The sequence below is a fragment of the Nymphaea colorata genome, chromosome 11, assembly GCF_008831285.2.
Source record: "Nymphaea colorata isolate Beijing-Zhang1983 chromosome 11, ASM883128v2, whole genome shotgun sequence".
Classification (NCBI taxonomy): domain Eukaryota; kingdom Viridiplantae; phylum Streptophyta; class Magnoliopsida; order Nymphaeales; family Nymphaeaceae; genus Nymphaea; species Nymphaea colorata.
This window is the reverse complement of record NC_045148.1, coordinates 8,816,946-8,958,830: the sequence shown is the minus strand read 5'-3', so window position 1 is coordinate 8,958,830 and position 141,885 is coordinate 8,816,946. Positions and strand designations below refer to the sequence as shown.

At 36.8% G+C, this 141,885-nt stretch overlaps 13 protein-coding genes, 2 non-coding genes and 1 pseudogene across 28 annotated transcripts in view; 9 read left to right on the top strand and 7 right to left on the bottom strand.

Moving 5' to 3' along the window:
* The window catches only part of LOC116264854 (uncharacterized), a 3,789-nt gene extending 3,053 nt beyond the window's left edge, over nt 1-736 (bottom strand). The window contains exons 1-2 of the mRNA XM_031645283.2: nt 563-736; nt 158-289 (exon numbers count right to left, since the gene is read on the bottom strand). Coding sequence (XP_031501143.1) covers nt 158-289; nt 563-650 — 220 coding nt within the window. The 5' untranslated portion in view covers nt 651-736. The remainder of the gene's footprint in view (nt 1-157; nt 290-562) is intronic.
* Nucleotides 737-1,917: 1,181 nt separating this feature from the next.
* LOC116264205 (uncharacterized) lies at nt 1,918-9,372 on the bottom strand. 9 transcript variants are annotated; one of them, XR_004174807.2, is made up of 8 exons: nt 9,212-9,370; nt 8,845-9,094; nt 8,357-8,452; nt 5,760-8,267; nt 4,591-4,666; nt 2,592-2,695; nt 2,409-2,463; nt 1,918-2,325 (listed from the first exon to the last, which is right to left on the bottom strand). XR_004174807.2 is itself a non-coding variant. In XM_031644294.2 (7 exons), the coding sequence occupies exons 4-7, from the start codon at nt 4,653-4,655 to the stop codon at nt 2,202-2,204; spliced, it is 348 nt and encodes a 115-aa protein (XP_031500154.1). In that variant the 5' UTR covers nt 4,656-4,666; nt 5,760-5,857; nt 8,845-9,094; nt 9,212-9,366; the 3' UTR covers nt 1,918-2,201. The 9 variants fall into 9 exon arrangements, 1 of the variants encoding a protein (XP_031500154.1); XR_007574706.1 differs by having other exon boundaries at nt 5,760-5,900; nt 7,279-8,452; nt 9,212-9,367; XR_007574708.1 differs by having other exon boundaries at nt 5,760-5,900; nt 9,212-9,366.
* Nucleotides 9,373-11,659: 2,287 nt separating this feature from the next.
* On the top strand, nt 11,660-17,559 carry LOC116264860 (uncharacterized). Of its 2 annotated transcripts, XR_004174935.2 has the most exons (6): nt 11,660-11,921; nt 12,647-12,711; nt 12,868-13,001; nt 15,340-15,732; nt 16,395-17,026; nt 17,139-17,559. XR_004174935.2 is itself a non-coding variant. In XM_031645293.2 (5 exons), exons 2-5 carry the CDS (start codon nt 12,685-12,687, stop codon nt 16,807-16,809), a joined length of 969 nt encoding a protein of 322 aa, XP_031501153.1. In that variant the 5' UTR covers nt 11,660-11,921; nt 12,647-12,684; the 3' UTR covers nt 16,810-17,101. The 2 variants fall into 2 exon arrangements, 1 of the variants encoding a protein (XP_031501153.1); XM_031645293.2 differs by lacking the exon at nt 17,139-17,559 and having other exon boundaries at nt 16,395-17,101.
* Nucleotides 17,560-22,064: 4,505 nt separating this feature from the next.
* On the top strand, nt 22,065-25,096 carry LOC116263540 (alpha-thujene synthase TPS3, chloroplastic-like). The gene is made up of 6 exons (XM_031643279.2): nt 22,065-22,326; nt 22,420-22,798; nt 22,907-23,125; nt 23,658-23,796; nt 23,930-24,178; nt 24,685-25,096. The coding sequence occupies exons 1-6, from the start codon at nt 22,065-22,067 to the stop codon at nt 24,979-24,981; spliced, it is 1,545 nt and encodes a 514-aa protein (XP_031499139.2). The 3' UTR covers nt 24,982-25,096.
* A 4,403-nt stretch (nt 25,097-29,499) lies between these two features.
* Nucleotides 29,500-32,716, top strand: LOC116263539 ((-)-alpha-terpineol synthase-like). Its single transcript, XM_031643278.2, has 6 exons — nt 29,500-29,764; nt 29,873-30,251; nt 30,359-30,577; nt 31,443-31,581; nt 31,711-31,959; nt 32,406-32,716. Exons 1-6 carry the CDS (start codon nt 29,500-29,502, stop codon nt 32,697-32,699), a joined length of 1,545 nt encoding a protein of 514 aa, XP_031499138.2. The 3' UTR covers nt 32,700-32,716.
* Nucleotides 32,717-43,199: 10,483 nt separating this feature from the next.
* LOC116263538 (myrcene synthase, chloroplastic-like) lies at nt 43,200-47,059 on the top strand. Its single transcript, XM_050080353.1, has 8 exons — nt 43,200-43,235; nt 43,725-43,871; nt 44,322-44,589; nt 44,693-44,854; nt 44,915-45,143; nt 45,718-45,841; nt 45,970-46,218; nt 46,712-47,059. Exons 1-8 carry the CDS (start codon nt 43,200-43,202, stop codon nt 47,057-47,059), a joined length of 1,563 nt encoding a protein of 520 aa, XP_049936310.1.
* A 4,021-nt stretch (nt 47,060-51,080) lies between these two features.
* LOC116263537 (alpha-thujene synthase, chloroplastic-like) lies at nt 51,081-53,816 on the top strand. The gene is made up of 8 exons (XM_050080352.1): nt 51,081-51,293; nt 51,709-51,976; nt 52,070-52,372; nt 52,414-52,486; nt 52,590-52,808; nt 53,279-53,420; nt 53,495-53,614; nt 53,715-53,816. The coding sequence occupies exons 1-8, from the start codon at nt 51,081-51,083 to the stop codon at nt 53,814-53,816; spliced, it is 1,440 nt and encodes a 479-aa protein (XP_049936309.1).
* Nucleotides 53,817-57,855: 4,039 nt separating this feature from the next.
* LOC116263736 (myrcene synthase, chloroplastic-like) lies at nt 57,856-62,788 on the top strand. 4 transcript variants are annotated; one of them, XM_031643490.2, is made up of 8 exons: nt 57,856-58,006; nt 59,085-59,178; nt 59,422-59,674; nt 59,787-60,168; nt 60,276-60,494; nt 61,293-61,431; nt 61,559-61,807; nt 62,255-62,788. In XM_031643490.2, the coding sequence occupies exons 2-8, from the start codon at nt 59,089-59,091 to the stop codon at nt 62,549-62,551; spliced, it is 1,629 nt and encodes a 542-aa protein (XP_031499350.1). In that variant the 5' UTR covers nt 57,856-58,006; nt 59,085-59,088; the 3' UTR covers nt 62,552-62,788. The 4 variants fall into 4 exon arrangements, with proteins under 4 accessions (XP_031499350.1, XP_031499349.1, XP_031499347.1 ...); XM_031643489.2 differs by having other exon boundaries at nt 59,058-59,178; XM_031643487.2 differs by having other exon boundaries at nt 59,079-59,178; nt 62,255-62,787.
* A 4,912-nt stretch (nt 62,789-67,700) lies between these two features.
* On the bottom strand, nt 67,701-67,782 carry TRNAS-AGA (transfer RNA serine (anticodon AGA)). Its single transcript has one exon. It is a non-coding gene; the product is annotated as a tRNA-Ser (tRNA).
* Nucleotides 67,783-73,002: 5,220 nt separating this feature from the next.
* Nucleotides 73,003-78,063, top strand: LOC116265028 (terpene synthase 10-like). The gene is made up of 8 exons (XM_031645542.2): nt 73,003-73,212; nt 74,598-74,792; nt 75,084-75,334; nt 75,461-75,839; nt 75,948-76,166; nt 76,676-76,814; nt 76,925-77,173; nt 77,528-78,063. The coding sequence occupies exons 2-8, from the start codon at nt 74,602-74,604 to the stop codon at nt 77,822-77,824; spliced, it is 1,725 nt and encodes a 574-aa protein (XP_031501402.1). The 5' UTR covers nt 73,003-73,212; nt 74,598-74,601; the 3' UTR covers nt 77,825-78,063.
* A 7,006-nt stretch (nt 78,064-85,069) lies between these two features.
* On the top strand, nt 85,070-87,078 carry LOC116263536 (terpene synthase 10-like; annotated as a pseudogene).
* A 1,877-nt stretch (nt 87,079-88,955) lies between these two features.
* On the bottom strand, nt 88,956-89,037 carry TRNAS-AGA (transfer RNA serine (anticodon AGA)). Its single transcript has one exon. It is a non-coding gene; the product is annotated as a tRNA-Ser (tRNA).
* A 7,583-nt stretch (nt 89,038-96,620) lies between these two features.
* On the bottom strand, nt 96,621-99,937 carry LOC116264986 (multiple organellar RNA editing factor 9, chloroplastic). Of its 2 annotated transcripts, none has more exons than XM_031645481.2 (5): nt 99,433-99,937; nt 97,461-97,558; nt 97,312-97,377; nt 97,043-97,227; nt 96,621-96,930 (listed from the first exon to the last, which is right to left on the bottom strand). In XM_031645481.2, the coding sequence occupies exons 1-4, from the start codon at nt 99,672-99,674 to the stop codon at nt 97,049-97,051; spliced, it is 585 nt and encodes a 194-aa protein (XP_031501341.1). In that variant the 5' UTR covers nt 99,675-99,937; the 3' UTR covers nt 96,621-96,930; nt 97,043-97,048. The 2 variants fall into 2 exon arrangements, with proteins under 2 accessions (XP_031501341.1, XP_031501340.1); XM_031645480.2 differs by having other exon boundaries at nt 96,621-96,927; nt 99,433-99,935.
* A 6,007-nt stretch (nt 99,938-105,944) lies between these two features.
* LOC116264985 (aspartic proteinase nepenthesin-1-like) lies at nt 105,945-107,554 on the top strand. The gene is made up of 2 exons (XM_031645479.1): nt 105,945-106,992; nt 107,124-107,554. The coding sequence occupies exons 1-2, from the start codon at nt 105,965-105,967 to the stop codon at nt 107,449-107,451; spliced, it is 1,356 nt and encodes a 451-aa protein (XP_031501339.1). The 5' UTR covers nt 105,945-105,964; the 3' UTR covers nt 107,452-107,554.
* A 9,564-nt stretch (nt 107,555-117,118) lies between these two features.
* On the bottom strand, nt 117,119-120,966 carry LOC116263864 (transcription factor bHLH112-like). Its single transcript, XM_031643671.2, has 7 exons — nt 120,495-120,966; nt 118,940-119,534; nt 118,444-118,560; nt 118,283-118,348; nt 118,077-118,142; nt 117,937-117,993; nt 117,119-117,677 (listed from the first exon to the last, which is right to left on the bottom strand). Exons 1-7 carry the CDS (start codon nt 120,848-120,850, stop codon nt 117,531-117,533), a joined length of 1,404 nt encoding a protein of 467 aa, XP_031499531.1. The 5' UTR covers nt 120,851-120,966; the 3' UTR covers nt 117,119-117,530.
* Nucleotides 120,967-137,573: 16,607 nt separating this feature from the next.
* LOC116264542 (uncharacterized) overlaps nt 137,574-141,885 on the bottom strand; it is a 6,955-nt gene continuing 2,643 nt past the window's right edge. Inside the window, exons 3-4 of the mRNA XM_050080351.1 lie at nt 139,417-139,537; nt 137,574-137,861 (exon numbers count right to left, since the gene is read on the bottom strand). Coding sequence (XP_049936308.1) covers nt 137,814-137,861; nt 139,417-139,537 — 169 coding nt within the window. The 3' untranslated portion in view covers nt 137,574-137,813. The remainder of the gene's footprint in view (nt 137,862-139,416; nt 139,538-141,885) is intronic.

Sequence of the window (141,885 nt, the reverse complement as noted above, 5' to 3'; positions counted from 1 at the left end):
AAAGACCCACATACGAAGAGCTAACGTTTGCAATTAACGCCACCCTTCAGACAATGCACTCACAAGATAGACATAATTCATACCAAAAGTGAGAAAAAGACCAATTAAAGCCACTACGCAAAGTCGTCAAAATGTAAAGTATATCCAGAGCTTATACCTGAAGAACTGGTGCGACAGAAATAACTTCTTTTGACGTAATCGAATACCCTTCCCAAATTCGATACGCGACGGTTCGGCTTTAGGTCAGAGACCCTCGAAAATACGCTTGTGAAGCCTTGCTCCCCCGGAACTGCATACGCAGATGGAAGCAGAACAAATCAAAGTAGGAAAAGAAATAGAACAAAAAAAATTAAAGGAGAAATTCAGTTCTGCATAACTATTGCCAAGAATTTTCGCAACCAGTAACAATTAAAGGCCAAATTCACGAGGCTAAACGGGTGGTTCTGAATTTTCCCAGTGTTACTGTCGTAATTGTTCGATCACAGCAGGGTGCCGAGTGCGCAGAATAATGTTTTATTGGTGAAAAAACAGAGGAGACGACTGAGAAAGAAAGAAGAAGTACCTGCATGGAATCGGCAAATCCTTTCAAAGGGGAAAGGAGAAGAGAGAAAGCTCCTCTTCGGAGTCAGAAGTCGTCGGAAGCTCGCCATGGAACACCCTTCTCCTCTCCTTTGGCGCCCAAATCGCACTGAAATAGTTACCACCTTCCTTTCCTAGATCTCAAGTGCATCGCGCCTCATGCCCGACTCGACGGCGGTCTCCAAAGATCAAAGTCGGTCAGGCCGGGCCCGAACCGTTAGCTCCGGTCCAAAAGGTTCGTTCGGGTTTAGGGAGACCAGGTAGGGCCGAAACCGGATCTAAAGGCTGCACACGAGCTTAGTCAAACTCAATTCGATCAGAAAACTCAAACTCAAGTCAAGTTTCATAGTAGAAGCTCGAACTCCACTCGATGATATTACGTCAAGCTCAAGCTCGACTCACTTAATATAAGTTTAACTCGATTTTATTAAGCATGTCTCTTTTCTTCTAATTTGTTATACTGGTTAACTCGTTTAGTTGATACCAGCTTAACTATTTTTCATTATATTTCAGCTTGCATTATATAGTTGAGTCGAGTCAATTTTGAGTATATATTTGAACTCAAGCTCCACTCATTTATAAACAAGTCAAACTCGAATTGAATTTTAACAAGCAAGTTCGATTTAAGCTCGAACTTGCTTGACTCGTTCCGCAGCCTTAATCCGATCTATGTGCAACTCTACACTTTGGGTTCAAGTTGGGTTTGGGTATCATACGGTGGCAATATTAGAATATGTGAGTATGTACGGGCGTGTGCATATATACCATACAAAAGACTCAAAACTTAAAGAAAAATTATTTATATCTCAAATTATGTCGTTTCATAATAACACTTAGAATTTATTTTAAAAAATAAAAAGTAAATTTTAAAAAACGGTAAAACGTACCCAGGTGTGTTCTCGGACCCCGTACCAGCATATGGGTACTGGTACTCTAAGGTTCCCACATGTTTTTTGTTGCGCCAGAAAGAAAGAGAAAAATCTTAGGCTACATTTGACAGCTTGAGGTTCGTGGGTCCAATAAACTCGAGAAAACAAAAGAAAGACAGTAATGATACTGAGAATATTGGAGCTTTTGTTTGAAGAAGCCACGGTAACTTTTGAAAGAAATGGATTAATCAAGTGCTAGCTTGTTTATGAACATGTATGCAGGATAACCGCCCAGACCGAACAAACACAACATCAAGACTAACTTTGCATGTCTTTTCATGGCTAAGTTTGTTCATGAACATGGTTGGTTTCTCTCTCTCTCCCTCCCTCTCTCTCTCACCCAAATTTACACCAGCATATATATAAACAGGAATTTGTTTTGAAAGTAAGATCAACAAATGTAAACATATGCTAACACCAACTAAAATAGACAAATTTATAAAAAAGATGGCAAACGAGTTGCCGGAAAACTCATCGAGCTATCATCTCATAAGAGGATACTGATGTAGCACCATGGGAATTGGCTCTACTGTTTACTACATTTAGGCTGGAAGCCCGTGTCAAGATCAAAGAATAGGATCAAGGGTTCATGTTACAAAATGTATATACATAGGATGACAAATTAGTTAATGTTGTAACCAAACGCTGAAACGTCTTTAAAGAAAGTAAGGCTTCTGCACTCCTACTGATCGGCTACTTTTTGGACGATGCTTTCCTTGGTGGCGTACTTGCAGCAGCATCAGCAACAACTCCAGACAGCTTACTGATATCCTCCACATTGTTAATACATTCAATAAAATATTTTGTGCATGGCCACCTAAGAAGGTCATTCAGCGGGTCGTTAGATTCACCAAAAAGTCTGTAGATAATAAAGCTTGACATTGGCAACAGAGTGCTTACCGGCTTGATTTTATAAGTTCATCATCTATCGATGTTTCCTTCTCAAATACATTTACTGTGGCCATTACAGAGAAAAAAAAACAGTGAATTAATAAAGGACGAAGATGGTTGGAAAAAGGGTCCTCTTAAACATAAGGGAAGATGTCAAAATTAGTAGATAGATATCTATTGTCCGTGACTCACCTCCATTTGGAGATTTCTTGGAGAAGTACTTGGCCTTTATCCTTCGGGCATACTCTGCTTTATACTTACTGTACTTCTCCATGCGAGCTGAAACATCGCTATCACTAGGTACGTACAATACACCATTACTAATTTATATATTAGAATTAGCATAAACAAGAAAAATGAATGCCTGACATTATCGTATAGAATTACAACTAGGGCGGAAAGGTGAAAGGTTGGCCACTGGCATACATATAAGGAAGATTAGTATTTATTAATGTAAAAAGAACAAGAGAACTGCTCTGAGCAGATAATAAATATTAAAGTGTTTGAAAGGGTCTTATAGACGGTAAGAAGAATAATGTGGTTTCCTCAATGACCTCCAAAGTCCAAAAGCACAGTTGCATTACGGACTGCCATACTTTATGATACAAGTCATTAACAACATAATGTTTTTATGTGGGTTCACTTCTTCCCAACCAGAGAATGGGAATGGTCATCTAAGTCCCACTCTGTACTGTCAATAGGCAGTATTGACAGTATGAGTGGTCATCAGGCTCCCATTCTTTGTACTTTAGGCAGTACTGACAGTACAGAATGGTCATCAAGCTCTCCTTTTCTGTACTGTCAATTAATCAAAAGGAGCTTCCAAACAACTTGTGGAGCTTGCAATTCCATAAAATTGAAAGCCATGTTTTGCCTATACACGTAACCACATGTTCCATCGGAGTGCAAAGCTCCCCAACAAGAGAGTGGGGTGGAATAACCACTTCATCACTGACTAAAATGTGCTACTGGGCGAAATAGATAAAATTTTGGACAATATATCCTGAATCCAGTCTCATCCATTTTTTATCATATTCCATTTCTCCAACTATATTAACTACATTGAATTGTTTGCTTTCTTTTTTCTATTAATAAACAAAAGATCGAAAATGTCATTAGATCATATAAGGGCAACGGATTGTGGCCCCAATAAGAAAGCTTAACATTATCTGAACTAGTAAAAGAGGACCATAAAACAAAGTAAGCGGGAAGAGCCCAAGAGCTAATATGAAAGATTATTATGTACGAAATTGTAGAACCACATGAGGAAATGGAGAAATAGGATACATAAATCTGATTAAATGTAGTACAGATAAGCTTTGGTAAGCACGATATTCATCATGCTTTTCTTCTTTTTCTTGTTTGAATAACCTGTCCTCAAAACAGCAAAAATCAAATGCCAATTCAGAATATGTTACTACGAAAGCTAATGTTGGGATGTTCTCTCTACATTTTTTTCATCAACCTGTATAAAAAAGTTTACTCTTAGATAAGTTCAACCTCCTTGCTCTTTTGAATGCAAGAACATCATTGTTCCGGCTTTTTTTCTTTCTGGTCCAAATTACTCATTGCGGCAATTCCTTCCTTGACAATCTTAGAAAGAGGAATACATTCTCTCACCAGGTCAGAGAAGCAGAGACAGAACCAGAAAAATATTAGGGGGCACAATCTACACCCACCCAAAGTGTCACCCCAAGCTTCGTATCAAATAAACTGAGAGAAAAGAGAAGAAATTCCATTGAAAAGTAACAAAGATCTGCATCATCTGCACACTAGTGCATATCCAATTGTCAAACAAGTGCACAAGCACCATTAACTGAATGAGGCTGAAAAAGAAAAAACATCTAATTTTCGTTCAGCATAAAAGAACTGGATTTCAGACAACACACTAAAGGATTAGAAAACTGTTAAACTCCCCAACTACCATAGAAGTGTGAAATCTAGGTGACTATATCACATGGATATGTCTGCAATTACCAATATATGGCAATTACCATGAAGTTCCCAATATGAACTCTATAATTGGCAATATAGGAGAATAGGTGAAATGGCATTCTTGTGCATTAGCTCAACACCAAAGGTTGCAATCTTCCACAGTTCGTTCAGAATAATCTCCTAAGGTGACCAAACAAACAAAGATCCCATATCTTGACAGGTTAAATTTTAAAGATGCGAAAAGGAAACAACTTACTCAAAATTTTGAATGTCCTCAGTCTTCACTTCTGTTTGATGGTGGGCTGCATCTTCATCAGCCATAGGGACTTCAACTATATTGCATCAAACAAGAAGCATCAATTGTTACTTTATTGCCAAAGATAAGTAGAAAGAAAAAAAATGTACATATGCCAATATGAAAAAACCAATTCATAGAAGAATTACAGCAAATGATTGTTAATTTTCCCCAAGGAATTTTCTTTGCTGCAGGTGCCAACTGCAAAGTCTGGTTGCATGACATATAAATCTGGTTTTCACGACCTCTCAGTAGGTGCAATGAGTGACTAGTTACTTGGTTTGCCAAATAGCAAAGCTTTTGCATATTCGGTAAAATCTTTCAGTCAATTCTGAACTGTATCCTGCTCTAGATTCCCTTGGCCTCTATGGACTTGAGTCTGCACAGTATGCCATGGGTTTTTCATGGCTCTTGAAAGTGCACAAATGCAATAAACACTGAAAGCAAAAAGGAATGCATTTAGGTTTGTCTACATAGGATACCATATTATAGTTTTATTATTTTATTTTATGTTAAATTGTCTGATTGAGTTGAAATTGCAAAAAATGTCCCAAAAATTTACTGATGTTTGAGTTTGAAAGAGGATAAGTCTTAATGTGATAGTAGATTTCCATTTTAAGCCTTCTACCATATATTTGATTGCAGGGGAATTCTCCTAAAATCCATGGCCTTTATGCATGGAAGATAATAATTAAAAAAGTTTCCTCCAAGGACTTGCCATTTTCCACTTTTTCTAGAGATAAATGTCAAGATGGAGACGTCTAGGTCCTTTGGCCAAGATCAACTTCTTACAAACTACAGTTTATCCAATTTTCTTCTGCAAATACAAAGGCCTTAAGGCAGTGTCTGAATTTGAAAGCCCCATGATTAAAATCCTGAGATCTTGATCCCAATTCCCAGGATTATAATCCTGAAATCAGTGGAGGAAGGATTTTAATCCCATTTCCAAAATCAGCCAGTGTGCGATTGGTGGGAAAAGAATGACAGTGATTTGGATCTGGGGCTTGATGGAATAATTGTGGATGGGTGTTAACATAAATCCCACAAAAAATGATTTCAACCACTGCACAATTCTCTCTCACACCCAGAAAATAACAAAGAAGAAGAAATTTAGTACATGGTTAGCTTACCGTGTAAGCTTGCTAAGGAAGCCTTCTTTACAAATGTGGTGCTTGCTCCAGTTGAGATAGTGTATCATGTACTACGTCATCAGTTTACATGGCCCAAGCTGTAGTCCACAATGACCATTGGCAGCAATGTTTTATTTTGATCTTGCAGCAACATGTATAGGCATGAAATAATAAAACTAACTGGATAAAACAGATCCATCTATTGTCACCAGTTAGGCCTTTAAGACAAAACTACAAATTATCAGTGCAGAGCTGCAAATTGAACAGTCACTGGTGCTTAATATCCAAAGAAGCAAGGTAGTGTGGCTAACTGCAACTCTTCTATTATCAGCAGTCACTCTTCCAAGATTAAGAACCAAAGAGTGAAGTCCAACCTAATTGCTTAAATATTGTAACGACTTAATTTAGGTTGACATATGTCCACTTGCTTTCAGCTTTATGCCTCCACACAAAACTTTCAGGTCCTTGTCAGTCGCATGGTATCCATGAGCATTCCACCTTGTCCTGTGTCTCTGATTCACACTCTAAAAGCTAAATCCAGACTGTTTAATCAAAGCTTCTCCCTAATGAAAGCACGCATACAGAATACAAAAAACTAACGTGTAGGTTTTTTTTATTCTTAGAGTAGTTAATCAACTATGCATCAAAATGCAAGTAGACGACGGCTGTCAAGACTGAAATAAAACAAAAGAAGAAAGCTGAAAGAAATAAAACAATGAGTTCTTTTGTTTCAATGATATCTACAAATTTAAGTTCTATTTCTGAGCTAAATTATTCCAATTTCAAGATTTAGAAAGAAAATGTTATGATTGTTCTGGATTGCATAGATCTGAACTTTGTGTTTCAGAAGAAGCACCCACCTGCTCTGATAAATAAAAGTTCTTGTGAAGACAAGCAGGACTTTGAACGATGAGAGTGTTCCAATCGCCTAAGTCCAACAATCATGAAGAAGTCTATCATAGAAAACTTTAGGAGCGCTATTTCTGAAGAGGTTAGTGTTAAGGTGTTCCTTAATGAAGTTGAAAAACGTTTTGTAAAAAACGAGAAGGCTGAAACAAGTACTCATTTGAGTCAACTTGTTTCATTAAAATATAAGGGCAAGGGAAACAAAAGGGAGCAATCATGGATATGTCTTATCTAGCTTTAAAGTTACAAGCCACTGAGTCTAAATTTGCCAGAAGACTTTATAGTGTATATGATTCTTCTTTCCCTTCCACCACAGTACAAACAGTTTAAAATAAAATATAACTTTAAAAGCAGAAATAGACTCTTAATGAGTTCATTTTGCATTGTGTGGACAAGGAAAAGAGGTTGAAGCAAGACATGACAAAGAATGCTCACTTCATTGCTATTTCAAAAAGCAAGAAAAGAAAACAATTAAGTTGCAGTTGATACTTCAACCATTAAAAAATAGAAGAATCCTAAAGAAGGCAATTGATAGAATTGAACATTCTGAAGCACATTATACATGTTCATATTGATGCATCGAATCATAACATGAGCCAAAGCAGAAGCACACCTGAATCCATTTTGAAGACAACGACAACAGAATCTAATGGCAGAATCTTCTGAAGCCTCTACGTAGTACAAAAAGTGCAGAGGCACAGTTAAGAAAACCAATTGGAAGCTCTCTCTTTTTCCTATCACTACCTTTATCCTGAGTATACATTAAGACTGCTGCTTACAAACAAAGAATGAATCAATGAAGTGCATTCATTCGACCAGAGCTTCCACATTCTATCCCTACTGACTCTTTATCACACAAATTTAAACCAAAGGAAAAACAATGCAATTCAGGTACCCACCAATAACGTGAGAGAGAGAGAAACAGACAGACAAAGAGAGTCCCAAAATTGTGAAAGTTTTGCACGCAACTCTGTGGCATAATGCATTAATTTTCATCCTTCTGCCACAGATCAGACTGGTTGGCCATTTCTAAAGATGGAGTTCCACGATTTCCGTCTCTAGGGCTGAAAGGGGAGCGTCACTGTAGCATATGCAGGAAACCGGGAAGCGACAGCGCCTACCTGCCTTTGTCGGGAGGTGGCTGTCGGGAGGTGGCTGTCGGGAGGTCGGCCACGCGCGCCGGACGATGCCGACGGAAGAGAAGGTGGCCGAGGAAGAGGGCCGCGCCGGGCCGGGCGTAGCCGGCCAAGCCTAGACCTAACTAAGGCTGGTGTGGGTTCGGTATGGCTGGGTTCTATAGGTAGGCAAAAGTTCTCTTTTCTAGTAAGTATGAGTAAAATGTTTTGTTGTGCACAAGACCTCCTTAATTCAGGAGAACAAGGGTTATTATGATTTTATGTCATCCTAATGAATTGTGTAGTCGAGACAACAGGAGAGAGACTCTGCCTCATGCTTCCTAGTGCTTCTATCCTGTGTAAATAGGAAACTTGATGGCTATGAGGAATATGGTAACCAGTTCAAAGAGATGATGGAGTGAATCAAAATGGAGATCCCACTGGTGTGCAGGTTTGCAAACTCCACCACTCTGTTCTGGTTGGGCAACTGAAACAGCAAGCTCGGAGTCAAGAACACAAACAACGCCGTCGCCATCACCACGTGACCAGAATGCAATATTCTTCTCTTCGACTCACCTTAGACCCAGAGACAGAGGAAATGCACACCTCCGAAATGAATTGCCACCCTTCACAATCTGGATGTGCATTCTCCAACCTCCGCCTCTGGCCAATCTATAGAAAAACTTCGTAACCTTAACCAGATTTTATATTCCATCTGCTCTCTCAAGAATAAAATAGGAGAAAACAAAAGAGGCATGACATGTATTGCATAAGGAAAATCAAGGAGAGACAGAGACGGAGCAAGTATAGCATATATGAGGAGCAAGCCACCGACTGCAACGGATCCTGCTCAATTTGCCCAAGATTTTGGTCTCACACCGTTGGGGATAAAATTAAATAGCAAGTATAGCACGGAACAGAAAAAGGTTAATATGCTAAATCAATGATAATATGTTTTCTCTGCTAAATCGTTGGTAGACGCATGCGACAGGTAGCAGTAGCAGTAGTCATCTCTGCACTGTACAAGGAAAAAATGCAAAACCCAAAATCTTCAACGTAGTCACCTGTGCCGATTCCTCAGGCGGAGCAGAGGATGCGCGGCGACGGTTCCTCAGGTGGAGCAGAGGAGGCGCGGCGACAGTTCCTCAGGTGGAGCAGAGGAGCCGCGGCGACGGTTCCTCAGGTGGAGCAGAGGACTCTGCGACGTCGAGTAGAGGATGACGATTGCTAAGGCGGAGCAGATGAGTCTGCGACGCCGAGAAGAGGAGGCGCGACGACGATGCTCAGGGGCCGCTGCGAATTGCTCTCCTCTTTCTGAAGATGGAAAATTCGTCTGATTAGGGCACCCAAATCCGTCGGAGAGGGGAAGGGCGATGGGCAGGTAGGGGAAGCGAAGATTAACAAAAAAAAAAAAAAGAAGGAAACACTCACCTATTTCTGTTGGAGAGAAAAACGATGGGGACAGGCGCAGAGATGGAGGAGAAATCAGGGGCGGAGATGGAGGAGGAGAGAAAAGCAACGGGAGGAGAGAAAGGCACCGGGTCGAGGGCTGGGGGTCGGGGGCGGGAGGTGTTCTGTCTGTTCCGACAGTCTGTTCCGTTCCGAGGGAAAACAGGAGACGCGTGTCCTGTTCCGCGTGTCCTATAGCCATCAAACGAACTCTAAACAGTCTATCAGATGCCCTGTAAACTGGACTACACCTTAGCTATTGCTACTATATGAGCTCATATACATACAAGTTAAATACAAGAAGTTATATATTTTTTAACTGAAGAGAGAAACCAGCATGCACGTCTATTAACTGGAGGAAGACAACAGCCTTACAGTATTCTGTTTCTTTTTTGCTTCTACAAACAACAAGCCATCAAAAGTACAACATAAAGATGCAAAACAAAAATGCATATAGGTTGTTCACCTCTTTGTTTTTGGCATATGGAACACTCGGCACCAAAACTGAAAAAACTGCATGCACTATAAGACATAGCAAAGATGTGAAAAACACAAAACTTTTCTTTTGTTCTTATGCAATAAAATTTTGTGCTACTACTTATTGTATAGATATTAATGGTAGGAAAACAAAAAACTTTAGAGTGAAACAGACACAAACCTTGATAACCTTGTGGTCACATTTCTTTAACATGCACAAAAATGGGAAAAACTACCCCACATATTGAAACTGAATGGAAATGGGAAAACTGATCAAAGTGCCTCAACCATTTTATGTTATATTATATCTGTAATGCTTTACTTTGAAAAGTTTAGTCATGTATTGAAGATTGTGAGAGATTTTCAAGAGTTTATAAAGATGGTTGTTAAGTGGTTGGTTGTTCAAATCGTTAACATTTTTCAAGTTGAAATTGAGATTGCTAAGGGGTGGGTTGAGATCCATCAAACTATGGGCCCAAGCCTAGTGTGGGAGTGGGCAGAGTCATTACATAATAACTCCCCTTTGATGCAAAATCTGATATACCAACATGGGACCTAACCTTGACAAGCTTTGAGTATGAAAGTGCTTTTGCGAATCCCATTAGCAACTTGTTAACTTGTTCATCAGTCAAAGAGTCTGTCTTTCAACAATGATTCTATGAGTGAAGTGATGATGAAACTCAATATGTTTGGTCTGACCATCATGAATCACATATCTTGTCATTACCATTGTAGCTTTATGCTCATAACAGATTGGTGTTCCTTGTGTTAATTTGAGCAAGGTCAAGATGTCTCATAAATTTATAAATAAAATTGTTGTCCTTGGAGCTTTATGAGATTGACATTTTCACTACACAACTTTTTATATCTTTGAAGGCAGCCTTACAGCTTCCCTGCGCACATCACAAAATCCCTTGGAAAATATATAGGGTCCCTTCCCTTTGAGCAATGGATTTAGGTATGCTTCTTAATCCATACATCAGTGACAAAAGCTTCACCAACTAAGGGCTAGAGCTATAAATGGAGTTCAATATGGGAGTATAAATTGTTTAGAGTTATGTCAGATATCTTATCAAGAAGCATTCAGTTACTAGGGTTCTCTATCCAGATTAAGCTGAAATCATATGAAAAATGGCAGCAATATTTGTCCAAGTTTGAATCTTAACCAGGTCGGATTGCCTACAGATATCAGGTTCTAAAGGATCCAACAGGTCATGTTCCACGCCAGACTTACTTGGTATAATTGCTCTATGTCCAATTACGTCAGGCTTGGGATTGCCTACATCATACGAATTTACAGTTCACTAGGTGAAGTATTTTAGAGACTTACCATACAATTGTATATAAAATGTTTGATTGCTCTTTACTAAATGTGAAGAGACGACTTATGTAAAATATTTCGTAAGGAGATGAAAGAGACCTACTGAAGATGCGACTCATAAAAATTTACACTTTGAATCCACAAATTTGAAGCGAATGTAAAGGGTTATGTATGTGAAGAGTGTCATTAATTAACTTAAATTAAGGCTAAACCCCAGATCTCTTCCATGGTCATGTTAGCCTAAGGCATAAAAGTTGTTGTAGAACAAGGGTGGTCATTGCAGAACAAGGATGGAGGCAGGTGTGCTTAATGTGCGGGCAATTGCGTACACTAATCACAACAAAAAAAAAAACTTATTTTTTAATATTTTGAGGTAATTTTTTTCATTTAAGTAACAATGTTTTTTAAAAATTTAAAATTTATTATTGATGTCTTTTAACTAAAAATTTCTTATTCCGCCATCACAGGAAAAGAACAAAATAAAAGTATCCCTTGGAATTTAACAAACAAAAAATGAGTTTGAAGTTTTTAACAACAGCAATATTTTCAATTCTTTGTTAACGCCAAGAAGGCACAATTTAAGCCGCCTTTCCTACGGCAGGGTGAGGCATTCCGTCATTTATCCTCTCTTTTCTCTTATTTCCGTCATTGTTCCCTCCGGTTTTATCCATTGGTGTAAAGCAAAGCAACCGGAGGTCCTTCCGTTCTATCCCCAAGTACGAATCCTCGCCTTCCTTCTCTCGTCCCCCACATTCCCAAAGCAACTAATTTGGTGCCTGCTCTCTATCTCTTCTGTTTTTCCTGGAGGATTCGTGAGAGGTTCCGTATTTTAGTGAAACCCATTTGTCGTTTGGGTGCCTAAAGCATTGAGGGCAAGATGATTCCCGTGTCAAGGTCAGCAAATTGTTACTTGGGAAATGGTTTTCGAGTATCATGTGTTATCTTTAGCCGTATCGGTTAATGGGCAGTATTCTTTTGCTTATTTGTCTTCTTTATCGTGCCTGAAACGTGGTGACTTCTTTTTCGCCTTTGGTGGTATGTTGGATTCAAATGATGTCAATTTTGTGCCTTCTTGAATGAATTCGGGGCACAACCATTTCGTTGTTATTGGGAACTACTGAGAGATGGTGTTTCTGTTCTTCCCTAATTTATGGAGCAGGGGAAGTTTTCACTGTTTTTTCTCCTACCATTCATGTTAGGGCTGGACATCTCTTGCTTTTTTGAGATAGAATAAGTAATGTGTGATTCATTACGGCGGGAGATATTGGTTGTTCCTTTATGTGCTTTCTTTTACGGCAGTTGATATCTGCACAGGGACCTTTTGTTGGCGGTCGTGAGGTAATTAAACCAAACCACGTTGGCTTAACCGTTTGAGGTTTTCTGTTGCTTTCTTAGTTTGTTTATACTGTCTACTTCTTATCTTGTTCTGAGCTTTGCAGCGATTAGTGTTGTTCATGCAAAGTTCACGAAAGTATGTGGATTTTGCTGCTGCATTACTATGTTGTTTTTGTTTGAGAAGAGTATTTGAGATGCTAGTGCAGAATTTTCATTCGTTTGTCATTCCTTTATCCCTGATTCTTTCTTTCTGTTTCCTTTTTCTCTGCTTTTGAGAGAAATAGGGGTTCATGGCGTTAGGAGGTTCAATGTAAAAGAGGAAATGGCCTTGGTAACTCATAACGCGCAGGTATGGTTCTGCTACACGTGGTTTCGTACTTGAAAAAATTTTGCAACCTTGTTTGGTTTTTGTTGGAGAAAATGTTGGTAATGGAATGTGCATGAAAAAAATTGAGATCTTCAAATCCTGTTAAGGACTGACATGCGTCTGGAAACTGTATTACAGCATTCTTTTCCGACCAGCACTTCAAGATCGTCTTTACCATGCTCGAAAGCGGTCAAGATAAAACCTTCTTTGGCCCTCCGCTTGGTTGGTAGAATTAATCAAAACAACCAATCAAAGCATCGTCTGCTTTTCAGGTGAACGATTGTTGTTTTTTCTTTGTTTATTTAATAACCAAGGCCTCCAATTGTAAATTAGTGATTTTTAGTAGTTTTCTTTGTTTGCTTTCCCTGTGCAGATTTATACATCTTCTCAATTTATTTATTTATTTTTTAATTTTCATGGTTTATCACTATGGGCAAGCCTCTTTGCTCAAGTTGTAGTTGGACTACTTCTTTCACTGGTGTTGCAGTTGGACCTCCCTCTCTCTCACTTTCCCGTTCAAGAGGGTGGAATACACAATGACAGAACTGTGTCTTCTTGACCAATCTGCATACTCTGTTAATCCAAAATGTGCAGTACAGCTAGCTTCCTAGCAGTAAGTTACAGTTTATGTATCCTAGTAATCTGCTAATCCCCTAGTTCCTAGCCAAATAGTTACAGACTACATAGTCCAGCAATGTGCACAGAGAGAAAGTCTCTATCTACTGCTTTTTTTTTTTTTTTTTGGGGGGGGGGTGGGGTGGGGTGTGGGGGGGGGGGGGGGGGTGTATATGAAAATACAAATAAGTGAATTGAAGAAAAAACAATGAGAACTGGGCGTTTTTCAAGAATCTCTGTTGCCTTTCCACTTCCTTTCTTATCATATCCCAAGTGCCTTTCACTTGCTACCCATTCTTTCTATGTTCTGGAACATTTCATGGGCAGAAACAGGAAACGAGGAAGAAGGAGCAGTGGTGGCGGACTGGAGGTGAGGGATGGAGAGAAAAGATAGCACAGGTCTCATATTGTAGTAAATATTGTTCTTACTTTTTATCAGCAAGGTTTTTTTGGGCAATAATCAGAAAGCTTGTTTTTCTTGGAAAAAATCTCAAGAATTAATTATGAAATTATGAGTTTCTATACTATTTTTCTTATAAGCACAGTGATCCAAATTCAAGGTAGTTATTAAAATGTTACAGTAAATGAATATGTATATATTTTTTTACATATTGCAAAAAACACAAAAATTATGATATTTTGGACTTGGATTTTTTTTTAAAATATTGCAATTTATTCACATTTTTTTTTTCTTCTTATGGTTCTTTTTTGACATGATATTTTGAGAAAATGGCAATATTTTTTAGACCTTCATAATTCATACTCCATAGCATAGAACTTTTCCTTACCTTCCTTCCACCCAGACAAAAGGTCCTAGCTCTTATTAGAACTGATGAACAATCGAGCCATGTAATTTTGGACGGAGAAGAGATCAATGATTAAAGTGAGTGAAGGATAGGTCATTAGTTTTTTTAATTACTCATTATGAAACAAAACAGTTAGTCCCATAAAAGAGCACCTTGTCTGAAGTGGTAATTGCTGTGTCTTTCTGTATGGTACAGATTGGTTTACTGTATCTCTTCAAATTAACTAACTAATGATCTATCATGAGCAATGGAACCTGGCTAACTTCCCTCCAAAGCGGTGTCAGCACTTTCTGTTGGGGTGATCCCAAATTCTTGTGACCTCTCATTATCAACACTTTGAGGTTGCTGGAAGTATTCTCCATAGCATAGAATTTTTCCTTACCTTCCTTCCACCCAGACAAAAGGTCCTAGCTCTTATTAGAACTGATGAACAATCCAGCCATGTAATTTTGGACGGAGAAGAGATCAATGATTAAAGTGAGTGAAGGATAGGTGGTTAGTTTTTTTTAATTACTCATTATGAAACAAATAGTTAGTCCCATAAAAGAGCACCTTGTCTGAAGTGGTTATTGCTGTGTCTTTCTGTATGGTACAGATTGGTTTACTGTATCTCTTCAAATTAACTAACTAATGATCTATCATGAGCAATGGAACCTGGCTAACTTCCCTCCAAAGCGGGGTCAGCACTTTCTGCTGGGGTGATCCCAAATTCTTGTGACCTCTCATTATCAATACTTTGAGGTTGCTGGAAGGATTCTTCATATGAGATTGTAAATTTGATATACTGCCTGTTAGTAAAATTGCATGGAGGTTATTGCTGATTAGAGCTTGTTCATGTATCCATCACAGATTTGCCCACATATTTAATTTGCAGAATCCTTGTAACTACTATCTATCTTCATCAACAGCATTAGGCAGTTCAGAGTCTCAGATCAGTTGCATCCCTACGCAAGTTGCTCCATTAAACTAACACTAATAGTGGTTTGCTTCTTTAGCATTGTATTAATAATAGCCGCTAATGACTAGCATTTATGAGATGGAATGTGGAAGAGTAAATAATATGCACGCCCGCATGCCTATGCATACTAGGTTTTTGATGAGCTTGATGATGATGTGATTTATTCCATGTAATTATTTTATTTTGTTTGCCTGTTTTTAGTAGTAACTGATGCACAGATTTTGTCTGCAGCGTTGGAAACCGACCCATCTTATTGTCATCAAGGAAACCATTCAGAGTATCATCATTCAAAGGCAACCCTAGTAATGATGAACCAGATATCAGGACTGATGATTCCAGATCATCCAATTCTTCCGTTCAGCTCTCATATGCGACACAACAAAAAGAAGAGGCTAGTGCAGGTTCTCATGACAAACAGAGGATATTCTCAAAGTGGTTGTTGATGTTGTGGTCATCCAGCCCTGTTGAGCAAGTAGATGAGATCGTAAATGAAAGACCACATGAAAGTGAAAGCGACACTGTCAAGCATGATCATCTTCAGACAGCAGCTGTAAAGCTTCTGAATGCCATACTGAGAGCCTTCCTTGGACTTGATCTTGCAATCAAACTGCCCTTGGTGATATTGTGGGTTTTACATTCTCCTATTTGTGTTGTTCTTCCCTCTCCTTTTGAACGAATATGATATATTATTGTTCTCCTTGTCTGTATCAATGTTCTGACAAGTTTGAGTCATGATGACATAGTTGCATTCAGGAATATAATAAATACATATGGGAAGTAGCGTACCCATTTTATGGGAAGATGAGATCACGAACAAACACAGGCAGCTTGGTCTGTGGTTGGTTAAGGTACAAATAACACAAGAAGAAAAGGTAGCTCAGAGCACAAAAAGACTGGAAAAATTCCTTTGCACGACAAGCATATATATGTCTATGAAGCACCATGATGATGACAAGTCTACACTCTGGCTTTTCCATGTGCAATGAGCATGTAGAGAAAATGAACTACCAATGATTAAGGCAGACGGTAAAGGGTACCCTCAGCATAATTAAGTTGGTTGTTCTGTAGGATATCATCAGCATCATGCTGTTACTAGTGTCTAATCGATAATTTGACTGAATGGTCTCGTTGAAATCTTAAGTGTTTGAAATGATTGATTCAGAGTCTGAGACTTGCTTCTTTTTTTATAGTCAAACATTCACTTTGCCTGGTACTCATACCTAGTTTATATATGTAGGGTAACACATGAAAGTGGTTGAACTGATGTAATCATTTTGTATGTGCAGTGTTCCTTTCTATTTAGCGGTCAGTGCCATCTATGGAGGAGAAGTTGTGAAGGACCTTACGCCTCTGTGGACACTGGGACCTGCCATTGTCTTTCTCTATGTTAAGCTGGTGGAAGGACTCTGTTCTCTGTATGTTTTCACCTTCAAGCAGGCAATCTTACTACTGAAGAGGGCACCTGGATTCTTGTTGTGGCTGTACAGTTATATAAAAGAAGGGAAACTAAAAGCGAAGATGAGGGAAACCTTTTGGCAACCTGTGGTTGATATAAAAAATTTAGATTACAGGTCATTAGTCAACTCAAAAATAAAGGAACTGGAAGTATGGATGGTAGAACAGTACCTAGATTTTGTGGAGTCAATATGGCCTTACTATTGCAGAACAATCAGGTTTCTCAAAAGAGCGAATCTCATTTAAGTTGGCGACTCTGTAGGAACTATATCAAGAACACATGTTTTAGTCTGGTTTTGTTGACCACCATTTTTGATCCATCCATTGGTGGTATAGTGAGGGCAGCTACAAAATCTCCTGGGAAAGCAAGATAGAGAAAAGCTTGCGATGTCTTTTGCAATTTTTTCTGGCTGGAGTTCCATGTGAACTAAATTGATCGGACCAGTTTTTGCTGTTGAAGAGGGTTAGAGCTTTTCCCATATATTTGTTTGACTTGTAATCATCAAGCGGTTTCTATTTTTCCTTCGAGTTTATGGTATTTCACGTCCATTTTCCGTGCTATTGTTTATTTCTAGATGAATCTGCCAAGTGGATTACGTTTGAGGTCTTCTATGCAATTCTGGGCTTCCTACCAAACCACTCCTGCAGCAAATTGAATGGAGAACTTCAAAGCTGGTAGTTTTGGATCAACCTTGCCATGATATAGACCGCAGTTCTATTAAGACATCGAGTTCTGATTCTGCTTTTTGTTTGCGTGAAACTGGAGATGCTTGTAAGCGGTGATCAGCGAGAAAGGGCTATATTTCCTCTCTAGATCTCTTGATGTCAAAATAATGTCTACCGCAGCTGTGAGATCATTCAAATGATCGATTTCAGTTATTGTGATGGCCATGAACCTTTCAGAGTAAAATCCTTGGTACGTCTTTGTTCTGATGTGTCCACAAAGTTGGAAAACTACTTGATTTGAATGATTTAATTTGATATTACGTGACAGTATGAACATCTACATAGCCTCAATGCGCATAACATGTGGCAGGCTGCCATCCATCGTTGCCCATTTTCAATAGGCACAGGACAGCTGATCGAGCAGTCCGGCTGGTATCCATTTTTGCCCCAATGGGTATATCACAGCTGGTCGGCAAGAGTTCATTCTAGAATTCCATCCTTTGGTGATTCAATTATTGAAGAGGCCATGAACGTTTCAGAATAAAAACCTTGTTTTGATGTGGCAACAAAGTTGAAAAAAGGAACTTATTTTGAATTCGTTAATTTGATTTCACTTTTGAAAGTTTGTACAACTATTTGCCTCAGGGGGCAAATAGCTAGTCGAGTTTATTCATAATCACCGGCATTAATCTCTTGGGTTAATGGAATGTGATGCGTTAATGAAATGTGATGTGATACCAAGTTGAAGGTACATTGTCCGACTCCCATGGGAGTTATACTCTTGGGTTAATGAGGCTTGAAGGGGACACTTTCTCCACCTTAAATCTCATACAGCCAAACGCGGGGGCAGTAGGATGCTTCCCTTGCTCACCCGAATAACGATCCATCATTATCTATATGCGTGCCATGAACTGTAGTTGTCGAGCCAAGCTTGGTTTTTTTCCGACTGTTGCAAGCTAAGCTTATGAAGGGATTAAGCTAAAGGAGTCATGTCCAAACATCAGCTGAATATGTATCTTTAGGTTGATAAGCTTGTTGACTCAGGTGACCTCTTTATCCTTTTCCGGCGAGGCCTATCCTCATCCCCGGTGGAAGGCCACTATGTTGGCAGGACATGAGGACATTCTAAAATGGCGCTTGGTAATATAAACACTCATTTTTTTAAACACCGTGTTTCATCAATGTGTCTCAAAGTTGAACACATTCATTGAATAAAATTATCTAAAGAATGCAGTGTTCTTGTTACGAAATGCCCTCCAAATTAGGCCTGGGCCACCGGTAGGGTACCCAGCTCGGTTGGGCTCAATGTTGCGGCCCGGGTTGGTTCAACCCGGCCCGATCCGACCGATAATAATTAAAAATATTTTCAATTAATTTTTAATTTAATAATATATATTTTATTATTAAAAATATATTATATATCATAAAATTTATTTTATAAATTTAAAAATATATATTTTTTAAATTATCAAACAGGTCCGGCCAAGTTGGGCCGGAGCCCGGGTTTCGACTATCGGGTCAGGTCCGGGTTTCGGGCCCGACCGGCCAACCCGGGTGGGGTTTTACCGGGCCAGGCTCCCACCCTTACTCTAAATGCTTCAATTGCACATTTAACTGTGAGCGGCTGGTGGAAGTTGCCGCTTGATCATTGATGTTGCCTCTGACCAATACATCAAACAAGAAAAAGCCATCATTCTAAAGTTCCAGCCCCTTATCTGCGGGGAGTGGGCTTCCAGATCCAGTTTTAAGGAAAGTTTTCTCCCAAATGCACGCACTCAGTTTGGATGCCTAGTGTACATTAGCTTTGTCAAATGAAGAAAACATACTGCATTAGAAATTATGTTTTTAACGTTCTTTGGCATAAAAGAAAAGTTTCATTTCCTATTATTATTATTGTATTGTTAAGACAAAACAGTTACTCTTTTGTTTAGCGTAGATGAATTAGAAAAATATGTTTGATGTCACATTTTGAGAATATTAGGACTATAAATGTGACGAACAATACCAAAATATCTTTTCTCAATGCTATGTTAGCATGAAAATTTGAAAGTCAGACATATATATATATATATATATATATATATATAACTTTCATCATCCAGAGTCTCCAATGTGAGAGAAAAACAAAAAAAAAATGTGAACTAATATTAAATGACAAAAATACCAATCACCTTATTTTCCTTATTTTTCTCTTCTCTTAACTGTCCATTGTGTTGGACCAAACAACCTTAGTTAGATGGTTGGGTAACTTAGGAAAACCAGAGTTACCATTTAACTTTCTTATAATGAACATTTTTGTCATATAATATTAATTCATATCCTTTTCTCACTGTTTTTCTCATAATCATACAGGTGAAGGGTCTTAGTCCACAATCTAATCAACACCGTGATATCATGATAAACAATTAAGAGGAAAACAAAGATAAATAGTCGATGAATGTCTTCATCATTCATACATTTTTCTCATTGTTTTTCTAATACCATTCATGTACTTCAAATTGATAATCTTTATTGGATGACTTAAAAACTTTAAATAACCAGAGTAATCATTCACACATAATATATACATGAAACATTTTACATTTTTATAACCCAAAAAGTACAGTTTTTTTTAAGCCTTAAATTCAACGGAAAAGTTACTCCCTCTGTTTCCTTTCTCATTTTCTTTTCAATTTCGCTTGTTTTACACATGATGTAAAAGCCAAGGTGCATCCCAAAAATTTTAATTTCAAATCCGCTTTCTGCTCATCTTCTAAAAGATTTCCACCACCTTGTCATGTAGGTCAATATTGGAAGCCCAGGATTCAATTATTTTGCCCTAAATGCGGTCGTTTTTGGCATCCGCTACCCACCAAAGCTTTATTTATTTATTTATTATATTTGCAATTCCTTTCATGCCCAGGAATTGAGTAAGTTGCCAGGCGGCTTTAGCAGGACCTACTAAATATTAATTAACTCACCAATCAATTTGAAGGTCCCTTGAATAACATCCGATAAAATTAAATTGAGATCTCTATGGCCGTCATTGATGGTCGAAGCCAATTCTCTGCCTTACTGGGGATTGTTAAATTATAGCATCCCAAAAGCTCTAAACACCTAACAATTGCATTTAATTTACCTACTACCAGGAATACTTGCATTGACACTACTTAACGTGAATAAATTAACTTGCTGCTGGGGATATTATAAGTGGCCCGGACTCAGTTCGGGTCCACGACCTAATTGGATCTCACTTAAGTAGACTTGGACTTGGGCCAGAATTTTTGAAATCGAATCCATATCCAAACATTGATATTGGCGGGTGAATTTAGCAGGCTTTTACACGCAATCAAGTTTCCAATCATATATACTCAGATCTCAGATTTTCAAAACGTTAGTTTGGGATCTCGCTGAAGTCGAATATATATATATATATATATATATTTTGCATGACCAACGTCACAGAAAAGGAAGGGTCAACTTTTTTTATTTTTTTAATAATAATGGCTCGTGATGTTGCTTCTTAGTATATATATATATATATGAACGCCATTTTTTGCATGACCAACACGACAGAAAAGGAAGGGTCAACTTTTTTTATTTTTTTTAATAATAATGGCTCGTGATGTTGCTTCTTAGTATATATATATATATATAATTTTTTGCATGACCAACGTGACAGAAAAGGAGGGTCAACTTTTTTTATTTTTTTTAATAATAATGGCTCGTAATGTTGCTTCTTAGGAATCTTCGCCTGTCACGGGGTTCCCTTTCGATCCTTCTCTTGTCTCCTTTGGACGCTTACAGTTTCTGCCTGGCTTCCTTTCGGTCTTTGGATGCGACATTCTTTTACATTGTTAATAGATTTGTATCTGCTCTAGGGATAAGCGTGTCCGGAACACATTGCCCACATTTGTAGACCGCGCTAAATGTGATTAATGCAAATAATTGCCAGAGGTGGAGACACATCTTATAATAAATAGGGAACCATTGTCTAACGCCAAATTCATTCATTCGACCGATCGCCATTCTCGAGGGAGAAGTCAGGAGAACTGCGAGCAAGGAGTAGTTGAAGCTTCTCATCGTCAGCACCCCAACTTCCATATCATATCACGCAATTCATATTACGGTGTATGCATATAATTCTTCACTGTTTGTGATGAAAATCAATGTTAGTTTTTCAACAAAAATGATCGATAGTTAGTGTCGCATTTGCAGAAACATGAGCTCCTTGTCATTACCACCGTGGACTATACTGGGTGCTTCGGCTACGCCGAAGAGAGCAACAGCACGGTTGAGTGCTCGCAAGAAAGCGTCTTGGAGATGCCAGCTTAGCCCTCAAGCTGTAGAAGCACCGGTTCAAAGACGCTCGGGGAATTATGGGCCAAGCCAGTGGAAAGATGATCTCATCCTCTCATTAAGAAGCACACACGAGGTAAATTGTTGTTATACAAAATAAATAAAACCTTTATAAAGATTTCATATTTGTGCTGGTCAACAGATTGGATTTGAAGAAAATATATTCATAACTCTAAATACTTTTTTAGCATATTGAGTTTTGAATTTGGATTCAAATACAATGAAGAAAAGTCAAATCTGAAATTGAAATATGGTCTGAATCAGATTTTTACATTCATGTCCGATATCTGATTGTAATCAGATACATTGACATCCTTAGCAAGCACCTGTCCTCATTCTATTGGTAAAGAATTAATTCAAAGATTACGATCGGTTGTTTCAGTTGTTAGAGGATTCGTGCATATATGCATCTTCACGCTTAGATGGTCTAAGAAATATTAATAGACATATACGTATTACTCTAGAGCCGCTTTGTTTTCTTTAATCGAAAGAGATCAATGCAGGGCAAGCATGGAAGCGATAACACTGAGGAGATCAAAGAAGACGTGAAACAATTAATGGTGGACGCTTGCCATGAGCCAGTGGCTCAGATGGAGCTCTTGGATACCCTCCAAAGGTTAGGAGTATCGTATCACTTTGAGAAGGAGATCAAAGTTGTAATGGACTCCATTTTCGAAGACAGAAAGGAATGTGAAGACCTCCATGCTGCATCTCTTAGATTCAGATTGCTGAGGCAACACGGTTATCCTGCCTCCCCTGGTAAATATTCATCTTGGTTTATAACCTGAAGGAACATACTTTCAATAATTTTTGAGTTCATAGCGTGACCTTTTCTTGTTTGGATCGTCACAGATGTTTTTAAAGTATTTAAGGACGAAACAGGGAAATTCAAGAACATCCTTGCAGAAGACGTGAAGGGGTTGCTGAGCCTGTATGAAGCTTCACATCTAGGATTCGAAGGGGAGAAGATATTGGAAGAGGCCATGACCTTGACAACTTATTACCTCAAGGAAAGTGCCAAGATGCTGAACTTAGATTCCAGCCTTGGGAAGCAGGTAGCACATGCCTTGGAGCTTCCACTTTCAAGAAGGATGCTTAGGTCGGAAGCAAGGAGCTACATAGATTTTTATGAAGGGATGCCTGGACACCACTCTGGTTTACTCAGACTGGCAAAGCTGGATTTCAATAATGTGCAGTCTTTGTACCAAGCAGAAATAAATGAGATGTTAAGGTACTTGGTAACAGTAGATGCATTTCTTTTGTATACGTATATCAAAATAAACTTATATAATTTGAAAAATTATTGATTCAATCTTTTGTAAAAATTGATCTTCTCCAGGTGGTGGAGGGGCCTTGAGTTGGCAGAGAACTTGAAATTTTCGAGGGACAGATTGATGGAGAACTATGTGTGGACCATAGGAGTCAACTTCAATCCTCTTTTCTCTGTTTGTAGAAAGGGCCTTACAAAACTCAATTGCCTCATCACGACTATCGATGATGTTTATGATGTGTATGGTACAATTGATGAGCTAGAACTGTTCACAGAGGCCGTTGACAGGTAGTTCCTCCATGCCTTCACTTTACTTCTCGGCATGTTATAAGCATTTGGACATCAGTACTGAATGCCGGCCGACTAAATGATACTGAATATTTCTTTTTTTCTCTAAAAAATCAAGCTTTATCTATTTTGTTTATACAAATAGGATTTTGATTATGGCATAATTTATATTCTTACTTATTGATTAGGGAGAGGAAACTAAAGGATATTTGTGATAATGTTATAAATTGACACTAATGTGAAGAAACTGATGTTTGCAAGAGAAACCTGCTGAGGCTCTTAAGCAACTAATTAAGTAAAGAAAGCCAAGTACTTACTAGGACCTAAGAAGCTGATAAAAATTGATATCTTTATATTACAATTGTAGACTTATGTTCTCTGGTTTATATCAACTTGTGTATATATTTATATGAAAAAAAAGACCGATCTGAGCAGTGAGCAGCGCCCAACCATTTCCTTCATTACGGTTTCCTTTTCTCAAGTTTCATCCTTTTAATTTTAACTTGAGTTGCTGAATTTACTAATTTTGCAGATGGGATATTGGATACATAAATAAACTTCCTCAGTACATGCGGATGTGTTTCCTAGCTCTTTATAACACAACCAATCAATTTGCCTTCGAATTCATGCGGGACAAAGGCCTCAACATCCTAGGCTACTTGACAAGAGCGGTAAATATACATTTACTTTTCTTAATAGTGACATATTTTATACTAATTTGCCAAAAATTTATGATAATATTTCAGCGCTATTTTTTTAGATCCTCTACAATATAATTAAATTAATAGTCGTCATATGATACAGTGGGCTGATCTATGCAAGGCATATTTGGTGGAAGCGAGGTGGTTTTATAATGGATATGCACCCACAGTAGAAGAATACTTGGATAATGCATGGGTTTCCATATCAGGACCTGAAATATTGGTTCATGCTTATTTTTTTGTGCAACATGATATGAAGGAAGATGCTGTCGTGGACCTACACCATTTTTCCAACCTTATAAAGATGTCTTCCAGGATTCTGCGGCTTCATGATGATGTTGCAACTTCTAAGGTTCTTATCTCTAATTTTCTTAGTACCTTTTTGATTTAATTATAATTTCAACAATAGCAAGAAAAACCTGATCTTATTTAGATATGAATTCAAGAAAAAGGCTTTTTGTTTGGAAAGCCTCTGAAATCGCATGAATATATTAATTTGAGATATCAATATGATGAAAATTAAGTCCTACCTATAGTAAAGTCCATGCTTTAAGCCAAAAGACTAAAAAAAACAAAAAGGCCTAAAAAAAGAAACAAGTATCCTAAAGAAAAAAAAGAGAAATAGCTTAAAAGAAAGTACCCCAGTCCAAGTGGGGACTAAAATCCACCTTCAAAAACTATCAAATAGCTTAATTGAGAGATCCGGCAATAGATAACTCCTCCATGATTGAAATAGAAATAAATTGTTTGTCAGGAAAAGTTTTCTCATTCATTCAAACCCGCCCTTCCTAGTCTTGATCTAAGAATTAATTATTAGAGATTTTCCTTTAGTAAGCCAATTTCATTTCCATCTTGCAGGATGAGATTGAGAGAGGCGACGTGCCCAAATGTATACAGTGTTACATGAGGGAGAAGGGTGTGTCGGAGGAAGCTGCTCGTCATTATGTTGATGGTCTTCTAAGTAATGCTTGGAAAGAACTCCATAAAGAATGCACAGAAGCTACTTCTAATGGCACTAGTCACCCGCTTGTACATTGTGCCCTGAATCTTGCAAGAATGGCACAGTTCATGTATCAACATGGAGATGGTCATGGTTTTTCGGGAAGAGATTATCCTGCAGAGCGTATACTGAGATTGATGGTGGACAGTGTTTGATACGAGATGGATGACCATCTTCATCATCTTCAGCCGTGTCATTATCACGCTAACAGACATATTATATTATTATGTACCTTTGCATGTGATATCATTGTAGATGGAGAAAAGAATATTGGGGATGAAAAGATTAGGTGGCATGTTTTCCCCGAGAATTATATTTATAGTTCTTTGATTGTTTTTTTTTTTCCAATTTTGAAGGACAAAATTGTCTAACGTAAGCAGAAAGCTGGTTGCCCAATGTATATTTAGCTGGCGGGCATGAAAATCCTAATGTATTTATAAACATTAATTTAATGTAAATCATGTTTTAGTTGGAGTTATTTTTGATAAAAGATTGATCATCTTCTACTATAAAAGAAAGATAGCGAAGCAATACCCACAAAAGATGCTCCTTCAAGTAAGGCTAGCACAGTTGACGTACCAATATTCCTTTGTCAAATCCAAAGCCCCAGTCGAGGAATCACATGATGATGTAAATGATGTAAATGAGAGTAAAAGTTTTAAAATTGTTATTGTCCAGTGATTCTATGAATCTGTCCTAATTTTTGGAGCACTTCTTTGAACAGTAACAATATGTTAAGTGCCAAACAGCTTATAAGGGGCCGTTTCATTATGGGAGTGTAATAAATCATCCCATGAGTATCCCCTTAATATTGGAGCAGATTCTAAAACATTACAATATGCAATAATTTTTTAAGTAAACTCATGAAATAAATTGTTACTATTACCATCGTCAAATGATCATTGATGGACCTTTTCCTTATATGGTTTGAAGAAAAAAGAAATGGTATTGATCTTCCTACCCAATTCTCCCCGCCCAGGATCATCGAATAGACCATACACCATTTGCCTTTCTATGTAACCCTGCTGGGACATATAGAGGGCTCTCTTCTATAGGTGGAGCCCCCCTCCGCACCTTTTGAAAAATTAAATTTTGCATATTAATATCTTCAAAAATTTCTGTTTAGCCCTTGTAATGCTTTGAAAAATTATGAGTTGCCTCTTTGAACTTGAGAAATTTTATTTAGTGCTCCACAAATTAATTGTTTAACCCCCAAAACAAAATCTTGGCTTTGACCCTTTTCACTCAATTTCCTTCTTCTTTAAAAAATGAAACAACACATGCACCTTTATGTAGAGGCGGAGTCAGAATTTTTTTTTTGGGATGCTGAATGGGTGTTGGCAACAGCAAAGAGAAACGTAAATTTCATTCTGTCTATGTTGCCTGTGTTTTAAGAAGTTTAAAGTTACGTTTCTTATTTTATATCATCAAAATGAAAGATTTACCTTTTTTATCTGGATAAAGTATATAGAATGTTGTTTCTTAACATCTCATTTTCAAGAAAAACTTAAAGGTAAGGGGGAACATTTCTAATTTTTTAGCAACCACAAGGTCGAGCGATTTTCAGTTCTCCTATTTCAAAGTTACAATAAAGAAAGTTTAATTTTGTTAACAGACTTTTTATCGCAAGTGATGTGCATGTCTCAAAATGATTCAGTCTGTGAATCTGACTTTGAAACTGTCATTTCTACAAAGCATCCGAGATTTATAAGGACAAGAAAATATATAGTGCGTACCTCGTTTTGAGATCGTTGCTTGTAAGGGAGAAAATAACAACACCCGTGCGAAATTCTGTACACTTACGTGTTATTTTTTACTCGGGCAGAGATAGGTGTGGGCAACCTGTGGGCAATTCTCCACAAAGACTAAAGAAATTTATTATTTTTATATTGATATTTTTGAGCAATTTTCCTCAATTATATATTGTTGCTCCTTAAAAATTTAAAATTTTATACCTAGTGCCCCATACCCAATTTTTTTTTTGTTGACTCTACCACTGCCACTCTTCCTCTCCTTGTATGCTGAACGTGATTTTTTCATCATCCACGATTTTTTTCTCCTTCATCAAACTTGCTGCTTTCCTTTTTTCCTTGATAAATTTGCACATCAGTGTTTCACCGACACTTAATTTTTTTTGGCTCCAGTACTGCTAACTTTTTTGCTGCTAAACTATTTAACTCTCTCTCTCTCTCTCTCTCTCTGCATGTGTATATATATATATATATATATATGTATATATATATATATATATATATATATATATGTATATATATATATATATATATATATATATATATATATATATATATATATATATATGCACACACATATAATATATATACACATACATACTTATAAGGACAGATGGCAGAAAAGTTTTTACTTGGCCCTGTCGGACAAAAGCATGAGCACTTGTTTATTAGGTGGTTCATTGGAGATGCATGACATCAAGCAGCATTAGACTGTGAGATTCACTTTCCATTCTCCCAAAGACGCATAGTACCGGTGCCGCTAAAGTTGATTAAGGAAAGACTTCCTTACCTTTTATCTGTGGCCCAGACATGGAAAATTGGACTTATATTGGCCCCTTGTTAGATGGATATGTATTAGTGAAACCATTCAGCTTATGATATATGCCGATATTGAAATCTGCACTACTTTTAATTAGCTGTCTACAAAACATAAATGGTGAACCGATATTTACTGCTTGCCCGATGCAGAGTACGGTAATCTTGTAAATTACGGAGGAAACAACAAATCTTACGAAAGATTTTCCCTTAATTATTGAGGACCTTTCAGCCTTGGGTTGCCTTCAGGATTTTTGAAAAAAGATTTTTTTTTTTGGACTTTCAATTTTTTCACTACTTTTTTTTTTTAATCCTTGTAGAAGGCTTCCTTTTTAGTGAACAAAGGTATTTTGGTGTCATTATACCGCCATGCACAAGCACTGCATGGAAGCAGCTTCACTGCAAGCGTCATGTAATTACTGGTAATTGTGTCAAAGTGGAAACTCAAGGCATGCATCTTATAAATAGGGAACCCTTGTGAGCACAAAATATTGAATCATCTACCCACCTACCTTGATCATTGTTCTGATCAACCAGCTAGAAGGAGAAATCAGGAGAAGTGCGAGGGAGGAACAGCAGAGTTGAAGCTTCTGATCGAGCGTCAGCACCCAACTTGCATATCATATCAGGTAATTCATTGCTTTCTCAGCTTCTCTAATCTCTACCATGTATATGTTTGAGTTCTCAAGTCCTGTGACGCAAACTAGAGGGCGTGGCCCAAGTGGCTGCAGGTATGTAGCTCGCTACATTGCAGCTCGTCCTTTCTGATAAGGGGCATCGCATGCTGTTCGGGGTTAGAACGCATTGTTCTGTCTCCCACACAAGCGACCACAACAGCATTCGGAAAAGATGATTTTCTTTTTTTTTTTTTTGAGTTTTTTTGGTGTTTGTTTCTGAGTTTTTTTTATGACAGAAATATGTATGATTGTATTCCATTATTTGCTCAGTGTTTCAACCATGAATCACAAAACTACAAAGGTAGAGGAGGGAGAGAGAGAGAGTTGACAGAGTTCAAGTGTAAATGGATGAGAAGAGTCAAATGAACATATCTCAACCCAGTTGATAAGAGAACGAGGTGAAATAGGGAAAGACATCTTACCAAATGCAGATGCGCTCTTTTCAGGTCCGCACCAGTAGAAAAGCCAACCTGTTTTTCTAGGACACATTTATAAGAGAAAAAACAGACAAAAGAAGGGGATACAAACGAAAAACCTAAGATACCGTTTATAAGAGAAAAAAGGAAAAAAAAAAAAGGAAAATAAATCAGTTTCCTTAAATGAAAACCCTCGCCTCATCCGAGGGGTATATCAGGCTCTTCAAAAAATAGTTTGATTTTTATATTTACAACTTATTTCGTCCACATCATATTCGAATACCAAATGATAAAGTATTTAAAAACCCTCGCTAAAAATATAACATAACCAGAGTATTAGCAATCATTTATTATATAGTGATGGTTTATGATGTTTTAATCACCGTTGTGACTCTTTCCTCTGCCCCGTTCGTACTGCTTGTCTGCTTCCCCTCTTAATTTCTTTCTGCCTTAGCTCGGTTAATTTACTTATATGGTTCGAGGCCCCGTTTCTTCCAGATGCTTAACTCATATATTAAATGCTCAACTACAAGCAATATCAAGCATGCAGGCAGTATAAAGAGTTAGAGAAGGAGGACTGATTTTACACATATAATTCTTTACTGTTCTTGATGAAATTAATTATTGTGGTACTTTTTCTTTTCAACAAAGAAATTGATTAGTGAATTCCATGTTTGCATAAGCATAAGCACCATGTCTCTACCAGTTCAGAGACGTTCGGGGAACTATCCGCCAAGCCAGTGGACAGATGATCTCATCCTGTCATTGAAAAGCAAACACGAGGTAAGCAGTTCCTATACAAAAGCTGGTGAAATTTCAACTGATTCTAGATCTACCCCTCTTCGTTCAGTTGTTAAGAACTAATTCAGGGCAGTCAGTTGTTTCATTTGTTAGTGAAAATATTCATGTATGCTGCATCTTCAGACTCAGATGGTTAAGCATGCAATAATATGTAATGATCGTATGTTATTTTTCTAAACTGGATTGTTTGGTAATAGTTAATTAACTGAAAGATGTCACGGCAGGATGGCCATGGCAGCGAGAACATTGAGGAGATTAAACAAAATGTTAGGCAAATGCTGGAAGGTCGCGACGAGCCAGTGGCTCAGATGGAGCTCGTGGATGACTTCCAAAGGTTAGGAATTTCATACCACTTTGAGAAGGAGATCAAAGTCGCAATGGACTGCATTTTCGAAGACAGAAAGGAATGTGAACACCTATATTTTGCAGCTCTTAGATTCCGATTGCTGCGGCAACATGGCTATCATGCTTCTCCTGGTAAATATTATCAATCAGCGTATGTTTTTTTTGGTTAATGCATAAACTTTTGCTCTCAGTATCTAGTCCAACCTTTTCCTACTTTCTTCTGGTGATATACTGTTACAGATGTTTTTGAAGTATTTGTGGATGAAAGAGGCAGATTTAGCAACATCCTTGCAGAAGATTTAAAGGGGTTGCTGAACTTGTATGAAGCTTCACATCTTAGATTTGAAGGGGAGCACATATTGAAAAAGGCCATGGACTTCACAAATCATCTCCGAGAAAGTATGACCAAGATGAATAATTCAGACTGCATCCTTGCGAGACAGATAGCTCAAGCCTTAGAGCTCCCTCTTTCGAGAAGGATGCTAAGATTGGAAGCGAGCAATTACATAGATTCGTATCAAAGAAGGCCTGGACACCGCTCTTGCTTACTCAAACTAGCAAAGCTAGATTTCAATAATGTGCAGTCTTTGTACCAAGCAGAAGTCAAGGAGATGTTAAGGTCCCGAATACCAAATTGATGCATTTCTTTTGTTTATGCATATCAAAATAAACCTATATTTGATTCATTAACTTGATTCATTTCAATAATTAATTTTCTCTAGCTAGGTGGTGGAGGGGTCTTCAGTTGGCAGAGAACTTGAAATTTGCTAGGGACAGGTTGATGGACAGCTATTTATGGACTGTAGGAGGCATTTTCAATCCTCTTTTCTCTGTCTGTAGGAAAGGACTTACAAAAGTCGGTTGCCTTGTCACGACTATTGATGATGTTTATGACGTGTACCGCACACTTGATGAGATAGAACTGTTTAGTGAAGCTGTCGAAAAGTAATTCCTTGCCCTTAATTTACTTCTTTGCTGGAAAAGTAATTTCATGCTCTTAATTTACTTTTTAACTCCTAATTTACTTCTTAGCTCTGCAATGATTGGGCTCGTCATGTCAAGTAATTAAGGTCATTTCTCGTTCTAGAGGGGGCTGATGTAGCAGTTGAGATAGTTGCTGCTAGGTGGCAAGTTTTTATTTAGAATTCTGGACGTATCAACTATTTGTCATGCAAAGAAGAACCACTTAATATATAAGTTGAACTGTGATGGAGTTGGCATCTCGAGGCACCGAAAGCACACTCGGTACATTAGGAGGATGAAGCTCATGTAGGAGGTAGAATCAAATACACATTCTCCTCACCAAAATTGAGTCATTCATCTTTTTCTCTATTTTTATAAGAAAACAAAAGTTTATCGATAACATTTTTGCACATAGACTTGTGATTATAGTTTAATATTTTATAGAGGTGAGACAAATCATAGATTAATTAGGCCAGTGATGTCAAGAAACTACTAATGTCCGCCAAAGAATCCTGCTAGTTAGGCATGCACTAAGAGGAAAATTGGGAAGGCCAAGAAACTAATTGGTCTGATTAAGAGGCTTGCTCATATGCACAAGCCCACGAAATAAAATTCTTGGTAAAGCGTCAAATTTTTGACAGTTTTCCATTTTTGTTTATGTCAACTTGTGAAGGTATTACAAGAACAAATAGGAGTACTATCCTATGCACATCTTTTCCTTTTACTTCATTTCTTTGCATTGGCGCAGTAGCACAACCATTTTAATTTCTTCAATATCATGTTCTCCATCTTCGCTGATATTATCCTTCAATTTCTCCTGAATTTGTTGGGTTCATGAATTTTGCAGATGGGAAATTGGATATATTGATCAACTTCCTCAATACATGCGATTGTGTTTCCTAGCTCTCTATAACACAACCAATCAATTTGCCTATGACTTCATGCGGGACAAAGGCCCCAACATCTTAGGCTACTTGACAAGAGCGGTAAGTATACATTTATCTTTATTAACCACATGGTAATTCGTATTGACTTACCCAAAAAGAAAATTATGATGGTATTCAACACTAAGTTTTTTCAGATTCATTGCAATTTACAATCCTCATTTATTACAGTGGGCTGAACTCTGCAAGGCATATTTAGTGGAAGCAAAGTGGTTCTATAGTGGATATACACCCACGGTAGAAGAATACTTGGATAACGCATGGGTTTCCATATCAGGACCTCTGGTTTTAATCCATGCTTATTTCTTCATGCAACATGACATAAAAGAAGACGCTACCATGGATGTAGACCATTACTTCAACCTGATAAAGAAGTCTTCCATGATGGTGAGGCTTCAAAATGACCTTGGAACTTGTAAGGTGAACTCTCTTTTCCCTAACCTTCAACATAAAACCAGAGAATGAGAAAGAAACTATTGTTATATTAAGCTTTTAGTGTCACTGGTATTCCTATTTTTCAACTTGGCGTTTTCAAGAGATATATAGTTTGGATGCAATTTAAACTGCGTCATGTATGATGCATGTGAATCTTATCTAAAACAACTGTAACCAAACAACTTACGATATCTATTTTCAGGATGAAATTGGTTTTTTAGAAACATGCTTTTAAGGTGAATCAGGATGAAAGACACATGATAATTTGGTTAAAACTTCTGTATGTTTGACTAAGGAGATAAAGTTATTATAAAAATTTGAAATAAATTGTACGTGAGTAATTACTCTATTCAAACACTTCATACTTTCTTGGTCTACGAATTTATTTGTAGACAATTCCTTTCTAAGTCAAATTCCTTATATTCATGAAGGACGAGATTGGGAGAGGAGACGTGCCCAAATGCATACAGTGTTACATGAAGGAGAAGAGTGTGTCAGAAGAAGCTGCTCGTCACCATTTTGATGGTCGACTAAAAAATGCTTGGGAAGGACTCCTTAAAGAATGGGCGGAGGCTGCTGGTGCTACTAGTCACCCCATTGTACATTTCGCTTTGAATTTTGTAAGAGTCGGACAGTTCATGTATCAACATGGGGATGGTTATGGTTTCCCAGAAAGAGATTATCCCGTGGAGCGCACACTGAAGCTAATGGTAGAAAGCATTTGATATGGGATAGATGATCATCTTCCCCTGGGTCATTATCATGATGCTGGTCTGTAGAGAGTCATCACCGACTCTCTTGGAAGAGTCGAGAAGACTCAAGAGGCTCGTAGCCTCCTCCTTTTGCAAGTCGGTGAAGTTTCTTTTAAAGTGGGTGGATGTCATTATGAAAGAGAAAGAAAATTTAAAAAAAAAAAATGTGGAAATCGGTGGAAACTTCATCCACCGACTTCTTCTCCCTATAAATAGGGACGTTGGGTCATTTTGAGGGTGTAAAAAATTATGAGTTGGGTTGAGCATTGTGAGTTGGGTTGAGTCTTAGTGTGTATGAGTTGGGTTGAGTCTTAGTGTGTGCTTACTTTATGAACTGGTGGTGTGTTCACTTCGTGAACTTGAGTGTTGAAGCTTTAAGGGCGTTGGGTGTGTTAGCTCACTGCGTGAGTCGAGGTGAGTTTTCTTAAATCCTTTTTTGTAATGTTTATTTTGATGAATAAATAGTTTAGTATACTTTGCCAAGACTCTGCTAGATTTTCTTCAGTTTATAGTTGAGTTATATTTAGGGCCCGCATTACGTTTCCCAACATGGTCATCGCCTATTATATGAAGATCTGGGAAGCTGTAGGAACTAGAAAAGGATGGGGATGGATATATTCTGTATTGTGCTTTTCTTGAGAATTTTATATATTATTATAGTACCTTAGATTTGCTTACTTTTTGAAAAACTTTATCAAATGCAATTAGTAGGTTAATGGGCAGAACTTGCAAACAAAAAATTAAGAAGTAATCATCCAGGAATTTATGTTTAACTTTTGTTTTAAGTCCTCTTTTGTAATGTTTATTTTGATGAATAAATAGTTTAGTATACTTTGCCAAGACTCTGCTAGATTTTCTTCACATAAATTTGAGTTTATAGTTGAGTTATATTTAGGGCCCGCATTACGTTTCCCAACATGGTCATCGCCTATTATATGGAGATCTGGGAAGCTGTAGGAACTAGAAAAGGATGGGGATGGATATATTCTGTATTGTGCTTTTTTTCAGAATTTTATATATTATTATAGTACCTTAGATTTGCTTACTTTTTGAAAAACTTTATCAAATGCAATTAGTAGGTTAATGGGCAGAACTTGCAAACAAAAAATTAAGAAGTAATCATCCAGGAATTTATGTTTAACTTTTGTTTTAGCTAAAGAAAAAAGTTAGTTCTAGTCTCTAAAAAAGGTATAAACATTAAGGGGGGAAAATAGTGCATTATTATTATTAAAAAAGGTAATTTCTTACGTACATCTTCCACTTCATACCTGGCATGCCATAAGCCTTGTCCGTTCTACATCCCACGTTTGGAAGCACATTTTCCCCGCCCTACCGATTTCATCTACTTAGCCCACCTATCCCTTACTTAGCCCATTTCTTCTTCTACCTCCTTTACCTTTGCCCCATGTTACCATGCTGCTTTTGAGCTGGCCGTTCCATGGCTTTATCGTCATGCCGTTTGGTTCTCTGGTCTTTCTCACTCAGACTGTGGGTTAAATTCTTAATAATGCCCTTTAATTTAACGATCTGGATCAGTATCCACGAGGATCTTACTAATCCACGAGGATCTTACTAAACAATTTTTCGTGGGTCGGCAATAATGGCAGGCCCATGACCTTTCAGAATAATTGGACAATATTTACCACTTAGCAAATTTAGTTTATGGGGATGTAAGTGGTCTAGACCTGGACTCAGTTCGGGTTCACCATTTATTGAATCTGGACTAATCGGCTTTCCATTAACCGGACTTGGCCTTGGACCTGAATTGTTTCTTGTACGTTCATAAAGTAGAAAACGGTTTCAAAGATATTGGTTTTTTTTTTTAGCCAAGGGACGCCTATGCAGCCTGTTTTAACTAAATCAATGTATGGCGCTTGGAATGTAAATTGTACACTGATAAAAAATTTGACTATATATAGACACACACACCAACACCACTTGGGTAAGGAATAAAAACCTGACAAAATATGAACAACTTTAAGTGTTTCAAAACAATAATTTAATATAAATAATGTTTTCGATCAAGTTATTTTTGTAAAAAAAAATGATCTTCTCTACTATAAAATTTTGATGTTTTTAGAGCCGTTCATTCTTTTATTATTAAGAAAATATTATTAAATTAAAAAAATAACGAATTCAATAATGTTTTTCACCAAATTGCCCTTAAAGATCATTTCCACAAGGTTAAACAGAAAAAAAAAAAACTTTAATCATAAGTATACATGACTGGTTCGGATGCAAAGCAGCCGGAGAAGGCCTTCGGTCCTTTATAAAAAAAAAATACAAAAGATGCTTCTTCAAAATAAGGCTGGCGGTGGGTGACGTACCTTGAGCCTTGTCAGTCTCAAATGAATCAATTGTGGGCTGCCTCCAGATGGTTATGTGCAAACTATGTGCCCAATAATTTGTGCACCAAAGTATGTAATGATCAGAATAAGTAAAAAAAAAAAAAGAAGAAGAAAAGATATTTTTTTAAAAAATCGTAAAATACCTCAACTCCCCTGTCTATTTTCAGTGCATGGCTGTTGGATGCACCTTGTTTGGGTTAGCACGCGTAGGCGAAGCCATGATCTTTTTTTTTTCCTTGACAGGTTGAAGAGAGACTAGATAGATAAAATTTTTCAATGGAAACCATCTTGGCCATCGTATAAAGTTTGTAGGTAGAAAAGTCAATCTGTTTTCCAAAAGGCTAAGAGGCATTTACAAGAGGAAAAACAGAGAAAAGAAGGTGATATAAATGAGTTTCCTTAAACGAAAACCCTAAGATACCGTTTATAAGAGGAAAAGAGAAAAGAAGGGAAATAAATGAGTTTTCTTAAATGAAAACCCTTGTCTCATTTGAGGGGTATATCAGGCTCTTTAATAAATAGTTTGATTTCTATATTTACAAGTTAATCTCACCCGCATAATATTCTTCAGGAACTTATTTTGAATTCGTTAACTTGATTTCACACTTTTGAAAGTTTGAACTATTTGCCTCAAGGGCCAAATAGCTAGTCGAGTTTGTTCATTAATCACGGGCATTATTCTCTTGCGTTAATGGAATGGGCTGTGATACCAATTTAAAAGGTACATTGTGTCTAATATAAACCTGAATGTAGTACCATTTTTTTTTCTTTTTGATGGGAGTTGAAGGGGAGAGTTCATTGATCGATTTCTACTCCCCTGGGCGTTATACTCTTGGGTTAACGAGGCTTGAAGGGGACAGTATCTCCAACCTTAAACCTCATACAGCCAACAGTAGGATGTAGTTGATGAGCGAAGCTTGGCTTGTTTCCAACTGTTGCAATCTAAGCTTATGAAGGGATTAAGCTAAAGGGGTCATGTTCAAACTTCAGCTGTATATGTATCTTTAGGTTGATAAGCTTGTTGACTCAGGTGACCTCTTTATACTTTTCCGGCGAGGCCTATCCTCATCTCCGGTGGAAGGCCACTATGTTGGCAGGACATACGGACATTCTAAGATGGTGCTTGATAATATAAACACTCATTTTTTGAAATACCGTGTTCCATGAATGTGTCTCAAAAAATGAACGCATTCATTGAATACAACGTTCTAAATAATGCTGTGTTCTTGTTACTAAATGTCCTCTAAATGCTTCAATTGAACATTTCACTGTGAGCGGCTGATGGAGGTTGCGATTTATGTCGTCTCCGACCAATACATCAAACAGGAAAAAACCACCATTCTAAAGCTCCAGCCCCTTTCCTGCTAGGCGTAGGCATCCATCCAAAGCTAGCATAACTTTATCCAGAAGTGGACTCCACCATCAATTGATCGATGACGTACCACATCACGTAATCAATTATATTAGGGACGGTTTGATCATTTTATCACATTAACACAAACTTAAGTTAGTGAAATGCCAGGATCTTATGGATCCCAGAAAAGGCTATTTTTCATTAATGGTGTACTTTAACTTTGGGTCTGTCTTTCACTCTTAGAAAAACTACCAGATATCTTTGAAAAATTTCAGGTACAAAAACGAAATTTGAATCTCATTTCTTGAAGAAATAACTGGGCCATTTTCAATCTACAGTCCACGAGATAATTTTAAAAATAATGGCTTAAGACCTTTATGCTTGCACTACTGCTTCCTTGCGAACGTGCAATCATGGATTTTATTTCAAACCCCTTCAAAGAGAGTGAGAACAACAGATACGCACCAAGAATATTTTTGTTGGACTTTCAACTTCTACATTACTCTTTTTTTTTTTTGTCATCGTAACGGGGCTATTCTTTTTTCTGATCATTATACTGCCCGGTGCCCAATTTTTTATACACTAGCCAAATTGACTTCACGGGAAACAAATGACCATAACAGAACGTAGGTAAGTAGAAAAGACAAGCACCCCACATAAGTGTCTTTTTCACAACTATTTCCTTCCTGTGGAGGATCAACTGAGGTTAGATAGAAAAGACCATTCCAGCTCATCATTTTCAAGAGATATTATCATATTAATATGGATGTGCTTCAAACGTTAAGCTACAACTGCAGCTCGGGCCTGGTCCGTGCTCCGCTAGTATACCTGGGTGCCCTTCCGGTACATGGCCTGGTCCTCAGTTTTAATTATTATATATTCTACATTGATATGTATCATATATATTCTACATTGATATGTATCACTTCAAGAATATTTGGACTATATATGTGACAAAATATACCAAAATATCTTTTCTCAACACTATGTTAGGATGAAAATTTGATAGCAGGAGGTCGAATATAGAAAAACAAAAGAAAAAAAGATGCAACTCTGAAAAGTCAGAGTCACCATTCAACTTTCTTATAATGAACATTTTGTTTTATAGTATTAGTTCATATCTTTTTCTCATTGTTTTTCTCTTAATCATACATTTACTTTAATTAAACGGTCATGGTTAAGGCTTTTTAATATCATCAAACCATCTAATCAATACTATCTGATCCATCATGATGAACAATTAAGAGAAAAACAAACAGAAATAGTCAATAAATATCTTCATTATCTAGTATTAGTCCACACATTTTTATTATTGTTTTTGTCTCAACCATTCATGTGCTTCAAATTGATGACCCTGGCTGGATGGCTGAATAACAATAGATAACAAGAGTCATCATTCACACATTATATATACATGAAGTATATAAATTTTGTTTATGACAAAACAAAATACAATTTTTTTTAGCCTCAAAATCTACCTTAAACTTAACGAAAAAGTTACAACTTCCCCTTTTGACTCTAAAATTTGATTAAAAAGTTTTTGCCGTTAGATACGATCACTACCTGCATCATTGTGTCACTCCGTTTCCTCCCTCATTTTCTTTTCAATTTCCTTGTTTTTCTCATGCCGTAAAAGCCAAGGTGCTTTCCAAAATTTTAATTTCAAATCCCCTGGTTGCTCATCTTCCAAAAGATTTCCCCCATTTTGTAGGTCAATATTTGGAAGCCCAGGATTCAATGATTTTGCGCTAAATCCGGTCGTTTTTTTGGCATCGGCTAACCACCAAAGCTTATTTATTTATATATTTTTGCAATTCCTTTCATGTTCAGGAATTGAGTGAGTTGAAAACCTATCTAGCTCTCCTTAATAAAGATTGGGGCCTACCCATCAACAGGCAGCTTTTGCAGGACCTATTGAAGATTAATTAACTCACCAATCAATTTGAAGGTCTCCTGGATAACATCCATAAAATTGGAATGATACACCCATCAACTTGGGTGGAATGTTAGAAATCAATAATACATTAAAAGGTTACAGAGAATAGTTTTCTCTTGAATTAAATTTTCTGGACAACTGGAGATGCCTTTATACACATTTTTAAAATCGATCTTAATTTATTGTAGATATATCTTTTATAATAGTATTGAGATCTTGAGGTAGCATGGATAGATCTATGGCCGTCATTGATGGTCGAAGACAATTCTCTGTCTCCCTGCGGATTGTTAAATTATAGTTTCACAAAAGCTCAGGCAAAATAAACACCTAACAATTGTATTTAATTAACCTATCAGGAATATTTGCATGGACACTACTTAACGTGAATAAATTAGCTTACTGCTGGGGATATTATAAGTGGTCCGGTCTCTGTTCAGGTCCACGACCTAATTGGATCTCACTTAAGTAGACTTGGACTTGGGCAAGAATATTTGAAATCGAATCCAGATCCAAACATTGATATTGGCGGGTGAATTGATCAGACTTTTACACGCAATCAAGTTTCTAATCATATACACTCAGATCTCAGACTTTCAAAACATAACCAGTCATGATTGGGGGGTAAAACAAGTAAAAGTATATTAGTTAGGGATCTCGCTGAAGTCGTGTGTGTGTGTGTATATATATATATATATATATATATATATATATATATATATATATATATATATGAAGGCTATCGTTTACATGACCAATGTGTCAGAAGAGCGAGGGTCAACTTTCTTTGAGTACATTCTTTCTCATAAAATGATCGATCATAGAAAACAAGATTCCCTACAAGTCTAATTGCACTTTGATTATCGTAGTAGAGCTTCACTACATAATCTACATTTTTTTTAATGCCTTTCAGCAATCGCATTAGCCACACACATTCTTATACTGCTTGAGGTGCTTCCCTATACTTTGCTTTTGTTGTAGACAGTGAAGCTATTGGCTATCTTTTTCTGCAGCATAAAATTGCATTATTTTCAAGACTGGATGTATATCCAAGGTTGATCTTCGAGTTGATAAGTCTCCGGCATAATCCGCATCATAATGACCAACAATTTGATAGGTTGTCCTTTTTCATAAAATACACCAAAGTCATGAGTTCTTTTGACATACCTTAATATTCTTTTCACTGCTTCTAAATGTGGCTTCCTTGGAGTTTGCATGAATCTGTTCACAACACCAACTCCGTAGGCAATGTCAGACCTTCATAATGTTAAGTACATTAAACTTCTAACCATTTGCCGGCACATAGTGACATCTTCTAACTTATCTCCTTCATCAATTCTAAGTCTTGCATTTATCTCAATTGTTGTTGAGATAGATTTGCAACCGAGCATACTATACTTACGTAATAAGTCATGAACATATTTTTTTTGACTTGAAAATAACTCTTTCAGATTCATAATAAATTTTCAATTCAAGGAAGTGTCGCAACTCTTGTAGCTCTTTCATTTTGAATCTCACCGTGAGTTGTTTATGAATGAGATTAATTTCTTCTTTGTCATCTCCAGTAATAATTAAATCATTAACATTAATTAACAAAATAGGAATCTTCATACCTCTATTCTTGACGAAGAGACTCGAATCTGCTGAGGTGACTTGAAATCCACTAAATATCAAAAATTAAATTATTTTTTTATACCATGCTCTGAGTGTTTGCTTTAATCCATAGAGTGCTTTTCTTAGCTTGCATACATAGTCTGACTTATTTGGAGTGAACGAGATCTCCATACAAGAAAACATTCTTCACATTCATTTGTTATAGCTTATAAGTCTTGCTTACAGCGATAGCTATCAAAATACGTGCATATGTGATTTGCGCAATAAGACTAAAAGTTTCTTCAAAATCATGCTATACTGCTGTGAAAATTCTCTCGCAACAAGTTCAACGATATATCTATAGACTGAGTTGTCTGCCTTTTTATTTTGTAAACCTACTTACAAGTAATGAGCATTACTCTTACAAGCTTTGGTACGAGCTCCCAAGTCTCGTTATGCTCCAAAACCTTCATTTCATCTTTCATTACAGCATACCGTTTTTCAACATCTTTTGCTTCTTCAAAAAAAAGCTGGCTTGATCTCCTCCATGATGGCACAGTCTGCATTTGCATAATTGAGATTTGGTTTCGGTATTCTTGTTGATCTTCTTAATGTTGTAAATGCTTCTTCTAGTTCTTCAAGTTGTGATGGTCTTTCTTCTTGTATACTTTCTTATTGAACATGACAAACTCCTGTTCTCCATTAATCTGCTCGTTCTTCTCGTCTTGGGCTATGTCTAAGCGTTTGAACTTGTTTATCTAATCATCTTGCTTATCTTTCAGTTCAGGCTCTGCTTGATTTATCCAAATTGTATTTTGTTTCGAACATCTCTTTCAAAAAATGGAGAGTCTGGAAGCACCTTCTTCTCTTCTAACCACCATGATCATGCTTCATCGAAGATGACATCGGAAAAAACATGAACTTTTCCTGTGCTAGGATTAACACATCTCTATTTCTTCCGCTATGAATCATATCCAACAAAGACACACCTTTGTGCCTTCTTATCAAACTTAGTATTGTGATGCTTAGATAAAAAAAACATAGCATACACAATCAAGTATTTTAAAATAACTCACAAATGCTTCTTTTTATGAAACATTTCATATGGAGACTTAAAATTAAATCTTGGTAATGGTAATCGATTAATTACGTGTACTACAGTGCTGTGTTGGCACACTCGGCTAAAAATCTTGGGATTATGTTCTTCGCATGCATCAGACTTCTACATGTTCCTGCTATGTGAGAATTTTTCCTGGGATATGTAAATTGTTTCGAATACCATGTTACTTCATGTATGCATAAACATGTCAGGTACATATTCGCCATCATTATCAGTTCATAGACACTGAATTCTACACCCAGTTTTTTTTTTTACTATTTGGTAAAACTCCTTAAACTTTTCAAGTGCTTTAGAATTTTCTTTCATGAAATAGACTCAAGTATATCTCAAAAGATCATCCATAAATGTGATAAAATACCACTTGCCTCCAACTGATGGGTTTGGTACTTTTTCGAATACATCTGAATGCACAAGCTCGAATGGTGCTTTTTTTTTATACTTAAATTCTTTGAATGACCTCCTGTGCACCTTTTCATATTGACATCCTGAACATACTTTGTCTGTTCATACCTTAAGCTTTGGCAGACCAATCAACTGTCCTTTATTAGACATCTCTAGGAGTTTGTTATACCTAGGGTGAGTGAGTCTCTCACGCCAGATATATGAAGTGTTATGCTTCATTGTTTTGTCAATATATGTTGTTTTTGTTGACAAGACATAAATTGACTCAACTTTTCTTCCTTTAAATATTGGAGTTTCTATAAACTTTCATATCATTTGGGCCGAACAATACATAGTGACCTAAAGCTGTAAGTTGTGACATAGACAACAAGTTCTTACTCATTCCTGGAACATGATAAATGTTCCATGAAATTCGGTCTTTACCAAGGTTTGCTACAACCTTTGTTTTTCCAATATGTGCCATTGAGAGCTTTGTGTTTTTAGCAGTAAAAACAACTCGATTTTCATTATATTTTTTCATACTTACAAACTTGTTTTCATTACTATTCATATGATTTGAGCATCCAGAATCAATTATCCAATCAATTTGATAATTGATAGTCTCGTCCTTAACTTTTATAGGTTTTATATGAGGAGAATTACATCTTTCTTGTTTAATATCTTCTTTAACCTCCATTGAGTATATAAATGAACTTTTCTACACAATGTCATTAACTCCCCCATGCTGCTTACTTATCGAGATTGCATTTCCTTCATCTATTTTGACTCTGCAATCATGGGCAAAATGACCCAATTTTTTACATCTAAAAGACTTCTTCCTTGGTCTCCACTGCTCTGTAGTTTCTGTTGTTTTCTTTTTTATATTTTCTCTTTCTTTTCATCAATGTTTCTACTTGGAGACTTAATGACTTGCTTAGCTGGTTAATGTGATATCTCACCCTTACTAAATAAAGCTTCCTCATTATTTACTTTGAGTGAAAGTCCAGCCATTTGTTTTGCTAATGTTTTTAGATTGATCAAAAGATTCATTAATTCCAACAAAGTTGGTTGGACTCCAGCCTTGAACACCAGTTATAAAACTGTTATATTCTGGATGAAGTCCACGAACAAGAATTCTTCGCATACAAGTCTAACTAATCTTAGTCTTATGGTCAATTTGAGAATTCTCCACATAGATGTTTTTGACTTTCACAAAATACTCTTTTATCAACATGTTTTCCTGAGTTAATGTAGCTAATTCATTTTCTAACAATTGTAGATGAGTGTCATTAGCCTTGAAAATAGTGTCGCAAAAAGCGTCCCATGCTTTTTTAGGAGTCTTAGCATTACATATATGCTTTAATAAATCATTCTCAATTGATACTTTAATTGTAAATAGGGTTTTTCCTTCTTTGATTATCCATTTCTTCTTAGCTACCTCGTTGACATGAATATTTGTGTCTGATTCCAATACTATATCTCATATTTTCTGTCCTAAAAAATATGACTCAATGCAAGATTTCTAATAGCCATAATTGCTATTGTTAAGCTTTTCAATATTATTTAATATAACTGCTCATGCCTCTATAGTCTCAAAATATAATTAGCGCAATTAATCTTACTACTAAACTGGCCATTACACGGAACCTCACTCTGATACCAATTATATGCGAAAATGTGGGCACAAGATATAACTTAGATCCAGCCTGAATAATTTATGCGGAGAAAAACCGGTAGAGTCTAGATGTCCGGAATAATTCTCAATAATATAATTGACAAAGTATACTTAATAAAACTTAATAACCAAATAAAATAACTCACAAAATGATCTAAAACTCAACAATTGATAATCTCAAAATGTAAACTACTTTATTCATCAAAATGAACTTTACAAACAATGACTCAAGGAAACTCACCTAAGCTCACACAGTGAACTTTCACACCCAAGCAATTCCACGCCCTTTGCACTTAACTGTCATTCAATGCTCACACACCATCTTACAAAGTGAGCACACACTCAACACTCAATTTTTATTCGATGCACTCATAATGCCCAACCCAACTATTTATAGGGAGGACAGGTCGGTGGTGGAAGAATAGACCACATTATATTATTATTATTATTATTATTATTTTATTTCTTTTAGTCACTACATTTTATTTCTTTTAGTCACTACATTTAAGCGCCACCTTTTAAAAGTGAGGCGCTTTACAAAAATCGGTATTGGTTTTTTAAGAAAATGATGGATAATTAGTATCGCATTTGCAGAAGCATGAGCGCCTTGTCTTTACCACCGTGGGCTATACAGCTATACTGGATGCTTTGGCTAACCGGAAGAGAGCAACAGCACGGTTGAGTGCTCCCAAGAAAGCTTCCTGGAGATGCCAACTTAGCCCTCAAGCTGTAGAAGCTCCGGTTCAAAGACGCTCGGGGAATTATGGGCCAAGCCAGTGGAAAGACGACCTCATCCTCTCCTTAGGAAGCACATACGAGTTAAATTGTTGTTATACAAAATAAATGAAACTTATTTAAAGATTTCAAATTTGTGCTGGTAAACTGATCGGATTTGAAGAAAATATATTTTTAATTGTAAACATTTTTTTTGCATATTGAGATTTGAATCCATATTCAAATACAATGATGAGAAGTCATATCTAAATTTGAAATATGATCTGAATCGGATTTTTATGCTCAATTGAAATCAGATACATTGACATCCTTCGAATTAATTCAAAGATTACGATCGGTTGTTTCAGTTGTTAGAGGATTCATGCATATATGCATCTTCAGGCTTAGATGGTTTAAGAAATAGTAATAAACATATAGCGATTACTCTATAACGGATTTGTTTTATTTAACCGAAAGAGATCAACGCAGGGCAAGCATGGAAGCGATAACATTGAGGAGATCAAAGAAGACGTGAAGCAATTAATGGTGGACGCTTGCCATGAGCCAGTGGCTCAGATGGAGCTCCTGGATACCCTCCAAAGAATAGGAATATCATACCACTTTGAGAAGGAGATCAAAGTTGTCATGGACTCCATTTTCGAAGACAGTAAGGAATGTGAAGACCTCCATGCTGCATCTCTTAGATTCAGATTGCTGAGGCAACACGGTTATCCTGCCTCCCCTGGTAAATATTCATCTTGGTTTGTAAACCGAAGGAACAGACTTTCATTAGTTATTGAGTTCATACCCTGACTTTTCTTATTTTTCCTGGTGGTGGATCGTCACAGAAGTTTTTAAAGTATTTAAGGACGAAAGAGGGAAATTCAAGAACACCCTTGCAGAAGACGTGAAGGGGTTGCTGAGCCTGTATGAAGCTTCACATCTAGGATTCGACGGGGAGAACATATTGGAAGAGGCCATGACCTTCACAACTTATCACCTCAAGGAAAGTGCAAAGATGCTGAACTTATATAATTGGAAACATCAATTATTCAATCCTTTGTAACAATTGTTCTCCAGGTGGTGGAGGGGCCTTGAGTTGGCAGAGAACTTGAAATTTTCAAGGGACAGATTGATGGAGAACTATGTGTGGACCATAGGAATCAACTTCAATCCTCTTTTCTCTGTCTGTAGAAAGGGTCTTACAAAACTCCATCGCTTCATCACGATTATCGATGATGTTTATGATGTGTATGGTACAATCGATGAGCTAGAACTGTGCACAGAGGCTGTTGAAAGGTAGCTCCTCCATGCCTATAATTTACTTCTCGGCATGTTATAAGCATTTGGACATCAGTACTGAATGCCGACCAAGTGTTCCTGAATATTTCCTTTTTCTCAGAAAAATCAAACTTTATCTATTTCATTTCTGCATATAGGATTCTGATTATGCCACAATTTAGATTCTTACTTATTGGTCAGGGAGAAAAAACTGAAGGATATTTGTGATAGTGTTATAAATTGACACTAATGTGAGGAAACTGATGTTTGCAAGAGAAACCTGCTGAGGCTCTTAAGAAACTAATTAAGTAAAGAAAGCCAGGTACTTGATAGGTCCTAAGAAACTGATAAAAATTGATATCTTCTTAAAAATATTACAATTTTAGACCTATATTCTCTGGTTTATATCAACTTGTGTCCATATTTGTATGCAAAAAAAAAAAAAACGATCTGAGCACTTCTTTTTCTTTTTCTAATTAATTTCTCCGCATATATAGGCAGCGGCACAACCACTTCCTTCATTGTGTTTTCCTTTTCTCAAGTTTGATCCTTTAATTTTTAACTTGAGTTGCTGAATTTGCGAATTTTGCAGATGGGATATTGGATACATCGATAAACTTCCTCAGTACATGCGGATGTGTTTCTTAGCTCTTTATAACACAATCAACCAATTTGCCTACGAATTCATGCGGGACAAGGGCCTCAACATCATAAGCGTTAAATATATATTTATTAATAGTGATACACTTTATACTAAATTGCCAAAATTTATGATAACATTTCGGCCCTAATTTTTTTAGATTCTCTACAATGTAATTAAATTGATAATCGTCATCTGTTACAGTGGGGTGATCTATGCAAGGCATATTTGGTGGAAGCGAGGTGGTTGTATAATGGATTTGCACCCACAGTAGAAGAATACTTGGATAATGCATGGGTTTCCAAATCAGGACCTGTGATCTTGATTCATGCTTATTTTCTTGTGCAACATGATATGAAGGAACATGCTGCCGTGGACCTACACCATTTTCCCAACCTTATAAAGATTTCTTCGTGGATTCTGCGGCTTCATGATGATGTCGCAACTTCTAAGGTGCTTATCTCTAATTTTTTTAGTACCTTTTTTACTTAATTATAATTTGAGCTATAGCAAGAAAAACCTGATCATATTTAGATATGAATTCAAGAAAAAGACTTTTTTGTTTGAGATACCAATATGATGAAAATTAAGTCCAACATATAGTAAAGTTCATGCTTTAAGCCAAAAGACTAAAATGCCCTTAAAATGCAAAAGAATAAAAACAAAATGGCTTAAAAAATGAAGCAAATATCATAAAGAAAAAAAAAGAGAAATATCTTAAAAGAAAGTACGCCAGGCCAAGTGGGGACTAAAATCCACCTTAAAAAATTATCAAATTAACTTAATTGAGAGATCCGGCAATAGACAACTCCATGATTGAAATAGAAATAAATTGTTTGTCAGCAAAAGTTTTCTCATTCATTCAAACCCGCCTTACTAGTCTTGATCTAAGAATTAATTTGTAGAGATTATCTTTCACTAAGTCAATTTCATTTCCATCATGTAGGATGAGACTCAGAGAGGAGACGTGCCCAAATGTATACAGTGTTACAAGAGGGAGAAGGGTGTGTGGGAGGAAGCTGCTCGTCAGTATGTTGATGGTCTTGTAAGAAATGCCTGGAAAGAACTCCATAAAGAATGCACAGAAGCTACTGCTAATGGCACTAGTCACCCTCTTCTACATTGGTGCCGTGAATCTTGCAAGAATGGCACAGTTCATGTATCAACATGGAGATGGTCATGGTTTTCCGGGAAGAGATTATCCTGCAGAGCGTATACTGAGATTGATGGTGGAAAGTGTTTGATACGAGATGGATGGTCATCTTCATCATCTCCAGCCGTGTCATTATCATGATAACAGCCATATTATATTATTATGTACCCTTGCATATGTTATTACTGTAGATGGGAAAAAGAATACTGGGGATGAATATCCAGCCGTGTCATTATCCTGCAAAGCGTATACTGAGAATTATATTTATAGTTCCTTAATTGATGTTTTTTTTTTTAAAAAAAATTGAAGGACTAAATTGGTTGCCCAATGTTATGTATACTTAGCTTGCGCGCATGAACATCCTAATGTATTTATAAACATTAATTTAATGTAAATCATGTCTTATTTGGAGCTATTTTTGTAAAAAAATTGATCATTTCTCCTATCAAAATAAGATAGCAAAACACTACCCTCCTTGAAGTAAGGCTACTCGAGGAATCACATGAGAATGTAAATGATGTACCAATATACCGCTACTCTGTTTCTGTTTGGATTGATCTCTGTTCAGAATAAATTACACAAAGCTCAATCATGCACACACAATTAACAACTGCGTTTTTCTTGCACAATATTCTAGCATAAATGGAAAATGATTGATCCACAATTAAAATGAAAAATTTCTTTACATGTTTCCCTCCTCTGATAAATGGAAATTACATAAAAAGCACGAGGACAATCGCATATTTTAGCACAAAAAATAGTTCGCCTCAAATTATTTTACATGCCTAGCTCAAACTAGATTTCTAACATACTTCAGTGTTATCAAATGCCAAACTAACATTATTTTAGGGCTTATTCGTTTGCAAATCTATCACATCTCAAGTTCTTAGAAATCTCATTTTGTGTTCTTTTGGTAAAGCGTGCTGTTTGACAAACCTTGAAAATCAGGAAAATGAAATCCAGCACTTTTTGCATTTCATTTAATTTAGAATTTCCCATATATTCAATTATTTTGAATCCTTCCTAAGGGGCAGATGACATGTTTCTCTCCAATTTAATTAAGGTCATTTTTACCCAGAAAGTTACAGATAATTTATTTTTTACTTTGAAATTTGATCTGAAGTATTTGCCCCCCATAAAGTCGATGGATCCACTGACTGGTGTCTCTCACCGGCATTTCGCCTCTCACTTGCTTTGTTTTTTCTCTCTCTTATTTTGCACACGCTATGAAAGCAAATTATGAGTTTTTTCTATTGATCGGCTAATTGTCAAATTTTGGGTTCAGTCCTCTTAATGTTGTTATCTTCTAGCATATATCCAGCACTTTTTAATCGTCATGTTACTTTCTACTTAATGATCTTGTCTTTTTCTTTCTTTTTTTTTTCCAGTGGGTGGTTATTTTTCCACCAATCAAAAGAGAGGCCTTAACTTTCCCGTTGTACCTCTCGCCCCCGAATTGAAAGAGTTTGTATGGGGATCTTTTTGTGGTGAAGAAAGAATGAAGAGCTGCTGTAGTAGACATACATTGGGTTCAAATTTAACACCGATGTAGTAAATGAAAGTTTGGGCTTTCACTCAGACTGTGGGTTAAATTCTTAATCATGATATTTAATATAATTATCTGGATTAGTATCCACAAGGATCTTACTAAACAATTTTTCATGGGTTGGCAATGGCAGGCCCATGACCTTTCAAAATAACTGGACAATATTTACCAGACTTAGTAAATTTAACTTATGGGCATGTAAGTGGTCTGGATCTGGACCCAGTTTGGGTAACCATTTATTGAATCTGGACTAATCGTCTCTCCACTAACCGGACTTGGCCTTGGACCTGTATTGTTTCTTTATTTATCAAACAGGAAAAGGCCCTCATTCTAAAGTTCCAGCCCCTTATCTGCGGGGAGTAGGCTTCCATCCAAAGCAAGTATAACTTTATCCAGTTTTAAGGAAAGTTTTCTCCCAAATGCAAGCACTCGGTTTGGATGCCTAGTGTACATTCCCTTTGTCAAATAAAGAAAACATACTGCATTAGAAATTATGTTTCTAACGTTCTTTGGCACAAAAGAAAAGTTTCATATTATTATCTTGTTAAGACAAAAGAGTTACTCTTTTGTTTAGCGTAGATGAATTAGAAAAACATGTTTGATGTCACATTTTGAGAATATTAGGACTATAAATGTGACGAAATATACCAAAATATCTTTTCTCAATACTATGCTAGCATGAAAATTTGAAAGCCAGAGGTTTGTTTATATATATATATATATATATATATAACTTTCATCATCCAGAGTCTCCAATCAAGGGCAGTCCATTTGAAAAAGATGGATGAGTAAAAGAAAAACAAAGAAAAAAAGATGTGAACTATATCAAATGTCAGTCGCCTTCTTTTTCTTATTTTTCTCTTAACTGTCCATTGTGTTGGATCCGACAAGTTTAGTTAGATGGTTTGGTAACTTTGAAAAGTCAGAGTACCATTCAACTTTCTTATAATGAGCATTTTTGTTATATAATATTAATTCACATATTTTTCTCACTGTTTTTCTCTAAACCATACATCTACTTAGGTAAACGGTCCTCGTTAGGGCTTTAGTATCACCCAACCATCTAAGCATTTTGATCCATCATGATAAATAATTAAGAGAAAAACAAGGAGAAATAGTCGATGAATATCTTCGTCATCTAGTATTAGTCTATACATTTTTCTCTTTATTTTTCAGTCAATCATTCATGTGCTTCAAATTGATGACCCTTATTGGAAGGTTGGTAAAGAGTAATCATTCACACATTGTATATACATAAAGTATTTGATTTTTATAACCCAAAAAGTACAAGGACAGTTTCTTTTAGCCTCAAAATCAACCTTAAATTCAACGGAAAAGTTACTCACTCCGTTTCGACCCCTCATTTTCTTTTCAATTTCGCTTATTTTACATGCTGTAAAAGCCAAGGTGCTTCCCAAAATTTTAATTTCAAATCCTCTTGTCGCTCATCTTCTAAAACATTTCCACCACTTTGTACCGTAGGTCAATATTGGAACCCCAGGATCTATAATTTTGCCCTAAATGCGGTCGTTTTTGGCATCCGCTAACCACCAAAGCTTTATTTATTTATTATGTTTGCAATTCCTTTCATGTCCAGGAATTGAGTAAGTTCCCTAGCTCTCCTTAATAAGGATTGGGACCTACCCATCAACATGCGGCTTTCGCAGGACCTATTAAATATTAATTAACTTAATACATTAAAAGGTTACTAATAATAGTTTTCTCTTGAATTACATTTTCTGGACAACTAGAGATGCCTTTGTACACATTTTTTAAATCGAACATAATTTATTGTAGACATATTTCTTGTAATAATATTGAGATCATGAGGTAGCATGGATAGATCTATGGCCGTCATCGATGGTCGAAGCCAATTCCCTGTCTTCCTGCGGATTGTTAAATTATAGTTTCGCAAAAGCTCAGGCAAAATAAACACCTAACAATTGCATTTAGTTTACTTACCAGGAATACTTGCATGGACACTACTTAACGTGAATAAATTAACTTACTGCTGGCATATTATAAGTGGTTCGGACTCAGTTCGGGTCCACGACCTAAATGGATCTCACTTAAGTAGACTTGGACTTGGGCCAGAATTTTTTAAACCGAATCCAGATCCAAACATTGATATTGGCGGGCGAAGTAATCAGACTTTTACAAGCAATCAAGTTTCTAATCTCAGATTTTCAAAACGTAGCCGGTCATGATTAGGGCCGCGTAAAACAAGTAAAAATATATTAGTTAGGGTCTTGCTGAAGTCGATCATATATATATATATATATATGAAGGACATTTTTTACTTGACCAACGTGACAGAAAAGAAAGGGTCAACTTTTTTTATTTTTTTAATAATAATGGCTCATGATGTTGTTGCTTCTTGGGAATCTATGGTTAGGAATCTTCGCCTATCATGGGGTTCCCTTTCTATCCATCTATTGTCTCCTTTGGACGCTAACTGTTTCTCTCTGGCTTCCTTTCCCTCTTTGGATGCGACGTTCTTTTGCAATGTTAATAACGTGATTAATGCAAATAATTGCTATTGGTGGAACGTGGGAAACGTCTTATAATAAATAGGGAACCCTTGTCAACACCAGTTAGTGTCGCATTTGCAGAAACATGAGCTCCTTGTCATTACCACCGTGGACTATACTGGGTGCTTCGGCTACGCCGAAGAGAGCAACAGCACGGTTGAGTGCTCGCAAGAAAGCGTCTTGGAGATGCCAGCTTAGCCCTCAAGCTGTAGAAGCACCGGTTCAAAGACGCTCGGGGAATTATGGGCCAAGCCAGTGGAAAGATGATCTCATCCTCTCATTAAGAAGCACACACGAGGTAAATTGTTGTTATACAAAATAAATAAAACCTTTATAAAGATTTCATATTTGTGCTGGTCAACAGATTGGATTTGAAGAAAATATATTCATAACTCTAAATACTTTTTTAGCATATTGAGTTTTGAATTTGGATTCAAATACAATGAAGAAAAGTCAAATCTGAAATTGAAATATGGTCTGAATCAGATTTTTACATTCATGTCCGATATCTGATTGTAATCAGATACATTGACATCCTTAGCAAGCACCTGTCCTCATTCTATTGGTAAAGAATTAATTCAAAGATTACGATCGGTTGTTTCAGTTGTTAGAGGATTCGTGCATATATGCATCTTCACGCTTAGATGGTCTAAGAAATATTAATAGACATATACGTATTACTCTAGAGCCGCTTTGTTTTCTTTAATCGAAAGAGATCAATGCAGGGCAAGCATGGAAGCGATAACACTGAGGAGATCAAAGAAGACGTGAAACAATTAATGGTGGACGCTTGCCATGAGCCAGTGGCTCAGATGGAGCTCTTGGATACCCTCCAAAGGTTAGGAGTATCGTATCACTTTGAGAAGGAGATCAAAGTTGTAATGGACTCCATTTTCGAAGACAGAAAGGAATGTGAAGACCTCCATGCTGCAGCTCTTAGATTCAGATTGCTGAGGCAACACGGTTATCCTGCCTCCCATGGTAAATATTAATCTTGGTTTATAATATGAAGGAACATACTTTCATTAATTTTTGAGTTCATAGCGTGACCTTTTCTTGTTTGGATCGTCACAGATGTTTTTAAAGTATTTAAGGACGAAACAGGGAAATTCAAGAACATCCTTGCAGAAGACGTGAAGGGGTTGCTGAGCCTGTATGAAGCTTCACATCTAGGACTCGAAGGGGAGAACATATTGGAAGAGGCCATGACCTTGACAACTTATTACCTCAAGGAAAGTGCCAAGATGCTGAACTTAGATTCCAGCCTTGGGAAGCAGGTAGCACATGCCTTGGAGCTTCCACTTTCAAGAAGGATGCTTAGGTCGGAAGCAAGGAGTTACATAGATTTTTATGAAGGGAAGCCTGAACACCACTCTGGTTTACTCAGATTGGCAAAGCTGGATTTCAATAATGTGCAGTTTTTGTATTGGCAAAGCTGGATTTCAATAATGTGCAGTTTTTGTACCAAGCAGAAATAAAGGAGATGTTAAGGTACTTGGTAACAGTAGATGCATTTCTTTTTCTTACATCACCTAAACTTATATAATTTGAAACATTAACTATCCAATTCATTGTAACAATTGATCTTCTCCAGGTGGTGGAGGGGCCTTGAGTTGGCAGAGAACTTAAAATTTTCGAGGGACAGATTGATGGAGAACTACGTGTGTACCATAGGAGTCAACTTCAATCCTCTTTTATCTGTCTGTAGAAAGGGTCATACGAAACTCAATTGCCTCATCACGACTATCGATGATGTTTATGATGTGTATGGTACAATTGATGAGCTAGAACTGTTCACAGAGGCTGTTGACAGGTAACTCCACGATGCCTTCTTTACTTCTTGGCATGTTATAAGCATTTGGACATCAGTACTGAATGCCAACCGGCTAAGCGATCCAGAATATTTTTTTTTTCTCAGAAAAATCAAACTTTATCTATTCCATTTCTGCATATAGGATTCTGATTATGGCACAATTTAGATTCGTACTTATTGGTCAGGGAGAGGAAACTGAAGGATATTTGTGATAATGTTATAAATTGACACTAATGTGAGGAAGCTGATGTTTGCAAGAGAAACCTGCTGAGGCTCTTACGCAATAAATTAAGTAAAGAAAGCCAGTTACTTAATAGGTCCTAAGAAACTGATAAAAATTCATATCTTCTTAATTATGTTTTTTTGCATATATAGGCAGCCACACAACCATTTCCTTCATTCTGTTTTCCTTTTCTCAAGTTTCATCCTTTTAATTTTTACTTGAGTTGCTGAATTCACGAATTTTGCAGATGGGACATTGGATACATCGATAAACTTCCTCAGTACATGCGGCGGATGTGTTTCCTAGCTCTTTATAACACAACCAACCAATTTGCCTTCGAATTCATGCGGGACAAAGGCCTCAACATCCTAGGCTACATGACAAGAGCTGTAAATATACATTTATCTTTCTTAATAGTGATATACTTTATAGTAATTTACCAAAAATTATGATAATATTTCAGCTTATGTACCAATATTCCTTTGTCAAATCCAAAGCCCTAGTCGTGGAATCATATGATGATGTAAATGAGAATAAAGTATTTAGATTGTTCCTGTCTAGTGATTCTGCCTCAAAATTTATGGTACATTCATATAACACCATGTTATAAGGTTCTATAAATTTTTCTTAATTTTTTGGCCAGTTTCACTAGACAGTAATAATGTGTTACTTGTGCCAAACAGCTTATAAAGATCCCTCACTATGAAGAGTGTAATAAATCATCCCACGAATATCCCAATAATATTGGAGCAGATTCTAGAACATTACAATATAGTGTTCTATGAACTTGTCAAAATCTTTGAAGCGGATTCATAAAATAATTTGTTACTATTGTCATTATCAAATGATCATTGATGAACCTTTTCCTTGTATGGTTTGAAGAAAAATGAAATGGTGTTGATCTTCCTACCCAATTCTCCCCATCCAGGATCATCGAAGAGCCCATACACCAGTTGCCTTCCTATGTATCCCTGCTGGGAAATTCAGGGGGCACTATTCTACAGGTGGAGCCAAGCCCTCCTCCGCAGATTTTGAAAAATCAAATTTTGCACATCAAAATCTTCAAAATTCTGGTTTAGCCCTTATAATACTTTGAAAAATTATGAGATGTCTCTTTGAACTTGAGAAATTTTATTTAGCGCTCCGCAAAAGTTTAACCCCCCAAAACAAAATCTTCGCTTTGCCCCTACTCGCTCAATTCCATTTTTTCTTTAAAAAATGAAAGAACACTTGCACCTGTATCACGCAGAGGCACAATAAAAAAATTTTAAATTTCATTCAATCTATGTTACCTCTGTTTTTAGAAGTTCAAAGTTAACTTTTTTTATTCTATATCATCAGAATAAAAGATTTACTTTCTTTTAGCAGGATCAAGTATATAGAACATTGTTTTTTAACAACTCATTTTCAAGAAAAAGTTAAAGATAAGGGGGAACATTTCTAATTTTTTAGCCACCACAAGGCCGGGCGATTTCAATTCTCCTATTTCAAAGTTACAATAGAGAAAGTTTAATTTCGTTAATTGACTTTTTATCCTAAGTGATGTGCATGTCATAAAATGATTCAGTTTTTTAATCTGATTTTGAAACTGTTAGTACTGCAAAGCATCCGAGATTTATAAGGACAAGAAAATATATACTGGGTACCTCGTTTTGAGATCGTTGCACGTAAAGGAGAAATAACACCCGTGCAAAAATTATGCTCCAAGTACATTTACATATTATTGGCAATAATAACTTCTCTGTCATTATTCTACTCCCCAAAGCCAATATTCTGGCTCCATCCCTGCTTCTGGATGTATACACTTGCAAAAGAGCCGTTTGAAGGACGGGAAATATGAATACTCATTTCAAACGCCACTCGATTCCATTATTTCAATCGCATATTACATCCCATGAAGCTTTGCATGCTTAAACGAGAAAAACAATGCTTAATTTAAGAGAGGAATGTAGTAGCTACTCACGTCAGATCGATGTCAAGACCCTTCTATCCAAGGGCGAAGTTAGGTGTGGGCAAACATGTGAGCAATTCCCCACGTAGACTAAAAAAACTTCTTATTTTGATATTGATATTATTGGGCAATAAAATTTAAAATGTTATACCAAGTGCCCTCTCTTCCTCTCCTTCTATGCTGAACATGAAGGCTACGGTATTTAAGTTTTTATCATCCACGACTTTTTTTTCTCCTCGTTCATCAAACTTGCTACTTTCCTTTCTTTACTTGATAAATTTGTCAGTGTCTTACCGACACATAATTTTCTTTGGCTTTAACTATATATATATATATATATATATATATATATATATATATATATATATATAAGGTTCGAGAAAGTTGTACGTCGTTTTAGCGATCGATTGAAAAACCTACGTATCGTCTTCTTTATTCTCTGCTTCTTGTTCTGCAACTGTCCCTTAGCCAACCGACAAGTCCAGCACCCTATGAGGAACATCTCAACATCTTATCCCATCCCTGCCCAATCCAGATGGCAGAAAAATTTTTGCTTGGCCCTGGACACAGAAGCATGAGCACTTGTTTAGTAAGTGGCCCATTAATTAAAGATGTATGACATCAAGCAGCATCAGACTGTGCGAGTAATGGTGGGGAAGAACGGGGTTCAGCCCTTGCTCGGGTGGTGAGATTCTCTTCCCATTCACCCAAAGACGCATAGTACCGGTGCTGCTAAAGTTGATTAAGGAAAGACTTCATTACCTTTTTATCTTTGGCCCAGACATGGAAAATTGGACTTATATTGGCCCCTTGTTAGATGGATAACAACAATATAATTTCTTTTCTGCGTGTTTCAAAGTACTTAGGAAAGAGGCCAGGAGTTCACATTAAGATATTAATTTCTTGCCAAGTAAAGTAATGCATATGAATTTCTGAAACGATTCAACTTATGATACATGCCGATATTGAAGTCGGCACTACTTTTGATTAGCTGTCTACAAAACATAAATGGTCAACCGATATTTACCGCTTCCTCGATGCAGAGTACGGGATTCTATGACAGATTAGGGAGTGCATATGTCGGCGACCAGCTCGTTGCAATAGAATCTTGTAAATTACGAAGGAAGCAATAAAATCTTAAGAAAGATTTTCAAGCAATTATTGCCGGAGAAGGGGAACGCTGAGTTGCTCTCAGACGAGCCGGTATCTGCTGAGGGAATGTAGATTAGTTTATTCTTTCTTTCTCTTTAATCCTTTTCTTATTTTTCTTATTCGATGCATGGACACGATGTACGATATAATTTTCATTTTCTTTTATTGATAATATTCGATAATGATATGACACTGTTTCCATGGATTGCGTAATATACACCGCGTTTTTCCTTTCCGGAACAGAAATCTCATAAAAAAACAAGCCTTTTAACTACAAAAGAAGACTTCCTTCCATTCATAAAAGGACCAAACCAGCGTTGGCCAGAGTTCAGCCGACCGTAGTAGCTGCTAACCGCTGGCCCATGAGGATGTATTTTTATTTGAAAGTATTTACTAATTGGTTTATTTATTTTTTTTTAAAGAATTTGCTTGATATAAGTCAGTGTAGGACGATACGGCAATACCATTATAATGAAGCGCAAGCACCCGATGGCATTGGAGAAACACCATCCGAAAACCTTGCCAGAGTTGAAACTTAATCTTCCTTTATCTTGGCACTCCATATTTCTTTCGCAAACTAAAAGTCATCAATTTGGCACTCTTAAACTCCAAAATGGTGTTTTTACACATATAATATATATACACATACATACTTATAAAGAACAGATGGCAGAAAAGTTTTTACTTGGCCCTGGACGACAAAAGCATGAGCACTTGTTTATCAAGTTGGAGGTGCATGACATCAAGTAGCTTTAGACTGTGCGGGTTAGGAGGGGGAAGAACGGAACGGTGTTCAGCCCTTGATCGGGTGGTGAGATTCTCTTCCCATGCTCCCAAAGACTAGTAAGATAGACGTTTCTAAACTAGCAAGCATGAAATGTGCTGATCGTGTGATGCATGGAACCACCAACATGACGTGCTGAGGCATGACATGTGCTGATCGTGTGAGGCTGAAACCACCAAGCATGACATCATGGTCAGTTCTAGAAACCACCAAACGTGAAGTGCAAGATCAGTTTCTAAAACTATCAAGCGCATAATGTTGATCATGCTGAACGTGTGGACGCGGCAGTTCCCAGAACTACCAAGCGCAGTTATGGTCGTGGGCAGTTATTATCCTTTAACTGGTTGTAAACCGCAGTATATAAGATATATGAGCACACAAAAATAAATAGTTAGAAACGGAGGAATTATCTCTGCCGTTGCAAATTCTTTTTTCTTTTAAAGACGCATACTACCGGTGCTGCTGAAGTTGTTAAAAGAAAGACTTCATTACCTTTTATCTGTAGCCCAGACATGCAAAATTGGACTTATGTTGGCCCCTTGTTAGATGGACATGTATTAGTGAAACGATTCAGCTTATGATATATGCCGATATTGAATTCTGCACTACTTTCAATTAGCTGTCTACAAAACATAAATGGTGAACCGATATTTACTGCTTCCACGATGCAACAAATCTCACGAAATATTCTCCCTTAATTATTGCGAACTTTTCAGCCTTGGGTCGCCTTCAGGATTTTTGAAAAAGGTCTTTTTTTTTAGACTTTTAATCCTTGTAGAAGGGCTTCCTTTTTAGTGAACAAAGGTATTTTGGTGTCATTATACCGCCATGCACAAGCACTGCATGGAAGCAGCTTCACTGCAAGCGTCATGTAATTACTGGGAATTGTCTCAAAGTGGAAAGTCAAGGCATGCATCTTATAAATAGGGAACCCTTGTGAGCACAAAATATTGAATCATCTACCCACCTACCTTGATCATTGTTCTGATCAACCAGCTAGAAGGAGAAATCAGGAGAAGTGCGAGGGAGGAACAGCAGAGTTGAAGCTTCTGATCGAGCATCAGCACCCAACTTGCATATCATATCACGTAATTCATTGCTTTCCCAGCTTCTCTAATCTCTACCATGCATATGTTTGAGTTCTCAAGTCCTGTGACTCAAGCTAGAGGGCGTGACCCAAGTGGCTGCAGGCATGTAGCTCGCTACATTGCAGCTCATCCTCCTGATAAGGGGCATCACATGATGTTCGGGATTAGAACCCATTGTTCTGTCTCCCACACAAAACACCACAACAGCATTGGGAAAAGATGATTTTTTTTTGGTGTTCTTTCTGAGTTTTTTTATATGACAGAACTATGTATTCCATTATTTACTCAGTGTTTTATGTTTTATGGTGGTGCATTGGTATAGAGAGGGGGGTGGGGGGGGGGGTGGGGCGAGGTGGAGAGAGAGAGAGTACCAAATTTAATGAAAACCATCTTGGCCATCGATTTTAAGAATCTAAGTTATAAGTAGAAAAGCCAATCTGTTTTTTCAAAAGTCTAGGACACATTTATAAGAGAAAAAACAGAGAAAAGAAGGGGATATAAATGAGTTTCCTTAAACTAAAACCCTAAGATACCGTTTATAAGACAAAAAAGGAAAATAAATGAGTTTTCTCAAATGAAAACCCTCGTCCCGTTTGAGGGGTATATCAGGTTCTTTAAAAAATAGTTTGATTTCTATTACAACTTATCTCATCTACCTCATATTCGATTATGAAATGATAAAATATTTATAAACCCTGGCAAAAAATATCACATAACCACAGTATTAGCAATCATTTACTATATAGTGATGGTTTATGATGTTTTAAACAACATTGTGACTCTTTGCTCTGCCCCTTCGGACTGCCCGTCTGCCTCCCCTCTTAATTTCTCTCCGCCTTAGCTAGGTTAATTTACTTATGGTTCGAGATCCCTTTTCTTCCAGATCCTTAACTCATATATTAAATGCTCAAGTACAAGCAATATCAACCACGCAGGCGGTATAGAGAGAGTTAGAGAAGGGGAGACTGATTGTACACATATAATTCGTTACTGTTCTTTATGAAATTAATTAATGTGGTCTTTTTGTTTTTTTAACAAAGAAATTGATTAGTGAATTCCATGTTTGCATAAGCATAAGCACCATGTCTCAACCAGTTCAGAGACGTTCGGGGAACTATCCTCCAAGCCGGTGGACAGATGATCTCATCCAGTCATTGAAAAGCACACACGAGGTAAGTCGTTCCTATACAAAAGCTTGTCAAATTTCAACGGACTCTAGATCTACCACTCTCCTCATTCAGTTGTCTAGAACTAATTCAGCAATCAGTTGTTTCATTTTTTGCTGAAATATCCATGTATGCTGCATCTTCACACTTAGATGGTTAAGCATGCTAATAATATATAATGATCGCATGTTATTTTTCTACACTGGCTTGTTTCGGTAATGGTTAATTAACTGAAAGAGATCACGGCAGGATGACCATGGCAGCGAGAACATTGAGGAGATTAAACAAAATGTGAGGCAAGTGCTGGAAGGTCGCGACGAGCCAGTGGCTCAGATGGAGCTCGTGGATGATCTCCAAAGGTTAGGAGTTTCATACCACTTTGAGAAGGAGATCAAACTTGTAATGGACTGCATTTTCGAAGACAGAAAGGAATGTGAAGACCTATACTTTGTAGCTCTTAGATTCCGATTGCTGCGGCAACATGGCTATCATGCTTCTCCGGGTAAATATTATAAATTAGCGTATGTATTTTTTCTGATTAATGCATAAACTTTTGTTCTAAGTATCTAGTCCAACTTTTTCCTTTTTTTTTTTTTGGTGATGTACTGTCACAGATGTTTTTCAAGTATTTGTGGATGAAAGAGGCAGATTTAGAAATGTCCTTGCAGAAGATTTAAAGGCGTTGCTGAACTTGTATGAAGCTTCACATCTTAGATTTGAAGGGGAGCACATATTGAAAGAGGCCATGGACTTCACAACTCATCATCTCCGAGAAAGTACGACCAAGTCGAATAATTCAGACTGCACCCTCGCGATACAGATTGCTCATGCCTTGGAGATCCCTCTTTCGAGAAGGATGCTAAGATCAGAAGCGAGGAATTACATAGATTTATATGAAAGGATGCCTGGGCACCACTCTTGTTTACTCAAACTAGCAAAGCTTGATTTCAATAATGTGCAGTCTTTGTACCAAGCAGAAGTGAAGGAGATGTCGAGGTCCGAAATACCAAATTGATGAATTTCTTTTGTTTATGTATATCAAAATAAACTTATATTTGATTCACTAATTCGATTCATTTCAATAACTAATTTTCTCTATCTAGGTGGTGGAGGGAACTTCAATTGGCAACGAACCTGAAATTTGCTAGGGACAGGTTGATGGACAATTATTTATGGGCTGTAGGAGTCATTTTCAATCCTCCTTTCTCTGTCTGTAGGAAAGGACTTACAAAAGTCGCTTGCCTTATCACCGCCATTGATGATGTTTATGACGTGTATGGCACACTTGATGAGTTAGAACTGTTCAGTGAGGTTGTGGAAAAGTAAGTCCTTGCCCTTAATTTACTTCTTAGGTTGAAATGTAATTCCATGCTCTTAATTTACTTCTCGGCTCTGCAATGATTGGGCTAGTCATGTCAAGTAATTAAGATCATTTATCATCCCCGAGGGGGTTGACATATCTGTTAGAGTGGGGGCTGGTAGGCGGCCAGTTTTCATTTCAAATTTTCAGGGTGTCAACACTCTGTGCTGCAAAATGGGGGGCCAATTAATACCCAAGTTGAAGTTTAGTGAAGTTGTCGAAAGCAGGTCTTGTACTTTAGAGAGACAAAACTGTCATTTAAGAGGTAGAATGAAATATTCTTCATGCTCACCCAAAAATTAAGTCATTCCTCTTTTTCTCTATTTCTATAAAAAAACAAAATTTTATCAATTATATTTTTGCACTTAGACTCATGATTATAGCTCTCTATTTTTTGGATGTGAGACAAATCATAGATTAATTAGGCATGCACTTAAAGGAAAATAGAGAAGGCCAAGTAATTAATTTGTTGGTTAAGATGCTTGCTCATATGCAGAAGCCCACAAAATTAAATTCTTGGTAAAGCATCAAGCTTTTGACAGTTTTTCCATTTCCTTTTTCTTTTTGTTTATGTGAACTTATGAAGGTATTACACAAACAAATAGGAGTACTATGCAATGCACATCACTTTCTTTTACTTAATTTCTTTGCATTGGCGCAGTAGCACAACCATTATAATTTCTTCAATAGCATGTTCTTCATCTTCGCTGATATTATCCTTAAATTTCTCCTGAATTTGTTGGGTTCATGAAATATGCAGATGGGAAATTGGATATATTGATAAACTTCCTCAATACATGCGATTGTGTTTCCTAGCTCTCTATAACACAACCAATCAATTTGCCTATGACTTCATGCGGGACAAAGGCCGCAACATCTTAGGCTACTTGACAAGAGCGGTAAGTATACATTTATCTTTATTAACGACATGGTATTTTGTATTGATTTACCCAAAAAAAAAATGATGGCACTTCAACACTAAGTTTTTTCAGATTCACTGCAATTAACAGTCGTCATTTATTACAGTGGGCTGAACTGTGCAAGGCATATTTAGTGGAAGCAAAGTGGTTCTATAATGGATATACACCCACCGTAGAAGAATACTTGGATAATGCATGGGTTTCCATGTCAGGACCTGTGTTTCTTATCCATGCTTATTTCTTCATGCAACATGCCATAAAAGAAGACGCTACCATGGACATAGACCATTACATCAACCTGATAAAGAAGTCTTCCATCACCGTGCGGCTTCAAAATGACCTTGGCACTTCTAAGGTTCATTCGCTTTTTCCTAACCTTCAAAATAAAACAATAGAATGAGAAAGAAACTCTTGCTATATTAAACTTTTAGTGTCACTTGTGTTCCTATCAAAAACTATTACCTTTTCAATTTGGCGTTTTCAAAAGATATATACTTTGGATGTAATTTAAACTGTCATGTATGATCCATGTAAAACTTATCTAAAACAACTGTTAGCAAACAACTTACGATATCTGTTTTCATGATGAAATTGGTTTTTTAGAAACATGTTTTTAAGGTGAATCAGGATGAAAAACAGATGACAATTTGGCTAAAACTTCTATCTGTTTGACTAAGGAGATAACTTATCCTAAAAATTTGAAATAAGTTGTGAGTAAATAATCATCTTACTTTCTTGGTCTACGAATTTATTTGTAGACATTTCCTTTCTAAGTCAATTTCCTTACATTACATTCATGAAGGACGAGATTGAGAGAGGAGACGTGCCCAAATGCATACAGTGTTACATGAAGGAGAAGAGTGTGTCAGAAGAAGCTGCTCGTCAATATGTTGATGGTCTTCTAGGAAATGCTTGGAAAGAACTCCATAAAGAATGCACCGAAGCTACTTCTAATGGCACTAGTCACCCTCTTGTACATTGTGCCCTGAATCTCGCAAGAATGGCACAGTTCATGTATCAACATGGGGATGCTTATGGTTTCGCGGAAAGAGATTATCCTGTGGAGCCCATACTGAAGCTAATGGTGGAAAGTGTTTGATACGAGATGGATGATCATCTTCCCCTGGGTCATCCTCATGATGATGGTCATCTTCTATTATATGGAGATCAGCGAGGCTGTAGGAACTAGAGAAGGATGGGGATGGATATATTCTGTACTGTGTTTTCTTCAGAATTTTATCTATTATTATAGCACCTTACATTTGCTCACTTTTTAAAAAACTTTATCAAATGCAATTAGTAGGTTAATGGGCAGTAGCTTGCCAACAAAAAATTAACAAGGTATCATCCAGAAATTTATGTTTAATTTTTGTTTTCGCTAAAGAAAAAAGTTAGTTCTAGTCTCTAAAAGAGGTATATACATTAAGGGGGGAAATATGGTGCATTATTATTATTATTAAAAAGGATAATTTTTTGCCTACATCTTTCACTTGAAAAAAATTATTTTTTTTTTTGTTTTTTTTTTTGTTAAGGGTGAGTGGTTCATTCCAACATCTTTAAGAAAGACTACAGCCTCTCTCTGTGCCGACCACCCTCAGGGTTCACAAAGCATGCTTCAAAACCTTTGGTTCTCTGTGCGTTAAATTCTTAATAATGACATTTAATTCAACTATCTGCATCAGTATCCCGGAGGATCGTACTAATCCACGGGGATCTTACTAAACAATTTTTCGTGGGTCGGCACTAATGGCAGGCCCATGACCTTTCAGAATAATTGGACAATATTTACCACTTAGTAAGTTTAATTTATGGAGATGTAAGTGGTCTGGATCTGGACTAAGTTCGGGTTCACCATTTATTGAATCTGGACTAATCGACTTTCCATTAACCGGACTTGGCCTTGGACCTGAATTGTTTCTTGTATGTTAATAAAGCTGAAAACGGTTTCAAAGACATTGGTTTTTTTTAGCCAAGGGACGCCTCTGCAACCTGTATTAAATTAATACATTGGTTTATACACACACACCAACACACACTTGGGTAAGAAATAAAAACCTGACCTCTTACATTTGTGTTAAAATGTGTTTTAAACAAAATATGAACAACTTAATGTGTTTTAAAACAATAATTTAATATAAAACATGTTTTTGATCAAGTTATTTTTATGAAAAAAATGATCTTCTCCACTATAAAAATTTTGATGTTTTTAGAGCCGTTTATTTTTTTATTATTAAGAAAATATTATTAAATTAAAAAAATAACGAAGTTAATAATGTTCTTCACCAAATTGGCCTTAAAGATTATTTCTACAAGGTTAGACTGAAAAAAAAAACTTTAATGATAAATATACATGACCTGGTTCGGATAAAAAGCAGCCCGGAGATGGTCTTCCGTCCTTTACAAAAAATACAAAGATGCTTCTTCAAAGTAACGCTGGCGATGGCTGACGTACCTTGAGAATTGTCAGCCTGAAATGAATCAATTGTGGGCCGCCTCCTCACTTTTACCATGATAAATATGAAGCAGCTGGTTATGTGCAAACTATGTGCCCAAAAAGTTGTGCACCAAAGTATGTAATGATCAGTCCAAAAAAAAAAAAAGACATTTTAAAAAAAAAAAATCGTAAAATACTTCAACTCCCTTGTTTCTCTTCAATGCATGGCTGTTGCATGTTGGGTTTAGAGGTGGAGCCATGGTTTTCTTTCTTGAGAGGCTGAAGAGAGACTTTCAGAGGTTGAAGAGAGACTCGATAGATAAAATTTATCAAAATTTATGACCAGGGGCCACTGTTTTTTTCACAAAATTTTCACATGGGGAAAATTATTTTTTTTCCCAATTTTTAACATATAAATTTTTATTTTCTAAAAATAGCAATAATTTTAGTTCTTCCTTTTCTCGCTTTTCTTCACATGGTACACAATTAGTGAAGGACTTTTTTTGTTGATTGGTTAATTATGAAATTGTTGTTTCAGTCCTAGTGCTGTTTCATTTTGTAGCAGATTCATTCATCTTCAGGATATCCGATGCAAACCTTGGTGGGGATTTGAATTCCTGGACCTTTGAGCCTGAATTTTTTAAATCAAATCCACATCCAAACTTTTGAAAATTCCACTTCTAAGTGTAACCAAATTGGATATCAGTCTCAGTTTTCGATTGTGATATATATGCATTTCTTTACTCAATTAGACAAAAAATTAGATTTTGCATCCCATTGGAATTCCTGCCATTCTACCTAGATTGCCCCATTATTAAACAGATAAAGACAATACATATAATTTCTTTTGTATGTTTTTCAAAGTAGAAAGCGGCTAGTTCACATCAAGGTACTGATTTCTAGGCAAGTAAGTAACACATGTATTTGGGAAACCATTCAGCTTATGATTCCGGTATTGAAATCGGCACCACTTTTGGTTAATTGTCTAAAGAACATGCATAAATGGTGAATCGATGTTGAGTACTGCCTCCACAATGCAGAGTACGGGATCTAGGACATGTAAAACAAAAAAGGTAGATATATCCTTTGGTAATGGAATCTTAAAAATTACAGTAAAAACGACGAAACCCTAGGAAAGATTCTCCTTCAAATATGGCCAGCGATCGTGAACTTTTTTGCTTTTGTTTATTTTACATGTGATTCAATTGTACTTGGATCGATCATGAATCTCTCTCTTCATCCCTGAGCTGACTTTTGTCAGTTTGGTCGCATGAATTTGTCCTAAAGTTTTGAGATAAATTCATCGGACAGTAGAACTATTGTTGCATGAACTTGCTCTTGTCGTTGTCATTGTCGTTGGCCGCTGTTTAGCCTCCCTTTTCATCTCCTTCTACTCTCTTCTTTTTGTTGTTTTCTATTCTTTTTTGTTTTTCCCTTTTTTTTGCATGACTTCTTGTCACCAAGTTCTTGTTAATGTTTTTCCATTTGGTCCTCTCTCTCTCTCCCTCTCTCTCTCTCTCTCTCTCTCTCTATATATATATATATATATATATATATATATATATATATATATATATATATATAGCAATCAATTTTATGTAGATCAATAGAAATGAAATTGCATATAAAAAAGCCAAGCTATCTTTTTAAGAATCTAAGAATCAACTACAAACAATGTAAAGCACGCGTGCAGTATAGCAAGATAGAGAAGGGGGAACTGATTGCAGTCCAGGCCTATAATTCATTACTTTTTTTTATGAAATTAATTAGTGTGGTAATTATTTTTTCAATAAAAAAATAATAATTAGTTACTCCCGTGTTTGCATTAGCATGAGCGTCTTGCCCCTACCAGTGTGGGCCATTTGGAGCGCTTTGCAAATTAAAAGAGAGTAAGAACGTGCAGAAGTCAATGAGATGTTAAGGTCGGCAATACCAGATCGATGCATTTCTTTTGATTGCCGATACCAAAATAAACTTAGATTTGAAACACGGAATCGATTCTTTTCAATCCTTAATTTAATTTCTCTAGATGGTGCAGGGACCTTGAGTTGGTAGAGAAGTTGAAGTTTTCTAGGGACGGGTTGATGGAAAACTAGGGGTCATCTTCAATCCTCTTTTTCCTGTGTGTAGGAAATCATAGATTAAGCCATTGGTGTCAAGAAACTACAAACGTTTGCAAGAGAAGCTAGATAATTAGGCAAGCACTTAGAGGAAAATTTAGAAGGCCAAGTAATTGATTAATGGTCTGATTAAGAGGCATGCTCATATGCAGAAACCCATGAAATTAAATTCTTGGTAAAACATCAAATTTTTTACTGTTATTTTTATTTTGGGTCTATGTTGTCATGTGAAAATATTTGGACAACAAATAAGACTGTCCTATGCACATTCTTTTCTTTTGCTTAATTTCTTTGCATTGGCACAGTAGCACAACCATTTTAATTTATTCACGATCATTTCCTTCATCTTTGCTGATAGTATCTTTTTAATTCCTGCTTAATTTGTCCGATTCGTGAATCTTGCAGATGGGAACTTGGATATACTGATAAACTTCCTCAGTACGTGCGGTTGTGTTTCCTAGCTCTCTATAACATAATCAATCAATTTGCCTATGATTTCATGCGGGACAAAGGCCCCAACATCTTAATTTACTTGGCAAGGGTGGTAAATGTCTTGCTTCATATTAATTAACTAAAATTTATGATAACTAAAACTCCAGTGCAAGTTCTTTATTTGTTCCTTTTATCTTTAATAGCTTCTCTACAATTAACAGTTCTCACCTATTGTAGTGGGCTGACCTGTAATGTGTGGAAGCAAAGTGGTTCTATAATGAATATACACCCACTGTAAAAGAATATGTGGATAATGCATGGTTTTCTATATCAGGACCTTGGTTCATGCCTATTTTCTCGTGCAACATGACATGAAGGAAGATACTGCGATGGACCTACACCATTACTTCAAACATGATTATGCAGCTTCATCATGATCTTGGAACTTCTAAGGTACACCCTCTCTCTTCTATCCTCCAAAATAAAGCAATAGAAAGAGAAAGAAACTCTTATTGTATTGAACATTTAGTGCACTAATTACCTTTTTTCAAGAACTTTTGAACTCATAAAAGGAAAGCATTTTCAAAAGATATATATGCTTTGGATGTGCTTTAAACTTTGGCATGTATAATGCATGTGGAGGTTATCAGCAACTGTTACCCAAATAACTCATGATATCCATTTCTGGGAACATGCTTTTAAGTTGAATCGGGATGAAAGGCACATGGTAATTTGGTTAAGTTCTTGCTTTAATGACAATTACAAGGAAGGATTCGCCTTCAATGGCAAATAACAGGTCCAGGATCAATTTTTCTTTCATAACAAAGCAAGAAGCAATGTGTCAATTGCCAATAAAGTTTTGACAAATTTAGAAGAAGAACCAATTCATATATTTGAAAATATAAACAATTTCCACATAATTTTTGTACTTTTTAGCGACATTTCAGTCATACTTTAACAATATGTATACCAAATTGAATGTGCCACTGTTATCGGCTAATAACAATAATAAATGCTTTAACAATAACAATCATTATTATTCCTAATTAGCATTAGTAGTCCAGGTGGTGATGGTGTCAGCAGTAATAGTTTGTAGGCCCTAGCTTAATTGGTGCATGGCTGAGTTATTGAATAATGTCATGTCCCAGGCTCTTAAAATCTTTTAAAATTTCATTGAAGAAGTTTAGCAAAAGGAACATTTATGAAAACTAGATATCAACAGGTGGTGGAAAAAGTAATTACAAACGAACAAAACGACAAATCGTGGACGGCAGGATTCGAACCTGCGCGGGCAGAGCCCACATGATTTCTAGTCATGCCCGATAACCACTCCGGCACGTCCACATGATGCAAGGTGTGGCATTGTATTATTATAAGAAAGAATAGCGATATTACCGTTTCCTTGCATCCATCCGTTCAGCCAAAGAAATAATGTCCATATGATCGAGTAATTTTATAACCACAGTTACAAAAAAACTTTCTGCAGTTTTAAACGGTGAGTTGGTTTGAAAGAAAAAGAAAAAATATGGTAGTTTTTTTTTTAAATTTAAAAACAAAATAATAACTGAAAAACTAATAACCCAAACATAAAAAATAAGTAGATTTGTAATAAATAGACATTAGAAAATAAAAAAAACTGTTTTGAGTTAAACTTCCCTCAATCATTGCTCAACATTCCAACTACAACTACCGCCGCTATACTTTCTTCCTTGTAATTATCAGTCTGAGTTTCACTGGTTTTGTCCTCTTCGTGCATAGTAATTTTGTTCATCTGTTCTAATAAAAAGCATCGGAGACCATCCTCCAGTAGGGTCTGTTTTCGGAACAAAAAATTACAAACGATTAAAGAAAACAGTGAGACTACAAACGCATGGAGCACATCAAACACTAGAAAAATGATCCCACTCTATACAAGAATTTACAGACAAACCTAAGCCCGGGCATCTTGCTGGCCCGGCCTGATAACAAGTCGGGCTCGGTTTTAGCCTTATTAAATTTTAAAATATATTTTAAAAATAAAATAATATATAAATATAATTAATTATAACAAAATATTATAAATATATATATTTAAGATGTCTTACATACTAGCCATTGCCCTCAAATATTAGAAGATGACCAAGGATCAAGCTTGATACTGCTACTCAACCTGACTATCCATGATCAGATAAACAAAATGTTTTTTTATGGGGCCATTTGATGTATTGGAAATATAGAGTTGAAAAGAAGTTTCCAGAAACTTATTTTAGGAATTCAAGAAATAAAAACAAAATCCAAATTTTCAAAACTCCTTTGTGTTTGCTAAACTTGAATTTATGTCCCAGAAAATAAATTTCTCAGTTTAAAAAGAATGAAAAATGAAAAAAGGGAATCGTTGGATTAAGGAATGTTTTGAAAGTCCAACTGTTACTTTTTTCATCCTAAAAAGTTTTTTTCATCGAAATTTTTTTGTGAAAAAAATTTCTGAAAAAAAAAATCTGAAAACCAACTCAAAAAATACTTTTTTCATCCCAAGTTTGATGGGCAAGAAAAACTTTTAACAGTTTAAATTTTATTTCCAGTGCTACCGACCATCAAACCGGCTCTCTAAGAACGTGTGGAATACCAAAATTAATAGGGGTGCTGCCCCAGCCATTTGTGTGGGTGTTGAGTTAGAACTGACCAAGCCAGTGGCTCGTGTGAAGTGGGTGTGGGTGAAGTTGAGTGTCAAAGGCAGGGGGTGGGAGCCTACAAAAGTTCAAAATGTTATATATAAATTTTTAAAAAAATTAGTTTAACCTATATAAAATTAAAAAAAAAAATATTTTGAAACTATAGTTTGATCCCTATAATGAAAAATTCTTGGCTCCACCCTTGGCTTCTCCTTGCGTGTGCTAGAGTAAGTCTGCATTAAATAATTTTGAAAAGCTTAAGAGTAGTAATGGTGGATGCTGGAAATCATGTATGGAATCTTATTTTCTAGGACATTAATTATGAATATAGTATTGGGGTCAAATATTAGTATCGCTTGTAATGAGGATGCTAAAAACAAATGACTTGTTGAAGCTAAGAAATACTTATTTCTGATTAAGACATCAACTAAAAAAGAATTATTAAAGCATATACGTGATGTCAAGACTTTTAAAAAAGTGTTGCCCATTATTTTTCTCGAGCTAATGATGCCCACCTACAACTATTGGTAAAAAAAAAAATAGCCACATTAAGTTAGGGAAACATGTCGATAGCAAAATATTTTATGAAGATTTAAAAATATTTGTGGTGAGTTTTCTCAAATTGATCTGAGTCTACTATCAATAGGACACGTTTGTGATAATTTTTATTTGTGGACTTCATACAGAATTTAGCAATTTTATATATGATCGATGTGAATATGATTGGCTAAAACTTGCGCCTCTAGGCTACCCAATACTATTTCTATAACTAAAATAAATAGGTATGAGAATAGCGGATCTCCTTAGCGAAGACCTGGTTTAAGATGCAACCAAGCTCCCTCCCTCCCATTGATGAATAGGAATGTCAACGGATCGGACTAGAATCAGATATATCCTTAGTCATATCCTTTTTTCGGATACTCACATATTCAGATTCGAATTCAAATTCAAATTTGAATAAAGAAAAAGTCGTATCGGAATCCGAATCCGAAATCTGACTTCTATATTTATATCTGAATCCGAATCAAAATTTTGAATTGGATTTTGCCAATTTTCAAGATTTAATAACATTAGATATAAAATATTTTTCTAAAAACGAATCTATCTGAATCCGTATTCGAATTCAATCGGATATTTATATATATCCGAATTTAAATCTGAATCTAATCGAATGTCATTTATTAAATCCAGATCCGATCTGATTTTTTAATCCAATATTAATTTTTTTTTTCAAATCTGATTTTTACCAATCAATTTGGTTGGATATCTTATTCAAATTGAATATATATGACCCGTTGATAAGATCATATTTTTGGTCCTGCGACTTAATACGCTGCTGCCCTTGCACCCTCACACTAGCGAAAGTTGTGTGTGGTACGATAGGAGAAATAGGTATTTCCATAATTTGTAAAAAAGAAATGTTTTTATAGTCTTTTTTACATTTTTTAGATTTTCATTTTTGTTTGTACAAAAAAATTCTTTTTGAGTGTGGATGAAGGGTATTTTAATCATAGTGCATAAAATTCGTACATCTATATAACCAGGTTTTCTCACTCACACCATCCATTGCCATAACCGTCGCCTTCCTCGTCAACAGAATCCTGCACGACCAGGAATTTGGTGTGGGCTGTAAAAAAAAAGTGGCATTAATTAACACGGATTTCAGTTTCACTTACAAATAATGAATAATTTGTCTATTTATTTACTTTAATGAAATAATACTAATGACAAATGGGTGAAATAACATATTACATGTATTGTTATCTTGTTATGTCATTTAAATGTTACTCAGTTCATTACTAACACAATTTTAGGGCTTGTTTGGTTTCAAATCTAGAAACCTTTTCTTGTTTTTCACTTCAGGTTCTGGAAAAGTGATGCCGTAATTTGTACGTATATATCTTTAAGATTGATGTTAGTTTACTGTAGATATATCTCTTAATAATGAAATATTGAGCTAGTAAGTGGTCCGGTTTGTGTTCGGATCTACCTTAACAGAACTTGTCCTTGGACTGAATTTTTAAAATTACCCTTCCAGATCTAAACATTAACGGTGCGTTGGAAAATATATTCAGCATTTACATGTAATCAAGTTGGATAATACGATATTCAGGGGTTCAAGGCTCGCTCTTTCTTGCGGGTTTGGTCATATGACTAAATTATGGGCCGGGTCTGAGTTTGATTATGACAGCCATTCATTTTTCTTTACCCAACTTGACTAAAAATTTGGTTCTTGATTGGGATTTTAATTTACCGACCCATTTTCATCCCTACCTTTTTACCTTACATAGGCCGGCTTTTTTTGTTTGATAACAACAATTTAGTTTCATTGTTGTATGTTTTAAGGTAGATCAAAGGGTTGTTGTCACAAAAAACGCGTTTTATTCGAAAGAAACACGTACAAAACTTGAAAAACAAGTCAGCCACATAAAACGTGAAAAAAATGTGTTTTTTAAAAAAATACCAAAAAACAAAAAACGTGTATAATACCCTTATTATATGGTATTATTCCCATTTTTTTCTGTTTTTTGCTGTTTTTTAGTTTTTTTGTTAATTTTTATTTTTTATAATTTTTAAGATTTATTAAATGTTTTAAAATTTTAAAAAATTCACCGAGATATTTTTGAGATATATGACTTTGTTGTATTATATCCGAGAAATTTCTTGCCGTATAATATTCGTACACGTTTTTTGTGACAATGGTTCATCGACCAATTATTACTGCATTGGAGGCCATTTTCTTTTATAATTGTCCACCCAATATAGCTGGGTAGGCAAAAATATTATATATATATATATAGTCTACGAATGGTGACTCTAACATCAAGTATACATTTAGAGACATCAAATCTGAACCATTCATCTTAGATGGATGGCTCAGATTAGTTCAATTTTTTTCCTCCTTCTCTTTGCCTCTCTCTCTCTCTCTCTCTCTCTCAGTTATCAATGTAAATGCGGATTGCCAGCAGTCATTTATTTAGTAAGAAATGATCCAAATTCAAAGAGGCTATTTTATGGTTGCCGGAATTATATATGTATCAGTTTCAATTGTTAGTTTGGAAAACTTAAAAATGTGATATTGTTCATAACCTTATACTTAGTGCTTTTGTAGGAAACAACTAGATTTTGTTACTTCTTTCGGTGGACTTGCAACAAGATGGTTCTATGTAGCGAACGAAGTGAGCAGTTTTTTATCAATCAACTAGATTGTGCACAAGAAAGGATATTGCGTTTGAAAGAAAGATTGAGGAATTATGTGATCGTGTGAATGATGCTGAAGTCAAACATGCGAACATGACACGAAGAGCTAACTAAAGGCATAAAATGTTTGCATATTAACCCTACTGTGAATGTTAATGTAAACAGTCATAACACTTTGAATCATGGCTGATGAAAGGTTATGTGAAGAAACTGTTCAACAAAGTGACAGACTATTCGGTCCATAAACCAGTTTTCAAGTTGAGAGCATTACAGTGCAAGAAACTTTGATGGCCTTAGAAAATCAGGTTCATGTCAAGACCCACATGAAACAAGAAATAAATTCTAAACATGTACAACATTTTTCATTCGCATGCAACATTTGAATAACTTTATGATGCACACTAGAAAGGAGATCCTCGAGTTGACATGAAAACGACACTACAAATGACACTAGTTGGCATGAAAACGACACTACAAATGACACTAGTTGGCATGAAAACGACACTACATAGAAAGAGCTTTGGCAACTGGTGACATATGTTGAGTTCAATTTAGTCTAAATTGAGTCCATCGTGGCCAATGGCATAGCCACTAAATGCCTTAAAAAATTAAAGGTATTAAATGCCTTAAAAAAGATTTGAACCATTCAGGCCCACTCGTTATTTATGGATGCCATTTTTTTGGCAAGATGAACGTGTAAGCGGACCAATACTCAAAGTTTTGCCAATGGCACCTGTTGTGTCAAAATGGAATCTTGCGGCATCTTATAAACTGGCAAACCCATTTTAACGCCAATCAATCATCCACCATTCGGACCTTCTTCTCGACCCCCGGCTTGAGGGAGGAGTCAGGCGAACTGCGAGTCAAGAGTAGTTGAAGCTTGTCATTCATTGTCAGAACCCCAGCTTCCATATCATACCATGTAATTCCTTACCTTCCTTAGACTCCCTCTCTCTCTTTTGTTTATCTTGTCATCAAATTGTCTATCTTTTCTTTTTCTTTTTTTTTTATCCAGGAGATTTCCTCAAAATTTTGTTCTTTTATTTAAGGAACTTATTGCCACAAATTCTCCATTTTGTTTTATTTATTTAGGGGATTTCTATGAATTCTCGTTTTATTGGCTCTTCCTCTGTCAGTCGACGTTTCTCTATGCTAGTTTGATGTTTATTTTAAAAACAAAATGCTCGACGACGAGACTTTATAGAGGGGAGGTGGCCGTGGCAGACCACCGGCGGCAATGGGAGAGGCACAGCCTCCCTTCATTGCAAAAGTAAATAAAACAGGGGTGACGGTCGCCTCCCATGACGTCATCTTCTTAAGAACTGGAAAAGGCAACGAAAGGGGAAGTCATTCCTCCCCCATCGTTGCGGAGGATTGGTGCCAGCCTCGCCTCGCCAGCGACAATGGGATGCTGGTTTTTTTGTTACAAAAAAAAGCCGGTGGGCTGCTGCCGACTTCCCCACTCTACGGACTATCTGCCAGCGGTGGAAAACCGGCAACGAAGGGGGAGGCGAAAAACCAGCTGAGCAGTTTAGCTTTGCTGGGGTTTTACTATTATATACATATATACACTTTTTAAGTCGTACTTATTAGTAACAACAATTCAATGTCTATAGTGTGTTTCAAAGTAGGAAAGTGGGTCAAATTAAGAAATTGATTTTCTAGCCAAGCTATTATTGTACATGTGATGCAAGAAGGATCAAGATCAACGAATCTTAATCCAACTGCATTCAAGACTAAGCTAAAATTATGCTTAACACTAATTATAACTTAGGAAAAGGAAGAACAGGAGAAAAAACAAATTGGAAGAACAGGAGAAAACTAGAAGGGGATTGCATCTCTTTTATTTTTTCAACTGGTTGACTGTCACGTCTCTTTATATAGAGAAAGAGATGAATAGCCGATCTGAATCTATGTACAAGTACTTAAAATATGACTAGATCCAATTGCAAGATTTGGTTATGCTTTCATCTTGCATCAATAAAACAATTCAGCTTGTGATCCCTATATTGAAATTGGCAATACTTTTGATTGATTGTCTACAAAACATAAAATGGTGGAACAATATTCAATATGCACATAATGCAGAGCACGGAGACCTAGCTACGAAAGATGCTGGCTCCTTCAATTATGGCCAGGGATCCCGAACCTTTTAGCCTTTGTCCATTTTACATGTGATTCAATTCTACCTGGATCGGTCAACATGAGTGCTTATTATATCATTACTTATTATATAATTACAGAATTTAGTTCTGGCAATATCTTTTATAGCTACAAAACGTTGATTACTTAGTTCCATGCTTGCAGAAGCATGAGCACCTTGCCTTTACCAGTGTGGACTATATGGGGTGCCACATCTACTGCAAAGAGAGCAAGAAAACTGTTGAGCTACCGAATGAAAGCTTACTGTAGATGCCAACTTAGCCCTCAGAGGCGATCGGGAAATTATGGACCAAGCCCGTGGAAAGATGACCTCATCCTGTCACTGAGAAGCACATATGGGTAAAATTTTCTTTTCAGTATAAAATTTCTCATCAACTTAACCTCGTGTTAGTCGTGCGTTCTGTAAAAAATCAATGAGATTTTAACGGATTCTAGATCCGCTGGCTCCTGTCCTCCTTCAGTTGGTTAATTAGAAGTAATTCAAGTTTATTTATTAAGTCGTTTGAAATGTTGTTACTGGATAAGTGTCATGCATCTTGACACTTAATGGTTAAGACAAAAGAATAATAATCATACATTGCTTTCTACCTCTTTGACGTTATTTACATGAAAGAGATCAACCCAGGGCAGGCATGGAAGCGAGAACATTGAGGAGATTAAACAAGACGTGAAGCAATTGATGGTGGAAGCTTGCCAGGAGACAGTGGCTCAGCTGGAGCTCGTCGACAGCCTTCAAAGATTAGGAGTTTCATACCAATTTGAGAAGGAGATCAAAGTTGTACTGGATTCCATTTTCATAGACAACAAGGAATATGAGGACCTCCATGCTGCAGCTCTTAGATTCAGATTGTTGAGGCAACATGGATATCGTGCTTTCCCTGGTGAATTGATGCATATTCCAACATAATCCTTTCTTTGTTAAACTGATGTGATGAACTTTCATTGATTTTGAGTTCATACTCATACTGTAACTTTTTCTTTGTTTTCTTGGTGGAGGATTGTCACAGAAGTTTTTAAAAGATTTATGGATGAAAAAGGGAGATTTAAGAACATCTTTGCACAAGATGTGAAGGGGTTGTTGAGCTTGTATGAAGCTTCACACCTAGGATTTGATGGGGAGAACATATTGGAAGAGGCAATGACCTTCGCAACCCATCACCTCGAGGAAAGTGCCAAGGTGCTTAACATAGACTCCATCCTTGCGAGACACGTAGCTCATGCCTTGGAACTCCCTCTTTCTAGAAGGATGCTTAGATCAGAAGCAAGGGACTACATAGATGTTTATGAAAGGATGCCTGGACACCACTCTGGTTTACTCAAACTAGCAAAGCTGGATTTCAACAATGTGCAGTCTTTGTACCAAGCAGAAGTGAAGGAGATGTTAAGGTTGGTAATACCAAGCAAATGTGTTTGCTTCATTCGCATATATATCATAATAAACTAATCTAATTTCAAACATTGATTCAATTCATTGTAATAATTAATCTTCTCTAGGTGGTGGAGGGGCCTTGAGTTGGCAGAGAACTTGAAATTTTCAAGGGACAGGTTGATGGAGTGCTATTTGTGGAACATAGGAGTCGACTTCAATCCTCGCTTCTCTGTCTGTAGAAAAAGTATCACAAAACTCAATTGCCTCATCACGACGATTGATGATGTTTATGATGTATACGGCACAATTGATGAGCTAGAACTATTCACTGAGGCTGTTGACAAGTAACCCCTCCATTCCTTTAATTTACTTCCGGGCATCTCATGAGCAGTTGCCTGTCAGTGCAGTGCATGCTGACGAATTCAGTTCACAACTATATCTTTTTCTCTTTTGTTTTCTCAAGATAATCAAACTTCATAAGTTTTATTCTGCATGTGGAAATGTGACTCTGGCTCTTTCTTTTCGAGTATGCATTAAAGTGAAGCGAGACAAATTATAAACTAAGGCATTAATATCAGTCAGAGGCTAATGTTCATAGACCGAACACAGAAGTTGGCTAAGTAATTAATTAAGTGGTCCACGGAGGCTGCCCCATGTAAATTGCATTCTTCTTAATATATGAAAATCCCGACACCTTTTTGTTCTTTGGTTTATATCAACTTACAAATAGTACACATCCTTAATTTGTCTCCACAGGCACCCACAAGACCATCTTCATTAAGTACTCCATATTCTTTGATATATATTAACCATTTAGATTCTCCTTGATTTGCTGGATTAATGAATTTTGCAGATGGGATGTTGGATATATTGATAAACTTCCTCAATATATGCGGATGTGTTTCCTTGCGCTCTATAACACAACCAATCAATTTGTCTATGATTTCATGCGTGACAAAGGTCTAAACATCCTAGGCTACTTGACAAGAGCGGTGAATATATATTTATCTTTCTTAATAACATATTGACTTACTAAAATTTATCATATTTCAGTGACATGGCCGTTAGAGTCTTTTTAATTAACATTCATCATTTGTTCCAGTGGGCTGATCTGTGCAAGTCATACTTGGTGGAAGCAAAGTGGTTCTACAATGGACATACGCCCACTGTAGAAGAATATTTGGACAATGCGTGGGTTTCTATAGGAGTATCTCTGGATTTGGTTCACAATTATTTTTTTTTGCAGCATGACATGGAGGAAGATGCCGCCATGAGCTTAGACCACTACTACAACCTCATAAAGATGTCATCCCTAGTTGTGCGGCTTCATAATGATCTTGGAACTTCTAAGGTTCATTCACTTTTTCCATCTTCCAAAACAAAACAAGACGAAAGTTAAAAAAAAATGAAAAGAACCCTCTTTTTTTAATTGAGATTTTAGCTGAACACTCTGTTCCTTTTTTAGCTGAAAAATAATTTGAGATATGGTAAGAAAATATTTTATTAGAAAGATACATGATAAGTTGTTGAAAACTTCATCATGTTTGATTGAAGAGATAACTTCTTCTCAAATTATATATAAATTGTCTGTGGCTAGATCTTTTTTATCCATTGACGCACATATTACTGTCTTCATGATCGAATAATTAATATGCAGAGATTTTCTTCCTCTTCAGTGACAAATTTTTACCTAAATTTTTTGAAGGATGAGATTGAAAGAGGAGACGTGCCCAAATGCATACAGTGTTACATGAAGGAGAAGGGTGTGTCGGAGGAAGCTGCTCGTCAACATGTTGACGGTCTGCTAAGAAATGCTTGGAAAGGACTCCATAAAGAATGTGCCGAAGCTACTTCTAATGGCACTAGTCACCCTTTTGTACATTGTGCCCTGAATCTTGCAAGAATGGCACAGTTCATGTATCAACATGGAGATGGTCATGGTTTTCCGGGAAAAGATTATCCTGCAGAGCGTATACTGAGATTGATGGTGGAAAGTGTTTGATACGAGATGGATGATCATCCTCATCATGTCCAGCCATGTCATTATCATGTTGCCCATCATCTCCTATATAGTATTATATTATTTACATGGAGTTCATGGGAGCTGAAATATGGAGAAATGAATGGGGATGGACAGATTACATTTTGTGCCCTATAGAAACCAATTTTTTCTAATGAAGTAGCAGGTTGTTTGGCTAATGTAAGAAATTCACAAGGAAAGAATTGATACTTTGTGATTTACTTGGAGCCCGTTTGAATACATGGAAATTTTCTGTAGCGGTGAAACTTTACTTCAAATCGGGTGGAAAGTTGTAGTTGCGGACAAACAAGGGCCGAGCTAAGGGGGGCCCGCATGGTTCTTGGCCTCATATCAATTTTTTTTTAATTTACATGTAAATTTTAAAAAATTTTACTTCTCTCATAAAAAAATTTTGGCTTCGCCCCTATAGACAAACACCAAAACTTTCGTACCAAGACTTTTGGAGCCATTATGGAACCTTAGTACTGGCGTTAAAGTCACGGAATCTGACATTACACAACAGAACAATATACTATTCTGTTGGTACAAGACTTACTAAAACAATTAAAGATTATACATGCTGATATTGTGGGGCATCAAATCTGATATTCCTCTCGATTGAGTGTATGAGCCTGTAACACCCAACTCGTTACATGTTGGGATTCCAACATGCATGAGGAAAAGCCATATTTGAATCTAAATTCAAAATCTAATTTGAATCTGATTTTTAAATTCATATTTGAGTCCGAATCTAAATTTTAAAATGATTCTGACTGACTTGAAAAATGTAAAATCTTTAAATATAGAATATTTAATTACTACTAAATTCGATCCAAATCCTAGTATAAATCATATCAGATTTTCATATACACCTGAACTTGTATCTATTCTGATGTCATTTCTTAAATTTGAGTCTCACCCGATTTGTTAATTTTTTTTAAAATTTGAGTCTCATCCGCTTTCTTAATTGGATGTTAATTGTTTTTTTCACGTCTGATTTTTTTTTTTTTTTTTCTGAATGTTTCGCTTGAATATCCGATCAAAATTCAGATATATTGATGTCCCTCATTTTTACAATTCTTGCAACTTAGGTGTATCAATATCCGCTCATACTTCATATATATACAATTGAAAGCCTTCTATTACATTTTTGCATTGATCGATCTGAAAGTAAAAGTACTATTTTTATCACTGCGAGAAGATTCAAAGCTTTGAACCATTTGAAAGTTTACAGTATTTTGCACACTAAGCATGGACATCGCGTCCATTTGGTGAAACTTTTGAATAAGCACTTCAAAAGAGAAGAATTTTGAAAGTAACTTACTCTAATGCGACTTATATGAGACCAGACCCATTCAACAAAGGCATCTAATAAGGCAAATTGCAAATAATTTGGATAATTAGCAGAAGAACCTATGCATATATTTGAAAATATAAAGACTTAACCCTTTACCATCTGCTTGCCTTTGGTGGGTAGGAGATGAGCATCCGCACCGAGCCCGCTGTTGGCCTCCATGTTGGCAAGGGGCGCTGCCGGTGGCCTTCAGGATGGTGTCCCTATCCTGCAATTGGGAAGCACAATCATCCCGACGACCTTCTCGGGCACAAGAGTCCCCTCTAAGCATAGGTGCTCGTTCCTGACATTGATGTTATTAGCGGCATAAATAAGCAGAATCGTCATGGTATCTGGCAGGTTCTTGCCACTATAGAGCGAGACGGCAGTAGAGTTCTTTGTCATTGCCGAGGATGGCATAGGCAAGCAAGTCTTGCCCTGGGCATTATCCCCTTCCTCTAAGCACTTCCTTTGTGTTGATAGAAGAAACATTCCAAGAAAGAACTTTGAGTTACCCTGATATGCAAGCCTAGGATCTTAAATTTTTTTATCTCAATATACGTGGTCTCTAATATTCTGCGCCATATTCAAAATTCCTTGAGATTTAGAAGGCAACCGAGGCATCAGTTTCTGTCTTTTTGTGATTGACAGATTCATATTGCAGTCTTTTGACTCTTTTCATTCAAATTATCGTTTATTTGTTGAAAATCCAGTTCCCTTGCAAATCCTCTGGAAGATGGGATCCTTTCCTTTTGTTGCAAACAAGCAAAAAATTTATAAAACCTTGTTACGCATATAGATTCTTTATCCTTGCCTGCCATTTCAACTGCCAGATATACATTCTCTTGGATTCGGGGACTCTTGGAGAGCAGCACAGACTTCGAACAAACTTTTGTTATGTTTTTCCTTGAAATTATTAGTCTGCATTTCACTAGTTTTCTCATCATAGCAATTTTGTTTATCTTTTCAATTAAAAAGGGTGGAAGGCCCATCGTCCAGCAGGGTTTGTTTGGAACAAAAAATTACAAAACTATTAAAACGAGAAAACAGTGAGACTACAAACGCATAGAGCACATCAAACACTGTTGAAAATCCGGTTGGTTGGGCCTTTATATTGACATTGTCTTTCTTGTAATGTTCATCTTCAACTCTCAAGAAGAGTCAAAGAGATACCCTGCATGATCAGATAAAAAAAATGTTTCTTTATAGGGCCATTTGATGCATTAGAATTATAGAGTTGGAAAGAAATTTCCAGAAACTTATTTCAAGAATTCAAAAAATAAAAACAAAATCCAGATTTTCAGAGCTCTTTTGTGTTTGCTAGACTTGGATTTATATTGTAGAAACCAAATTTCTCAGTTTAAGTTTAAGAAGAATGAAAGATGAAAAAAGAAAATCTTTGGATTAAGGAATGCTTTGAAAGCCCAACGGCTACTTGGGGTAAAAAAAATTTCCAAAAAAAAAAAAAATCTGAAAACCAATCCAACGGATACATTTTTCATCCTAAGGTTGATGGTCAAGAAAAACATTTAAAATTTTAAATTTTATTTCCAGTGCTACGGAAAATATCCTTCCCTTCAAACTGGCCCTATAAGAATGTGTGGAATTTGGTGGAAGTTTCCACAGACCCATCTGTGTGGGTGTTGAGTCAGAATTGACCAAGCGAGTGGGTCTGGTGAAGTTAACTTATATAAAATTGTTAAAAATTATATTTTGAAACTATAGTTTGATTTCCGTACTGAAAAATTATTGGCTCCACCCTTGGCTTCCCATTGTCTGTGCTAGTCTTCATTAAATAATTTTGAAAAGATTAACAGCTGTAATTGTGGAAGCTGAAAACATGTAGGGAATCTTATTTTCTAGGACATTAATTATGAATATTGAATTGGGGTCAGATATTAATATCCAATCTAATGAAGATGCTAAAAAGAAATGACTTGTTGAAGTTAAGAAATACTTATTTCTGATTAAAACATCAACTAAAAAAGATTTGTTAAAGCATATACATGATGTCAAGACTTGTAAAAAAGTATTTCCCGTTATTTTCTCGAGATGACCTTGTTTAAGATGCAACCAAGCTCCCTCCCTCCCCTTGATGAATGGGGATGTCAACAGATCGGATTTGAATTTGATATATCCTTAATCATATTCTTTTTTCGGATGTTCACATATTCATATTCGAATCCGGATTAAAATTTGAATAAAGAAAAAGCCATATCCAAATCTGAAACTGAAATCTCATTTTTATATTTATATCCGAATCCGAATCAAAATTTTGAACTGGATTTTGCCAATTTTCCAGATTTAATAACATTAGATATAAGATATTTGTCTAAAAACGAATCCGATCTGAATCCGTATTCGAATTCCATCGAATATTTATGTATATCTGAATTCGATCGAATGTCATTTATTAAATCCAGATTTGATGTAATTTCTTAATCGAATGTTAATTTTTCTTTTTATATCTGATTTTTTCTTGTCAATTTGGATGGGCATCTCGAATATATTGACATCCTATTGATGACACATTGATGAGATGGGCTGAGAAAACTACACCATAAAGCCCAAAAACCTCAGGGCCTCATGTTTTTGGTCCCCGGACTTAATAAGCTGCTGCCCCTTCACCCTTGCACTAGACAAGACAAAGTTGTGTGGTACGGTGCAAAGGTGAAATAGGTATTTTCATCATTTGTAAAAAAGAAATGTTTTTATAGTCTTTTTACGTTTTTTAGATTTTCATTTTCGTTTGTGAAAAAAAAAAATCTTTTTTAGTGTGAATGAAGGGTACTTTAATCATAGTGCACAAAATTCCAGCACGAGTACAATGTATCTAACCAGGTTTTCTCGCTCACACCATCCATTGCCATAACCACGTCGCCTTCCTCGTCAACAGAATCCTCACGCCCAGGAATTTGTTGTGGGCTGTAAAAAAAAGTGACATTCATTAACACGGATTTCAGTTTCACTTACAAATAATGAATAATTTATCTATTTATTTACTTTAATGAAATAATACTAATGACACATGGGTGAAATAATATATAACATGTATTATTATATTGTTATGGCATTTAAATGTTACTCTGTTCATCACTAACATAATCTTAGGGCTTGTTTGGTTTCAAATCTAGAAATCTTTTCTTGCTTTTCACTTCAGGTTCTGTAGAAGTGATACCTTAATTTGTACTTATATATCCTTAAGATTGATGTTAGCTTACTGTACATATATCTTTTAATAATGAGATATTGAGCTAGTAAGTGGTCCGGTTTGTGTTCGGGTTTACCTTAACAAAACTTGTCCTTGGACTGAATTTTTAAAAGTAACCTTCCGGATCTAAACATTTTTGGTGCGTTGGAAAATATTCAACATTTACATGTAATCAAGTTGGATAATATTATAGTCAGGGATAAATGCATCTGAAAATTTGAATGCTGTTCGGTTTACCATGTATAGTTTTTCAGTCGCTGAACATGGCTCGATTTTGCTGATGAAGTGATGTGTTTTCTTCGACTTTGCGACTGAAGCAGGTTGAGACCTATGTTGAAACAGTTTTTAAGCTGTGTGCCTCTTGCACGTAAAAAGTTGAATCCTTGATGCTTTTATGTGAATGCACATGCTCAATGATTTTTAGAATTATGATTCATATTCACTTCTTGTTCGAATTTTTGAGCGATTGAAAATGGTGAACTCCTCTAATCATCAAAGTTATCAATGTAAATGTGGATGGCCATCCGTCGTTTATTTAGTAAGAAATGGTCTAGATTCTTTTATGGTTGCCGGAATTATGTATGTATCAGTTTCAATTGTTGGTTTGGAATGCTCAAAATGTGATATTGTTCATAGCCTTATTGCTTTCTTTTGTAGGGAACAACTAGACTTTATTACTTCTTTCAGTGGATTTACAACAGAATGCTTCCTATTTAGCGAACGAACTGTGCAGTTTTTTTATCAATCAACTAGATTGTGCACATGAAAAGGTATTGCATTTGGAAGAAAGATTGAGGAATTATGTGATCGTGTGAATGATGCTGAGGTCAAACATGTGGAGATGACACGAAGAGATAACTAAAGCCATAAAATGTTTGCATATTAACCCTACTGTGGATGTCAATGTAAGAACAGTCATAAGAAACTGTTAAATTACTAGTTTTATGACCATGTTCTATGTAGTTAGCTGATGTAAACTCTTTCGGTGTATTTAATTATACATGTATACTGTCTTTTAAAAACGCTAGAGTGGTGGAGCTTGCGTCTAATGTATCAAGCGCTATTATATAATGTATACTGTCTTGTAATTCTCGTATGAAAAGAAGCAAAGGGGAATTAGTAAAGAATGCTATGTAAGTAGTCTTGCCATTCAACTAAGATTCTGGTTGAAGCAATACAGTGCATGAAATTTTGATGGCCTTAGAAAATCAGGTTAATGTCTCGATCCTTATGATACAAGAAATAAGTTTTAAGTATGTACAATATTTTTCATTCACATGCAACACTTGGATAACTTTATGGTGCACACTCGAAGAACGTAGAACGCATTATTCAATTTAATGTTAAGGTTAAATGTAAAATTTAGCGCCTAGTTCCAGCAAATAGGAGAACTAGAACCCAAGATCAGAATGTACAACTGATTTAGATGAGGGAAAAATGAAATACATATGATCTTTGGAATAGTAATATATTGTTCCTGAAAATCTGATAGTTCTATCGACGTGAAAAGTTGATTCACAGCTCAACCTACTTTACGTGAATTAAACACAGTGCTGATTGTAGTTCAATGGAGGATCTAGGCCACAACAATGCTGGCTTACAGATAGAAAAAAATTCATCCACTTCAAACAAAACTTCTGAGCTGCAGTTAGTGAAAATCTGAATCAGCCAGGAAATAGACTAAACAACCGCAATCGAAGCAAGGTATCCGAGGATTGTCACTGTCAAAACCTATAAGACGTGTGGCTTTGCACAAGCTCAATGACCCACAACATCTGATCCATTTATTAAATATTGAGAAATATTGAAAAAAAATGTGGTAACGAGGAAGGAGATCCTCGAGTTGACATGAAAATGACACTACAAATGACACTAGTTGGCATGAAAACGACACTACATAGAAAGAGCTTTGGCAACTGGTGACATATGTTGAGTTCAATTTAGTCTAAATTGAGTCCTAAATTGAGTTCATCGTGGCCAATGGCATAGCCACATGGTGGCTGCCTCTCAAAATTAATTTAATATATATGTTAATGTTTTGATATATTTGATTGTTATATATGTAAATGCCTTAAAAAAGATTTGAACCATCATTTTTTTGGCAAGATGAACGTGTAAGCGGACCAATTTTCAAAGTTTTGCCAATGGCACCTGTTGTGTCAAAATGGAATCTTGCGGCATCTTATAAACTGGCAAACCCATTTTAACGCCAATCAATCATCCACCATTCGGACCTTCTTCTCGACCCCCGGCTTGAGGGAGGAGTCAGGCGAACTGCGAGTCAAGAGTAGTTGAAGCTTGTCATTCATTGTCAGAACCCCAGCTTCCATATCATACCATGTAATTCCTTACCTTCCTTAGCCTCTCTCTCTCTCTCTCTCTTGTTTATCTTGTCATCAAATTGTTTATTTTTTCTTTTTCTTTTTTTATCCGGGAGATTTCCTCAAAATTTTGTTCTTTTATTTAAGGAACTTATTGCCACAAATTCTCTATTTTGTTTTATTTATTTAGGGAATTTCTTTTAATTTTTGCTATGAATTCTCATTTTATTGGCTCTTCCTCTCTCTCTCTTTCTGTCAGCTGAGCGTTTCACTATGCTAGTTTGATGTTTATCTTAAAAAAAAAATGCTCGGACGGCGAGCGTTGATAGAGGGGAGGTAGCCGTGGCAGACCACTGCCGACGATGGGAGAGGCACAGCCTCCCTTCATTGCAAAAGTAAATAAAACAGAGGTGATCGTCACCTCCCATGACGTCCTCTTCTTAAGAACTGAAAAAGGCAATGAAAGGGGAGGAGGTCGTTCCTCCCCATCATTGCAGAGGATTGGCGCCAGCCTTGCCTCGCCAGCGACAATGGGATGCTCATTTTTTTGTTACCATGAGGCAATGACCTTCGCAACCCATCACCTCGAGGAAAGTGCCAAGGTGCTGAACATACACTCCATCCTTGGATGACAAGTAACTCATGCCTTGGAACTCCCTCTTTCTAGAAGAATGCTTAGAACAGAAGCAAGGAACTACATAGATGTTTATGAAAGGATGCCTGGTCACCACTCTGGTTTACTCAAACTTGCAAAGCTGGATTTCAACAATGTGCAGTCTTTGTACCAAGCAGAAGTGAAGGAGATGTTAAGGTTGGTAATACCAAGCAAATGTGTTTGCTTCATTCGCATATATATCATAATAAACTAATCTAATTTCAAACATTGATTCAATTCATTGTAATAATTAACCTTCTCTAGGTGGTGGAGGGGCCTTGTGTTGGCAGAGAACTTGAAATTTTAGAGGGACAGGTTGATGGAGTGCTATTTGTGGAACATTGAAGTCCACATCAATCATCGATTCTCTGTCCGACCTTTTTTTTGTTCTTTGGTTTATATCAACTTACTAATAGTACACATCCTTAATTTGTCTCCATAGGCAGGCACAAGACCATCTTCATCATGTATTCCATATTCTTTGATATATATTAACCATTCAGATCCTCCTTGATTTGCTGGATTAATGAATTTTGCAGATGGGATGTTGGATATATTGATAAACTTCCTCAGTATATGCGGATGTGTTTCCTTGCGCTCTTTAACACAACCAATCAATTTGTCTATGATTTCATGCGGGACAAAGGTCAAAACATCTTAGGCTACTTGACAAGAGCGGTGAATATATATTTATCTTTCTTAATAACATATTGACTTACTAAAATTTATCATATTTCAGTGACATGGCCTTTTAGAGTCTTTGCAATTAACATTCATCATTTGTTCCAGTGGGCTGATCAGGGCAAGTCATACTTGGTGGAGGCAAAGTGGTTCTACAATGGACATACGCCCACAGTGGAAGAATATTTGGATAATGCGTGGGGTTCTCTAGGAATAGCTCTGGGTTTGGTTCACAATTATTGTCTTTTTGCAGCATGACACGAAGGAAGATGCTGCCATGAGCTTAGACCATTACTCCAACCTCATAAAGATGTCATCCCTAGTTGTGCGGCTTCATGATGATCTTGGAACTTCTAAGGTCATTCACTTTTTCCATCTTCCAAAATAAATCAAGACGAAAGGAAAAGTATGAAAAGAACCCTCTTTTTTTAGTGGAGATTTTAGCTCAACCCTCTGTTCCTTTTTTAACTGAAAAATAATTTGAGATACGCTAAGAAAATATCTGATTTTGAAAGATACATGATAAGTTGTTGAAAACTTCATCTAGTTTGATTGAAGAGATAACTTTTTCTCCAAATTATAAATAAATTGTCTGTCGCTAGATCTTTTTTCTCCATTACTGCACATGTTACTGTCTTCATGAGCTAATAATTAATATGTAGAGATTTTCTTCCTCTTAAGTGACAAAATTTTACCTACATTTTTTGAAGGATGAGATTGAAAGAGGAGACGTGCCCAAATGCATACTGTGTTACATGAAGGAGACGAGTGTGTCAGAGGAAGCTGCTCGTCAACATATTGACGGTCTGCTAAGAAATGCTTGGAAAAGAATCCATAATGAATGTGCCGAAGCTACTTCTAATGGCACTAATCACCCATTTGTACATTGTGCCCTGAATGTTGCAAGAATGGCACAGTTCATGTATCAACATGGAGATGGTCATGGTTTTCTAGGGAGAGATTATCCTGCAGAGAGTATACTGAGATTGATGGTGGAAAGTGTTTGATACGAGACGGATGATCATCTTCATCATATCCAGCCATGTCATTATCATGACGACCATCATCTCCTATATGGTATTATATTATTTACACGGAGATCATGGGAGGTGAAATATGGAGATAAGAATGGGGATGGAGAGATCACATGTTGTGCCCTTTAGAAACCAGTTTTATCTAATGAAGTAGCAGGTTGTTTGGCTAAGGTTAGAAATTCACAAGGAAAGAATTGATACTTTGTATTAATTGTTGCACGAGATTGACTTGGAGCCCGTTTGAATGGTTGGAACTTTGCTGTAGCGGTGTAACTTTAGTTTAAATTAGGTGGAAAGTTGTAGCTGCAGACAAACAAGGGCGGAACCAGGGGGCATGCATGGGCCCTGGCCCCGCTTCAATTTCCTTTTAATTTACATTTAAACTTTAGAAAATTTTACTTGTCCTATATAAAAATTTTGAAAAATGATATTTTAACTTGTGTCAAAATTTAGAAACTTTAATTCGGCTCCCCTCATGAAAAAATTCTAGTTCCACAAACACTTAAACTTTAGTACCAAGATTTCTGCAGCCATTATGGAACCTTAATACGAGAGTTAAAGTCACGGAATCTGGCATTACGCAATATTCCGTTGTGACAAGAATTTTACTAAAAAAAATTAAAGATTGTACATGCTGATATTGTGACATCAGATCTGATATTCCCCTTGATTGTGTGTATCAACCTGTAACACCCAACTCGTTACATGTTGGCATTCCAATATGCATGAGGAAAGACCATATTTGAATCCAAATCCAAAATCCGATCTGAATCTCATTTTTAAATTCACACTTGAGTAAGAATGCGATTTTAAATTCTGACTGACTTTTCAAAATGTAAAATCTTTAAATATAATATATTTATTAACTACTAAATTCGATCCAAATACAAATCGTATTAACTTTTTATATAGACCTAAATCTGTATCTAATCTGATGTCATTTCTTAAATATGAGTCTCATCCACTTTCTTAATTGGATATTGCTTTTTATTTCATATCTGATTTTTTTTTTTAATGTCTGGGTTGGTATTCCGATCAAAAGACAGATATATTGATGTCCCTCATTTTTACAATTTTTGCAACTTTAGTGTATCAATATGCTGTTCATACTTCATATATATACAATTGAAATCCTTCTATTATATGTTTATATTGATCTATCTGAAAGTAAGAGTACTATTTTTATCACTGCAATGCAAGAAGATTCAAGGCTTTGCAGCACGTGAAAGTTTACAGTGTTTTGCTCACTATACTTCTCGGAGTTGAAGTATGGACATCGCGTCCATTGGGTCAAACTTTTGAATAAGCACTTCAAAAGAGATTAATTTTAAATGTAACTTACTTTAATGCGATTTTATATGAGACCAGACCCATTAATAAAGGCATCTAATAAAGTAAATTGCAAAATAATTTGGATAATTAGCAAAAGAACCTATGCAATATAAAGAATATTCGTATAGTCTTTGGTCAATGCCGTTCATTTGTTTTTTGCTAAAAATTTGTTATTGAATGGGGTAGCCGTCACCTCAATAAAAATTGAAATTATAATAACAAATGTTTTTCAAAATTCTTTTTTGACTTATGAATAAATCTTTTTCCAGTTCATATCGCCATCGATCGATAAATTCATGTTTACAGTTTGCTTGAATGTCTCTGCTGAGAACTAAATTTGCCAACGAACAAAGGAGAAAGGAAAAGGTTAATAGAGTGACATAAGCACTTTATGAGTTGTGTAAAGCCAATTTTTCATAAACTTATGATAAGAGTTCAACTATTTTGCTTTGATGACAATGACAGGGAAGGATTAGCATTTAAAATTGCAAATAACGTAGCGACAGGTGGGGGGAAAAGTAATGGCAACATAAAGAAAAGGAGAAACGTGGACGGCAGGATTCGAACCTGCGCGGGCAGAGCCCACATGATTTCTAGTCATGCCCGATAACCACTCCGGCACGTCCACTTGATGAAGCAATTGCCATTATGTAGCTTGAAATACGTAATAGTCAATTTTTTTCTGCCCTTCCCCCTTCGCGGGGATTCGGCGATTCGGTGATCCTCTGTAAAGATCGACCAGCCTTCTGGGTATTACTGCTACCATGCATCTGCCTGTTTATCCGAAGAAACCATTTCCAGTCATATGGATACATTTATTTCACAATTTTCCGGACTCATTTATATGAAGCAATCCGGCCCTAGAAAGAAGCAGAGAAAAAGCCTGCATCGTAATTCTTCAAAACTGTTTATACTGATCCTTGAAAGTTCAGAACTAGAATTTTTTTGCGAAAATTGAATTGACTGAGTCTTCTACATATATCAGATGATTCAGATCCAGGTTTCCAAGAAAAAGATTCTGTATTTCTCCAATACAGCAACAATGTTAAGTAAAAGTGCCAGCATGATTTTGAATGGAAGAAAGAAGGTGAAGAAATGAGTGGACCTTCTACATGACTTATCATTTTTAATTAATTAATTCTGACTTCCCCCCTCTATTTGTGGCTATAATTTCTTTCGATCGGTCACTTGAAAAGTAATTACTTGGTCTTGAATATTACGCGCCCCTTTCAAAATTCCTCGAGAACTTAGAAGGCAATGGACGCATCTGTTTCTGTCTTTCTATCATTGATAGATACATATTGCAGCCCTTTCATTCAAATTGTTGTTTATTGCTTGAAAGCCCAGCTGCTTGGCCTTTCTATTAACATTGTCTTTCTAATTCATCCATTGTTCAAAAGCGCAACTGATCACACGTTCATTTCTGTCTTGTTTAATTTATCAAATTCATCGGTCATTTTACCTGCATCTGCTGGAAAGTAAAGGGGCACGGGGATCCTGCCCATCCGGAAAATAAACAATGGTGACATGGTTCTTGAGGCCTTGATATTACCATTTTCGCTGAATCGTTTTTCTTTGCTTTTCCCACTAAACGCTTGCGAATGCTAATCAGCTCAGAAAATGAGGCAGATTTATGAAACAATGTAACAAGCTTCCATGAATCTTAACCAATTTTTGGAACAGATTCATGGGACTGTTACTACTGTCAAAGGTCCTCGTAAAGATCTAAGTTCAGTGGCAATGGCAGGCACTATAGAGAGGATCCATTTCTAAACCCATTTTCACATAAATTGGAGTTTTTTTTTTCCTTTGTCCGATCTCTTTTATAGTTTGCTGTTGTTCTTTTATTGTATTCTCATTGATTGAGGTGCTGGATATTTGAGATTTTATCTTATCGAAGGGTTTATTACCTGTGTATACCAAGTGTTCGTTATATTTCCTAAGAGATCCACGTAGAGACGAAAGCCTTCCATACCTTTGAGTTTATCGCCAACAAGAAAAGCTAGTAATATATAAATCAATAAGCCACTAGTATGGGTGATTTTGCTCAAGTGTCTGCATCTCGCACTGCATATCTTGATGCAAATGTTCATTAGTGACTGCTTCTTTGAATGAATTTGGTTCTGAATGATCAAGAGACCATCAAGTCCCTGAACATCCTCATCATGATGAGAAATATGTATGCCATTAGCCTTTTGGATCAAGCACAAGTGCTCTTTGTGCCAACTACCGTATCCAATAAAAATACATGGAACCACTTTCGACTGAAATCTAGAACTGTTAGACATGGTAAGCAATAGGTCGTACCTAGAAAAAGAAATTTCATATGTGAATATTCTAGTTTCTCTATAACACAACATAACGAAGAAAAACTAGGTTAAAATTAAAAGGATGCCTAGATGCGATTGTGCTTCCTAGCTCTCTATAACACAACCAATGAATTTGCCTATGATTTCATGCGGGACAAAGGATCCAACATCTTAGTACACTTGAAAAGAGCGGTAAATATATATTCTTTATCTTTCTTAATATGGTACACTAAATCGTATTAATCATCTACTAAAATTTAACATCAGCACCAAGCTTTTTTTTCTTTTCTTTTTTTTAGATTCAATGCAATTAACAGTCGTCGTTTGTTTGTTATACAATAGGTATACACCCGTGGTAGAATAGCACTTGGATAATGCATGGATTTCCATATCGGAACGCGCAGCCTTGACTCACGTTTATACAATTGGTATACACCCGTGGTAGAATAGCACTTGGATAATGCATGGATTTCCGTATCGGAACGTGCAGCCTTGACTCACGCTTACTTTGTTGTGCAACATGAGATGAAGGAAAATGCCGCCATGAACGTACACCATTACTTCAACCTTATAAAGATGTCTTCCATGGTCATGCGGCTAGGGTTGAAAAGCTCGACTCGTTAAAGCTCGGCTCGTGAACAAGTTCGAGCGAGTCATTTGCTTAATAAGTCTAGGTCGATTTCATGGATTGACTTGTTCAAATAATCAAGTTGAGTTCAAGCTCAACGCATAACTGTTGAGTCGAGCTCGAGCCATAATTGAGTTTGTCGAGACTTGATCAAGTTGATATATTCAAACGAGTTTACGAGCTTGTCGAGCCTTAGTCGAGTTGAGCTCAAACTCAACACGTAATGATGAATACCAATTCTATTCAAGCGAGTTTGTGGAGCCTTAATCGCAGTTCGAGCTCAGCACGTAACGATGAATATCAACTCTATTCAAACGAGTTTGCCGAGCCTTAATCGAGTCGATCTCGAGCTCAACACGTAACTATCGAGTCAAGCTTGAGCTGCTTTCGTCAAACTATTCCCGAGCTCGAGCCGAGTTGAGCTTTCATTAGTCGAGCCAAGCTCAAGCTGACTGAACTCGAGCTCGACTTGGCTCGTGTTCACCCCTACATGCTGCTTCATAATGACCTCGGAACTTCTAAGGTTCACTCTAATCTTCCATCCTTCCAAAGAAAACAGGAAAGAAATAACTTGCTTTAATGGCTTTATAAGTTAGAAAACTTAGCACTTTTCTGATGGAAAAAATAAATTGAGATATACCAAGACAAATTGACTTATTTAGAAAATATCAAAATACTTTTTATTTGAAAAGCCAATGAAAATCGTTTAAATATATTTGAGATATAAATAAAAATTGGCACAAATAAGAGTGTCGGCATATAACGTGAAGCACAATATATGTGATTCACTTAATAATAAATCCTAGTGGTTTGCATGTACATGTGGCTATCACTTTATATCTTAATCACAAAATACCTTCTCCAGTACTCACAAGTAGAGATATACGAAAACAAAAGGTGCCCATGCTCAAAATTAACGAATCCACCTTCTAAGAGCACCCAATAAGTTTACACCTCTAGCAGCAAGGGTAGCCTTGATTGAGACCAAGTTTAGTAAAAATCTTTTGTTCCAAATCTGTTGGCTCCCCATTTTGTATCATTCATAAAAAGGTTCAAATGGTCAACATCTTTGCCTGCATGAATGCAGGGGGCATGCTTTTGATAGCTTCGGATTTGAGATCGTTCAGATTTGAAAACCTTCTATTTAAGATCAGCCCCTCGTCCTGTCTATCTTAAATACGGCTTTTTCAATACAAAATGAAAGAAGGATCTTAATTGTGGATCTTAGGTCCGACCTAGGATCCTTAGTTTGATAACCCTGGATTTTAACAAGGATCTTTTGTCATATCAGCAAAAGCATGTTATGTCTGATCCACATCAGATTCGTAGATTTAAAATCCAAGATTCCAAACTTCAACCATTTAGATACCTTTCCATAAATCAGGTCAGGTTTCAGTTTATTCTCTCAAATATTGGATTGTCTTGTTAGACCAATCACGCAATTTGCAAACAGTATTGTTTCCACTTTTCTTTACTTTTTTCTTTTATCCTTTCTTGGAAGCTACTTTAGTTTGGTGTCCAGAGTATCTCTTCCGAAGGACTGTTTCCTGGTTGTGGGTTAGGGGCCGGAACATGGGGTGTTTGGAACTGACAAAAAGCAACATTGATCCCCAAGTGGAAAACGAGAGGGGGTTGGCGGATGAAAGCGACATTGATCCTGTGGTAAGCTTGTTTTCTTTGAAACTCCAAGAGAGATATTCTAGATGCACCTCAAAGTTAATCAAACAGCTTTTCTTGTCATATGAATGTTTTCAAGGTGAGCTAGGATCAAAGAGACATGATAATTGGTGACAACTTCAGTGTGCAGTTTGACTGAGCTAACAAGTGATCTTTAAAAGTATAAATAAATTGTTCATGATTATATATTTTTTGTCCATTCAAGCACTTATTGCAAGTTTCTTGATCTAAAAATTGATCAGTAGTTGTTTCCTGTCTAAGTCGATTTTGTTTCATTCATGAAGGATGAAATTGACAGAGGCGATGTGGCAAAATGTATACAGTGTTACATGAAGGAGAAGGGTGTGTTCGAGGAAGCTGCTCGTCACCGTGTCGACGGTTTTGCTAAGAAATGCTTGGAAAGGACTCGATAAAGAATGCACGGAATCAGGGGTGGAGTCAAGGTAGGCTCCTCCCATGGGCTCTGGCCCACCTCAAAAAAAAATTTTAAAAAAAAAAATTACATGTAAATTTTAGAAAATTTCACTTGTTCTATATAAAAATTTTGAAAAATGATATTTAGACCCTTGTCAAAATTTAGAAACTTTAATTTGGTCCTCCTCATGAAAAATTTTTTGCTCTGCTCCTGTGCAAAATTAGCTACTAATTTGGATGTTGCAAGTCACCTTATTGTGCATTGTACCCTGAATCTTGCAAGAATGGCACAGTTCATGTATCAACACCGAGATGCTCATGGTTTCCCTCAAAAGATATTATTATGTAGAGTGCATACGAAGGCTGTTGGTAGAAAGTGTTTGATATGAGATGGGTAGTGATCTTCGTCATCTCCTCTCAGCCAGTATTGTCATATATATTTCACATGCACATTATGGATGTTGAAATATGGACAAAACGATGGGAATGCACAGATTATGTGGCATTATTAAGTACTTGTTCTTGTCTACCGAATTTAAGTATAGTTCCTTATATTTGCTTGTTCCTTAAAGGATAAATTTGTGCGATATTGTAAGTAGAGGTTGATTTTCTTATGCATATTTAGCCTGCTGATAAAAATTGAAAAAGTAAAACTGTTGCATATAGAATGTCATGACTAATTTTTGTATGAGTTTTCAGGAAGAATTTACAACTGGCCTCTCTCTAGGAAAAACATATAATGCACTACTAAAAAAGTTGTAAATTCATATCCTCTCCCACTTGAAGCAATATGGCCAATTGGAGCAAGGTGATGGTCCATGTGAAGATTCGGTGCATTAAAGCGATTGCAAAAGACTTGTGTTATCATGAATACAGTGTTTAGACTCGATACTCAAACCTTCAACTGTCTCACATGGGTTGATTAGTTTCAACGTCGAAATTATGCGGCAAATCTTTTGTTTTATCAAAATTTTTATATTCTAAAAATGTCGTCAAAAGGTCACTAATTTTCAAATAGTTTCAGTGAAGAGTTGGAAGCTCCTTCTTGTTAATTAACGGAGCTCAGTTACATGGATAAACAAAATATCATTCCCAAGCACATACTAGTAGATAGGAAAACATAGTGAAATGAAGGAATTGAAAGAACCCAATAGCAACCATTGCTGGAGAATGATTTCTTGTTATTGCCTTACATTCTTGGTGGTTACTAGCTCAGAGAATTTTCAAAAGAATAAACATGTTTGAAGAGTACTTGATGGCCTCTTTCCTCCAACAAAAATTTGGTTCCTTTTACCAAGGAGTAAAGAGACCCCAACCATTTGCTCCTCTGTTTTATGTATCTACACCATTGAAGGCATCACAAATTCAAAGGGGGAACAAGTGGGCAGAATACATAAAAACGAGAGAATGCAGTAGTCCCAAAAAAACAACTAATTTCCAAATACTTTGTCAACATTTCCTTAACTTTTGAGCGAAAGCACATGTTAGAAGTTATTGTTTTACGGTTTTGTTATATGAACTAAATATTTCCTAATAGTAGTTAAAGTTATCTTGCAAACCTATTGGGGGATATGGAACTCTGCGTCTGTTGCAAAGGATGAAGATATGTAAAGAAAGAATAGATGCAAACAACAATGGAAACACACTCTTTTTCCCCACTTCTTCCAAGTGGCCTTGGGAGGAAGAGGAGGATCCTTCAACAATAAAGACACCATTTCAGCTGTTGGACAATGACTAGTAATGGAGATAAACTTCTGACCAGGGCATGAGAGAAATGGCAGCCTCAAAACTTTGGAGCATGCCCAATTTTCCTTAATATTAGATTCTGTAGCAGATCCATTTTGCAGATCAGATAACTAAAAATTCTTTGAAGTACCTGCAACAATGCTTCGAATCACAATTCTCCAGAATTTTTCTGTTTTGGGTAATCCGTCTTGTACAGTTTTTTGACATTATGCGGATCAGATTTGATTCTGCTGATTCTTTGTAGTAACGCAATCTCTGTAATGTATATATATATATATATATATATATATATATATATATATATATATATATATATATATATATATATACACACACTACAAAGTGGAAATAACGATAGAGAAGAATTCCCCTTCGCCTCTTCCATTTTGGTGCTTTGTCTTCTATCAATTAGCCCTGTGCTGCTCTGTCCATTGTAGTTATACTCTGTTTTACATACATTTCATGATTTTCATCTCATAAACCGCACATGGTATCAACCCATAGCACTATGGCGTCAGACGGTACACGGTCAAGTGCAACTTCCTCGGATATGGATATGCGCATCTCAAACTTGGCCCTCCACGCCCAACCTTTCATCTCCAAATGGTTCAAGCTTGTTTCCTTCATGGACAGCCTTGGACCTTTCCTTTTCAAGGTCAAATACAACCTCTACCAAGAGAGGTTGCATACATAGCTAGTCGAACCGACAAGCTGATAAAATAGAGAGGTTGCATACATAGCTAGTCGAACCGACAAGCTGCTGATCAGCAGTTCAATTACCATGAGCGCTAATACAGACGATAAATGCAAGCAACTCTGAACCTAAAGGGCACGGGAGGGGCTTTGTGCCATAGCTCCAGTCGCAGCCTCCTACATAAAATTTGAGACAGCTTTGGAAGCGTCGGATAGTTTCAGTTGCAGCCCCACACATGAAATTTGAGAAGGCTTTGGGAGCGTCGGCTTAACCCGGTTATGATTGGAAACACCTTTTGCTTCGGCGGGAAGTTACCAACCATCCACTTGTTTCAACTTCTAGTGATTTTACATTGGAGAGTTTACTCTTTCTGAAAGGAATTATATTAAGTTCATAAAGTCACTGTAATCATTATTGACATTTTTTTTTATATAACTACCTTCTTTGACTTGTGGAAAGGTGAGGTCTTCTTCGGGGTTTCGTCACATACGTGTGACCCCCGTATCCTAGTGGAATACAAGCGGACAATGATAAAAAAGTGGTAAGAGAGGAACAATTTTGCTGTTCTTCATTTTATAAACTAAGCTAAAAGGTAAAGCCACTTTCCAGGAGGTAAGAGAGCATATGAAAGAATGACAGTTTTCAAAGCGGTTGTTCAAAGTGGCAGCTAGCCATATCACGTATTTGTTTTACCTGGAAGACATCAGAGGAACGATTTTTCCACATGAGGAACAAAAGTACCATGATCATCAAACGAGCAAGAACACAGATATTGAAGCTTAGAACTTTACAAATCTTGCTCAAGGGTAATGCTCTTGCTGACAACATGCGACATGGCAAGCACAAGAGGGAGTAAAATACAATACCATTTGAATTCCACTGACTAATTCCATCACTGACTCGTGGGCATGACAATCCCTACAGCCAACTATATTACTTTTTTATCCACGCGCTGAAGGTTCCAGTTAGAATTCCAGTGGTCCAAAAATATCGTCATCCCCAGAAAACTCAGAAATTGTGTAGCCACTCTAATTGAAGACAGTGAGAAGCCTGCTGGACAAAAAACATAACCATATAACAAGACAACGAGATGACTAATCAAAACTATAACAAAACCACTTCCGATTGTCTAAAAGTATTTACCAGGAAAAAAAAAAAAACTCACATTATCTTATTCAGATGATGAATCTGTCTGGGCTGCAGTCTGCACAGATTTTCTTTGTTCTGGAGGAGGAGCATTGTCCCTCCGCCTCACGTATCTCCTGCTCTCATACTTTGACCCACTTCGTTGCTTAGGCTGGTACGTGGGGTACTTACAAGGAATTATTTCACCGTTTATGTATTTATCACCTAAAAAGACAAAGGAATACATACCATGATACTGCTGTTTTATGAGATATTGCAATCTTCACCATAATAAAATAGATAGCTTACCACCATAGTCCTTGTTCTTGACATCGATGTATGAATCTGGCAAAACCCAGAGCACACCAGGCAATCCTGCATAAAGAAAAGGATTATTTCACATTCAGAATATTTTTACACTAAGAACATCGAACAACAATGTCTGACCACATGCTGACCTTTAAATTTCTCTGATGTTTCTTCATCAACAGTGCATTGAAACCCGGTATAAGTAGTAGTACTGAAGGCATACATGTTCTTTTTTGCCTCTTCCATGCTGCAGTTAAGCATATACATTAGAAATTCCTTGACACAAACACCTAAAACAAAATCAATCTTTAAATATTTCAAAAGAAAACCAAATACGCAGATATGAACACATTTCAATGTCCATAAGCAAAACTAAAACACCTTTATTTGCACGTGCCATAAGGATGGTTAAAATGGACCCTACGAGTAGAGAAGCCACGAACAACTATGAGTAGACATGAAAATCCCCTAAAGTCAAGAACCATTGATGTGTAAAACAAAGACTCGTTTCTTATTCTTCCTTGTGGACCTGTGGTGCTATCACCACTGAGGAATAAAGGCTCTGAGCCATTTGTGTGTACCTATATAAATGCATTTTGTGTGTGTGTGTGTGTGTGTGTGCGCTAACTGGATAAGCATCTGCCTGTACCTGTGTTAGTTCCTCCATATTGGTGTGGATGCGTTACTAAGTTACTTCCCAATATTCCAAAATATGTTACCAAAATCAAACCAATCTGGCATTTCCAGCATGGTCTTCTTACAAGAAATCAAGTTTATAAGTTATAACATGATTCTTTTCATGATACAACTACCTTTTCCATTGTATTTGCACCTAGATCTGTGATGTGTATTGAAGAAATTTGAGAACACTTAAATGAAAACAACTTTAACATTAAACATTCTGTGGTTCATAGGATACTAAATGAGGACAACTTAACCAACACAGAAAACTGATAAAGGGTAGCTTGGTAGCATCAGCTTATTGACTCAACTTAGTTTAGTGAGAACCAAGATGTTATGACAAGTTCATGTACTTGCAATTTTAAAATTTAAAATACACAACATCAAGTGTATCTCAGTTATGAACATCAGGCTCCTGAAAAAGCAAATGCAAGAGATGAACATTTAGATGTCCTGCAGGCCATGTAACGGCAATGGGGCTAAAAAAGTACGTGATGCACGATTCCCTCGGATGGTTTCCTTGAGAATAGTATACAAGGGAACATATATCGGAAGTAAATTGGGATATCCCTGTGACAGACTGCAGCACGACATCTAAAGCATTTGCACTAATCTCAACGTTTGTGCTTCATTTTATCCAAATTTTGTCCCTGTATAGTACTTTTAAGATCTCAAAAAGAATAGAAACAATGTGTATATATGGAAATAAAAAGTTAAAAACTAAAAATTATCAACTTCGTATCGTAATCACGTAATCTAACTTTGCCAACAATTAGTTGCACACTAATATCTTATATTGGTTACAAAATATAAACCTTCTCCAGTTTATCCTCCTTACGTAATACGCTGCGTATCTCTTACGGAATAACTAGTAGCGCTCAACTGTATAGACATATAAAAACCACTTCTTCATTCCTCATACTTTAGACACAAGCTCTTCAACTCAACAGAGGAAAAAAATTAAAAAGAACATTAACCTAAACGCAGGAAAGATACGTTCCTCTTTCCTATCAAGCTCCCAATCCCCGGCAGACAGAGACCAGATTTTAGGCTCGCCCCCTCGAAATGATATACGCACTTCTACCATTATTTTTGCAAACTATCGATAGAACCACAACCTCCAATAGCTCAAAATGAACTATGTACCAGAACATTTCCTCTTGCACTTGCAACAAATTGTCTGCAGCCAGTCATGCATATTAGGATAAACTGGGATATCCCCCTTACCCTCACACTGACACATCACCATTTCCCCCATTTTTTTCGGTAAATCGAAAGTAGTAAGCAGGACAAATTCCTTTTCGGTCACTTGTCATGAAAATTAGTACAACTCGGAAGTTTCTGATGTGCTTCATAATCTAACCTCAATGCTTATGCTATTTGTTTTATTCACACACAGACACATACTCAGAGAAAAGGAGAGGGAGAGAGAGAGAGTACCTTCCGAGAACGGTAGCAAGAGTATCAAGGTAAGTCTGGATCATCTGCTCCCTCGTGGGAGCGGGATCCTTAGGGAACTCCATCACGATGAGCCAGTGGTTGTAATCGCAACCTGGCAGTAGGATAGTCTCCCTAGGCTCGTTGCTCCCGCCGCTCCTCCTCGACGAGTAATCTCCGCTTCCGGCCGCCGCACGAACGCCGGTCCGGAGCGTTGGAAGCCGGGATGAACAGGCTCGGGACATGCGAACAGTGGGACCCGGAGTTCCAAGGGGGAGTCGGGAGACAAGGGGAGACGGGAAGTCAACAGAGCCGCAGGAGGAGAACGACGGTTGGAGAGAGAGAGAGAAGAGGATACTAGGGCTTCAGAAAGAGGCGTACCAGAAAATAGAGAAGCCATAGTTGCAGGGCCGAGAGATAGAGAGGGGGAGGAGTGAATGAAGATAAGGGTGGAGAAGAGAGAGGGGTATTTATCAGAGGAGGGCTGCCGCGCCAGATATTTCCCGGCTTCGGGTTTTAGGTATTAGGGTTTTTGTGCAAAGTGCAAGTAAGTAATAGAATGGCAAAAACAAGTCCTCCAAAACTTTCCCTGTAGACCCAATTTTTTGTTGCTAAATGCGGAAAGAAGCCTGTCAATTTTTACTTTTTTATGCGAGCCACCTATTATAAACCTGAAATTAATGTTATTTATATTAATTAGAAGTCTTTTATATTCTCAAAGAAGGAAAACACTACCAGCACTGTCTCTCACTTTAACAAGATTGGATTAAGTTAAGTTTCAAAGAAAATGATAAAAGCATTGTAGCTGTGGTCTTGTTTTGTGTTTGATTCGGTAAAGAAACGAGAGTAATCCAGTTTATTATCTTTGAGTTGGTTTGGCAAACAAAATGGTGTGTGACTTGTTTTATGAATATGGTTGTGGGTAAATTCATAAAACATAGGCTCTAGTAAATTGATGAAACAACTACAAACTCTTTGTCATTTGTCAAACAGGCCTTTTACATTATCTCTTGTGCCTTTGACTCTTGAGCCTTGTTAAATGCTACTTTAAACCAATTTAACCATACAAAGTAATGCAAAATGTTAAAATTTATGTGTTTCCAAGAAACAACGTGCATAAATTAGACGCTATAATATTCTAAATTAAGATTAACGTTCTAAGCTTTGTCTACTTATAAAATTTACCTAGACACTTGATTCTTATGATTTTTTTGGGTCTCATGTCACAATGTGCCCTCTTGATGGTTAAATTTCACACAAAAGACAATGGAAGACATGGCGGCAGGATATATGTTATGCCTTGCAGGGGATCGTGTGTTATGTGCTTAAATAGTCAAAATGTCTATGTTAGTTAAATGGAGTATAATTTCTTGTTATGTTCCCCAGTGCAACACTAAATCTGCTTTCGTGCACAAAAGGTATATATGAAAAGGGGTAATTTGAGATCATTTGACGTTTAGAATATTGTGCCAGTGTTTTATGAATCTATCGTATGTTAAAGATTGATACAAATTCATGAACTGAATCTACTCCAACTTTTTGAAATATGCATGAAATTGAGCCTAGACATCGGCTCGGCTTGGCCCGGCCCGAGTCCGACCTGACCATTCAAACCCGAGTCGAAGCTCAACCCGGGCCTGGCCCGATTAAACTAAAAATATTTTTTAATATAAAATAATATATAGATGTAATTATTATAATAAAATATCTAGCCATATAATATAAAAAAACATTATAGGGCCTAGTCGAGCTTGTTGGGCCCAGTAGAGCCAGCCTGATAAGGAATCAAGCAGGCCCGGTACCCTTCTTGCCCGAGCCGAACCAGGTACCGGGTACCTGCTGGCAGCTCGGCCCGATGCGCAGCCTTAACAACATCATGACATCATGAGCAGCATAAGCAAATGCTTTATCGATGAAAGTTGAGAATATGATAGGAAAGCTGGGACGATGATTAGAGGATGGAGTTTAATTAGCCTGAAAATATTGTTAAGATCTATACATCTGGCCCCAACTTGATATTTTTCTAATTTAACAGAACTATTTCCTAAGCTGGGAAGAATGTCTTTCAATTCTATAGTTCCCTAGACGTTCATTAGGTAAATGCCAAAAAGTAGCTAGGAATAGCTTCGATCAATATTGTAAAAAGCGAAAAAGTGAGGCGATGCATTAAGCCTCTTATGAGGTGAGGCGAGGCGAAGCATTAGTTGAAGCATAAGCTTGACGACCAAATTTCATTATATAATGGCTATAAACATAACAAAAAATTAAAAAAGAAAAAAAGAAAAGAAAGTAAGAGCATATCAGGTAATTCAGAGGAAAGAATTGATGGCGAGTATGATCAAACCATATCCTAGAATGTGTATTCCTAAACGTATATCATAAAATCTAAATAAGAAGACAACATTTCTGAAATCTAGAATAACATCAAGAAATGATGTGAACTCACATGGGGTTAGTTAACATGCAAGAATTAGATTAGTGACTCTATGATTCTATAACATGCAAGAATTTTCTGTGGAGATCTTCAAAGGCTATTCTAGTTCTACCTCAGGTTTATCATTAACCTCAGGTTTTAATAATGAAAGCAATTTCCTTCGTCTACATAAGCATAGGAAGAAGGAACGCTTGGAGAAAGGAGCTAATTCAACGGTCGTAAAAGCCCAAGTGCACAAGAGCAATTTAAGCATCCTGAAAACTGAGAGAGGGGGGCGAGCCCAGTCCTCAACTGGCAATGCCTACAGAAAGAAAGAGAGAGAGCGTCGGCCATGGCCGGCGCTGCCATGGCCCCCCTGCAGCCTTCAAGCTCCGAGCATAGAGTCGGAGAGAGAGAGACGCACGGTAGACCTTTGTAGTAGGAAATTTTTCCCCTTTCTCTCAGTCTCTCTCTTCAATAACAAAATCTAGACATAAACCCATCAGCCATTGTTTTTCTTCTTTTCTTTAAGTTTTTTAAATTTTATAAAAAAAAAGAGAGAAGACATGACTGAGGCTTATGCCTCAGGCGCCTCACCTACGGATGTTAATATATCGGATTTGAATCGGATATCCAACCGATTCGATCCAAAAAAATCGGATATGGATAAAAATTTAATATCCGATTAAGAAATCGGATCGGATTCGGATTTAATAAATGACATCCGATCGGACTCGGATTTGGATTCGGATTTGGATATACATGAATATTGGATTGGATTCGGATACGGATTTGGATCGGATTCAGTTTCAGACAAATATCCTCTATCTAATACTTGAAAAATGGCAAAATCCGGTTCAAAATTCAGATTCGGATTCGGATATAAATATAAAAATCGGATTTGGATCGGATTCAGATTGTAAAATCGCATTTCGGATTTGGATTCGGATATGACTTTGCTTTATCTGAATTTGAATCTGAATCCGAATCCGAATATAAGAATATCCGAAAAAACGGATATGGTTGAAGATGTATCCGATCCGAATCCGATCCGTTGACATCCCTAGCCTCACCCAATGAAGCACATGGTTCAGGGTGGATGAGCCTCACCCCTTAGCTTTGAGGCGTTTTCTTGTAAAAGCCCTTCAAGGCATGAAACGTAGGCTTTAAAGGCGTTAATCGTACGCCCTTCACAACACTGGCTTCTATACTTTGGCCAGGAGGTATGCGATGATAATTGCAAACTAATTTCCATGTGCAATCGCTTGATCAAATTCATCACAAGGCCTGTGGTGGAAAGAATGAAGCTTATCGTTTGTCATAGCATCTCTCCCAACCAAAAATGCATTCATATCATAGTGTTGTACATACGATTGCTTTTTATTTAATCATAGTTTTGTTCTATAGAACTTGATTCATACTGGGTATTTATGTCATTTTGTATAAATACGGGTTTCGCCATAATGCTTACGTTGAGAGGAGGGTCGCAGCTTTATTCTTCCTTTCTGAGAGTGTCTGTGTTTCATATGTAAGTGAATAGTAAAAGATCTGTGCGGCTGTTGACATAGGAGATTTTTGCTTCGAACCACGTAAATATTTGTCTTCTTCCTTGTTGTTTCTAACCCCCTCTTGAGAGTCCGAGAAAAGAGTTTTCGTGTTGTTCCTAACAACACCTTCATTAGCAATATAGTGGATGCTATATATGGAGATGTTTCTTTGTTCAAAGTTGAAACAAAGCGTCTTCTCCTATGATAGGAACAAAGCGTCTTTCTCCCACGTTGGGAGAATCAAGATAAGATATGTTGGTAGATAAAAGGTAATTTTGGTTGGATCATTGGATTACATAACCTCTAGTTCTATCTATGATAGGAGAAAAATTGCAAAGAATCATATGTCTAAAAAATATGTCAATTAGTAACATAGCCCGCAGCCTGACATACACAATGAATGAATAACCTTCTCACATATTAACTCTCTCTCAACTCAAATGGATAAACTAATACGGAAGGGAAGACTTGGGCTCCTTTCTCTCACCATAGTATATGTTGGAAAATAAAGCTACTATAATACTGAGAACTAAAAGCCATTGATTTGGACAACTAAGTATCTTCCTCACACATGTTGGACCTTGTTATTGCCCTGTGATGGAAAACTCCTCGTTACAAAATGTCTTAGACACCTTGGCATTTCCAAGATAGGGATGTCAATAGATCTTATTCAAATCAGATATACATTTAACTGTATCTTCTTTTTCGGATATTAATTCATATATTTGGATTTGAATACGAACAAAAAAATTCACATCTGAATTTGATTTTTACATGTGTATCTGAATGCAATCAAATGTCATTTCTTAAATCTAAATCCAAACCGATCTTTTTATTAGATATTTTTTTTTCATATTTGATTTTTTAGAACAATTCAACCGAATGTCCAATCCAAATCAGATATATTGACATTCTATCTTAAACCTACCATATCTTATTCTCTTGCCTTATCTTAGCTCAATCTATGTCACATCATTAATCATTTTGAAATTAAAAGAATACCAATTGAATGAGTGGCACACGAGTTAAAAGGGTTGATGAAGGTGAAAATCATGATAAGGCTATCTATAAGTGGTAGATGAACTTACCACATGGTAATATAATATGTGTAGAGAATAAGTAACAATCACGAACCGATTCCGGAAACCGTTTCAACCCATTACTTGCCCGAACCCGACTCTTTTGGATATGTAATTGTTTTTTTGCTCGGATTACTTTGGTATATGATTATTTATTAGGGATGGATTTCAGTACTTCTTTTCATTTGGATCTAACGTTTTGATCAACCTTAAATTAGGTCTTTGTTTTGCTCATTTAAGTTGGTTATTTTTTTATTCGTTTGAGTTACAAAAATGGCATTGTAGAAGCGGCGGTGGCGTAGTTTTCGTTGCAAGTCGTGTGGGTGATTTTCATCTAATGTAATTTCATTTTTTTATAGTTTCAATCTTTATAGTTTTTTTTTTTTTCAACTTTTAACTTCTAACTATATGGACGGAATAATGTTCGTTTCAAAAAATCAACCTAAAATTCACTTTTGGATTGGTTTATTTGGAGACAAGACTGGGTTTACCAGCGTTTAGAATTCATGGATCCAAGTGCTTTTGAAGTTTTTTATTTATACGAATTTTAATTATCTAAATGGCCCAAATAAACTGTTTGTATTATAATTATCTTAACGATCGTATAGCTGAAAAGCTAAGACATAGCTGGAAAGCCACGTTCCATGTCATTTTTGTATATTTTTATGTAATTTGCATGTTAGTACATTTTTTTTTTTAATTTAGAAATATTGCATATTTTTGTGGTATTTTCCATATTTGTTGTACAAGTTTGCATATCATATATATATATATATATATATATATATATATATACCTTGTTTTATGTCGGTGTACAAAATTTATAAAATTGTTGTGTCCTCACCAATATCCCCCATACCCTTACGGGTACCATACTTGTACTGTGACTTATTGAAAAAGTTAAATTGTGAATCATTTTTATTCTGTTCATCGATTATTAGTTTTCAATGTCCAAACTACTTGCTACTTTCTCTTAAAGATGTTAAGAAGTTAACGAGTGATTTTTAGTTTGCGTAAAAAGTTTATTTCTGCAAGATGCCTACAATTTCGGTTCTGTTACAGAAGGTAGTGGACGGGAAAATGTGGGGGAGGTGGGTTGTTAAACTGCTCACCCGGAAAACCTAATGGAAACGAATAGGTAGACTGTTCTAATCAACGATGGAAACTAAACTTAATCAATTTTCATATGCTTTTAACAATGCGAAACTCAATGCTTTTCCAAAGTTTTCTTGAAAAAAATGAAACTTATTGATGGAAACAGCTAAAATAAGGTAGACTATTTGTTGTTCAACCCAATTCAAGCAAACAACTCTCAGCATCATGCACTGGCATCGTTCTACTTTTGGGAAACAGATAATTTTACACAGCAGAGCATCGTTGTCTCCTCATGGCCATGAGGAAAACTTAACTGCCAACACCCTTTCTGCTGCCTATAAAACCTGTCTCATTGTCCCCGGCCCTTCACAAGCATCAGAATCACCATTGCCAAGAGCACCATGGAAGTGGCAGGAACGCACCTGCCATCCTTCCTCCTCATCCTCCTCTTCACCGTCTACCTCCTTCCCCTTTCCTCCTCCACCAACACCATCACAACCACCTTTGCCTCGGCCTGCATCGTCGTCCAACTCACACATGCAGATGCCCACATGAATTTGACCTACCAGGAACACATACATGCGGCAATAAACCGGACTCATCATCGGGCCCAGCAGCTCTCGCGCCACACCGGGCGAGGCCGAGATCATCACCGAAACTCATCCTCGCAGCCCCAACAAGCGACAACTCTTAACACGAGTCTGCAGGGCTACAATGGAGAATACTTCATGAAGCTGGAAATCGGAACTCCACCAACCTCCTTCACAGCCTCTATCGATACAGGCAGTAATCTCATTTGGGCTAAGTGCTACCATCCAACCAACGAGGAAGACGATCCTCTTTTCGACCCTCAGAGTTCCTCTTCTTATTCCAAAGTTCCATGCTCCGACCCAATTTGCAACAACAGTCGTCTACATACTTCCTGTAATGCTCTAGATTGTGGCTACACAATCAAGTATGTAGACGGAACAGGCAGTGAGGGAACTCTCAGTTTGGAGACTTTCACCTTGGGCTCCTTGACGGCTAATGGCATTCGGTTTGGGTGCAGCTCTGTGGTTAATGGCTTTGAAGCCACTGGTCCAGCAATAGTTGGGATGAATAAAGGACCCTTATCGCTCATCACTCAATTGGGACCCTTGATTGGTTACCAGTTCTCCTACTGCTTGGGTGGGTACAGTGCCTTCGACAAAAGCAAGCTCACGCTTGGACCCAGCAGCCACCTGATCAAAGCAAACACCACAACAAGCACGCCATTGTTGATGAATCCTGGAAATCAAAGACAGTACTTTGTGACTTTGCTTGGCATCAGTGTTGGTGGGAAGCGCCTCCCCATCTCAGAGTCCGCATTCCAAGTTCAATCTGATGGAAGCGGTGGTGTTCTTGTTGACTCTGGCTCAACTTTTACAGGCCTTGTTGAAGAGGCATACAAGTATGAACCTTTTCCCTTGACTTCTTTCTTTCTTTCTTCGGCCTCCCCGTCTATAATGGATCTTGTATTCAGATCTGTAAGATGCTTGATTATGTATAGTTAGTGCTAATTATGTCTGTTCTTGATGGCAGACTTGTACACGAAGCATTCCTCACGGAAGTTGGTCAACAGTTTTATCTGTACAACCCAGACTTGCGACTGGACGCCTGCTTGAATGGCTTGCCAGACTCGATCTCCATCCCCACTCTCACGTTTCATTTTGATGGCGGCGATCTACAAGTGCCTCTAGAAAACTATATTGTAACTGATTCAAGAAGGCAACTCTCTTGCTTGGCCATTCTTCCAACACCAGGTGAAATGAATATAATTGGATCCACCCTGCAGCAAAACTTCCTTGTTCATTATGATCTTGGGAAGAACATGATCTCTTTCACGCCTGCACAGTGTAGTAGTCTGTAAATTCCCTACCTTTTACAATCTCATTGTCGTTCCAACAGTCTGCCGATGTATTGATGCATTTTGCCATATTACGGTAATATGAGAAAAAAGGTCATTTCAATTAGTCCATAATCTCTCTCGCTCTCTTCTTGTATTCAACCGAAAAAGAAGAAAAGATGCAAACGCACGATAATTAATGATTTACATGGTTCATGAAGACAATGAGTCAACCTACATCCATGGCAGCTCATTATTCTGAAAAAGATGAACTACAAGAGATGTCGGCACTCTTAAGAGCAATTGTCTTGTTAGGCCATTCTTCTAGCACCAGCTCCTGTGAATCTTATTGAAGCCACCACACTGCACAACTACCTTGTCAATTTTGGTCTAGATTGTGAATTCCCTACTTTGTTTTGCCTAGTTAATCTTCGTGTCCGGCTGCTTGCCGATGTATTAATATATGTTGTGTTGCTATATGATAGACAAAAGTTGCCATCTCCATTGTCAATAATGTTCAGCAAAACATAAATATGCTTATTCTTACTTGCAGTCAGAAGCGCGTAATTTAAAGAAAACAAGCTCTCTCTCTCTCTCTCTCTCCCTCTATATATATATATATATATATATATATATATATACACATACATAACTGTGAACGTAGTCAGTCTTCAAAGTCGTCACTAATAACAAGCCCCTGCAATGGCCCCTCTAGCTAGGATTCTCAAGGCACTACAAAGCGAGATGGCAGGTTTGGATTGGAGAAAGTGATTAAAAAATTGACAGAGAAGTTAATTCGTTCAACATTACTAGTCAACAGCCCATGAGAAGCTGGAAGCTTAAGCAATTGTAATTGATCAAAATTGGTCTTCTTAGTAACAGTTTCCGAAATATCTTGCCCATTGTTTGCATCCCCAACATCATTTGTAGATATAATTTATTATATAAGCACTTTAGAGTTCCTTTACCGAAGAAACCTGCTGGAGTTATACATTGATCAAATTAAATGTTCCGTATAAAAACTAGAGGGAGAAGGATTGAACAAGAAGAAACAACAAAAATACGAAATGGAACTGATAAACGCAGTCGGCAATACAGAATCCCCCCATAAGACGACCCAAAAGATCATTTACAATAATATTATACCAGACAATACAAGAAATTCCTTAAATAGAGTACAGAAACAGAGCACCGCGTTAATGACTTCAAATCATGTCCAGGTCTTGTATAGGCTTTTGTATTAATGGGTCTATTTTTCATGTACTGGGTTTATTTTTGCTTGATTAAAGCTGATAAATCTTTGTTGTAAGTTTTACTCTTTCATGGTAATTTAGACCATGGATAGGTGGGGTCTGTCAAAAAGGTATTTCTTCGATTTGAAACGAAAACATTGTCTTCATCCAATTAGATGCTTATTTTTCTCTTTCAAATAACGAACTTTAAATCCTTTGATGATCTGAAATCCTAGCTCTTAGATCCCAAAATCTGGGATCAGCTCAGATCTTGATCCAATGCAATCAAAACTAGCACACCCTTAAGACGATTGTCAATTTGTTAGAGATATATTTATTTGATCTCAAACATATGTATAAGTATGTTCAAAGTTTCCCTGAAAAAAATTGATTCAAGATGGAAAGAGCCTTTTGGGTTTAAGTCCATTACTTAGAAATCAAATTTTAGCATGGCTTAGTTTTCTTGACAGGGTCCAAATTAAGGCTAGTGAACTTGGAGATAAAGGGAATAAAACGGGGAAGGGAGCCGCTCTCCCAGCGGCCTTGCATCGGGACTTGGGGATAAAGGGCATGCATGAAAATGAAGAATTTTGAATTATTAATGCTTTATTTTATTAATAAACTTTCGAATTAGAAAGAGAGGGGAGGGGGAAATGTCGGAGACATCCGATAAAATTGGAAGGTATGGAGAAAAAGATGTCAAAATTGTGGAAAATTTAAACTTTTGACTTGTAATTTATTTTATAAGAAATTACCTTAACTAACTATTCTTTTTCTAATTGTGGTTAACGTTTTCCCTTCATGTAGCATGTGATTGAGGACTATGTTATAAAACTGCAGCTATTTGTAAGTTCTCAAAATTAGGCAGTTATTTGCAAATGCATGGAATGTTGATCAGCTACTTTATTTTTAATGTTTATTTGGAGTAATCCCCTTGCATAAAACCTCAAAAGCCATACCTTATGCCTACATGGTTAGGTAGATTTATGGTACATCATTCAACTATGTCGTGCTTATCAACCAGAATAATAATACACCCGAATGTGACAACGATTATAGGATTTGGACTTCAGACCCATGAATGTGACTCACCTTGCTGCCCGATTGCAATATGAACAACGATGTTAACCAGCTACATACAAATTTCTCAAATAAATGTTAATAATAACATTCAGTAACAATAGTAATAACAACAATAACAACATGAATACACCTGGATTACTAAATTCTTGAAGAGTAATTTGAAAGTTCTTCAAGCCAACTGCATGCGTATCTAACCTGCCCACCTTCCCTTAGCAGAAGGATAAGGATTCTAGATGGATACAAAACAGAAAAGCGTTACCGAACTAGTGTCCAGAAAAAACAATGACAACTCAACAATGCTGTCAGTCCATAATCCAAGTTGTGATATTCTGATTATTTAGTTAGTTTTGTACTTAACGTTGTCCTTTCACAACTTTTGTGGTTGCTTTCGTCTCAAGCGATTATTCCTCTTGTCACCTCGCAATACTATTTTTCTTTAACTAGCTGGACTGGCGTTAAAAGTTTAGTATATTTTGAATACAAGCTAACATCTCAAAATTTTCATTTAGCGACCTAAATTTGCTGGGAATCACGATGCTCGCTTTTATTTACCACCTTTCAGTCTGCCTTGGCCGTAAATGACTAAAAATGTTAAATTGTTCCTTGATATGTGAGAGAGGGAGCTACTTGGAGTAAGGAAGAAACCAGTCTGTCAATGAATTGTAAACGTTGAACTATTGGAAGGCCGGATGCTAATTGGGAAGGGGCAAAACTAGAAATTTTTTATGAAGTAATCGAATTAAAGTTTTTAAATTTTCACTAGGGCCAAAATGTCATTTTTCAAAACTTTTATGTAAAACAAGTAAAATTTTTAAAAATTTACATGTAATTTTTTTTAAAAAAAAAATTGAGGTGGGCCCAGGGCCCATGCGAGCCCTACCTTGGCTCCGCCCCTGCTGAGAATGGATAGAGCAAAAAACTGTTTCTCCGTAATCTCATGTAGCTGACATGGTATGACATGTTCTTTATTTTGAGAGTGGGCAGGAGGATTGAGACCTTAAGCCTCCCCTTTTTCCTTTTTCCGTTGCTCTCAAGGTTTAGAGTTGCATCGGGAAATCTCCACTTCCTTTAACTTGCACTTAGGATCCATTTACTTTTTTGATATAGGAGTACAACGATTGAATTGGAGGTACCACATAACATGTCGCAGCTCGCCCATTTGAGCTATGACCCTCTAGACATGTTCTTACCTTTTACTAAAGTATTTTAGTAATTTTACATAAGAAAATTTTTCGAGTTCCACTTTCAATCTGATAAAGGAGGGTCTTCTATTTAACCAACAGAATCATCATGGTCATTAGGGGCATAACATATAACGTGTTCTTCATCAGGAGCATCGATCATGGGAATCATTTCATTATAAGCTCAAGCAGTTAATCGTGAATTCTAAGATGGCGTTCCGGCTTTTATAGATCAATGAATTTACCATAACACACCTAAACTGCATCATTCATTCATTCTTTCTTTCTTTAATACAAAAATTTTCGCTGGAACTCCTCCTGGTTTTAAGCAAGAAAGCTGTGCTATCCGGCGCTCCGTTTAATAAGACTGATTGATGAAATAAGATGAAATGACAGGGCATTTTACACAGTAATTATACATTAGTAAGGTGGCAGTCAATTCACACTAAGAATCTGCCGTATCTTAAAAGTTTCGTCATATTCTACATGTACAACAGAATAGGAAGTATTTACTATAAGTTTGAAGCGCAGAAAGCAAAGTTACTTTCTTCAAGGCATATTGGTAGCACCCGAACTGACGAACTAATTCCTAGAACCAATCATTCTTACACAAGGATGTACATACACCAGCCTTCACTTTATATATTGCCAAATAAATTAACTTGAGAATCAAGTGCACTTAGTCATCATACAACATAATTACTAATGTTAGGTCATCAAATTTTTTAAATCAAATAATTATAATATGGGCACCAGATGTATATGGTTATTGCCTTTATTTCTTTTAACGTGTTTTTTCTTGTTCCAACTTGTTAAATCAAAGATCGTCAAACAGTGCTGAGAACTTTAATTAGTTCAATTTTGTCTTCAAGAGCGATGGGGACAAATGAAGTATACATGTGATCCACTTTTCTGAAAACACAAGTTTCCTTGTGCAAACCATGAGATCAAACTCAGTAAGTACATTGGTGGGGATTAAGTTCCAATCCGGATCCATCTTAGTTGGTATGTAGTTGTCAAAAGGTAATAATAATTGAGCATTCTACTTTTATAAAAGAGAGAATATTTTTGAACAGCTAATGTAATATAATATTTGGGCGTGCTACTTAAAAGAGTGATTTTGAAGATCTTGAAAATATGATCTTTTCTGTTGGTTCCTTATTTTCAAAGCTAGCTTCATTGCGACTGCATTTTAAACAGAGTCTGCCGATTAATATTACAGAACCCTAATTATTAGATAGCTGACTAGTAGCATCTATGCTGGGAATATGCAACTCTTTCACGGAGACATTATTCTGAATCGGTTGACATATGATCAAATGCATCCATGTTTGTCGCTTTCCTTTTCATACTTGACGGTACTACACCTCTGCAGAATATATCGACCAGAAGATGTGCTTTAAAAGTTCACCCCCGCGAATAATACAGGTTGGAAGGTCGAAAAGTTTCTCTCTCCCTATATATATATATATATATATATATATATATAGATAGAGAGAGAGAGAGAGAGAGAGAGAGAGTAACCCACTCGTGATTCATAGTATTATGGGCTGCTGACATTTATATTGGCAATAGAATTAATATGCAAACATTTAATGCCTTCACTTACTTCTTTGTATCCTCTCTATACATATTTGCCTTCAGTATTATTGCCACCACCTGACTACCATGTAGTTGGCCAACCTTCTCTCTCAATTGTAATACCTCTTCTTGTGCACTATCTAGTGATTGATCAAAAACTGCACATTGTCTTCTTTCGACAAATAAAAACCATTTTTGTTACAAATCCATCTAAAACAAAATCTCGGCATGGTCTACAAAAGTAACAAAAAACAACATTAAGAACAATATCAAACTTTGATACAATGCAAACTAACAATTCAATTTATACTCGTATAAACAACCTCCTTGAATTTTGACCATTTTTTACTATAAGAAATGACTGCTCGCAGTCCACATTTATATTGGTACATTTGATACTTGAAGAATTTCACCATTTTAGCTTTCTGGAGAATTTGAACAAGAATGTGAGAAACACTAATAACAACATTACACAATCAACAATTATTCATAATTTAACAAAAACTGTGAACATGTGTGTTTACAAAACTGAAGGTGCAATCATATGTAAATGTAGAAAATCGTTGAGAATTTGTCATACTAAACGCAGTTAAGCTTTTGTTTGTAGGATATACTTTCTCAAGCAAGTACTAAAACTTCAATGAACTAACTAACAAGGGGATGGTGTTATATTAACTCTAGTTGTTTCAGTCCCAAAGCTGAAGCCATCTCCTTGCCCCAACCAAGATGACCATACCATGCGGGTTCGTTGTAGGCTGGTGTCTTATTTCTTGTTTTTTTATATATGTCTAATACAAAGAAAGGATAGTATTTTCACAAGAATGAGAAGAACAAAGCTAAGATAATTATACGTCTAGTACAAAGTGAAAACGAAGAGCATAAGATGCAAAATAAAAGATTCTCAATCTGTCAGATTATATTACTGGATTTCAGCATCAAACAATCTGCAAAAGAATGAAGATAATTATAGACAGAGAAGTAAACCATCAAAAGGACTTACTCGTTAACACGTGATGCTCATAAATGAAAACCCTTCACGGAATACTTGTCTCATTTGCCAAATAAACAAGTAGAGTGCCAACGATCTTCACCCCTAGTTAGCTATGTGCATTGCAAGTTTCAGCAAAATCTTTCTTTGTTTTTTTCTGTTGTCCATAAATCTCAGCTCAGAGTTGAGAAAATAAATTTAGGGTCACAATTAAAAAAATAAAAAATCGTGTCGCATTGGGTGGTTTAACTGTTTTTCATGCATGTTAAAACTGCGATGCATATTGAGGTACATTAGCGAGAGGCATCCTTAGGGGAAAGAAATCACACTTGGATCATGTCCTTTGCCATGGGGCAGGCAGACATGATCCAATGGGGTTGCTGTATACAACAGCCCCTCCAAATGAAAACGCTAGATGGGGAGAGAAGCACTCGTTACCCCTGATGATCACTTTGTCATCATTTTTTCCAAAACCATAACGAATGGGAGGCCTGGAGAGCAAGATTCCATGGCCATCCTTACTGAAATCTTGACCGAGAAAGAACGATGCATACCCGGCAGGTGAGCAGGCTTGACTCTTGAGGGCAGGTCGAAGCTGGCCACCTGAGATGTCATTGAGGGCAGATCTACAGGCGGAGGGTGAGCAAGCAGGAGGGCTGCTCGAGGCGGTAGTTGAGGACAGCTTGGATGGATGGAGCTCCGCCGGTAGGAAAGGTGGTTGGATCTGTCGCCTGACAAAGCATAATGGGTTGGGCACCGAGCTGGGCCGCCGGAAGATAATCGGTACTTGGCCCGACTTAAGCTCGAGTCAAAAAAAAAAAAAAAAAAAGAGCACCGAACCAACCCGATTCTTTATCGGCCGAACCGGTTGGGCTTAATAATGTTTTTTTAATATTTATTTTATTAATTTATATATATATAATATTTTATTATAATTAATTATATGTATATATTATTATATTAAAAAATTATTCCCATGCCCAAGAGAAAGCCAGAAAGGTGAGCGGGAGGTGCACGCTCCCCCCCCCTCACTCTAGAGTACCACTGTTCAATCAAATCCATATTTTATATATATATATATATATATATAACGATTGAATGATAACTTTAACATCCAAAGTCAATCAGAGTTGTCTAATAATAGCAACAAAGGGTTGAGAGAAAAATAAGGTGAAAAAATGTCATCTAATACTAAACCATGAAAATGTTCTATAACTTTTTAGTTTTGGTTTTCTCTCAATTGTCAATTATAATAGATCAAGTGATATATATATATTGAATTTCTTGAGTTTAGATGGAAACATCTTTAAGCAAGCATCGTGAGGTCATGATTGGATGGAAAACGGCCTGAGATTTCTTCTTATTATATATACACACTTTTGGAGATCTTCCATGTGCTTTGACATGGACGTGGAATTGTTTCCACATAATCCTGTCACGGTTATTGTAGAATCACGCGGAAATATGCATGTTCACACCATGCAAAGCAAAATTCTCTGTCTTATCGAACACGCTCTTGTCGTTGAATATACATGTCTAACCGATTCTCTTGTATGAAAACTATGCAAGATGGTAAGTGGAGAAGATACGGGCACTTAATCAAAAAGTAGTATTAGTACGAGCAACGTTTCAGTCTCTTAGTCGATTACGAATTACGGAAGTCCTTTTCACAAGTACCGTGTCATGTCCTGAGCTCAAAATTTTCATAAATTAATTACGTTGTCTCGGTATTATAATTATACTTGCCACTGTAATATTATCCCAACTCGTGGTTGCATCGATGATAGAAACTAACATGAGGAAAGACTGAAAGTATACTCATGACGTAAAACTCAGTTGTTGTCTGTACTCTGTACAGTGTAAAAGTCTCGGGCTATTAACTCCCATTCCGAGGGCGTTGCACAGAGAATAATGGCGCTTATGTGATAGAGGAAGTTGTGCTCCTTGTCTGGCATTGAGTTCTCAATCAAGTAGTACATTCGTTAGAAAACGTCTAATGATCTATTTGCAGAAAGCATTTGGTGAATCGGCGGCTGCTATTTGGCCAGGATGGTACTTCAAATTAAAGTTGCCTACCAAGTTGTAGACTAATGAAGGAAAAAGAAAAAAGAAAAAGCCTAATAACTATCTCAGTTTCGCCAGCTTCATCGTTTAATTGGTTAACACAATTCAGCTTTTACATTCGCCATGTTCTTTCGTATTTGATCTTGTGAGAAAGACTATGCACGAAAATCTTTGAAATCTCAAGCAACAACCATTGGAGTCCAGCAATTCACGGGACAAATGCATCATCCGAGAGAAACACAATTAATTTTTCTATAGTATTAATATCCACACGCTCTAGCTCTCTCTCATGATTCTTGGCACTTCAGTCGTCTCTCCATCTTCTTTAGCACGTGATGTTCTCTTCTGACCGCCGGCCATTCTCAAGTCTAAGTGATGGTGATTTCCTTGGGGTACATGGTTATTTATCTTCTTGTGCCAAATTTGGATCAGTCGCAATGTCGTCTTCTTTTGTGTTGCACGTTTCTATGTCCACCACCTTTCATTGCACACCCTAGTTATCTTGAAGGCTTTTTGGCCGAAGGATGTTGTTTCTTGGTTCTTCTTCATGGCTTTCTTTTTTTATTTTTTATTGTTTTCTTTTTTTTCAGTTGTACCGTATAGCATCTATTACTCATGTTTCAGTTTTATTGAATGCAAATTCTCTCTCTCTCTCTCTCTCTCTCTATAGCTATAAAGCTGAGATAGAGCACCTCAGCCATTTCCGGTTAGAATTTCCGATGAACTGATGCAGTTGCAGTGGTGGCCAAATATGGAGGGTGAGTTCGTGTGATCATGTTGTTGTACGTGGGGTGCAACTTTAGTTAATTTGTAGCTTGAAGTCCTCACTTGCGCATGTCTTCCCCAGACGAATCTGTAGCGTCTAAGCTTCCACAGAGCATTTGTCACTTGCCAGAACATGCAACAAAGTTACAGTTCGTTTAAATTCCTTTTCAGAATGCATAACAGAAGGTGAAAAGGAAAAAAGTAAAGGGCCCTACCCCTCTCTCTCTCTCTCTCTCTCTCTCTTCTCGGAAAAGATAAGGACAGAAAGCATAAGATAAATAAGAACAGGTGGGATTCATTCGCTTCTGCAAGTATAGCATCTGCCATAATATTCCTACATATTAGCTTTCCGTTTACTCTAACATTACATTACAGCTTTCTTTCCTTTTTTTTTTTTTTAGAGGTTGCTTTTTTTTTTTTAGGTTGCTGGTTTATGGTTGTGCGTGTTCGCATATATTTCATGTGGTGTCCCGTCGATGGAAAGGGTAGTGCAAGACAAAAGCCAAAACCAAAAGGCAAAGCTCTCTCTCTTTCTTTTCCTCTCTCTCTCTCTCTCTCTCTCTCAATTATGCATACCCCTATAAAGGAACAGACAGTGGGCACCCTGTAACTTCCACTACCATATTATATATATACACATAAAAACCCAGCTCTGCACTCCCCAATTCCGGAATTCAAATAAATCCAATAGTTTTTTAAGGAAGGTGGTCGCCCGGTTTACGTGCATTTGTACAAAGACCCATCCCTCCTTTCTCCTTCATCGTTCCTGCCAAAATTTAGCCTGCAAAAAAAAAATCTGGATGCGAATTTTAATCTTATTATAATGGTATTCAGTTACTTGAACAAGAATTATTACATGCTAAAAATTCTGATCATCCGATCCCTCATATCTTGGCCGCCCAGCATCAGTTCACCTGTAGCTGTCCCAACACGCCTTGTCCCCGAACTGTCACCTCCTCCTTTTTCTTCCTGCTTTTACAACCAAAAGCCACAGTCGTCCTCTTCTTCCTTCGGCTTTCCTTTTTTCTTCTATTATTTTTTCCCTTTCTCCTTCTTCTCCCTTTTTCCTTTCTTTTAAGTTCTTTCATTCTCTCCGTTTTCCTTTTGATCCTTTCAATTCAACTGTATTCCGTTCACAACTTGCTTTGGGTTGAAACCCAACTTGTAGAGAATTAGTTCCTCTAATTCTTGTTTTCCGCTTTTCCTCCTCTACCTGTAATGCCCTCCAAAAGTTGGTGTCCAGAAGTCGGCAGCTGTTTCATTATTCACGAAGGTGCTGGAGATGGGGACCAGGCACAGTCCCCTGCTCCTGAGATCCTGTTTGGGGCCTTCCTGGTCCTTTGATTTATCAGAATTCTGCAATAGAATAATAATTAGACATCTTTTTTTCTGTGCATGAAAATTATTCAGTCTGTAAAGGATGACAGTGAGAACCAGGAAATTGAATGATGAAAAGAATGAAACAATCAATATACAATTACTACAGCATAGTTCAACTTTGGCAACACCTCTCCCCACCCAACAACCCCCTCCCTAAAAAAAATGGAAAAAGAAGAAGAAGAAGAAGAAGAAAAAAGAAGGAAGTGGAAAAAGCAGTAGGTTTAAAGATAACTACCTGTGGATGTTGATGTTGTATCTGAATCCCACTTTTCATATATGGATTACTGAGCGCCTGACAAAATATAAAGCGCTAAAGTTACAGATCTTTTATTCTATTATGAACACAAAGAAAGTTTGTGTGGGAAAAGTTCTTACATTGACTTGATCATGGAGGAATTTGATGTACTGAATTGCTTCGTGAAGGACTGATGCTGTATCGGTCTGAAAAAAAAAAAAAAAGTACTGATAACATGTAACCGCATATACGAAAGGATACAATAAAAAGAAGAGTGAGAGCAACGCTATTTTGACTATATAGTTTACAGGGAAAAAAAAAAAAAAACATTCGTGAAGAAAGTCACCTTCCCAAAGGGAGAAACTAGTTGCTGCAGCGCAGTGATTCTGTCACCTAGCTTTTCTTTACGAACCTATGAAGAGAAAGAAAGATGGACAGTTAATGGTGATTAAGAAAAGAAAAGAAAGGACTGCCATTTTTTCTATTCCACAGGAAATTATTTCCTACCTTAAACGTTGGTAATGGTGATGGTGTATCCAATCTAGGCCTTTTGAATGTTGATTCAGGAGTGCTGCTTTTCTTCAAGTCTGACGAGCTCGCATCACCGGTTTCTTCACAACTCCGCTGGAAGAAAAGAACGAGGAAAATTAGCTTTCTAAATCAATCATAATTCTCGTTGCGGAGAAATTTTCTGAAGGAAGAACATGAAAATATTTAACAAAACGTAGTGGTATATATTCAGCCCACATAGAAAACATATGTAACAAAACTGATGCGAAACTATTATATAAAACTTGCAACATAATGTCGATTATGCGATAACAATAATCATATTTCGACAGAAAGAGATGCTTTGACAACATGGAAATCTCCTCAAATTTTTGTTGGTCTAAAATTGGTTGCATTATCCAAACATTTTCAATACAAGTTACACAGGGATAAAAAAATAGAAATTCATTGAAAATAAAAGTAGAGGTTGCTGTGTTTTTCTTGTAATATTTACCTTTACCATGATGTTATGTAAACTGGGCTTCTCTTCCATCGTTGGAGCAAGAAATTGTGATGGTGAAGATGCATATAAAGTAGGTCGAATCTCGGCCGCCATGGTTGTTGTTGCATTCCAGAAAGGCCCATTGTTCGCGAACTGTAATTGGGTATTGATCTGTTGTTTAGGTGGTGATGAAGACGAAGAAGACTGTCTGAGAAATTGTGGGAATTTAGACCAATTTTGAGGAAACTCGTCTGAAAACAATGGCTGTGAGTTCAAGCGGTAGTTCATGGACGGCATGCTCAACAGCTGAGACTCCTGATCGACGTATCCTTGCATCATAGGTGGAGGATACCCATAATGGCCCATGTTATTCACCGCAACACTTCGGCCAGTGGCCGAACATTCGCCAGAATTCAGGCGCTGCTCTAGACCAAACAAGTTGTGTTGATGAATTTGCTTCAGGGAATTGATGTTCGAATCCTCCCCAGTTGTCCAATCCCTCTGAAAGTGTCCGGAAGGCATCGGTTGCCGGAAAATCGTCCGGGAGTTCAGGTCTTCGTCCTGAATCATGGTCTGTAAGCTGCTCTCTGCTCTTCCAGCTCCACGCCTGCAGAAGCACTCGAGTTATTAGTGCCAGTTTTTGGAAAAAAAAAATTTGAAGTATATGTGAGATTAATTGTCTAGGTGGTGAACTTGCAGGTTCTTTTAGCAATTTGTCAAATTTATGTCCTTAGAATAAAATAAGATCCCTAATCTCAAGTATGATAAGTTCAAATTGTCTGTAGAAACATTATACTCGTATAGGATGCCATCGGGAAGATCTACAACACTTCGTGTCATAATATTGGAGAGTCATGGTTTATTTATGCAATACGTTGATATAACAATGAAGCTGAGGTCCGTCCAACGATAAAATTTAAGAGTTTCCTGCAAATGGTTTCTGTAATTACACCAGCATAAAAGATTAGAACCACCAGAAGAAGAATAATCTGCTAAATTCTGTCATCCAGGTAGATTCCAAACCACGTTCACCACCACGTTCATAAACTGAGTTCAGAAGCAACATCAATTTAGAAAGGTTCCTACTTCCAACCCTTCCAATATTTCATCAAGGATCGATACTACTGAAAAAAAAGAAAAAAAAATGAAAAGAAAAAGAAAAGGTCACCAAGAAAAATCTGAACCAACCAAGAAAAATTAAATTGACGCATCGTGCAAGTTAATTTGTTTCCCGAAATAAGAAAGGAGATTGCTAGAAAGAATTTTAGTTACTCATCACATTTTGGAAATTCAAATATATTGACGAAAGATAAAAATCATTTTTCGGATGATCAGCAAGACAACGTCTTCGCACCGTAAAGAAGTAAAGATCCGACCCTCTGCGCTTTTATTAGTAAATCATACACACTTCTTTGTCCACCCGCTATCCCTAATTTTCTCTAGCAGGACCATATCATGCCAATTGCACCCTTGTTGTTGATTTTGAACAAGAAGGAGAAAAAGATCCGAAAGAGGAAAATCTATGAACAACTTTAGACACCACGGCGACGATGCTGCTTATACTCACATCAAGGCATGGCTCCAATCAGGCGCCGGTGCCGGCGCCGAAGACGAGAGACCGAAGCCAACGAGCTGCAGCGATGAATCCATGGCCACGCCGCTGGTATCCGCCTTATGCGGCGCTTCTTGGAAGACCATGGAGCTGCCAACGGAGAGGGAAGCCGAGTGATTGTCCACGGACTCCTCGCCCGACCTGCCCTTCATCTCCGTAACGTCCGAGGCCGACCAGCTGAAGCTGCCCATCTCGCTCACGGCGGCTGTGGCCGAGCAAGGAGACGCGGAGGTCCCGGCATACCCACCACCAGTGCCGCTCCGCATCCACCAATTTCCGCTGCAGACTCCACTCTGCATGTCCTCCGCCATGTCCACCGCCTCCACTTCAACTTCTTCTTCCTCCTCTTTCCCCTCTGCAACTTCTCTCCCTCTCTTACCTTTGAGCTGATTTGTTTGTCCGAAACTGGCGGTCTAACGAAAAAAGATGCGAGTGGGAGTGGTCCTTTATATAATACAGTCAGCCGATCGTACGGTGTCTCGCAAAGAGCAGGCCCTCCGGTTGACGAATCTCACCGATCATCACATCACATCACTCTCCCCCTTTGATGGTAGCCGTTGCCATTTTGCAAGAGCGAGAATCTAGAGAGAGAGAGAAACTAGAGATAGAAAGAGAAAGCTTTGAAATTCCTTTTGCCTTCTCCACAAAGCGATCACAATTCACACATAGAAAAAGTTTTTTTCTTCCCCTCCTTTGCTTTTTCCACCCCTCCTTTTTCTGCCTTTGTCTCTCTTTTTTCTTTTTATATATATATTTCATATGTTTCTTTATATTTTCCAAAGTTTTATTTTAGAGGGCCGCAGCATGATGCCCCATCGCCGTTTGCGAAATTCCCTTCTTCAGAAATCTTCAAACTTACCAGCTTTTACAAAGGCCAGCCCCGGTTTTCTCTTATCACATTCAAGTGTTCTTCCAGTTTTGGCTCTCAGCTTGTGTAATGTTTTAGAATCTATTGTTTCTTATTTTTATGTTATTGCTTCAACGAAGACACTTAATATGTTTTGATCACAATAAATGTGCCAACCTCTTAACAAAAAAAAATTGCACCAATATACAAGTTAAAACATAACACGGACGTCATTTTGAAACATTAAAAACAGACATCGTATCTTAGAGAATAAAAAAAAGAACTAGAGGTTTCGATTCTTTTATTAGATAGCAGCATGAAATATAATCGATTTGCTACCAATTTGATTTCTTTAACAGTGATAGAATAGAAAAAAGTATTTTAATTAATAAGTAAACTAACTTGATTCTAATCGGGCTGCTTTTACAGTTAAATTTTTCTTGTTTTCATGCCCAGTTTCTCTTTCATGATAGGGAATAATTGCGTACCGAACATTCATTGCCCTTGCTTTTCTAATTCATTACGGGATCTTTTTTTTTTTTTTAAATATGTCCGACCACGTATTATATTATTCAAAAGGAATTGACTTGATAACGACGCTATTGGCGTGGCATGAATCAAACTCTTTCATTTCGAGTGACAATCATTTTACTTATTTACGATGTGATACCTCCTGTTTGGGTGGCTAAGTTTGTGGTGGGGGATCTGCTATAGTCCTGCTTTTTCATATGAACCTTTTTCTAAGATCTGTGTTTGCTTGCTCTGTCCTTGAATTTTCCCACCTGCAGATGAGGAGAATGGCCATTTTAACCACACCAGTTCCATTTAAATGAATACAATCCCAAATATAGCAGCCCTTAGCCAGAGCTAGAGATGCAAACAGTGGCGAAGTCAGAAAAATTCATTGGAGAAGCATTTGTTTAAAAATCTCAAATATAGTGGGGCACTTATATATATATATATATATATATAACATTAGTTTGAGTTTAGTCGAGAAACTACTACCGGATTGTGAACTGATTAGGTCTGGATCCTCTCATTGCTTTCATAGATCCAAAATCACAGGAGGCTTCTTAGTGACATTAAGGGTTTCATTAGAGAAAACAAAAGGGTATGTAACTATCTCAATAGCCCAAAGATTGGTAAAAATTGCTGTATGAATCCGTGAAAGATGTTACAAACTATTTTATTGATCAAATGGGCCCTAAAGCAGACCCATCTTAACAAGTTGATGACAACTCGGTGCAGACTGGGTTCAAGCTAGCATCCAATCTATTGGATATTGACTCGTTTGATTATAAATTGTACTGGGGAATCGCTCATGCATATCATTCCCTATATCTTGATGTCACTCACAGTTGAACCTTAGAAATAGACCGAAGCTGGTTATATGAATAATGGATTGCCTGGTACACAAAAAAAATTGTGTATCAAAAAGTATAATGACCAAAATACCCTTGAGGAGTGAAAATAGATGCGCTCTATAGGGACAAAAAAAAAGTAATGAGCAAGTTTAAAGTCCATAAAAACATTTCATTTATTTTATTTTTTTTTTAAAAGGGAACCCCCCACCCCCCTCTTTTCATTTTAATTTTCCAGAACATATATGTTGCGTGCACCACCCATTGACACAACCAATTGCACCATGTTAACTCCTCGGCACCTTTTTGCCAAGATTTGCTTTGATTTGAAATTCAAAGAACTGTGAACAAAAGAAAAAAAAAACTAGGTAGGAACTTCAAATTCTTATGTTCGAGATAATCTTCGAGCCACTCTTCATAGAGAGATGTTACGGTTCTAGCGGGCATACCTAAAAATCCAAGTCTCTTTCATATTTAAATATAAGGTCTAATGGCACCCCCAGATTTTGGTGCTTCTGCTACCTCAAATCCTGGCTATCTCACATCCAAGCACATATGCACAAGCCAAGAACAGCGAAAGATCAACCAGAGGAGAAATTTCTTCACTGTTTGGTCAATCTTCAACGCAACCTTGAGATGAGACCTGACCTATAATACTACTATATGCAATGTAGCCTTCTTTACTCCTAAGGCTCAAGAGCTTATTCTAATTCTAAAGCCTAACATTGAACAATGTGTATATATATATATATATATATATATATATATATATATATATATATATATATATATATATATATATATATATATATATAGAGAGAGAGAGAGAGAGAGAGAGAGAGAGAGAGAGAGACTTGTTTGATATGGAAGAGTGGTAAACCTAGTAGGTCAAGGTTCACGGTTCGGGAATGGTGCAGATTTTACACCGGGATCTGTAAAAGATCTATCAACCTTTCTATTCCAGTAATGGCAGAGGAAAACAACAAGAAGAAGAGGAGGAAACTAACAGGATATAATCAACGGTCCAACGTGCATAAAAAGAAGTACGACTGGAATCGAAAGTGCAACCCCCAATTGAATCCACTACGGGACAAAGCCAAAATGGGTTTTGAACCTGCTAATAAAATCCAAATCCAAATCCAAATCCAAATCCAAGAATAGATTTGAGTGATCCACTGATTAAACGGCATCAATTAAATTTTCTTTCTCTGGTTTCACGGGCTGGCCATTCGCCTCGTGTTGAAAGCGCCCGCAAATTTTGGCTCACTGTCATGCGAGAATTCGGTGTTTCACCTTCAGAGGGATGGTTTTCACGAACTTGTGCACCAAGTTCACGAACTTAGCCATACTTTGCCGGGCACCTCAGTCCTCTCCATTTCTTTCAAGGTCTCTCCAACTATGTGGGACTCAACGACTTTTATCATGGCTTAGTCGGTCTAGCAAAACAGGGCCTTCGGACTAGACCCTTGACTTAATTGCTTGAGTCAAGGCCTAGTCAACGCGAGTCTCTGATTTGGTCAAAAATTATTTTAGAGCAGTCCCCATCATATTCAAGGGAACCCAGTCTTGGAACTAATTGTAGATCCGGATTTTATCAAAAAATCTGGTCCAGAATTCGAGTATGGTATTGAAATGAGAAAGGTCAATCTTGGCTTATATATATATAAATATATCTATTGTTGGGGTTTCAATGTTCCAAGAAGACAAGAAAACAGGTGACCGGAATTCCCTCCCCGTTTTGCTTCGTCCTTTTCTTCCTGAAATCTCTCTCCCTCTCTCTCTCTCTCTCTCTCTCTCTCTCTTTTCCCTCATCGAGCTCCTTTGTGGATTTTTTAAAGTTCCCTAGGAATTCCTTTTCCCAGGGAACAAGGAGGGGTTTTCTTTACGGGTCCCCAAACACGAGACCCATACGGAGAGAGCGTTCTCCGGTGGAGTCGGCGGTGCTCCGGTGACGTCAGGCTGATGACCAGGCGTAGGTATGGGGTCAACGTGGGGTCCACGCAGGGCACGCGCGCGTGCAGAGACATCTGGGGCCGCCGGTCAAAGCGCCTGAGAGCGACGGCCTCAAATCAATCTCTCCTCTCTCTCTCTCTCTCTCTCTCTGGTTTACTTCTTGTTAAAATATGTGAAACCCATAAAAATATCAGTACATGATTCTTAGATCCTCATACAAAAGTTTCCTTTTATAAAATGTATTTTTGTGGATTTTAGAATGATTTGTTTGCTTGGATGCCACACCAAAAATAAGATCTTTCATAAATAACTTGAGGTTCGCGTTTCTTTAATTGGGTTTTTGCACCTTATGACATCCAAATACTCTAGAAACCTTGTTTTGGAATCAAAACAAAGTTTTACCCATCACATTGTTTTGAGGTACCATCCAAAATGCCACCTTAAAAATTAATTTGTGTAGACATATATGTGACTAAAATTAAAAGACATGACACTCTTGAATTAGCAAACTAATTGCCAGCGGCTGCATCCAAATCACTACCATTCCCACAACATTGGTTATAGGGCTTGCATGCTTTTTGTGTGTTTTAAGGGTCGTTTGGCAGTAGAGACACTTTGTTAACGTTCATGAATCTATTTCAAAGATTAAAGCAGGTTCGAAACACTAGTTTGATGAACCTACCCCATCTTTAGAGCAGATTCATGAAATGTTTACAACAACAACATGTTATTGTTTTATGCATCTACTTAAAAAAAATTAGAGCAAGTCAACCACTTAAAAAAATTAGAGCAAGTCAATGGAACATTTTAAAAAGTGTTCATGAATCTACGTACCTTATTTTTGAGGCAGACATATAGAAGCATAATATATTGTTACTATTGCTAAACAGCTCCTTTAATAGCATCATGTCACTCAACCAATGACATAAATGAGAAGACTACTTCATTAGCCCCAGGGTCAAAACCATAGATTGGCGCAAAGACAGGTGACACCCATGTCATTTGAACTAGGGACAGAACACCTTATACCATCCTCTTAGTCACGCAGGTGTGTCAAACCCCTCATTTTATATGATTAATTGGGTGCATATAACACTTTCCAAACCAAAATATGTTCTCCCATTTAGGAAATGTACTGTATATATATTTGTTATAATATACAAATCAGACAATATTAAATTTACCAATGATTTTAAGCTTTAAAACATTAAGACTTAGTTAGAATATCAACGGAACTGTGCAGATGTTATGCCATAATTTATTTGATATAATATTTTACGTTTTTTACTATTAATTAGATTTTAATTAAAAAAAATATTGTATGCAGGTTAGCCGGATCCAATGAGTGTATCACAACCTTGTAAACAAAATTCAAACCTCTAATATGTATTTTAACTTTTCCAGATTCTATCAATTTGCATCTTTACTAGTGAGTGTTGACAATTTTAGTAGTACATTATGATGATGCATAAAGAGGACCGGCTACAAGCTTTAAGTTTCTATATCATTCCATTGTCATATCATTATCTACAAAGTTTTTTTCCTGCTTATTTTATATTACAGTGAAAGCACTTTAGTCATTAGTCACAACCCAAGTGTGCCTTTTAATATGTATGGGCGTGGAGTATGTGCCCAAAATTTCTTTCTTATTTAGTTCTCTCAACCACAAAAGAGGGGAAAGTTTTTCCAGTGGTAGGTAAGGATGGAATATAAGAGGAGAATGCAGCCTCTAGGCCATCTATATATGTAAAGATCAGAAAGAGAGCTAGTGCTAGAAGTTGGCAAAATATTATATGTGGAGTTTTTGCTTTCTATCACTTTTGGGTAGAGAAGTAAATTCATGCACGTATTTCGGCACCGCTGTCGGGTATAAGGTGCATCTTGATTGAACCCCGTCAACGTAAAGGATTCGCTGAAAAAAAAGGTGTGGCTACAAGTTTTAGAGGCGGCCTTTGAGTTGAAGAAGGTCAAGAGTTCAATAGATGCACATTGGCTGCTGGTGGATGTCTACCGAACTTTTAACTAGGCGGCCGAGGTATTGAAGGATAAGATCTAAGAATTGGCAATTCAAACCTGTATTTATTATAGATGTACTCAATATGACTACTTAAGAAAGATGTAATTCACACTGCCGGTATGCTTTTTCTTGTACAGTCTCCCACTCATGTATGTTTTTTCTCCATCTGGAAGAGGCATGCATAGTACGTATGCGGGTATGTGAGCTGTGCACTTGTATTATTGCCGTTTGCTTGTACTGGCACCTTCACTTTCATAAATACAGCTAAGAAAAGAAACATTACGCTTAATATTTATTTTTATTTTTATTTATAAACTATTTGGCATGTTGATAGGAGCTTAACAGAACTTTTGAGGTAATCCCATACTCACGAATTTTCAGTCATTAACTTTTTATGACAACAAAAATTAGATATGTTGGTGTTATATATATATATATATATATGTGTGTGTGTATGTGAACAATGACTCTGGTTATCTAAAGTCATTTAGCCATGTAATCAAGGTCATCCATCTAAAGCATATTGATGATTGAGATAAAAACAAAGAGAAAAAAACATAAACTAATATTAGAGAACGAAAATGGCTATCACAATTTTCTCTTTATTTTTTTGTCAATCATGCATCATATTGAATTGGGTGGTGCAAATTAAATGGTTGGATGACTCTAAAAACCTAAAGTTACCATATATATATATATAAAAGACAACCACCATTTTTTTTATCTAAGCCGTCCATTTTAAAGAAATGAAATGGTGGATATGAAATTGCTAATATATAAGTCAAGTTTTTTTTTTTTTTAATCCATGTAGGGTAACGTGGAGTGCTTTCTTGCATAATTGTTGTTCTATTTATCACTTTTTTTTTTATATAATAAAATGAGAAGGGAGCCCAACTCCTAGTATTTTTGCATAGGAAGTCAAGCTGTTTTTTAGGAATCCGAAATGCTCTTGGAAGGAGTAGAAAGCACAGGAGAGAGGGCATGAAACAAATGAATTTCCTTTAACCGAAACTTTTTGTCTCTTTGAAGCACTCCTTGAACTCTTGAAAGAAAAACATCTTGGTTTTAACTTATATTTATAATTTAATCCCTACCATATGATCTTTTTGGAATCCATGAATTTGGTGATTCCTGTCAATCTCCTACACGATTGTCTGGTTGCTATCCGATATACACACATATCTTTTTCTATCTAAAATTTACCAAGAAGAAGATTATTTTAACAAAATAAAAAATAATAATGATAAAAATGAGAAGGAAAAGTAGGTCTAAGATTGGAACAAAAAGTTGGAAAAACCAATTTCAAACTCTGACGTATGGAACTCATATGAGTGTATGTCTTTGCATGCACATGTGCATATGTGTGTGTGTGAAGGTGATAATATCTGAACATGCACACATGATTCTGATGGAAAAATAATTGGTTTGACTTGTGAGAAAACTACAAAATTAGCAAAAGAACATGACTGGGCGATGGTGGCATCCTTGACTGGGAGCAGCCAGAATCTCAGAAGTAGGTTTGTCGTTTAATTTTCGTGAGGATCGGTTGTCCTAATTATCCACATTAATTATGGCCCTACCTCTTTTGTTTTTTCTTTTTTCTTTTCCTTTTTCTTGAATGCCATTTAATTTATTGGACTTATCTATCCTGTCGTATTCTATATATATATATATATATATATATATATATATATGTAGAGAGAGAGAGAGAGAGAGAGAGAGAGAGAGAGAGAGAGAGAGAGAGAGAGAGAGAGAGAGACACACACACACACATATTCATTGGTGACTTCCAAATTATCAATGAAGATGAAAAATCTAGAGCGGATGATCATTGTTCATTGGTTGGCCATGTTTTCAAAGAAATCGGTACTTCATCCATCAGATGTCGGGCACCCGCAACTCTGTATCGTTCCTTGAAAAAGAAAGAATGCTTCATCTATTATATGAAACTCTGGTTACGGCTCCATTACATATGATCGCCTCTAGAAATTAAAACCTACTCCTTCGACTACTCGATGGCTTTGCTGCGCGTGCACACACACACATATGCAATCTCCAGAAACAAACTATTACCATCATCTCTTTTGATGCTATGTTCAAACACATGATGATCATCATCATATATGTATGTTGGATTGCACTACATGAGAATGCATGACATCATGATGACGATGAACTGAGGTAGGGGAAGAGAGACACTCACATGGCTCATGGCTGCTGCCCTTGCTCATAAAGGTGCCAAAATGAGAGAGAACACATGTAAGTGTGTGTGTGGAGAAAGAGAATATATATATATACATGTAAGTGTGTGTGGAGAGAAAGAGAATATATATATATATATATATATATATAAGAGTACTTTTGCCATAAAACTGATGTGTACTAATTGGTGGCGTATTAGAAGTAAAAGAGAGTACTTTTTGCATAAAACTGATGTGCACCAATTGTGGTGTCTTATAAGTCAACTGGGTCAAGTAAAACAAGCGCCGCCCATGTTGTATTTTTCGTCAATATCTATTTTTCTCACACGCGTAAACAATGAGAGGCAGTTCTTTACACCGTAGAGAGAGAGAGATTGTGACACCACTTAGGAGAGAGGTGTATATATATATATATATAAGCACAGTTAGGTCTGCCTTTGCAGGATTATTCTTCATATTAAATGTGCTTAGTATGGTGCTTTAGAAAAAGAAGAGGAACAGAGTCCGCGTGTAGGATTACAGACCAGAGAGTCGGTTGTTTTTTATTAGTAGAAAATAAATATGTGACAAAGATTGTTCACTATAATTAATTTGTTATCATCAAAATCTCTCTCTCTCTCTTCCCCCAATTTGCTTTCTTACCTACCCAAATCAAAGATTTACTTTTCCTTTAATTAAAATATATATGATTTTTTCCCTTCCATGACTCTTATCAGTGACCCCTTTGCTTTGTCCAAATGAGGTCTCAGTTTTGCGCACTTGAGTTCAATTTGGTTTCGGTCTCTTCGGGATATCTCTTCAAGATTTGTCGAACAAAATCTTAAAAACTGGAACTTTTTTTTGACATATTTTTCTCGAAATCCTTTCCTTCACCAATTAGAATGAAGTCGTCAGCGTCAATTCAAGATTCAACACGTCTCCAGTAAAGTTGACCTAAGATGATGCAGATTGTTTCACTTTTCAATTCATTTTCTCCCCATAAATTATTGGCCTCATTCTCTCGCTCTTCAAGTGGGCACATCTGAAAGAGAGAGAAAGAAAGAAAGAAAGAAAAAAAAAAAAGTGAAAGGAAGAAGCCGCGTGTAGACGTCTTCTTTAGAAATGGAGAAAAGAGAAGAGGGGGAGAGATTTAGGTGTCTGGATCTGTCCAGAGGTGGCTCTTTGGGAATGTGGGTTGACATGGATGGGTTGACTTTGGTTCACAGCACTCTAACCTCTGGGTCCCATACTTCTTTTTAAACCCTTAATAAAGCTGTGGCTACCTGTCTGAGGTTTTCTCTCAATTTGTCTTCTCTGCAATCATTATTATTATTATCATCTATTTTTTTTTCTTTATTTTGTGTTCAAAAGTACTGTGAAAAGTGGTGAACATTTTCATCCCTTTCTGCTTTTCACTTTCATATGAGATTGTGTGAATGAAGGTTTTCAATTTGAGTGCAATATTTGTTGAGCTTTTCTGAAATGCGAGAGAGTGAAAAAGGTTAGATTAAATGAGAAGGAAGCGGAAAAACATCCAAGTTCATGTACAGTTCATCCAAATTTCAGATGGAAAGAAAAAACAAAAGAACGGCTGAGATTGGAGGCCTTGCTTCTTCCCTGTCATCAAGTACAGGCCATGACTTCATACCCACATCATAAGTTAGCAAAATTCAAAAGAGAAAGAAAAAGAAAGAAACAATGGAAGACACAGAAAAGCATTGACTCAAGAGGAATGCCTTTCCTGTTTGTTGTTAGCTTTCATGATGAAGAGGTAGGGAAGAAGAGGACCGGTGTTTGGGGCCTACCCTTCTGCGTTCACTTTTCTCCGTTCCCATCATTGCTTCCCAAAGAAGAACTCTCATTCAGACTTTGTTTGTCCACAAACAAATCCTGTCCCCTTTTCCCTTTCCCCTGATCAGCTCTGCAACTTGGTGCATGTGCTAGCTGCACCAATCTCTCTTTTCCCTTTCTTTCAGTCCGGAAAGCTTTTCGCCATTGACATGATTCATCGACATGGGTTTCAGGCTAAGGCTGTCGAAGACGTGTGTAAGGTTTTCAAGATGGAAGCCCGCAGATTCTCGCTCAAAAGAGTTCTAACATATCGAGTAAGTGATAAAGAATATTTCATCTCACCGCTTAAATGAGAACCGAATCCATCATGTGAGTTTATGTATGAGATCTTTTAAAATGGCCTAAAAGACTTTGGTGTTGAAGAAGGTCCAGAGTTCAAGACGCAGGGTGGGCTTTTTGGCGGGCATGATATGAGCTTGAGCTTCTCTTCCCATCCATAGTTTTCCAATGAAAAAATACTTTTTAGAAATGTTCTTTTTTTTTTTGGAAAAATCTATATCATATCCAAATTTATAATTTGAATCTGATTCTTAGATTAACATATTTTAAACCAAATCCAAAACCATATTATGGAGATTGAGTATAAAATATTTATTTAAAACTAACCCGAGTCTGATTTAGGCCAATATTTACTTAAATCTGAATCTAAATCGGAATGCGATGAGACATCATTTTTTTATATCTAAATCCAATCCGAATTCTTAATGTAATATGTTTCTTTTTTACCCAATTTTCTAAATGTGGTTTCAGTCAGAACAGTCAGAAATCAGATCTACATCAGACTTATGGAAAAAAATGAATTAATGCTTTGTTTTATTGAATCACCTTTTGCATATACGTTAGGTGGTTAAATGAAAAAAAAAGTAAACAAAGCCGCTTTCTGGTAAATCGGACAAAGTTGAGCGTGCATCCTGCAAAGTTTTCGTTTTTGAAATGTTGGTATAATGATAGGAAATCATGATCGTGCATAAAATATTCTGTTTCTTATCGTGATATCAATTGATTCGAGTTTCCTTTTTCACTCAACATTATTTTTCAATGACAGAAAATAAACCTCCAAACGTTTCTTGTTTTTGGATGAATAGGACTAGCCAACACAAAAGGTACTTTTTTACCATGTCCTCTTCTGTTTGTCCCTGGATGTCCAGTCCCATGAAACTCTCTCCATTCTTTTACTTTTAAACTCAGTTGCTTTTTTGAGACCTGAATTTTTAAATCAAAATTCGGATCCATAGAAGATCTGACATTTCCATGTAGTTATATCAGATTATCGTCGCCCATGTTTTACATTGGGTCAATTGAAGACTTTTTCACACATTGTTACTGTCTCATGAATCTACTTAAAAAATGCGACTGATTCGTGAAACACTGAAACAAATACTTCATGAATCTACTCTCATCTTTAAGACAGATTCATGAGACAGTAACAATGTGTTATTATTGTCAAAAAAATCCAAAGCCACCACAGAACCCTGAACTAAGATCTTAAATTTCCCAAAAGATCATAGATACACAGTTTTTTGTAACATAATGTGGATCTCAAATCCACACTTATGAAATCCGCTTTTTACTTTAGCAGTAAATTTCACCTCTCCTAGATTTGAAATGAGCATCGGATCTAAGACCTAAGGCTATCAAACACAACCTTACACTGCATACCGGCTCACTCAGTGGGTCTGACCGAACAGGTCGTGTTTTAGATGTTCTGGATCCGTTGACATCCTAACTGTGTCAGGCCAAATTGGTGCCGAGAAAGGTGAAAGCCCCACCAGATCTCCATGGACGATTTGGTCTGCCATCACCATCTTACAGAATCAAAGGGAGAGCCACAGGAGCATGGCCCTCCCTTTCACAGGAACATCTCCTTTCCAAGAATAAAATGAAAAGCCTGTTACTTCTGCACGCGTTTTCCTTAAGCAGAAGAGTCAATTTGGATATGAGATTTCAAAAAGGTTCCCCAGATATTCACATGGTTTGAACCAAAAAGCTCTTCACAGTTTACAAATGGCTCCAGCGCGCCTGCACCCACACACACACACATATGCATATATAATCATTGGTACATACAATCTAAGTTGGGTTTTGGACTTTCTTGGATGTTTTTTTATAGTGTTTCTAAATTCAACCCTACCAATATGCTTTATAAGGTCCGTCTAGTGGGCATCAACTTCTTAAATTGTTGGAACCTTGCATATATTTATCAAGTTTGCTTTTTCGTGACAAAGAAATGTTTGAAAGTCCAACAAACTTTGTTCACTCAATAAAATATATTTTCTTTTTATGAGGACGCAAAAATAAATCGTTTATTTATAATGTTAGCATACATATATATCACTATCCGATTAAATCAGAATAGCTAAAAGTTACAGTATATAAAGCACCGGAACAGATATATGGCTGTATGTGTGTGTGTGTTTATGAGTGAGTGAGTGAAAGAGAGAGAGAGAGAGAGAGAGAGAGATTTGGTTGCACCTTCTCGTTTGTTCTCAAGAAAAGCTAATTCTTGATGTCATTGCAGAGATATCTTTCGTAGAGCTATATCTACTTCAAGAAACTGCCAAGCAGACGCAAACAAAGCGTCAAGACAAACAAAAGGAGACGGATTGCAAGCAATAGATGAAACATCTTGATGATATTTGCCGATGCTCCTCTAAACAAACAAAGAATTCAGCCATCGGTTAGGTTGAGAAATGTTAAACAAACAAGCTAATTACCTACTTCCCTATCTGGCGAGGACTTAAGAGTTGGAATTTTAAGCTGAAGAAGGTCAAGAATTTAAAGGTAAGGATCTGTCTAACCCCTACTTACCTGAACTTGAGATTCACATAGTCACAAACAACGTTTTTTTTTAAACAAAAAAAAAAGTGATAAATAGGTTGGCTGTTTAAAACTTTTTAAAAAACGCATTTTTTTTTTGGGAAAAAAAGGCCAAAATAGTGTATTTTTCAGGTTTTTTTCTCTCTGTTTTTATTTTATTCTTTTTTTTCACGTTGTTTAATCCAAACTGCTTGTTTTCATTTTTTTTATTTTCATTTATAGCAAATTACGTTTGTGTTATTAATTTCTCACTTATTTTAATCTTATCTATTTTTAGTTATTTTTATGTTTTTAAAAATTTACTCTATTTCTCTCAAATTTCTCTCCTTTTTGAAGCTCACTGTGTCATACTCGAGAAAAACTTTGTCGTTTAAAACATGAGAAAGTTTTTTGTGACAGAGCTTGAGAACCAAAGTACAGTATTATTATCATATATTGGATGTTTCTAACCCCACTTGTATTTCAATAAAATGGGATATTTTCTAACTAAGTTGGAGTCAATTTAGGTGATTTTTTTTTTATTGAAGAACCATGATTCAGGTGCTCATATCCATTAGCATAGGTCAATTTATTGTTTGCCACGGCGAGCTTGCAAGAGGCAGCACGGAGACAAGGATAGATGTTGACGGCAATGACGTTATCTTCCTTCTAAACCACTAACCTTTGTCTCAATCTCCTAAGGTCAATACCAAACGCTAATGGGTCAATATGGGCTCGAACCCAGTTAACTAGAGAAGCCAAATACCAACATGTATTTAGAGTTCCAATTTGAGAATGTTGAACTGTATAAGTAGGATCTACGAGAAGACGTAAGCAATTGAAAAGGTATTGGCAGTTAGAGGTTGCAGGAGAGGCAGTTGTTCATGATCAGGTCTTCGTAGGGGTACATTGAAGAGCATAAATTAATAGACCTTTGCCACTTCAATAAAGAGGTTTGGTGAGTAATGCCGTGTCTGACGGTTCTTCTACGTAAGCTGATTAGTTTGTTTGTCGTGAGCAACAATCTACGTCAACTTTGTAGACCACATTTACTTTTAGGTGGAGGCCAGTTGACACTTTAAACCCCTGGCAACTTGACGTTTTAAACCCCTTCTTTCCCTCCCTCTTTCTCTCTCACATATATATGTGTGTATGTGAGATGAATACGTCCAAAGGAACCATAACATTATTCTTCACAATTACTAAAGAAGGCTCTTATTGGAAGGTTTCAAGTTTATTGTTCCGGAAGATCCCAGAAATTTAAAGAACTAGAATAGTAAGCTGAACATGGCAAAAAATTATTGGTAATTCATAATTTCCTGATATTTCATTTAGATCTACTTCGTTCATGAAACATTAAGCTTTTTAAGTATTACCAATTTCTGCAGGAGAGATGAGCAACATCTTTTTCAGGCGAGCAAGAGGGAATCCCACCGCCCGAGTGAGAGGCCGAAGCCCTCCCTCCTTCCCCTGCTCTTGGAGGGATGGGCAACATCTTTAATCTGGAGAGAAAGCAAGAAGGAAGATCAGTTGGCACTTGTTGGTGAATTCAAGCAAAGGTCATCACAGTAAGTCTGAGATCTAAACAGGGGATTTGAGTAAGAACAGGCAACCTACTTTTTTTTTCTCTCTGGCTTGCAATGTAATTTATAATGCATAAAATCACGCTTCATGAGTCTTAAACAGGAGTGAAGACATGGCATCAGAACTTATTACCCATCACACACAAACACATATACACAGAGACAGAGACAGAGACAGAGAAGGGAGAGGAGGGTGGAAAATTTTCCTGATCACTCATTTTACGGAAGATGCAACTTAAAATATTAAAGCTTCTGCTTAAGAGGCCAAGCAGCCCGATGTGCCTCTGCTGCGCTGCTGCGCAGGTTACTGAGAGATTGTACAAAGTAAGGTTGCACCACAAGGCACCTGCTAAAAATGAATACCCACGAGAACACTACCTGGCCTTTTTCAAATTTTCACAAGAATATTGAATAATTACAGTTAAAATATTTGTCAGATAAGGTAATCATGAATTTTTTGCCATAGATAAATCGCTAAATTCAACTGTTTTAAGTTTACCCAATCAAGATAGTCTACAGGAAACGGTGCTTGCAAACAAATAAATTTATTAAATAAACTTTAACACCCAAATTTTAGTTTAAGGTAGTTATTTTAGAAAATTCAAATTTCACAAGTCTTCTTGATAAAAGAACGTGCTTGACATGAAAGGAAGCTGATCCAAGTTCTTTTCATCTGTTATCGAATCATCAAATATGTAGGTAGCGCTTGGATGACACACTAAAAGAAATGGTTTTCTGAAAACTAGTTTCTAGAAAATTGGTTTTTTAGTCGTTCTGAAAAAAGTGGCTTATGTTTGTAGGTAATAAATCCAGAATAGAGTTTTTGGTGAATAACCTGAGGGTGATAGGTTATTCACTTCCTTTTAAAAAACAGCTTTTGCCAAAATAAGTTTTGGCAAAACTCTTCTTTAGTATTATTCAAACACTCCAGCCACGTACACGGTCCGGCCTCACACACGCAGCCCAACAAATTTCGCGTCCGCAGCTTATACGATCAATTATGAAGGTCCACCTTCACTGCGAACTCCTTTTAAGTTCCCACAGATTGATTACATTGAACAAACATCCTAATGCATCTTTGTGAAACCCATATACGGCTGCAGGTTCCAATATTGAGTATTCATATGACCATAAACAAGCTGAACTCAATACGTTGTGCTCAAGTTTGAGCCATGACTCATTTGAGATGCAATGAGTTCGACCTCCCTAGGAAGAGATAGAGCTATATAACCCGAGTCTGAAGATGACTTGCCTAAAAGATTGTTGCATGTGTCATGGGTCCACGGCAACCAAACAGCTTATAAATGAACCTGCAACAAGCCAAACCAAGAGAAGCAACAAATGGATTGACCAAACTGATCGTCCTACAGGCTACATGCGATGCATATATTCTAAAAACAAAAATATATAGGGTACATTAATTCTAACGCCACCCATGCTCACGATTGGAGGAAAGATTTTAGTCTGTCCATGTAACATGCACTCCAGTATTACTCTCCAAGTAAACTTCTGCTGGGCACTCAAGGATTACTCTCTCGAGATGCTTCAATCAAATGATTTAGCTTGCAGGATATTTTAGAAAGGTGAAAAGGCTATTGACAATCAAAATACACGCTGACATTAACTAGACAAAAGAACACAATCATACACCCCAACTTGCAATGAGAAGTAATGGAAAAGCTAGCTCAGAAAGGAAACTGGAATCTACACTTGAAAGAACTGTTTAAGACTGTAGCCACAAGCAGACAAGAGGATCAATGGAAAGGAAAGAGCAATATGCAAGATGGAGTTGACATTTCACTGGTCAATGCTTATTGGGAGAAGATGCTTTTGCCCTTCAATAAAGGTAGAAGGGACCTCCCCCCTTGCAGGGTTGCATCAGAAGATGCTTTTGCCCACACTCACATAGCAGGCAGACAGCTCTGAGTCGGCATCGCACAATCTGATTGTCACTTGTACTGCCCCTACTGCGGTACGTGAACCATGATGTTCACTCACAGACGGTCCAGTCAGATGACACAAACTCTAGAGAAATCTCATTGGAAATCTCAGAACTGGGAGAAGATTTGTTAGTATAAACAAGGGCACGGTTAGGGCCACTCCCACGAAAAAAGGGAAACTGTGTTCTTACCATGACAGATCGAGAAACACATCACATGAAAATGTCATATTAAACATATTTATCGCACGGAGTCCCAACATTCAGTAAGTGAAACCGGCCTCTTCATCATAGTTGACGTGTTCAAAACAGTTTCTATATTAGGTTCACATGACCATGACAATTCAGACTGTTTCTAAACCATGTCCATCTCAGGTTGTGAATTGATTCCACACAAACTTTTGCCGTCATTTGCATCATGACAAAGTCGATCTTACTAGAAGACTAAACTATGCCATAAACATCTGCAAGTTGCAAAACAAATTTTATGATGCTTTTGGATGGTACTAGCATGGAAAACCTTAAGATATCCTCCAAACTTGTCTGCTAGTAATAAAAAAATTAAGAAATACCAGGGGCTTCATAAGGACGATACCAAGAATTGTCTGTACAAGATCTGCGTTGAGAATTAAGGCTAGCAAGAGGCTAAAAACCCAAGAAGCTTGACAAAAATTAAAATATTGTACACGACCAAATACAATAAACTGAACATGAGGTAACAATTAGCTTTTGGAGAACCTCAGCATCTCAATCTTCATCTTTTTCAGGAGTTAGACCACAGTGCAGCAACATTTTCTACCAAAAATTAAAAAAAAAAAATTACAAGACAAATCATATTACAGAATCTAAACAAAGGAGGAAACAATGTATTAATTATCCAAAAGCTCCACACAGTCACACAGTTTCCAAAAAGAACTATTTGTTAATTAGATGGAATTCTTGTCATCCCAGAAAGAGGACAACTGAAATTTTGAGTGGTGAAACAAGAATCCTCAGGACCATACATAACACTACCACTATACCGGAGGTTTTGGAAGTTCCATATAGATCGAATCAACTTTGCCACCCTCTGTGTGTTTGTGTGTGTGTGTGTGTGTGTGTGTGTGTGTGTGTAGAGCGAGAGGGAGAGCTTACATTTACATGTACAAAAGAAGTTAAAATTGTATTAGAGTGTAAAGCATATATAAGATTTCAAACGCAAATAGCTGCACAGACAGCACAATCACACCTGACTTGACTTGGGTGTGATGGTCTGTGTGCTGCCTCCATATGAACAAGTATTACTTAACTAACTGGGCTGAAGTCCCCTCTGATTTCCCCACTTGAACTGCCTCAAAGTAAAGTTATTCCAGTCCCACCATAAAAGAAAGAAAGAAAGAAAAAAAAAATCCTTGAACCCAAGCAACAAATGCAACTACCAATGAATAAAAAAACAAAACCTTGTGTCCTTTGACCAATTTTAACATTCTTGCCGTCACTGAACTATCAAAATTTGCTAATTTGCTTCTGAACTCAAGCAATTGTGGACTTGAAATTGAATCATCAGATGCTCGTATCTTGCGACAAGCTAGTAGGGTATCTTAGTAGTAGCCAATAGCAGGTTTAATAAGTGAGTAGGGTCAGACCTGTTAGTTCTTAGGCAGACCCATTGCTGTAATCACCTATGTATATAAGGTTCAAGGTGAACCCTAGGCCCAAGTTTTCCTTAATCCTAAAGTAAGTGTGCTTGTGTGGCATATAATGCTGTGTTATCTTCCGCAGGTATGCAAAGGAAGGAGGAAGGTAGCGATCGTTGTTTGGTACCTACTACTTGGTCAGCTACACTAGCATTACATGCTGAACAAACAATTAACTGACTATATTTGCACAGGTGGTACTCATCAGTATTATGCAATCACTCCCCCATTATGTAGCCACAGCCCACAAGTTTATATGACCAATGGGGAATGAATGAATATTTCAATGGTCATGCAAGATATATAGGTAAATACAAAGTTCAAACATCTTAGATTCCATACTCATCAAATTCATCATATAATTTCATGTATCAAAAGAATTTTTCATGTGATTCATGTTTTCCATTTAAACCACTGCTCAAATTTTCTTGTTTACTTCAGGGTGTAGATGGTTTGCTTTTAATAAAAACAAAAACAATCTCCCTGATGAATTCGTAATATGCTAGTCACTACTTGTTAACTGAAGTGGAACCTAACTCTATGATACCTAGAATATTATAACAAAAAAAAAGGACATTTGCATAAATAAAGATACAAGTTTTAGTTTGGGTCTTCACACTGCATCCAATACATCTACTCAATATTGGTAAAGAAATCAATATTGAAAAGAATACCTGCATGAGGTTGTACTGCTCTCTCCCTATTAATTCATTTTCAGCTATCGAAAAATATGCCATGGGATAACGGCCAATATATGATGTATAACTGTCCCGCTGGATGTTCACAGCCCATTCACTGCAATAGGAAACTCAGATCACCTCAACAGCCAAGAAGAAAAAAAAAAGGAAAAAAGAGAAAAGTAAACACATGTTGTTCTTATGTCAGTGCAAGGATGAATTCACAATCTACTTAAATCTATATGGCCAGTTCCAACATAATTTGCTTGAAGGTGCTCAAGTTGAGAGTTGATGTTGAATCTATCACTGGCCTATCAAGACAACTGTCAATGTGGTAAATGACATGTAGGCGAACTACAAGAATCGGAAGAAAAGATAACTGAATGCAATTTTTATGTGCATGATTACAAGACGGTACTTGCTTAACTAATAAAAATTCCAGAGACAGACTCACGCTGATTTGCACTTGTCTTAGCTATTAATATGAATCTGAGAAAGAAGGGACATTGCATGAAAATTTTACATCAGCAATGTTTTGCTCTATAAGAACAGCCAGTAGAAGAAATATGAATTTCTAAAGATGTTTCGAAAAGCCTATTGCATACTATAGTACTACATATACAAAAGAAGGCAGAGCATGATTTGGTAAAGAGTCCCTATGTTCCCTATGAGGAGTTCCAAAATCCAGAAGGATAGCATCTCTTTAGAGCAGAGAACACATTTCCAAGATAAGATGTGATATGCTAGCTCCTTCTGAGGTGACCCTGCCAGAAAATATGTTAGCTCATTGCCATCACTAAATTCAAGATCATTGTTCTCTTTCAACTTTCTCAACAATAAAGTATGAAAATTGAGTATGGTCCTATGGTGTTCTAAATGAAAATTTGACATTCAAGACGACGTAAATCCTACCAGTAGAACCTTGTGTTCACAATTTAAAACAAGAAAACAAACAAATAAATAAGAACCACTTTAGCTGGGCATCTCATTTAAACCTCTCTAGGTCACAGATAGACCAGGTCCATGTTCGAGCTTTGAAACTCTTGGCTTGGATTAGACCAATACTGCTTATTAGCTGGCCAAACATTGAAACTAGGTCACAGTGACCACTTCAAACTGAATTTGTATTCTATGTACTTAGCTGATCAATGATTTAATCCCTTTGCATCCAATATTAAATTACTCAATGATGTTCAAAACACACTTTCCTAGTAAATGTTACCGTTTAGAACAGGATAATGTACATAAATTCTATTTGTAAAGTGAAGACTCTTGTCTTCACTAATATGTTTTCCTTCTCATGTACAGCTTAAGTATTTGATCCAACTATATGCAAGCATAAGTAGTCATCTCCTTCATTAGGCACCTATAGATCAATCCATTTCGAGCTACCAATTTCTTATTATAGACAGGAAGAGAAGGTTACCTTTATCATCCGAGGCAAACAAGAATGATAAAAACAAATGCTTGCATAATCTGTAATAAAGAGGGCATGATGGATCTAGAAAATCATGCACCAAAGCGGAAGGAAAAAACACATCATTTAGCTAATAGGCATCTATTCTTCAAGCCCAACGAATAGAGAATCCAAGCCGTTCAAATGGTAGAAACTCATTGGTAATGTATAAGGCGTGCTTATTTAGCATCTTAAACCAACAAGCAGCATATAAGATATAAATTGTTTATACGACTGAGCTAATGAATCAGTGAATCTATGAATCAACTGATGATATCAACTTCAGTCAAAGTCAAGTCAGACGTGCACAAGCATAGCTCATTGAACTTGATGTGTCTGTTGATTGAATTTGGTGAGTTGATGCATCGCTTACACCAGCACTAGCATCTGGTGAGGGTGCAACATGGCTGGGGCAATGTCCATGTGGCATAGACTTTTCTCAACAGATATTTGCACGCTAGCCTAGCCAACAATTTCTATGTGCTAATATTGGGTTCAGAAAAGAGATGTACCATCCAAATGATATGCATTTTTGAGTCTTAATGCTGTGTGCCTATAATATCAAAAGCTCATTGCAAATGATTATAATTTGTAAATAGCATTTCTTAAAGAAGCATGATTGTAATTCTTAAACTTGCAAAACGATGGCAATCATTGACCTTGTTATATATACATTTTTTTTAAAGAAAGCCTTATACCAAACAATAAAGCACATAAAAAACAACCCAAGATAAGGAGAAACTTCAAGACACCAAATGAATCAAACTTTAGCTAACAGACACGAAGTTGGAATCAGAGTTACCGACTCTGAATGTGGGAGCGAGAAACAACTAGGACGGTGGAAGCAGGAAACAACATCCTCAATGTTTTAGGAAAGGGAAACCAGATAACCACCTAGAAGCAAACCAGAAGCAAATCATTGGAACGAATCAGAAACAAACTGGAAGAGAAGAAGGAAGCAAATTAAAGCAACTAGGAAGCAAGCAGGACGCGAAAAATATAATTTGTCT

Coding starts and splice junctions, on each gene's coding strand:
- LOC116264205 (XM_031644294.2), bottom strand. CDS start 4,655: ATGGCTGATGAAGATGCAGCCCACCATCAAACAGAAGTGAAGACTGAG. Junction 2,464..2,591: donor CAAGAAATCTCCAAATGGAG/GTGAGTCACGGA, acceptor TAATGGCCACAG/TAAATGTATTTGAGAAGGAA. Junction 2,326..2,408: donor GAACTTATAAAATCAAGCCG/GTAAGCACTCTG, acceptor TGACCTTCTTAG/GTGGCCATGCACAAAATATT.
- LOC116264860 (XM_031645293.2), top strand. CDS start 12,685: ATGGCCTTGGTAACTCATAACGCGCAG. Junction 12,712..12,867: donor TGGTAACTCATAACGCGCAG/GTATGGTTCTGC, acceptor ACTGTATTACAG/CATTCTTTTCCGACCAGCAC. Junction 15,733..16,394: donor AAACTGCCCTTGGTGATATT/GTGGGTTTTACA, acceptor TTGTATGTGCAG/TGTTCCTTTCTATTTAGCGG.
- LOC116263540 (XM_031643279.2), top strand. CDS start 22,065: ATGCAGGGCAAGCATGGAAGCGATAACACTGAGGAGATCAAAGAAGAC. Junction 23,126..23,657: donor TTCACAGAGGCCGTTGACAG/GTAGTTCCTCCA, acceptor CTAATTTTGCAG/ATGGGATATTGGATACATAA. Junction 24,179..24,684: donor ATGATGTTGCAACTTCTAAG/GTTCTTATCTCT, acceptor TCCATCTTGCAG/GATGAGATTGAGAGAGGCGA.
- LOC116263539 (XM_031643278.2), top strand. CDS start 29,500: ATGTCACGGCAGGATGGCCATGGCAGCGAGAACATTGAGGAGATTAAA. Junction 30,578..31,442: donor TTTAGTGAAGCTGTCGAAAA/GTAATTCCTTGC, acceptor TGAATTTTGCAG/ATGGGAAATTGGATATATTG. Junction 31,582..31,710: donor TAGGCTACTTGACAAGAGCG/GTAAGTATACAT, acceptor CATTTATTACAG/TGGGCTGAACTCTGCAAGGC.
- LOC116263538 (XM_050080353.1), top strand. CDS start 43,200: ATGTCCGGAATAATTCTCAATAATATAATTGACAAA. Junction 45,144..45,717: donor TGCACAGAGGCTGTTGAAAG/GTAGCTCCTCCA, acceptor CGAATTTTGCAG/ATGGGATATTGGATACATCG. Junction 46,219..46,711: donor ATGATGTCGCAACTTCTAAG/GTGCTTATCTCT, acceptor TCCATCATGTAG/GATGAGACTCAGAGAGGAGA.
- LOC116263537 (XM_050080352.1), top strand. CDS start 51,081: ATGAGCTCCTTGTCATTACCACCGTGGACTATACTGGGTGCTTCGGCT. Junction 52,373..52,413: donor GAAGCCTGAACACCACTCTG/GTTTACTCAGAT, acceptor AATAATGTGCAG/TTTTTGTATTGGCAAAGCTG. Junction 53,615..53,714: donor ATTCTGCCTCAAAATTTATG/GTACATTCATAT, acceptor TGTGCCAAACAG/CTTATAAAGATCCCTCACTA.
- LOC116263736 (XM_031643490.2), top strand. CDS start 59,089: ATGTCTCAACCAGTTCAGAGACGTTCGGGGAACTATCCTCCAAGCCGG. Junction 59,675..59,786: donor TGGCTATCATGCTTCTCCGG/GTAAATATTATA, acceptor GTACTGTCACAG/ATGTTTTTCAAGTATTTGTG. Junction 61,808..62,254: donor ATGACCTTGGCACTTCTAAG/GTTCATTCGCTT, acceptor ACATTCATGAAG/GACGAGATTGAGAGAGGAGA.
- LOC116265028 (XM_031645542.2), top strand. CDS start 74,602: ATGAGCACCTTGCCTTTACCAGTGTGGACTATATGGGGTGCCACATCT. Junction 76,167..76,675: donor TTCACTGAGGCTGTTGACAA/GTAACCCCTCCA, acceptor TGAATTTTGCAG/ATGGGATGTTGGATATATTG. Junction 77,174..77,527: donor ATGATCTTGGAACTTCTAAG/GTTCATTCACTT, acceptor AATTTTTTGAAG/GATGAGATTGAAAGAGGAGA.
- LOC116264986 (XM_031645481.2), bottom strand. CDS start 99,674: ATGTCCCGAGCCTGTTCATCCCGGCTTCCAACGCTCCGGACCGGCGTT. Junction 97,378..97,460: donor AACATCAGAGAAATTTAAAG/GTCAGCATGTGG, acceptor TTCTTTATGCAG/GATTGCCTGGTGTGCTCTGG. Junction 97,228..97,311: donor CAAGAACAAGGACTATGGTG/GTAAGCTATCTA, acceptor TTGTCTTTTTAG/GTGATAAATACATAAACGGT.
- LOC116264985 (XM_031645479.1), top strand. CDS start 105,965: ATGGAAGTGGCAGGAACGCACCTGCCATCCTTCCTCCTCATCCTCCTC. Junction 106,993..107,123: donor CTTGTTGAAGAGGCATACAA/GTATGAACCTTT, acceptor TCTTGATGGCAG/ACTTGTACACGAAGCATTCC.
- LOC116263864 (XM_031643671.2), bottom strand. CDS start 120,850: ATGGCGGAGGACATGCAGAGTGGAGTCTGCAGCGGAAATTGGTGGATG. Junction 118,349..118,443: donor CACCATTACCAACGTTTAAG/GTAGGAAATAAT, acceptor TTCTCTTCATAG/GTTCGTAAAGAAAAGCTAGG. Junction 117,994..118,076: donor TCCTCCATGATCAAGTCAAT/GTAAGAACTTTT, acceptor ATATTTTGTCAG/GCGCTCAGTAATCCATATAT.